This window comes from Anser brachyrhynchus, assembly GCF_964034855.1.
Source record: "Anser brachyrhynchus genome assembly, chromosome: 2".
Classification (NCBI taxonomy): Eukaryota; Metazoa; Chordata; class Aves; order Anseriformes; family Anatidae; genus Anser; species Anser brachyrhynchus.
Window position 1 is genome coordinate 64,949,750 of NC_137695.1, and position 144,179 is coordinate 65,093,928.

At 39.6% G+C, this 144,179-nt stretch overlaps 4 protein-coding genes and 1 long non-coding RNA gene across 5 annotated transcripts; 3 read left to right on the forward strand and 2 right to left on the reverse strand.

The window, feature by feature from the left end:
- The first annotated feature begins 4,462 nt into the window (after positions 1-4,462).
- Positions 4,463-11,760, forward strand: LOC308189167 (putative G-protein coupled receptor 141). The gene is made up of 4 exons (XM_080578936.1): positions 4,463-4,565; positions 4,788-4,836; positions 5,094-5,233; positions 6,030-11,760. The coding sequence occupies exon 4, from the start codon at positions 6,057-6,059 to the stop codon at positions 6,918-6,920; it is 864 nt and encodes a 287-aa protein (XP_080435062.1). The 5' UTR covers positions 4,463-4,565; positions 4,788-4,836; positions 5,094-5,233; positions 6,030-6,056; the 3' UTR covers positions 6,921-11,760.
- Positions 11,761-27,499: 15,739 nt separating this feature from the next.
- NME8 (NME/NM23 family member 8) lies at positions 27,500-61,428 on the forward strand. The gene is made up of 18 exons (XM_080578927.1): positions 27,500-27,521; positions 27,658-27,791; positions 29,957-30,297; positions 40,037-40,073; positions 40,166-40,214; positions 41,095-41,201; positions 42,464-42,535; positions 43,530-43,646; positions 44,255-44,321; positions 46,412-46,488; positions 48,153-48,245; positions 50,750-50,901; positions 52,251-52,429; positions 53,330-53,474; positions 54,179-54,286; positions 54,920-55,071; positions 56,046-56,190; positions 56,810-61,428. The coding sequence occupies exons 3-18, from the start codon at positions 30,248-30,250 to the stop codon at positions 57,030-57,032; spliced, it is 1,773 nt and encodes a 590-aa protein (XP_080435053.1). The 5' UTR covers positions 27,500-27,521; positions 27,658-27,791; positions 29,957-30,247; the 3' UTR covers positions 57,033-61,428.
- A 2,388-nt stretch (positions 61,429-63,816) lies between these two features.
- SFRP4 (secreted frizzled related protein 4) lies at positions 63,817-74,073 on the reverse strand. The gene is made up of 6 exons (XM_080578928.1): positions 73,397-74,073; positions 73,228-73,308; positions 73,072-73,137; positions 70,293-70,491; positions 67,349-67,412; positions 63,817-65,044 (listed from the first exon to the last, which is right to left on the reverse strand). Exons 1-6 carry the CDS (start codon positions 73,836-73,838, stop codon positions 64,856-64,858), a joined length of 1,041 nt encoding a protein of 346 aa, XP_080435054.1. The 5' UTR covers positions 73,839-74,073; the 3' UTR covers positions 63,817-64,855.
- A 644-nt stretch (positions 74,074-74,717) lies between these two features.
- EPDR1 (ependymin related 1) lies at positions 74,718-108,300 on the forward strand. The gene is made up of 3 exons (XM_080578937.1): positions 74,718-74,994; positions 102,556-102,764; positions 105,762-108,300. The coding sequence occupies exons 1-3, from the start codon at positions 74,768-74,770 to the stop codon at positions 105,950-105,952; spliced, it is 627 nt and encodes a 208-aa protein (XP_080435063.1). The 5' UTR covers positions 74,718-74,767; the 3' UTR covers positions 105,953-108,300.
- LOC308189169 lies at positions 107,692-120,523 on the reverse strand. The gene is made up of 2 exons (XR_013946068.1): positions 116,506-120,523; positions 107,692-115,018 (listed from the first exon to the last, which is right to left on the reverse strand). It is a non-coding gene; the product is annotated as an uncharacterized lncRNA (long non-coding RNA).
- Positions 120,524-144,179: the final 23,656 nt, after the last annotated feature.

A 144,179-nucleotide genomic window follows, 5' to 3' on the forward strand; every position in this document is an offset into this window, starting at 1 on the left:
TAGCTTAAATACTCAGATTTCAAACTCACCATTGCTTCTCTGTGATTTTTTAGAAATCCTATTGGAAATTAAATAGGAAAAGCTGGTAGACTACATCACCAGTTTTGTATTCAGATCTCTAGTTAGTGAAAGGAACTGAAAAATCTTCTAGTTTTACAATCAATCCACTTTCCCTCACTGACAACAGCATGAAGTATTATCACTATACATTGGAGATGCTCTAGGTCTTCTGCTTTATATACTGGTATTAAATTTCTTTTATATCTCAGAATTCACACTATTGATAGTAGTAGTAGTAGTAGTTTCCAAATAAGGATAAATGATAATCTTCTTTTTTTTTTTTTTTTTGAGTTGTTCATGGGTTTGGGTTCTAGAGAGCTGAGAAAAAGATATAACTGATACTTTGAGTTCTCAAGAATTCAGAATCCTCTTTTGTCATTGTTTTTCTAGTAGATGCGTTTTTTGGGGCGTCTTTTGACAAAAATGGGTGACAGGTCTCTAGACACTGGAATCATCAAATTTTAAAGTAATTTTCTGACAGATGCATATTTTTTTATTTTCTGAATCCTAGTCCCTGTCTTCTAGAACTCTTCCTGGGATTCCATCCAGAACATGAGCACTTAGGTTTCTTCCAGAAAAATGGGAAACTTTCCTCAGTAAAGGTAAGGCTTATTTTTGTGGGACATAGTCACAAACACCAAAATGCAAGATCTCTGAAAGTTTAAGATCAGTGGGAATTTGGAAACAACAACCCCAAAACTGACATCTCAGCCCAGCTTAGAAAGCACCGCCTCTGTGTTTGGGGCACTTCCTGTGCTTCCTGTAATTCACTGAAAACTACTGCCCATGCAATGAGGATCTCTGCTTTTCTGCATGAGTCAATTGTTTTATATGTTTTCTTTCTAATTACTTTTTGGTTTAATAAACATTAAGCCTTGTCCAAATCTCCATCAAGCAAATATTTGTTGCAGGGATTTAATCCCTGCAGAGGCCTTGTGGATTGTGCATATTGGTAGCAGAAAAGAAGAATTTGGGCTCTGTGGCTGTATTTATCAAGCAACAGACTACGAGAAACAGGGTAAAGCAGTATCAAGCGTGGCTACCCCTAGAAAAGCAGACTTCTGAGAAAGGCTGTGGTACTCTAAACAGAGGAAATTAAATTTGACAAGGAGGGTGGGTGGCAGTGTGTTCAAGTGGAAAGGAAAGAATCTGGGACCAGGAAAAGGTTATACTGTCCATGCCAGAGCCTTGCCTCACATGAGGTTCTCTGCAGCTGTTCCCTAGTGCAAAGGTGTTTCAAAGCTGGCAATTATCAATTTGCTGGAATAATCTAAATCAGAAACAACTTTAATTGCATTTGTAGGTGTTGGAGAATAACTAGATCGAACAATAGTACATACCTATTTCATAAATCTAGCTTACTACTAAACTGGTTTATACCAGCACAAGAGAATAACAACTACAAGTTCCTGAACTTGTAATAATAAACCTTATCTCCATTCACCAAAACCAAGAACTAATATTTTTTTTTCAAAAAGCAACGTACCATCTGCCTGTAATATACCCTACTACACTCCTTTGTAGAAACCCATGATATATTATTTCTTGTTATATAAAGCATAATATCTATTTTTGAAATATATTAAATAGGTATGACTAAGGCAACTATATCATGATTGTTTCTAATGAACAGAGAAGTCAGATTGCCTCTTTCATCATAATAAAGCATGAGAAACTTCTCAACATATCTCCAACCAACAAACAGAGGATTAGTATAAGAATCTCAAATCTCTTCTAAACTTGTTGACCACTTACTGACTGAAATTATTCATTTCTTCGTGCAGCATGGGTGGGTGGGATTTTCAAGTTAAAGCAGTTATCCTAGTACAACAATGGAGTATGATTTCCTCATTTTACAGTACCTGTGCCTCATGTATGACAGACAAGGAATAAGACAGCAAGAATCACTTGCAATCACAGTACTAAATTAAAATGCAATACAGGCATTCTCTGTCCTACTGTTGTTTATGACTGACCTGTATTCAGCTTAATTTCCATATCAATCTAGCAACAGAGGATTGAAATTACGAACAATGATGACCCTAGGTTGGAAGCAGCTAAAACTGAAAGCCTATCCAGTAACACAAGGTAGCTTTATGTTTGTTCCTAGACAGAAAGGAACTCTTCAGCTCATGTAAAACTATAGTTTCTATTCTAATGACCAGTAAATACAATATTTTCTTACACAGTGACACTGAAAGCAGGGGAAATAGTGCAGAAATGAAACAAAATATAAAAACTTAGAATTCTACTGGAGATCTAGACCCTGCTCAGAGGAACTTCTCTACAACCATGCATGGGCACATTCAGGAACATCTCCAGAGTCTCTGAACATTCAGCAGGTCTTGTTCCTCATCTCTCAACTATCACTTCTTCTTCTCTTTAATTTTCTCTTCTTAATAATTTAAAACCTCACCTTTCCTCTTCATCTCATCTGTTTTCATCAGTGTTGAGCCAGACATGCCCAGTTCTTTCCCTCCTTAAACTCTCTTTGTGATACTTGTCTTGACATGGATCTCTGGTGTGTATGTGTATTTCTCTTAAAACCTTTATTCTCACCACTGGTCCAGGCAAACTGCAATGATGAAATAAGAAGCCAAAGAAAGACCTCAGAGTTCATTTGAAGAGTCTGAGATGACTCAATTTCCTGTTGTACTCTAATGGGAAGCTGACCTAAAATTTAAGACCTCATTTACAAAGTACATGATTTATTTATTTATGTTTTTCTGAACAGAAGAAGGTGAAGATGAAAGGTCAACAGACTGAACACTGAACGGTTTCAACATACAAACTTCAAGGAACACTTTGAGGACATAGCAACTCAGAGGTATGAAACCTCAATTCAGAAGTTCAGTTTCTGGCCCCCTACAGTTTTGGTGTCAGCCAAAACTGGTGTTCTTCCCCAAGTGACAAGAATTGAAAAGAAAACCTTTGTAGGGTTTTTTGAATTACTCTACATCCAAAGAGCTCAGACAGGACTGGATAAGGTAAGAGACTTTACTAGGCTCTTGATATTATAGCCTGCTTTGGCTCTGTCTGGAGCTGGCTGTCATATAGTAGTTATTTCAGGAACCCAGTTCCTTCATGCCTCTTCTACATCGTTACTTGATGACTCAAGCTGTGGATTGCTCCAGCCCCTGTGGACAGAACACAAGACTGCAGGCATTTCCCTGCTTTACCTAGAGGTTGTGGATATAGTTTCATGGTCACGTTAACCCATCTAAAGCATTGATGTTATACACCCAGGCTGCTCCCTACCCTCCTGTATATGTTTCTGCAGATCATTTTGCCATCTAAACATCATTACTACCATGTTAGAAGTCCATCCTTAAGTGGGATTAAGATGCTGGAACCGTACCTGGTGAGTACCATTATTCATATAGCTCTTTTCTTTTAGTGCTCTATCTGCTGGAACAATCACTCATTTCTCTTATCCCCAAGCCAAGAACACATGCAATCTCCAGAATAGGGTTTCTCTCCTGCTCTGAATCCTAGTCTAGATGAGATGGTAACTGCTCAAAGCTTTCAGAGATCATCCAGAGAATGTCACACAGACTGTTCTCTCTGTGGTTTTACTTACATTCAAAATCCTTTCAGTTTATCTCCCTGACTTTTAGTGCCCTTGTTGAGTCTTTGTATTTATTTACTCTCTATCTTGTTCTTCCTAATAACTGTACTTAATAACAGGAGAGAAGACTCACAAAGGGAACCACCCTCATATTACACAGAAGAGGATGACTGCATATAATTGCAGAAGCAATGCCAGTTCAGACCTGCTGAGATATTGGTTTTATGTTACTGCTCACAAAACCTCATGTACTATCCATTCTTGTTTGAGTACTGCTAATTCAGACTGTGGTCCAGAACTCTAATTGAAAAAAAAAAACACACTATTTTTTTTTCTCTTTCATTTCTAGTCAGGAAACTGCTTTTTGGTGTCCCTGGAAGATCCCCAACATAATGCTTTCCTTTTTACAGTAAGCTGTCTCTTACCAGTACTGTGGTTTGGGGTCAGCATTCATGCCTGTTGTTCAGACATAACCTTCAAGGTTACTGGCCTCTACTTTTTTTTTTTTTTTTAAATAGAATGAACTCTTACATTGCTATACGTGCATGTGTGAGGTTTATTTTACTTACACAATTTAAACAGTGGGTAATCTCCTCTTAGTTCTTGAAGATAGTACATTCAAGTGAAGTTTTTTTAAAATCTGCTAAATGCTTTGTTATTCTGGCACATTTTGATTAACTATTAAATATAAAACAAGTACAGCTTTCCAGCATTTCTTTCTGCATGAACAACAGAGTAACATTAGAAGCTGAACGTAATTGATTGTTATCTCTTGCTTGCACTTTCCTGTATGTGGGCTGAGAAAACTCTTAACTGTTCTTGGGCAAACAGTAACAACCAAGGCTCTTTTATTCACACTGATTATGTATGTTGTATGCTATGGATGCATGAAATGGCAACGAAGAAGGCGGAAACAACAAAAATCGGAGATTATAAGGTAAATTTTAAGCATTTTATTTCTATAAATAGCAAAAAATATAATCTATTTCTGAGTAACATAAACTGTTGGCGTCTGGGCTGTAATGATGCTGTTTATAATAAGAAGAAATGATTGTGCCTACTTAAATAAGTTTGAAATATTAACAACATACAGTGGAAAGTTATTTTGTGTCAGGAGCAGATAGTCATCTTTTTAAAGTTCATAAAACTTTTCTTACAGCAAAGTTGATAGAAAAGCAAATTCATCATGCCTGTCTCAAGAATATTAGGTAAGCACATAATTTTAAACATATGACTTTTTCTAAGAACGTGCATTTTAAAAGAGATTGAACAGAATGGTTTATATCAGTTTTGGACACAGCACTTCAGCAGCCATATGAAGATGCTTTGAGTGATGCTTTATAAAGAGGAAGTTTTTATGAAAATGTTTTTCAGTTACAAACAATTACTAGGAAAAATGTGATCCTAATACTGGAAATGCGCTTGTAATCACAAAAATGTTTTTTTTTTTCACTCACTTTTATAGATGAGTGCAACAGAATTAAGAACTTCCGATTAAAGCCACATTTCTGATTTCAAACTCGAGAAGAAGCAAAGAGAGGGCGCATTAACTTTCTAACAAAACATTTTTTAGCTGTTACTTCATTTTTTGGAGCTCTTTGTAAGGTAAGGAAAGATTAGCAAAGTACGCTTGTAACCTGCATGCTATCCCTGTATACTTTCGTACAAAAAGAAACCTATGTGCAAGCCTTATCTTCAAATACGAATGCAGATGTCAACAAGTGCCTATAGGTTTATATCCTTGGGAAAAAAAAAGAAAAAGATCCTATATTAATTTGTAGCTCTTCATTATTTTTCATAATAAAGTAGTGTAGGTGAAATTCTGTAACAAAAAGACTTGGAGCTGAAGCAAGAAGAAATTGTTTTTTAATCTGCAGATCTGTATTTTCACTGTGCTCTGTGAATCCAGAAACTGAAACTGTTGCTGTCTTATGGTTGCCCTGCAGTCACCCAGCAAGACGCTAAAAAGATGGCTTTGGTGTTTTCAGAAATTATGCACAAATTATACATGCAACCTCTTTGCAGTATTTTTCCTACCTTCAATTTTAGCTTTATAACATAGGTGCAAATTAAACTTGTAGAATTTACAGTCAACGTCTTGACTATGTCAAAAGGCTTGATAGAGGCAAATAATTGCAAAAATATCCTGGCATGCAGTTTAATAAATTAAAAACTCATTCTTTATTATATATAATACGGTTTTAACACCAAGAGACACAGCTTATTGCTGTCACATACAGCTTAACAACTATTATAAGGTTGTATATACACAGGATAAAATTATTTCAAACACAATTCACTAAAATGTCACTTAATGGATCTGTGACATTCTATAGTTAACAATAACAGAAGCAACAAAGAAAGCATGTCTATTTTAAAAGTTCACAATTTTAATTTTCAGTAACCTTCAAAAGAGGTGCTTAGGAGGATGCCTAATATCAGCTTGACCCAGCAGAACCACTCCTCCAACGAGACACTGCTGGACACCTCAGAGAGGTTCCACTCTGTTCTCATAATCCTGTACAGCATTGACCTGGCTGGCGGCACCCTCGGGGTCATCGTGATGTCCCACCAGTTGTTTCGAAGGAAGTCACAATCTGTGATGACCATTATCATCATCAACCTCCTGGTGCTGCACACCTTCCTGCTACTCAGCATCCCCTTTCGCCTCAGCTATTACATTTTACAGGAATGGAAATTTGGGACATTCACCTGCAGGCTAGTGAGTGCCATTATCTACTTCCACATGTACACCACCTTCACGTTTTACGTTGCTATCATCATAATACGTCTCTTCCGACTTGAGTTTAAGAAGTGCTACACTACAACGTGGGTGATTGCTGTCTGGCTGCTGGGAGCACTGGTGATTGCACCTGTTTTTCTCTCTTACTATGGCACCTCTAAAACATACCCGTCCTCCCAGTGCTTTCACTTCCAGCAGGAGATACAAGAGACACCCATGGTGATAGTAAACTACTGCTTGGTTGGAATTTTGATGGCTGTTTGTGCTGTGCTCACTGTCATCCAGCTATCTGTGATCTATAAACTGGCTGTGAAATACTGGCCTGACATCAACTCCCATGTGGAATTCAGGGCTCAGGCAAAGAGTTTCTTCTTCATCTTGGTAATGTTAGTGTGCTTTATGCCTCATCATGTATTCAGAGTATATTACATCCGAAAGTGCCACCTGGATAAAGACCATAAACTTCTGCCATACAATGAAATTTTTTTAGCTTTAACAACAATGTGTTGCTTGGACATGTTGTGCTTCATAGCAGGAATAACCCACTGAACTCTGAACTACAGAAAATCCAGCCACTCTGTGTCAATACTGGCTCTTGGCCGAAATAAACTTGTGTCAGGACTTTGCTGTGCCAGGGAGACTGCTGAGTTTTCAGGAAGGCTATATAGGATTGTCATAGTCTTTGGCTTTTGCAGACTAGGAAGATCCATCTTTCCAAAACTACTGTTTTTTATCTTCTCTCTTGAAGACAGACATATGAGCCTTACTTTGGTCTTTGACCTAAATGTCACGTCACAAAGCTTCATTAAGATTTTCTTCAGTCGTCCCACTCCCTAACCATTAGAGCACAAGTATCCATCCCTTCCTCTTTTTTCCGCAGACGGTCTCAATAACTACAACCCACTGTGGCTAATAAGTTTTCACTGTGAAAGTCTAACAATTTCTTCTGTCAGTTGTGATACTGACGGGGAGGGGTAAGAAGGAAATTCCTTTACAACATTTTTGTACAAGTGATTTTAGATAACAAGGACATAAACTATATTAGAAATGTATTCAAGGCATGAAACAGGGCATGAGTGAAATGTTTTAGTGGAATATTCTAGCATAAGCTTCTTTTGTTCATCTATACAAAGTGTATATTAAATTAAATGAAAACATTTAACATTCTCGTAACTTCAACTTTACTTGTTTCATTTCAAAAACACAAGCAGCTCCCTGAACTGAGGTAATTACACCTTCAAAGTGAGTGAGAGCTGAACAGGTCACAAATTTCAAAACTTTTGTCTTATATCACTCTCCCACAAGGTCTGGAACGGTGGCTGTTACCCCTTAAGTCCATTGCAGCCAAAGAAATCCAAGTTAATATTGTGCCCTGCCCATAACTGGAGCTGGAATTCAGGACTGAGGGGTCTGGTCCTTCATGGAAGGATCAACTGCTCTCTAGGAGAGGGAAATATTTTAACAGCCTTCAAAAACCCTTTGAGCAGAAAATGTCTTTGATGTCTGGTCACTTTCAGTTGCCTGTTGATTTATTATCAGATGCCATATTTTTTCCATTTACAGATGTAACAAAGCAAAACTAGAATAAACTAACTGAAATGTGTTTAATCAGTTCAACATATGCTCGTGCATGTGTATATAAACTTTTGCATGAGTGTATATTTTTTCCATTAGATGGATTATATTCTTTGTGAACTTGGAAAATAGAATAAAATAACTGGGTCTTGCTCCCTCAGGAACCACATCCGTTCTGGGAATCTCCATTTTCACTATGTAAAAATTATTTTCACGCATGCTGCTTGTTCTGCTCTGTGTAGAAGGTTTCCACCCTTCTGGCTAAGGCCTCACTGTCATTCGCTGCATCACAACAGCTTGAGGCCAGCTTTCTCCCATTCCAAACTCCCAGGACTCACACAAGTGTATATTTTCTCCTTCGTAACCCCATGAGTTACCAAAATGTGCATAATTTGTAGTCTGGCAATCTTTGCTATAGAAGTGCTATGACGCCCAGATTCAGACAGGTCAAAAGTTGATTTGGGAGGGCTGAAAAACTACACCTATCAAGGAATGCTAGTGATGCCTCAGATTGATGGCCTTTTTTTGAACAAAAGAGCATACACTGACTTTGCTAATGCTGAACAAGCATTTTTGCCTTTAATCATTTCCATAAAAACCTTTGTCCAAAATTCCTAATGGTTCCAGAATTCTTTCTGCTGCTTTTAAAAAATGAAAGTCCAGGGGACCACCAGCATTTCCTGAAGCCTTCCAAATATCCTGACCTTCCCCTGGTGTTACCAGGTCCACTCCTGCTCTTACAATACAGTCTTTTCAGTCCATGATTTTCAAAGACGGAAGTTACAGGTACAGTAAAATACAATAAAACACAGATACAACGCAAAAGGCCAGATTCTAAAAAAGGTAAATAGTTCCCAAAACAGCAGCTTTTTGATATTCTTCTCTGGGCAGTATGCTGCATATGTACCTGATAAGAGAGCCAGGGACCCTCAAGGTGAAAAAGCTTAAACAAAGCTTTGGCCCTTCAGAAGAAATTGGAGGAAAACAAGGCAAGAGGCAGGGCCCGCAAAGAAGATATTTGTATCTCTACCACCAGAAAGAGTTTCTTTAAGTTAAATCTACCAAAGTCTTTAGAAAAACTGGCAAAGCCCTAAGTGAGGCAACAATTGCCTTGCTCCCCCTTCTGATTACTGACTCCTGTAGCTAAATAAAATACATTTTGCTTGAAGAAATAACCATTGTCACTGCCTTTTTTTACTGACCAATGCTACCAAGCTGGCCTATCTGGAGAAGAACAGAGTCATCTGGTGTTGATTATGAGTCTTCTGATAATAAAGCAGTCCAGGATAATATAGTGCAAGTATGGGAGAAGGAAAGGGAAATTACACAATGTCTTCAGCTATGGTATCGTTCCATACAATTCCTTCAAGGAGATTTTAGGGATAATTGTGTAAGTTCTAAGTTCTGCTCAGACTGTAACTCCTCTGGAACTAGGTATTTATCTTTTCAGCTCCTCAAAGACCAGGGCTGTCCTGTGATCCATGTGCTGGTATAATGTCGATCACACTATATATGTATATAATACCTACATGTATTTGAGGAGTTGAATTGCTAACACATTCTTTTATGCAATGTCTGTATTCAGCCATACTTCATAATCAATTAAATCTTTCCAGCAGAATAAATCTAAGGAAAAATATTTTATACAGTTCAACAATTAGCTGTGAAAGGTTTTTCCTGAGCAAGTGGGCAAAGCAGAATTAATTTTACTCCATCCAGCACAGTAGTGGCAGGACCCTGCATGTACCAACAGGCTCTTCAGCCTCTCCCCACCATCTCCTAGAGGTTTGGCTGCTAGTGCTCAAGGCTGGCTGTGACATGGTGCCACTGTCTAAGCCTATGTAAGATGCTGTTAACAGAGTGGTGTGAGAAAGAGCTGTAAAAATCACCATGTTGGAGGCCTCCCCACCTTGGCTTGGTGGCCTATCTGTCTTGGTCTGGTGGCCTTGCCCTCAGCTTTTGCCTGATACTTTTTCCTGTGCCTGTCCAAGAAACTTGCTGAAATAATCTTGATCCACTGACTTGACTTTCTGCCGTGATGCTGAAGCTGTACTGCTTCTATGCTTAGGTTCTGTGGGCTTGCACGCTGCACTGGGTCCAGCTGGGATGGAATTAACATTCTTTGTAGCAGCCCAAACAGTACTATGTTCTGGATTTGTAGCTAAAATAGCACTATTAGCACAGTGATATTTGCTGCTGGACAGTGCTTGCATATCATCAAGAATTTCCTTTTTTCCCACTCTGCTCCCCAGTGAGTAGGCTGGGGGTGGGCAAGACACTGGGAGAGGACACAGATGGGACAGCTCACCCAAATTTGCCAAAGGTATATTGCATACAATCCAATATCATACTCACCAATAACAACTGAAGGAGAAGAAGAAGAATGGAGGGCATTGACTTCCTTGGTGGCCATTGCTCTGAGACTGGCTGGGCATCAGACTAGGTGTGGGACATGAGGAGTGATTTCCTGTGTATTGCTTGTTGCTAATTTTTTTTCTTTACTTTACCTGTTAAACTATCTGTATCTCAACTTATTAGTTTTCTTGCTTTTGTTCTTCCAGTTCTCTTTCCTGTCTTGCTGGGGGTGGAATCACTGAGAGAACAGTTGTGTGGGTGGTTGGTGGCTTTCTGGGGTCAGCCCACCATGCACTGCTTCTTGGTGAGGCCCCTGCCAGCCTTGATGGTACTTGGCTTCCAGCCCTCTCTTGCTGCTCCCCAACAGAAAGCCAAGACGAACTTCATTAATATTATACATCAGAAAAGGACCAACTGTGAAGAATAAGCATCACCAAGTAGAATCTATCTTCACGTTATCTTCACTTCAAACCTGGTGTGAGATTTTGCCCAGGGAGGTGGTGGAGTCGCCATCCCTGGGGGTGTTTAAGGAAAGGTTGGACATGGTGCTTAGGGACATGGTTTAGTAGATGACATTGGTAGTAGGGCGACGGTTGGACCAGATGATCTTGGAGGTCTTTTCCAACCTTCATAATTCTGTGATTCTATGATTCTATGAAATTTGGACCTATAATACTTCTTCCTTGCAGCCACAGTCAAACAATGATAACGTTCCTTATTAACCGTTGCAATGAAGAGGAGCATGGAAAGTGAAGTGCATCTTGTGCTTCAGCTCCTCCTCGTAGCTTTTAAAATCTAAAACAGGTTTGCACCATGGTTTCAGACAGAACTTCACTCTAGTGCTTGCTGCACCATCCAGATCATACCAAATCCCCATCCCTTCTTCCACCAAACTGTCACTTTCTTTAACCTTGCCCATGAATCACACTCCCCTGACTCTTGGCCTTCATCATTGATGTATCTATCCTGCATTTTAAGATAAGCTCCTTTTTCTTTTTCAGACTTGACCATTTTCTCTGTCTCTTCTCTCACTGACTAGCTCAGTCATGAAAGGACAAACCGCTCACTGGTCTCAGTATGGTCCTTTTAACTCAGAGAAAAATGGATTGACCATTGATCCCAGTGTTGTTAGATATGAGACTCACATTAAAGTGATAGATTGGCTCTATTCAATATCCAATCCCCTGCTGAAATCTGGAAGCACTCTAAATACTGGTTGAAGTAAGAAGTTACCATTCTCCAGGAGAGTAATCTAAGAAGTAAATTCTGAAAGGGCAATGATACTGAGTTCAGACTGCAGGAGATTGTTCTTGCTACATACTATGTAAAGACACATTCCTTGGAAAACAGTTAAAAATGGTTGGTTTGAATGCCATTTGTATGATCCAAGTAATTCTGGAGATAATTATACACATTAGTAATTGCTTTCGTGTTAACTGAAAATGTAAAATTGTAAACCATTTAGTCATTCCATTCATTTTTAATGCCATCAAATGAACACTGGGAAAATCCCCAGACATCCTAACGGAAAGAATATCAAACTGCTAAATGCATCTTCTGTTATTTTTTGCATGAAATTCTGCTTAAGAATAGGCAAGCAAAACAAAACCAAAACCAAAAGCCTGCTTGCACATTTTGACATCCTAAATTAGTTTGGTAAAAGAAATCTATAGGCAAAGCAAGAGAATTCTTATAATGAAAAAGTAGTGTGTCAAAAGGTCTCCAGGTATATTTTTTCTCCTCGCAGAGTTTGCACTCTGGCAAAATGTACTTGGACAACACTAGCACAGTAGGTTATTTCCTGTGCTATACTCTCTGCTATGACATATGCTAGAAAACTAGATAGACCAACAATCAAAAGTCCAGGCACTTCTGGAAAATGAGAAGCTTGACCTTGGCTTCCATCTTCATTACTGAAACCATGACTTGGGCAGTCTACTTCCAGGTCAACCTTGATCCCTCTGAAAAATTAGAACATAAATGTTATCTTCTGTAGTGAAATTGCTCTGAAGATCTCAATGGGAATGTAGAAAGTGCAAAAAACTCATTTACTACACATGCCTGAATATCCATGAGCATTTCTGGAAATTCCTGCTGTTACAGACACAGTGCTACAATAATTAGCCTGTTTTTACCTAACTCAGGCACATCCTTTTGAAAAAAGCTGAGAGTGATGTGAGCCCACCCACAAGTCAGCCTCACAAGGGGCATATTCTTTGTAATTCAAATCCGCTAGTATCCAGGACAGCAATGTTCAAATGAAAACAAACAAAAACAAACAAAAAACACCCAACTCTCCATTTCCTTCTGATGCATCTGTTCCTTCTGCTTGCTTATACAGAAAGGTCATATTGATGATGCTGTCAGATGAGCATGTCCCTCTGTGGGGAGGATGGTGTGGGGCTGACACACTTGCAGAGTGCGCGTGGTAGATGGACACGCTAACTTTGTCTCCATGAACAATGAAACTGTTCGCCTGATGTACTCTGCAAGGAATTCAGGATTAAAGCTGTAATCTGTCTTGAATTTTCACTGTTTGAGTCTGAATTGCTTGTCCTGGGTATCCTGACACCCTGAGTTTCTTTGATATGAAGTGGCTGGTCTCCAAACCTAGGATTCACTTCCATCAGGGTGCCGTTGTTCAGAACTGCAGTTTTCACAACTGTATCTTCATCTTTTCCAGTACAATCATAAATATAAAAACACAATGCAGTTCCTGCCTTTTATCATATATAATCCACTTCGGGGTCTTTAGTGCAGTGGTATTTTATAATCCATGAGCAAGGTAGCAGCTATCTGGCATACAGAGAAGAACCACACATGAGTAAACTTGTGATAGGAGTTTTGTGTTGAAAATGACTTCTATCCATAAATGCATGTATGTAAACATTGCAGAAAAGCCCTTGGAGGGCAAAATTTCTAGCAATGATTATTATGCAAAGAATAAATATCAGACAAGACTAAACCCACATAAACACAAAAACGAAAAAAGAATTTTTTTAAAAAAAAAAAAAAACAAAAACAGAACAATCAAAACAAAGCACGAAGCTACAAATGACCAGCAGAAAACACAATTTCTTTGTGTCTTTTTACTACATTGTTTTCAGCTATTGGTTGAGGGCCATGTACTAAATCCATAGTAAGGCATGACCTGTTGTCATGCAAAGGGTGTGACATACAGAGATATTTTATTCACACAGAGATATTTTATTCATCAGCTGACAATTTTTGACCAAACTGACAAGGAAAAGGCAGGAGTCTTAGCTAAGGAGGAAGAGACTGATGTTGTACAGCATGAAAGAGCTGCAGCACAGAAACCATATAGTGTAATGGCAAGGTTAACATTGCAAAAAAATTCAGTTTCTAAATTCTGTCACTGATGATCGCAATTGCTTACAGTGATCTGTGCTCTGACACTATCTTAACAGAACAACAGGCAAGGCAAAGAGCTGCCAGCAAACTGCTTCACTTATTCCTCAGCGGTAAGGAGACTTCTCATGTCAACAAATGGAGAATAAAAATTGTTGGGAGTTCTAGGAAAGAAAAGAGACAGACAGCACAAAATCAGGTGCCCTGAGCAATCCCATTTCTGAATGTTTAGGTACCACAGTTTGAAGTACAGAGTGCCTTCCACAGAGTACCTGGGCTCTTGAAAGGATTTGTATTTTGATCCATCCAGTATGCTCCCAGCCAGTCCCAGACACTTCTCTCCAAAAGGATGTGAAGTCCTCAGCAAACACATTCATTTGACACTCAAAAAAATGTGCTCCTTGGCAGCCTTGGTTTTGTTCCTTGTGTTTCTTAGGAGTCTCTCCTCGCTTTAGACCCTCGAGCACACCCCTCACCTCCTAGCTTCTGACCCACTTGGGACTAACATGGCATCCCTGCCTGCAGAGGCCATCCTGCTCCAAGCAGATCTATATAATCATTTATGGAAAACCACACAGGACCACTGAGGGACATGGAGAAGCTTGTGAATGTAGTCTGTGAAGCACCAGACTTGCATGCAGCAGAAGAGGGGAAAGCTGGGCTCCAGCTGAAGCAATTTTCTCTTTGTCAGGGAAAGATGTGAAGAACGCTCTTAGCGTTCTGCCTCAGTGTTTATAAGAAAGTATCTGCTTGCTTTTAAGTCTTGGCAAACAAAGAGGAAGATGATGGATATTTCAGAGGAAGGAAGGCTGCAGGAGACAGACCAGAAGGCATTTGCCTTGCACACTAATTCTTTCACTCATGATTTCTCTTGAACACTTGGGAAGGTTGATTTATGCTACCCGTGACATTCCATTGCCATGTAAAAAAGTATATGTTCTAATACTTAGTGACAATAAATTGCATCAATCCATCGGACAACATGAAAATAAAGAAGTCACTGCAATAAGGTAGAGCCTCTACATGATACTGAAAAACAACATAAAAATTCATGCTGCTTTCATATCATACTTTGTTTGGCAGAACTGTCTTACACTAAGTAAATCCAGTGGCACATCCTCTGTCACTACCCCACTAATGTTTACCCAAAGATATGATGAACAATCCTTCAGCTAGAATTTTTAATAAAACCTCTTCCTACAGCAATTCTTCCTCTTTCAAATTCATATTCTCTCTCTGTGAAAACCCCCACCTAAATTTTGCAGTAAAAAAGCAAAAACAAGCAGGTTCATGAGAAAAGGTCTACCCACTGAAACAAAAATATCACAACAAAACTTCCTCCTTGCACCAGATTATAAAAGGAACTGCAAATACAACTGTAATGTCTCTTCCAATCTCAGCATTGTTAAAGGAGCCAATGTATTAGCAAACTGAGAGAAACTAGGAGAAACACAGACAACTGACAGCCCCTAGTTTTGAAGCACTGTAAAAGAAATCGGAACCAGGAAGGGGTGGCTCTGATTCTGTGCACCATGCTTTATTTCATGCCTGGCTCTGGCATACCAGCCTCCCTTCCCAAAGCTTAACCTAATCGAGTGACCGCCTGTGTATTGCGGATGGAGCGAAAGAAGAAATGAATTCAGGAAGAGGCTTTTCTTCACTGACAAACATCATGATGATTATGATGTAGCGATAGGACAAGGGATAACAGTTTTAAACTGCAAAAGGGTGGATTCAAATTAGATATAAGGAAGAAATTCTTCACTATGAAGGTGGTGAGGCACTGGGACAGGTTGCCCAGAGAAGCTGTGGATGCCCCATCCCTGGAAGTGTTCAAGCCCAGGCTGGATGGGGCTTTGGCCAACCTGGTCTAGTGGGAGGTTTCCCTGCCCATGGCAGGGGGGTTGAAATTATGTAATCCTTGGGGTCCCTTCCAACCCAAACCATTCTGTGATTCTAGGATTCTCTGACTCATCTACTGCTCCTGGTTTCTCTCTAACTGTCCTCTGGCTCTTCTGTAGAAGCACAAAATGTCAGTGCATAGACTAGAGGAGTCTGTCTCATAAACAGCTGTGCAACGTAAGTCACTGGGCACACTCCTGTTTTATTTCTGCTGTTACCCTAAAAAATTTCCTATCTGTAAAAAGACATTTATCCTAATTACTAATTATCTTTCCTCTTAAGCCCTAGAACTCTGAAAAGAAGAAATGTATTTTTCAGACAAATGGCTCTTAAAACTTGCCAACCTTTTTTTGTCCCAAATTTCCCCCTTCCCTTGAAATGTTACCCTTTGGATCTCTCTGAGAAGAGTAACATCAGCAAAAGCTACTACTGAATTAGTTACAACTTTCTAAAATTCTAGACAACCACCACCATAGTGCAAGGAACATAAGACTTAGAATCCCTAGCACATGGCAAGGTCAAAAATGTTTTGTTTTGTCAAGCAGATAGGGGAGCTGCTGCCAAGAAGAGAGAGCAGCTCCCAGGCCGCAGCATGGGGGTAGGAAGTTCAAAGATGAATGGCTCTCTGTTAGTGTTTGGTGAAGAGGATGAGACAGGTAGAAAGAACAAAGGTGCAGGATAAGTACATGTTTGATTTATAGATATATTTTTATTCATTCAGAAGGCATTTCTGCTTGAAAGGGTAGCCAGCCACACAATGGAGGAAACTGGGTAACTGTAAAAGTCTGGACTAACTATCCGTGCTTGAGTTAGGAGTGTTAGGAGTAAGAAGTCACACTAGGTTTTACAGTGGTAGGTAGGGAACAGAATTTGAAAGAAAATGCATGGGAGTCTTTCAGGGACTACTACAAGGTAAGAATCCAAGTTGAAAAAGCAGGAGAGTGTACTTAGGAGTACAAATGTGCACATGCACTGCTACATGCTCTTTGCTGAAGCGCTGCCAGAGTAAGAGATACCACTAGCAGAGTGACAGCTCTTATCCAGATGAGGTAGCGGTGCTGGAGCTGCTGCAGCAAGAGGCAGCAAGAGGCAGGAGCAGAAGTAGGACAGCTGACAGATGCAGCCACCAGAGCAGCAGCTAGAGGCAAGGAAGGGACCAGGACAAGGGCAGTTTGCATCTGCTCTGGCTACCCATCCAGAGAGGAACAAACTTTTGGGATGCAAAAATCCCAAAGCATGCTTGACATGTTGGGCAGGAACTGGGAAGCAAGGTATGCAGTGACTTCACCATGAAACCAGAGAGGAGGTCTGTAAATAGCTCTTACTGTTCTTTAAGGACCAGTTTGGTATCATATGGCATGTGGTTTGTCTGCTCATTGCTTTTTTTCTTTTTATATATCTAGTGAAATGCTTTTTTTCTGTTTGTGGGTGAGAAAAGTAACTCACGGAGCACCAGTGTCATTTTTCCTGATTTCTAGATTTCAGCTGGTGTTTTATTAATAACCACAATACTTGACTTATTGACTTGTTGCCAATCAAGCTCTGGCATGACAAGGATAAAAAATACAAGGCTTGGAAACTTAAACCAAAATTATGGTATGATTACAATTATTTTCCAGAAGATTTAAATAGCTTTAAATTTTACTTAGGTAAACTAAAACTCTGATATAAAAGCCTGATATATGCTCACAGACAGTGACTTTTGCCATATAAGAAGACTCCCATCATACAAACACCCCAGATAAAAAACTTTGCTCTAGGAACCATATCGTACATGCAAAGGACACGGTCCTCTGATTCATGAGATAATCTTTGTGCAGAAACATGGGCTTTTATTGAAATCTCTGAACACTGTTGATGGCTGTTTCCACTAACATTACAGGTTCTATAAATATAAGAATCATTTTCAAAATAATCTCACAATAGTGGTATGTGCGTGTTAAGTATTACAGCACGATTAGAGACGCAGAAAATGAAAGAACTCGGAAATCTGCAAGAATGAGACAGCAACAAAAACAAAATAAGAAGAATCTACAGTTTTATAAAAGGGAAACAGCTCTATTACAAAACTTATGCCACTGTAAGTCAAAACAAAACAAAGAAAAGGAGAATGGAAGGAGAAGGAAGCATGTAACTCATAACAATCTGCTTATTTATTATTTAAAATAACAATGAAATTAAGAGAGCTTAAGAGAGAAATAGTTTCAAAAAGGCAAAAAAAAACCAATAGAGGCAGGCCAAAAAGATTTCTCTGAAGCAAGCTAGACAAATTTGATGGGTCAAAATAAACAACCATTGCTGGTTGATAAGTAGAGCTGACAGAAATAAGTGGGAACACAGAGTAAGGGTGAAGATGAAGTGTTAGGAAAAAAAAATAAAGGTATTTCCAGCAGAGTCTGAGTACACCAAAATAATAGAACACACTTGCAGAAGTTGCAAGTTGCTCTCTGAAGTCATCCCAAATAAGAACATCTCTATTATAAAATCTAACAATACCCTATTTCATTAGTTTTCTTCTAGTTATTCTTTTCTTCTAGAATTATTCTTTTACTGCTCACAGATCTTGAAAAGGAATTTGGTTAAAATGAAATGCTCTTCTGTCATTATCAGATGGAATAAAATCTGTTTTATCAGATTCTGTCTGATCAGATACAATAATCTAGTAAGAGAACAATACATCCTCTTCACATATTTCTGCAGTGGCTAGCTCTTGATGAAACAGCTCTTGGGAAAAAGCCCTCAGCTCACCTTCTGTTCCTACACAACCACACCGCAAAAGCCAGTGGGAGTGATCAAACCATCCTGCCTTTTCTGCCAACAGGTAACAGGCTCTGGCTGTGTTACTGCCTCCTCATGCTGAGGTTTCCCTGAGCTGTTGTCATCAGAGAAAGTTACCATTAATGTGTAATGGAGGCAATTCTATCCCAGTGGTGTCACTTTGCAATACAACCACACAGCACAGCAATGTGCCTGGAATACCTCTGCCTGGGAGATCACTGCACAGGAACAAAACAAGGAGCCAGAGAGGCGTAAGGCCCTTAGATGTCACCTGATTAAATGAGAAGACATCTAATATTTGCTGGTTCTGGCAGTCACCATACTGAAAAGGCACGATCCATGGACTAAAGAAATGTTGTTCAAGATACATCCAAAACTGCAAGAGAGATGTAAGAGTGGATACAATACTTTAAGGATATGCCTGTTCTGGGAGTCTGGCTCATGCCCGAGACCGTGCTTTATTTATAACTGACTAATTCTTCACACAATCAGACTGTGGCCTCAGTGCCCTCAGTGCCTCCTGGGGCCATGAGAGAAGAGCCAGCATGCAAGTAGGAAAGCTAGAGCTTGGTGACTTCTGCTGATTTGGTAAGTTAGAAGAGAGTCTGCATGGCTTCTCACCTATAATATCTACACAAAAATGATATCCAACAATTTTGGATCATAAAGACTTCCTCCTCCTGAAAAACCAGACGAGAATATCCGTCTTTACTTGCCACTAAGGGTAACCCCAGCCTTTGTTTTCTGGTGAGTAATTGTCCTTGCAGTAAGAGCATTTTATGAGATGCTGCCAGCTGGCCAGTGGAATAGAGCTGGGCACTTGTTCCTGGGAAGGAGTGCAGTGGGAATATAAGTTTTTAAGCAGTCAGCAGCACCAAAAAAAATACACTCTATGAGAGTTAAATAAGATGGATATTAGCCAATGAGAAAAATAATTTTGTGAATGAATTAAAAAACGCTACTGTAAGACTTTAAACAGTCAAAATATGCCATTAATCCATCTGGTAACCTGAGAAATCCCTTCTACACAAATTAAGAAGAAGCACTGATAAAACATCTCAAATAAACCCAATAGACCCAACAATGACGCAAAGACTCATTTCTTCAATCATTAAACAGCCATTTTAGTTGCTCTGGGATATGCCTCTTGAAAGATGCATTCGACTTCAGAGGAAAGAATTCATTGACCACTGAACTGGGGAACAATTGTGCCACATCACAATACCACGACAACGTCCTGTCACTCTGTGACTCATTACACTTAAATGAAGCCCTGTTATGCTACTACTTGTCCTCAGATAAACCAGTAGGCAGTATGGAAATGCACATAAAAACAATCTTCAAGATGCTCAATGGAGTTAAAGGTGAAGACTTCTTTATAGGATTAACATCTTTTGTCTCTATTCATCAGAGCTGTAAAGAACTTCCCCTCCTTTCTTGCCAAATCTTCTGTGTCATGTATTAGCATTATAGTAGTAGTTTGATTCTAAATGATGTTGAGGAAGACTAATATTAGGCATGGCTATTCCTGCAATATGTGCAGGACTAATATCCCGCTGTTCTGCTTTGCATAGCTTAGCACTGCCTTAATATGCACAAAAGCCTGAGCAGTTTTAGCTGCATGACCATTCTGTTTGAGCAATGGGAAAAAGGGACCAGTAATGATACATATCCTATTTCAATACTCTTATTTTTTCCTCTGTAATGCTTAGAGCTCCTCTTCCTACCCATCAAAATGCCAGGACACAGTACATGTGAAGCTGGTTGGTTCTCAGCAGGGAGACCTAACCCTGGAAAGAAATAAAACAGAATATGCCAGTAAGTTACTCGATATCTCTGAAAGTTACAGAGATATCAAATACCAACCAGCAAATTCTCACTGGAAATTGAAACCCCAGCATTTCACACAGCAACCCTATCAGTCTTTGGCTTTAGTTTCTTTTAATGCTTTCATGTATAGTGACCAGCAGACTATCAACCTACCTGTGGCAGATTGTTGATTTCCTACTTGTTACAGGGAAAGAAATGTTGCTGTTCAAGATATGCAGAACTGCTGTTTTGCCTAGGCAGCACTTCTGAACATCCATGAGCAGACCACATAAACAACCACCTCCAAATTAGACAATTTTTTTAGAAGAGTTTTGGGGCCATCTGTAGGCGGACCTTTTGATTTGGAGCTTAGATTTGTAGACTGAGAAACTCTCTTGACTCTTCCCAATTCCTGAAAAATAAAGTGAGACTGGCAGAAGAAACACATGGTCTGATAGTGCTTCATGTTGTAATTTCCTTCTTCATGTGCCAATCAAGACAGGACTTGATCAACATAGGACTCTGTGTTTGCTTTTGGATTTTTACGTAGTGATGTTAATAACAGTTAAAAATCAGCTCCGTGTGACTGTGTATTTGAACAACAGGCAGCAGTGAGCACAAGGCAAGTTGAGAACATTAAGGTTGTTGGTTGATATTGACCAAGACAGCATACTGGAAAAGCCAGGATGCCTTCACAGTTCTGCCAGACACTGGTGACACTAACAGTGAGAAGAACATGGTAAGACTATCTGTGCTGCAGGGTCTGTGCTGTGGAAGACAGCAACTGTCCTGCGAGCTCTTCAGATGTATGCTCTCCTTGTACAATTAATTAAACGTGCTGTTGCAAGCGTCAAAGTTGACCAGAAACAGGCTGCATTAAGTCTCTAACAGGAACATAGCTTGTCTCTGGCTCTAAAACTGCCACAGTCATGATGGTACATCAGAATCTGACTTTACATCTTCTGTGAAACAAATTCAGACAACAGAAGAAGAAAACAGCCAAACACCTTTCGCTGAACATTGGCTGAATCAATCAGATGCTGAAACGAACCATGTCTAAGGAAAACAAGGGCAGTATGTTTATACTGCTGGAAATTAAAATCTCAAAGATATGTTATAAAATGCTGAATTTATGTCAATATGAACACAACTGGAAGTAATGCAGAAGTGGTGCCAGCACCACTTGATTCACTGATGAAGGGAAAAGAGAGCCGCAAACACTCCCCCACCACAATAATTTCAGATGCAAAGAGATACCCATTGCTCTGTGGCAAATCTCCAACAGGTAATGTGTGATATTTCTGGAATTACCTGCAGTCTAGCATGCCACCAACCTCATCTCAAGCACCTGACCACACTTGTTCTTTCATTAAAAAGTAGCTAGGTTAGGTGCAACCATCGTAACAACTGGACACCCAATCACATAACTGTTTCTTTCCTTTGACTTGAGCTCTGCTTTATCAAGAAGCTTTTCCTGTAATGTCACATGAAAAGTCTTCAGCTTTGTCACTGTAAGATGAATGCTAGTTTTATTGTGCAGAATGTTGTATGTGCATAGGCAATAGCTGTGACAGCAGGAAGAGCACCACATTATGAAGCTTTCATAACAATGCAATTATTAACTCAAGTCATTCAGACACATTTTCCAATAACTGCTTTGTGTGTTTGATACCATAATCAGTTATGTTAGATGACTCAAAATGTGCCACCATTAGAAGCTTTTTGTCATAACTCTTTTCAACTCAATTTTATAGAATTGTGATACTTGGTGGCATCATGACATTTTTTGTTGGTATGGGTGCCATGGAAAACTCAAGTGGGATCCAGGTGGAATTACTCATTAACACTGTCCGCCCTTCCTTCTTCAGCATTCTCAGATGTGTCTGCTCACTTGTCAGGTCCTCAGAAAGCCTCTTACATGCTTCCAGCTGTATTTCCTCCCTGGCCATAGCCTAGGCACCATGTGATATTTTCGAACTTGTCTGGACAGTTTCTGTGCTTCCTACATTTTAGTCCCTCTTAAATGTCCAGGTCTGTAAGGTTCCTCACCATGAGCCGAGCTGGCCTTTGAACAAACTGCCTATAGCTATCCTTCAGACACCTGTGCACTTCCACAGATAAGAAAGCCACAAAAAAAATTGGAATTGAGTGTATTGCTCATACTAGTGGAGCTACCATATAAGAATGATGTCAGGTTATCTACTGTTTGAAAAGCACACACTGAAAAAGAGTACTAGTGCATAACATTTAACAGTGTGTTTTTAAAAAGATTAGGAAAGGTTACAAAATCTTTTTCCATTTGGCTGCAATGAATCACACTGTGGTTGGTGTTATCTCTCCTTGTCTTCCCAGTGTTTAAACTTCCCCTTCGTCACGAAGTCACTCACTGCAGCTAACTGTGGCCACACAGAAGTTGGTTGTATAGTTTAAGCCAGTTTTGAAGAGACAGGCACTTTCAGCAAGCAATCCATCCCTTCCTAAAGTGGGTGTTTAATATAAAGAGGAAAATTAACATCTGGAGGCACCAATCTATCTACTGAAGGATTCCAGATATCTGCCTTATTCTTTCTAACTTCTGGAACCCAGTATGAGGAAAATACAAGTACTACTGGCAATATAAGGGGATTCACATTTTGCTTACCTGATCTCCATTCACGCTTAGATCTAACAACCAAACTAACAGGTCTTAAAAGTTATAGTTTGTCCCTCTGACCCTCCCAGACCAAATGTCTCAGCTTTCTGCACTTCGCATTACACATATTATCATCAAGAGTTTATTTGGTCTGATTTCCATTTTTTACAATTTAGTTTTCATGGCCTTGCTAGACCTTTTTGCATTGTTTTGGAAATATTTGCAGTAAACAAGCTATTCTGGGCAGTACAATGCTGTTAAATTTGTCAAGAATTATCTGAGTTACCACAGTTCACTGAAAGAAGCTATGCAGAATCTGTAAGTGACATTAATCATATAACTGTGAAGCTGGTAGAGGAGTATAGTACAGTCTTAAGTTCTTTAGTATTAATCAGTAATCACAATGTATCACAAGTTGCAGCACAGGTAGAGGCAGGGTATGCTTGAAACCAGTCTGATATTAACATCATTACATATAAAAACAAACAAAACAAAACAAAAAAAACACAAGACCCTAAGGAGATTAGAATCAGAGGTGAGTTGTAAGTAATCTGAGCTGCTTCATATTTTATTTTCACCTCAAGAATTCATTCCTTCCCTGTCCCATCTCTCCTTCAGATGATAAGCTAATCATCCAGGAAAGGGCACAGTGATTTCTCATGTCGGCAGCAGTCCTTCTGTCCTTCCCCAAAAAAAGGTAGTCTTCCATTCATAATTTTTGATTAGTAAGCGATGTGTTTAGAGTGATAATCTTCACTTTACATAATCCTCTCCTACATCCACTTTTGTTTTCACTTGGGATCTAATACTAAGTTGATCATGCAAAGATTCATACATAAATGTCAACTAAATTTGGCTGTCTTCTTCCTTCACTGTTCAGTTTTACTGCAGTTTTACTGCATTTACTAACAGTTGATGTTTAAGTGCATCAGTGCTGACATTTATCCCATTAAAGCCTTGAGAATTCAAATGAGTGCTACTGCAATATTATAATTCTTTACATTTTTCCCTGACGGCTGAACAGGTGATGTGATTGATGACAAAGCCTGGTTATACAGAAAGTCGCTACTAGTAAAAGACACATTTCAGTGAGTCATGAATAAAGAATTAAATGAAAACCAGAACCTGTAGTTAGAAACAGGCTATTAATCAATTTAAATCAATTTAAAAAGCAAATCCTCTGTTCAGTTGTGACTTATTTTTCTACTTGAACCAAAACTTCAGAAGACAAGTAGACATGCATGAGCTATGACTACCCAGCGTGAAATCCAGTGAGGCTGCATGGTTTCTAGATCCTGAAAGATATGAAAGGGTGTTACCATCCAAGCACAAAACAGAAAGAGAATCAAGATGTGAAAAAAAAAAAACAAAACATAGCATCCACAGAGACTGGGAAAAAAAAAGAAAAAAAAAAAAGAAGGCAAGAATGGAGAAGAAATATCTCCACCACAAAATAGACTATGCCACTGTGGCAACTTTTTAAGGAACATTTGAAATGTAAGTTTCCTCTGTGACAGAAAAAGGAAGTGTGAGAAACATGGATTTACACAGTAGCTACATTTCATTATTTTATTGTATGCTATTTGTATAGTTATTTTTGAAATTACTATGTTTTTAGTTGAAAGATAAATATATAGGCTTTTCTTGTACACAGAATTAAAAAAAAAAAAAAAAAAAAAAAAAAAAAGTTATGAATTTCCTCCAGTCTGACTGTTAAAAGAGTTAATGTACACAGGAAAGAACATACTCTTTTTGACCTCAGGTGTCTTTCATTTAAAGGATAATTTTAATTGTGCCAGAGAAGGGAGTGATTTCCATGATGTATGTATCAGAACACTTTTACATTATCATACGCAATCTATAAGTTTATGAAAGATATCCATTGCAAGTTCCTACAACTTCTGCCTGTAAGGAAGCACTCTCTGATGCTCTATACCAATGCAGTTAATGCCACCTTCTGGTTTACTACCTCCAGTACAGATTTCGGTGCTGTACTCGGCTCTGGGGAATAAACTCAGCAAATCCCACTCAATTCAATACGTTCGGAAGTTGAGGTTATGATAAAAATGAAGCTCCAAAAAACCATTATTTTAACTTAAAATTTACAAATTCTCTCAGTAAACAGACTGGCAGTAGAGATAGACGCTGCAGTGTAGTAGTGACATGCAATCAGGTTAGTTTTGCGTTAAACCATCCTAACCAGATGTGTAAGTGTTGTGTTAAATGTGTCAGGACAAAATTTCTACAGCCGTAGGAAGATAGCAGTGTGAGAGAAGAAAGTGTAACAGAACACATGAATCCAAGAGTAGACCCATTGAGGAGGTTACTCAAAGGTGTATGTTAATTATGCATGAAGTAATAAAAGTTTTTGACAAGATGTATTAACAAGGTGTGTCTGAAGAATCCACCTAGATGATGAAAATGAAAAAAAAAAAAAAAGAAAAGAAAAGAAAAGAAAAAGTTTTTTCCTTTTTTTCTCCCGTTGGTTCATTTTTAAGGACAAAACAACTTCAAAGGAAGAATCTGAGTGGCTGCAGGAAATGAGAAACACTGCTAACTGCACTGCTGCTCAGCTGTTCATATGAAATCACATGTCTATCACTCCAGAACAGCAAGAGAAAGTAAGTGTGAGGTTTTAGTACAAACTCATTCCTGCCCTGTCAGCTGTCATCATTTTGTCACTCCACTCCTCCACCATTCATATTTCTCATCAGGATCCAATTCTGCTGGGATTCTGACACAATTTACGAGCTGTTCAGGATAGACTATATCCATTTTTAAAAACATCTGAAATGATTCATATCCGCAGGACTTTGGTATTAACCACACCATGCATCTTCCTGATCTTACTGTTTCCTAATTTTAAAATAACAACAACAACAACAAAGAGTACAAACATTAGGCAGGATAAACTGGGGCAGCAATAGGTAAAGTATGCAGGAAAACTCTTACCTCCTGCGCTAACATTGCAGGGAGGACAACAACGGACACACTCAGAGAGTATGGCAGGCAATCATCCTTGGCAGAATCCTCAAGAGATCCCTGACTCAAATTGACAGAACTGCTATCTTTCTCCGGATTCTGGATGGCAAATCCATCTTGCCGCTTTTGAGCTGGTGCAGATTTCTTATCAAAATCATGGTGAGAAGTAGGGCATTGCACAGTAACAGTGTCTCTTTCAGTGTGTACTCCTTTACAGCTGAAAATGAATTTCTAGAGTTGCAAGAGCACCTTGAAAAACTGTTCAAATAATGAGTAAAATCTCAAAGTAGCTGGCAACTATTTGGAGAATGCCAAGAAGGTCTGAATATACAACAGAGACAGAAATTTACCATCTAAAGGATGAGAATATCCCCTAAGAATATCAGGCAACAAATCTCTAGGTGCAAAAGCTTTCTTCCTGTGGTTGACACAACTCTTTCATTTGCCTATCAACTGCTTCATCAATCTGATGCTTTTGTAACACTTCTGGGATTTCTATATGACATTTCAGCACTGAGAAAAAGAAAGATTTTCGAACTATGACTTTACAGGTTTTTAACGGTGATATAGCTGAACTTTGTGATGAACTTGTGGTACTAATGAGCACCATCCCCAAAAAGCTGCTCTCAAAAGGCACCTTTACAGATTTGCAGAGGACCTATGACTCATACACTGTGCAGCCGAACTGTGTATTGCACAGTGCCCCAGTCATCTCGAGCAATTCTGGCATCTGTTGTGGCAGCAGATAATCAAAACATATTTGCATCTATTCTAAGACATAACAGGCTCATTTATTTGGTTTAGTTACTTCATCTGCTGAAAATGACGTTGACGAAAATCTCAATTATCCAAAAATGATTGATGGATACAATATAGAGGAAGCTTGCAAGTGGCATTAAACATAATGAACCTAATGGATAGCAAATGACCATTCACGGGTGTTCAAGACGATTACTTCTGACCTATGGTATGCAAAATGTCTGAAATGTGAATACATGGTTTCCAGGGTGTTTGTTCCTAAAAGTATATGCATATTGACCTCACATGAAATTACAAATTATTCCTTTTCAAGATTTGCTGGCATTTCTTGGCAAATTTATACTTTTTGTTTGCAAACGACAACACAGTAACAGCTATTTTAAGTGCATACATTTAACTTTCCTAATCATTTCAAAGAAAACACTTTTGAAACCAACAGGATAAATAATTTCAGTGATACACAAGGTGGGGGGAATGAAAGCTAGCAATCAGCAACAGAAAAGATATCCAAGAACAACATGATATTACTGAAAAAATGTAGAAACTTAAAGGTTGGTCCTCTGAATTAGTCTGGAATGTTGAAAAATCATGTCTTCCTTCCTGCAGGTTTAGATTTCAGTTTTGCACACATATATGCACACTTCTGTCCTGGTTCCAGTTAGGACAGAGTTAAGTAGCTCATAGTAGCTGGTAGGGTGCTATGTTTTGGATTAGGATGAGAAGAGCGCTGATAACATGCGGATGTTTTAATTGTTGCAGAGCAGTGTTTACACCAGGCCAAGGACTTTTCAGCTTCTCGCTCTGTCCTGCCAGCGAGCAGGCTGGGGGTGCAGCAGGAGCTGGGAGGGGACAGACCCAGGACAGCTGACCCAAACTGGCCAAAGGGGTATTCCATACCATCTGACGTCATGCTAAACAATATATAGGGGTGGCTGGCCGGGGTGGGGGGCCGGCTGCTCAGGGATAGGCTGGGCATCGGTCAGCGGGTGGTGAGCAATTGCATTGTGCATCACTTGTTTTCTTACACATTATTATTGTTAATACTATTACCATTATCACTATTATTATTATTATTGTTATTATTATTTTCCTGTCTTAATAAACTGTCTTTATCTCAACTCACAGGCTTCACTTTCCCGTTTCTCTCCCCCATCCCAGAGAGGGAGGGGGGAGGGTGAGCGAACGGCTGTGTGGTGTTTAGCTGCCAGCCGGGTTAAACCACAACAACTTCATATACAAGCTTCCGTTGTATTACTATAGTGAGTACTACATTTATATTATGCTGTAGCTTTCACAATGTATTTTCACTTAGTTTCAACCACAGATACACTGTTTGCCAGTGAAACAAATTTATCTCCTTTTTTTTTTTTTTTTTAAATGTGGAATATAAGGTTTACATTGCATAAGTATTCAGAGCTGGATGTTTCTAGGTCCCCCTAAACTAAGCTGTAGTAGTACCTGCTGGCAAATTTAATCAAGTCAGATCAAAGATGCTGATGGTGTAGCTGCCTATGCCACAAAAATTTATGTTCACCATACATGCAGAGTCAAATAAAATAAAGAACAGACATGAAAAAGTGATGAATAAACACTCTTCTAAATCTTTTGCGCCTCATATACAAAACAGTTTAGTAAAAATAGACAACTTTACATTAAAAAAAAATAAATATATATATATATTTTTTTCTCTTCCGGTATGAAATCAAAGTGCCCAGCATTCACTGGGTACTAGAGAGCATTTACTTAACTTTATTAATTGTTCTTAACTTCCACTTCTTGAGATTCTAGATTTGTCTAGCCTTTAACACAGATACTCATAGGAACAGGAAGCATTAGTTATATAAGTAGTCCTTAGTCCTGAGCATTATTTGTGTTAAAGAGGGCTACATGTACATTTTTCATTTGTGCAAGAATAAGATAGATATAAGATAGGCAGAACCCCAGATTCTCATTAATTTTGTTCATTGTTAAATTGGCCTTCTTGTTTTGCAGTGAGAACTTTATTTTAAATAAATCAGTAAGTACTTTTCAAAATCTTATTTGGGATCCACTTCCTTTCCCCAGCAGCTATGTAGGGATTGAAAATATATACTGTTATACATTGACTGATTTATTTACATAGTTTCTCTAGAGCCAGAAACAACTGGCCAACAAGAAAGCACAGAACAAATAGTTGCCGCAAAGTCCTACTTCCAAAACAAATTTAGTAAAGGCTGCTTTCTCAATTTACCAAAATGTGAGTTTCAGTGTTTGCAATATTCAGTCCCATGTATTTTTAGAGGAGAAGCAATTATCCACAATGAACTTATGAAAACAAAAGCACACAGCAAGTTTAGCTTTGCAATGTCTCAAAGGCCATTTAACAATTGCAACAATTGGCTATGCATCAAGATTTACACAGTTTGCTGCCCAAAGTGTCAGCTTTTACCTCAATTTCTGAATTTGCAAAAGCAAGAAAAATGTCTCCTCTTTGAAAAAAAGAACAACACACTCAATGGCATTTTTTTAAAAGTAAGAAAATTCTTGAAACAGAAGTATAATTCTATGAGATTTTGAAAACCAAATACCTAAGCCAAAACATGTAGTGAATTGCAAACCAAAAATACAATGTTGCCCTAAATTACTTCAGTTTATAAGCCATGTACACTTTTAAAATTCATCAAAACAAACAAACAAACAAACCATTTATAAAAAATTGTGCTAATCAGTTTAAGATGATGGAAAGCAGACCTCAAGAGAAGAAATGAATACTTCTCTTGTAATCTGTCCTCAGTCTACTTATTCTTTTGTGGTTAAGAAGAGGCGCAAATGACGTCTTTGGGATTGTTTTTAACAGCCAGATGAATCATCAGATTCTTTTTCAAGACATTCTGTTGATGCAGTAAGTAAACTTCCACTGGACATGAAGAAAATTATTGCTTAAAATAAGCAGGAACCTATCAGTGAATTCTACAGATGGTACACACTAACTGTGACTGTCAGATTTTTACACAATACTGGAAAAACTGCCTTAAGTCCTTTTTTTTGGCACAGAAGATTACACAATTACCGCATGCTAATTAAAAATAAATTGCTAATTAATAACTAACAGTTACAAAGCCAATCAGCAATGGGTTAGAAATAATTTAAATTTTCATGATGAAATTTTCATGAGGAAGTTCCATTTCTTAGATGCTGCTTCAAATTTCTATAGAAATGGTGTTTTCTTTTGTGTCTGCTGATTAGATAACCTGTTCTGCTGCAGTTGCTAAGGTCTCTTCTGACAGCAGTGTTAAGATACATTTCTTACATCCTGGTGAATTAAACAGCGACTGACTGATTTGGAATTACCTCCTGTTACTGGTCATGGATAGAAGTGAAAAAGTGACATCACCCCAAGCTCTACATTTACTTTGTGCCCTCTGTCTTATCTTGCATAAACCAGGCTTTTCTCCTGAAAAGGACTGAAGGAATACATCAAGTAATACAATTTTGATATCATGTCAAAATCCAGATGACTGTCAGAAAAAAAAGGACAAAATTGTTGGTTACCAGATGAACAAGATAACCAGAAAAGTGGGGAAAAAAAAGCAAGCAAAGAAAGAAAGAAAGGAGACAAAGACTCTTAGGCAAGAAATAGTGTTCCAAGAATGGTTTTTCTTTCAGTCACTGAGATTATTCCATGCCTAAATCTAGCTGCTTAAAAGACTTCCTGACTTTCTGAAACTGAGTTCAGATGAAGATGTTTTCTGGAGTAATTTCTAGGACTATTCCACCAACTAGAAGGTAAGCAAACAATCTCGTAGATCCACGGTAAATGGCTTATTTTTCTCATGGCAGATGCAGTTTCCAGTATCGTGCAGATCATTCTGTTATGTACTTTTGTGCCATGTGGTAATGCATTTGTTCAGTACATTTTCAATTCAATCTGATTTTTTTTTACTTAAAAAGAAAATAATTTTTTCTCTCTCCTTTTTTTTTTTTTTGATTGAGAAAAGTGAGTTCTACATAAAACATAAACTTAGCTATCCCTGCCAGTACTTCTACACTGACCTCCACTTGAAGTGTCAGCTGTGGGGCCTTTTGCAAAGATCTGGCACCAATCCCTGTATGCCTTCTGGGAGCTCATCCTGGTGGAGGACAGCGTTGTGTTATCTTTAGGAACTCTTGCTGGCTCTTACTGGCCTATGTGTATCTTGTTAGTGGAGAAGTCCAATAGGCCATGTCACAACTGTACCACTTTAGAGCAGATGCTGCTTACACACTTAGATCTTGTGCAGGAATCACACACCACAGAGGAATAAACATCTGGGAGATATCTGGTGCAACTGGATATAGGTATATCATTTAGGGAATTAGAGATCATTGTGGTAGGAATGCTTAGAAGATTGATAAATCAGGCCGGTTTTAAACTTTGCTCTTAACCCAAGTTTAGACTGTATGTGATAATATGGGACATCTGGTGCATAAAGAACATTTGGTACCTAACTGCAGTTCACATGGCAAATTTTCATAACACGTTCATAACACGCCTAACAGACCAGGGCTGGAGCCTTGTGTAGTTAGCATAAGGCATACTAGCACCTGTTTCTGGTGATTGCAGTAGTATTTTTTTACTCAGCCATTGGATACAGAAACACTTAGATTTTATTACCAGTTCTGTTATGTTAGTGTGCCTGTATTTGAGCTCAAAACGAGTTGTTCTTAATTATATCCTGCTTAATTGATCTTACTTTTATGAGTGCAGTAGGCCACAGCTGTGGCTATGTATAACCATGAAGATCTGAGGCAAAGGTTGGACAACAGTGCAGCAAGAAGTGTGTGCCTCATCACCACACTTCTAACCAAATATCAGTGGAGAAAATGGGGCCTCCAGCACCTGGACACCCAGCCCAGCCCCACTGGGCTCCCAAGACCTGAAGACAGAAAAGTAGATGAGGCTAGCAGTGTGCTTTTGTTCAAGATAGGGCTAGTTTCACCACGGCATTCAAAACACAGCACCAATCCATCAATACCTTGCAGCCATCCTACTAAGATTTTGGAAAATGGTTAGATTTCTCTTTCAACTTTGACATGCTTTGTACTTATAGCCCTGTCAGTACATAGGCCTTGGCTTGCACGTCCTCGACCTGTGAACATTTCTTCAGCACTGTACAATGGATGGGCACTCCCCAGGCAGCCAGACTTTTCCGTACAAATGAAGATAGGCTGTATTCCTTACGTTGCTCCATCTTGGTCTGTTCATGCCTTTTTTCCCTGTGCCACCAAGTATCTTGTCTGTGGTGGGTGCCAGAGTATGACAGACCTGGAAGTCTCACATGCAGAGGAAGAAGGCTATGAAATTTACTGCCATGGGCTCAGACGGGGTAAGACTGAAATTATTGGAAGGTTGTGGTGGGCGATGGGAAAGGGCCACTGTGGCGTTTGCTACACTCACAGGTGTCACATATGTCCAAAGCTCATTCTTGTCATTACTGCTCCTTGTTTCCAGGAGTGTGTGAGAGGGATACACGTATCCCAGGCACATGGTGCCATTCTTGAAATGTGATCAAAATCCAGATTTCCTTTTACCATCCACAGGAACATGTGACAGGAATGATCACTTGTGGTTTATCTCATGCTTGTGTCATATACTGGGGAGGCAAATGGCATTTATTCCTCTAGGTTGTGTGGCCTGTGCCAGGTAAAAGCTTGGCTACCATCAGCCTGTGCAGTACTTCTAAATGCAGATCCATACTACATGCAAAACAGAACTTGGCATCCATTAAAGAAGTAGCCTTGAGTGTTGATATCTGAAACTGGATGTAACACCTATAATGTTTTTGAACGTGACACTAGCATTCACAACTTCTAACCAGCAGTCTTCTAGGGTCTGTGCTATGGTTTTGAAAGCAACTGGTGGCTGACTGTTGTTCTTAGTGTGACCTGTTCAACTTTCTTTGCTTTGTGTGTTTATAAAGTTCCCACTCTCTTACTTTTTCTTTCAAATGACCACATAGAGCTAATAATAAGGAATTCAAAAAGAAAACCAAATCAAACTCTTAAAACAGCCAAATCTTGCTCCGTCTGCTTGATTATTTTGTCCATTATGGCCATAAAGACATACCTCAGTTAGTCTCTGGTGGCTATTTTGCTGCTTAGTTTCCACTCCTATCTTAACAAGGGACAGTATTTCATATGCTTTCATATTTCCACCCAATAAAGCTGTGCAGATACTAGCCTGTCCGATGACTGGAAAGTAACAGCCTGGTCTGTCTGGACTATGTGACAATCTGACTACTCATAAATCTCCATAATATTTTAAGGTCTGGTATTATCTCAAATCTTAAATCTTCACTCAATTAAATTTTGGTGCTCACTGTAATGCGTTAAGATGGTGTGATTAATTGTCTGATCCCCTATTTTTTTCTGCTCAGCTGGGATTTACCAACCCTGAATACACTAAGGCTTTTCACATATATCTGCTCAGATTGTACAGATGAAATCTTCAAGTCAAACGAAGAATACACAACAGACACGTTAACTATTCAGAAGGTCCTGCAAGCAACATCTGAAGATCTTTAGATGAGATAAACTAGAAACCACCTTCACATCCTCATTGGTTAACCTTGATTTATACTATATTTATGTACTTACGTATATATATACTTAAATACTTATGTGAACCTTGGTTACAATCTGATCTTGGTTACAATCTGATCTTTGTTACCTGGTATCACGGGTTTTTTTCCTCAAAATACAGGAAGTAACTTTGAGTCAATTTATCTTCACTGACCTAAACTTTTCAGATTCCATTCTAAAAACCGGTCTTTCTATTTCTCTTTATACAGAGTCCTGAGCAGGACATATGAGTAAGAGGGAAAATTGTACATGGATCTGGTGAATCAGTGTATTTCACACTGACAGAAAACAAACAAAAATTAGTCTGTTTTCAGCTGGCCTACATATGATCAAGATCAGATTTACCCATTACAAGTTTTGTAGGCAAGGGCTAATTTGGTAGGTTAGAGAGTGTGTACAAGCTTAACAAAAGTTTCCTTTCCTAAAGGAAGAAAGGTCCTTCTTGGAATATGTCCTTCTCTCAAAAGCCTGCCTCCTACCTGCACAAAAATATCAGGCTTCTTTCTGTGCCTCCATAAACTGACAAAGTGGCTAAGCAACTGGATAGACTGCCAAGTGGCTCAGTTAGGTGTTCTGAAATGTGAAGTATTGTGAAAGAGAAGTTTTAATGTTCTTGACAGGATCTTCCAGACCTGAAGGCCTAAAATATTATGCCCCAAAGCACTTAGTCATACCACCAGCTAAGGAAGATGAAAACGTAGGTATTAGGATTAGACTGAGCAAAAAAGAGGTCAGAGAGAGTTTTTGTTCTAAGTTTATGCTCATACTCCCAGCCTCAAGGCTTCAGCACTCATTCAAACAGCATCACCTATAGACATAATGCATATTGGAGTCAGCAGATAGCTCTGGCATCAGGCAGCACGCAAAGCTGCGAAGGACCTATAAAGGACAGCTGCATCCTGATCCATAGTAACAATAACTTTGACAAAACACTTTAGTATGGACAGTGGAACTATACAACCTCACTCACTCCCACTTCAGGCTAGTTGCTCTTTCTTAGTACGCCATGCACTGTTATGCTGCTTGGGTTTTGTTTCTTAATAATCCCTCCATTTTAGTCATGTTACTTGAGCTTTGAAAAACACTTACTTCTTGTTGCACTCTTGTATTCGTGAGTGGAGACATACTACAGCTACAAAGAGTAAACCCAATATTACACTCTTGTACTCAATAAATCATTATGTAAGATGTTGTTTATGTTTCATACAACCAAAAGTCAAGCCAATATACGTAGAAGGTCTGACAAGTATATGGGAATATTTATACACAAATTACCAAAACCAAACAAAAACTTCAACAAAAGCAGAAATTAAAAAATACATTGTCAAGTGTACTACATTCACAGCTATTAACAACGACATTCATATCATTTTGAGATTCTAAGCTAAGGTAGAATAAAACATCCCTGATTCTTCTTTGTCCAGGGCACCAAGTCCCAAAGATGACAGCCACATTACTTGGAAGGATTAATGCCCATATTTGTAAAAATTTGTAAAACACAAAATTATCTCAGTTCCTTTTCATGTGCACATTTTCTATATATTCAATGCTAATATTCATGAACTTCTCTTTTGTGGTACAAACTGTGAAAAAAATTAGGTATTAGTAACATCCTTAAGGGTTATTATTCATGTTATCATGAATCAGGGGGGATGTACCTATCACTGACCAAGCCAGGTCAGTCTCTGAAAGCAAGTTGCTAATTCCTTCATGTTAGTTACCATTTATGGGCAAAATTCCTATTAATTACCCCTCAGACGTTCACGACTGTAACATGTAGCAGTCTTGGACTGCCACCTAGAAGCTAACAGTATGCTTTTGGAGTCATCTGGTCTCTCACACGCTGGTGTGTCACAGTAAATCCTTATGCAATATTTCCTAGATTGCTCATTTATTTTATCTTGTTTCATTGTCTATCAATGTTTCTACCACATAGAACTATTACGCTAGCAACAGCCTGGGCAGTAGAGATCTGCCTATGCAGCAGCACGCAGCAGTTTCTTCAGTTTTGCAACTTTCTGAACTAACAACTGTTTTTGTTTTCAAGAAATAATAATCTCTCACATTTAAGATATTTGCTTTCTGTATTCCACAACAAAAGAAATAAGAAATCCAGAAGCTTTTCCATTGCTGTCAGATCAGTTGCTGTCATTGAGCAATACAGAAAAAAACAGTAAATACCTACAGAGCTATTACATGGCCAGTTATATCGCCAGGCTCATGGTTCTACACAAGAGCTAGGAAGGTCAGAAGTCCTCCCATCATGAACAATCCTTGAGTGAATTCAGGCAAGAGGAAAAACAGGAAAAAATCCAGGAAATCTAGCAAGCAAGACACAGATTGAATCATTTACATCACTAGCATGCACACAGACTATACTGCTACAGACGAAGACATGTTTGAAGAACCAAATCATGAGATTATAAATACCTTAAGGTGATTAAGGTTGCCAGTGTGGTGTGTTTATTAGCAGGTAGTTGTCACAGCTACATAGGCACTGGCACTCAAGCATGTACTTGGCCACAAAAATGACTGACTTGCAGGAAAAACACATCCCTAGTTTCATCTCAAAGTTTACTTACTAGTCTAGCAATGTCAACAACTGGTTTTCATCACTTTGTAAAAGAATGTTAGTCATTTGAAACTAAGTCACTATTAAAAACTCATGACAAAGAGCAGACGAACCTGAAATCAATTGGTATGGACAAAATGGAGTGAAATAATTGTAAACTTACTCAGAAGAATTGCATAGTCATTCATCATGAACCCATTCTGGCTTATCCATTGCACATTTTCAGTATATTTTCAGAATTACTTTGATTCAGAAAAAAAAAAAAAAAAAAAAAGGGACAGTAAATTCCTAACCCCTTTTCTCTGATGTAATTTATAACATTTATAGCAACCACTAAAAATTCTAGTCTGGATAAGCCAAGCATGTCATCCTTAAATTCTTTGAGACTTTTACAGGACTATAGGCTCTAAACTAAAGAGGTATCTTTTTATTATGCTGCTCCATCCACAAGTGAAGATTTGCAGAGTCTATTAATACTGTTTATTATTGAATAGCATTATATTCAATCAGCAAACTGAGCTGAAACTGCATAAGCTGGCAGCTAAAACATTCTGACAGAAGAAAGTCCCTCCTTTGGGGAAAAATAAGGTGCCACTGAAATCAGGTACAACCTCCAGTCAAGGAGAGCTTTCATGTCTGTATAGACAATGTTTTAAACATCACCTAAAGGGTCAAGAGAAGAAACAGTCATTGGCTGTTATTCCCAAAATAAATTCCAACTAGTATGGTTTGGTCAAGGGTATAGAAAGAAAGATAAGAAACTGGGGGAAAAAAAATCCATATTCAAGGCCCTTACTATTTAATTTCCCTTTCCCAATCCCAATCCACCCCAATCAGCAATTACTAGACAGTCCCATGTAGACTTAATTGCTCATTAAAATGTTGAAGATCAGAAAAAAATGTGGGATCTACAGCACAAGACCCAAGAGGAAGAGGCTCAGCTGCAGATTAGCAAACATGGCACAACTCTGATGTTTATTTACTACTTGTTTCTAAACTTTGTAAATTCGTCAGTGGGGATGGGTCAGTGAATATCAATCTCTTCTTCTGAAGTAGATATTTTAAAGTATAAAATTTATTAATGAGATCCCTTTACATTAAGTATTCTGTGATATCTAAAATATACATATAATCCTTTTTAGGTAAGTGGCTAAAGAACAGGCTCTAGCAGTTTGTTAACATTTGGTACATGAACATTACCTCATTCTAGTGTTTCTCTTCAAGACTTGCTTTTTAATATATGAAAAGGTGCATGTTCATGAAGAAAGTGGTCTGGATAAAGAAATTAGTAGTTTTCAAAGGAAATCCCCAAACAGAACTTATACTTATGGCCTTTAACTTCCACGTGGAGGGTGGGTTAAATCTCATCTTTCATAGCTGTCTAATTTTGTAAGTCTATTATGGTTAAAAAGTTGGGGTTTTTTTCCTACTTCATGCAGGAAAAGAAAGATTATTTAAGGGCCTACTTCCAAGCGGGCCAATGCAAAGTTTTTATTAGTTCCAACACTGGAGTTTTCCACTGAAAAAATGTGATCTAATCCAAGCAGTTGGGGCATAACACAATCTCAGCACTGAAATCTTCTGCAGCTCTGTGGAAATGTTGCCTCATGCCCTGCTGCAGAATGACACTTCAGCTTGGAATGACTTGGCTGTAAGAAGGAACATCTATTCTAGCCCCTTTAAGTGACATTGCCCTACTTTTTTTCTTCATATTAGTTTCAGGAAATAAAATGAGCTCCTCAGTGTGGGGCTTTGAAAGTCACGCTTTGGTGAGCAGTCCTGGAAAGTTCAAGAAAAGTGACAAGAGATTCCCTAGTGTGGTGGTTTTACCCAGTTGGGCAGCTGAGTTCCACCACAACTGCTGTCTCACTCCCCCTACTCAAAGGGAAGGGGGAGAAATTATGATGAAAAGGGCTCGAGGGTTGAGATAAGGACAGGGAGATCACTCAAACATTGTGACAGGCAAAACAGATTCAGTATAGGGAGATTTGAGAAATTTATTGCCTGATACTAACAAGCTAGAGAAGTGAGAAACAAAGGAAAGAAACCAAATGTGCCTTCCCCCCATCCACCCTCTTCCACCTCCTCCCCCCAACCGATGCAGGGGAACGGGGAATAGGGGCTGCGGTCAGTCCCTGATGCTTTGTCCCCACCACTCCTTTACAGTCACTCTCTGCCCCTGCTCCACGTACGGTCCCTCCCACGGGATGCCGTCCTTCCTGAACTGATCCTCCGGGGGCTGTCCACAGGCAGCAGCTCTTCAAAAACTGCTCCCACACGGGTCCGTACCATGAGGTCCATCCATCAGGAGCAAACTGCTCCACCATGGGTCCCGCACGGGCAGCAGCTCCCCCCAGACCCCCTGCTCCTGCGTGGGCTCCTCTCCATGGACTGCAGCTCTGGCCCGGGGTCTGCTCCTGTGGGGGCTCTCCATGGGCCACAGCCTCCTCCAGGCTACATCCAACTGCTCCACCGGGGGCTCCTCCACGGGCTTCAGAGTGGAGATCTGCTCCATGTGGGACCCATGGGCTGCAGGGGGACAGCCTGCTCCACCAGGGGCCTCTCCACAGGCCGCAGGGGAACTGCTGCTGCATGCCTGGAGCAACTCCTGCCCTCCCGCTGCACTCACCTTGGGGGCTGCAAGGCTGGTGCACACTCCTCACTCTCCCAGCTGCTGTTGTGCAGCAGGTTTTTTTTCCCCCTTTCTTAAATCTGCCCTCACAGAGGTGCAAACAACCTCACTTATTGGCTCGGCTCTGGGCAGCAGCAGGTCCCTTTGGAGCTGGCTGGAGCTGGCCCTTATCTAAAATGGGGCAGCTTCTGGATTCTTCTCACAGAATCCACCCCTGCAGCCCCATGCTACCAAAGCCTTGTCACGTAAACTCACTACATCTAGAACTAGATTTCCTCAAGACGCAATACACATAGCAGCACGTAGTGAGTTGGGACAGGGCTTCAGATATAAATTGGAATAACTGACTTTTTATAAACCAAGAACAACAGGCATACGTGAGATGCAAATACCTTAGAGATACCCAGGCCTGTGCGGGTACTTAAACATGTAACTCCACAAAGAAAGTTAAACCAACTTTACCTGTATCTTCTGTGCTTCATAGGGGCCACTGAGCTGCAGGCTCTGGTGGCGGTTGGAGCTAACGGCTATGGGGCGCTTTGGCAGCCATTAGAGCCATCAGGGTGCGGGCAGGCGGGGGCGAGGGGTGGGTGAGGGTCTGGAGTGGACCCGCAGGTCTGGGGGCATTTGCATGGTGGGATGTGTTTGTCTGGGATTGCTGGGTGTGTGGAGCTGTCCTTGAGGTGAGGTGGGGCCTCCTCACATGTGCTCAAAGGTCCATATGTGTGTCTGGAAGCTCATGGACACCTGGGCATGCTCACAGAGTGGGCCTGTGCAGCTGTGCATGCAGGTCTTTAATGAAATGAATTAGCCAAAGGAGGAAGCATCAGGGCAAGAGTTCTCACATTGGCCGTTACGCCTCTGTCTGTGATCTGAAAGAAGCAGTTCTAGTGTGACTGACAGGATAGTTCAACCTTGGGACATATATGCTGGTCGAGTTGTCAAATAGCACTGCCATTGGAGGTGACATTCATGGTGGCACCTTCCTTTTGCCAGGACAAAGACTACCATCTTAACCAAGAACTTTGGAAATCTCCACTCCATTTGCTGTTTTATTATTCAGCTTAGTTCCATTTGAAAGCTGAAGTCAAACTTCACCCAAGTATGTTAACTGAGATAGTTTTCCTGCCCAGTTCAAAGTTAAATAACTACTAAAAAAAAGATGAAGGATATGTTTTATTAATGGCAGAATGATGCACCAGCATTCAGTTTCGCAGTTCAGTTGTGATGAGACACCTGTAACTTACTGCTTTACAGATATCCCTGAATACAGGGAGACTGATTTGGTGTCATTTTGAGTCAAAGCTCTTTATTTTTTATTTTTTTTTTTATTTTTAAATGGTTCACTGTCACAGCAGCTGTCATCCAGGTCCTTTTGGTCATTCTTATCACAGCAATTATAAATTTGAGCAATGCTTGAGGCCAAATAATTCTAAAGGCCTTAACAGGTTAAGAAGCTGAATGTTATTGTTTCCTGTGCTATTTTGTTGCATATTGCTCCACAGAATGCTGATGTAGAGTGCTAACCTCCATTCCGGTAAGGGCTTCAGTGGAGTTAAATTTTTTAAGGGAATCAGAAAACAGTGCTATGTTGAAAAAAATCCATATAAATCAGTTCTACATGTCACAGATAAGGCTCACTTTTCTTTAAAAAAATGTTAAATGTGCTTTGTGTTTTGATATGTTTCCTGTAATCACAGGAATATGTCAGGCAAGAAGAAAGAAATCCAACTTCAGGTATAAATCCTAATTACTTAATTCTAGAGATGAAAAGATTATTATTTTCTTGCCTTTTAAAGATGTTAAAATGTCAATCCATTTTATTTCAGGCCACAATAACCAATCAAAATGAGTGGGATGAAATGTTGCTGACAAAAGGTGTAGTAGGTACTAACTATTATTCTTTCTTGACACATACAATTTCTCATATATCGTCTAATATTTAATACATAAAGCTAGAAGACTAGTGCCATACTGTCCTCTAAATAATGGTTATACTAATATATTTAAATGGGTATGTTGTGTTTATGAATAAATCATATCTTCTATAATAAATAAATACACCATAAATCATACTTTCCATTATTTTATCTGGTTTTATACACTGATGTTTAGAAAATGCCATTCCAATATCATATTTTTGATGGTAGGCAATAGGACATTTCTGTGGAGGTTTTTTCCCTGAAATCTCATAGAGCCTACGTTAATACTATACAGTTATACTCAGCAGTTAATCATACAGCATTCTGAGAGCGCATCTGCTATATTCTCCCCAGTTTTCAGTTCACTGAGTCCAATAACAACATCTAGGTTTCCTAGGAATTGTATCTGGGTAGAGGGAACAAATCTGTAGTGGAATGAAATCTACAAGAGATCGATGATGGGAAAGAAATGGGCTCATGGAGGGAAAAAGCAATATTCTGAAAAGAAAAAGAAGAATCAAACAGAAAAGGAATATAAGAGAGAAATGTAGCTGTTTGAATTACTCATCTCAAATAGTATTGGAAGCAGATTGTTGATGTCAGAAGTAATTGAAGTACTAGAGGAAACCATGATGTGTATATATTGATGTGTACATGAAGTATACATGAAGCATAATTAATACATCGATGTATACATGAAGTGTTCATTGACTAGAAGAGGACTAGAGGATGCATGTGACTGCCTTCTCAGTACTATTCCAACACACTCCTAAGTATGTTTCATTTTATAAGTTCCACAAGTCAGCAGTCTGTAATTCCAAAATATTATATTTTAGTAATAGATGTATATCAAGCTTGGTGTGGTCCTTGCATAGCTGTGGTAAATTTATTCAGAAAACTGAAGAATGAGTTTAGTGAAGATGACGTGTTGCATTTTGCAGTGGTAAGTATGTAAATTATATATGGAATTTGAATTCTAGTTTATGTTAGATGTATCTTTTTTTCTGCATGCATTTACAGAGTTTTCATTTTACTTTCTTTATACCAATTGAGTCACTAAAATTTTGGCCTGGTTGCCTTTTATTCTCAATATCTCCTTATATAGCTTTGTTCAGAGGTAGATTAGAAATGGTAGTAAGTGTGGAAGAATTTATAATAGAATCATAGAATCATTAAGGTTGGAAAAGACCTCCAAGATCATCTGGTCCAACCATCACCCTAACACCACTATCACCCACTCAGCTATGTTCCTAAGTACCACATCCAGAAATAATAATAGAAAGGGAGCTCACAATAATAATAACAACAAATTGTATAATTATTAATAACCTAATAATAATAGAAAAGGAGCTAATATCCTCCAGCTTTTCTTTTCCTTGATGAGAGTTGCAGAAACTTTCAAAAGCCAAGCTATATGGGTTTGTTTGTTGGTTTTAAGTCTGTTCATTATTGCCACATTTAAAACTCTTACATCCCTGAAAAAGTGTTGCATCTTTTTTTGCAAGTATTTCCTTGTATTTCATTTTTTAAAAGAACAAAAAGGGGGAGTTGAAAATAAATTATCACAAAACTGTAGTAGTAGAAATATTCCACTACACTGGCAGTTGGTATTCTGTATATCCAATATATATCCTGTATATAGGAGGCATATATATATTTGAATTAGATACATTTGTTTCACAGATTCAGTTCCTCACAGATACTGACCAAGCTCATTCTTTCTAATGTTACTGAAAACTTTCCATTTTTTGATCAAAGTTCCTTGAATTTTTGCATAAAATACGGGTATCATAAATATACAAAAAAACAGGAAGTTATGTTCAGAGGTAGTCTGAAGTGCTTTTTCATTGCATTGACCACACATCACAAAGAACTTAATAAAGTGGATAATTTCTTTTGTCAGGATTGCATATACTACTTCTCCATTTATGTATGTTTATACATGGAAAAACAGTACTAAAGTAACATTTTTCCTTGAGTAGCTGCTGTAATATGAAAGGAAGCCAGTCCCATATTACCAAACCAGCCCTTCCTTCAATACCAGCAGGTGGCATAAAGACTGCTAGTTGTATTTAAGATTGTAGTGAGATTATGTAACACAGTAGATGATGGCAGTTTTCTTTCAGACAAAATCTTTTTTTATACATATAAATATATGCATAAATATAAACACTTATGTAAGCAATTTTCTTCATCTGACTTCAGGCAGAGGCTAACAGTATTGAGACTCTGCAACCACTTAGGAATAGATGTGAACCCGTTTTTCTCTTTTGTGTTGTAAGTACACCACATTGCTTTCTGTTAATGCATTGCTTATTTTTACATTAATGTTTCAGTAGATTAAAAAGAAATGTGAAACTATATGTCATATTTATTTTTACATTAATGTTTCAGTAGATTAAAAAGAAATGTGAAACTATATGTCATATCTTTACATTTTACAGTATATAGGACCATATTATCAGATGTTGTTTACTTGATGCTCTTTCCCATGCCTAAATCTGTGGTTATCAAGCACATTTTTATTGTGGTTGCATATTCAGACAGCCACAGCAGATTTGTGGTACCCACATTTTTGGTAGTTACTGAGAAATCAGAGTAAGTTTTTCTGGGGTTGCCTCACATAAAATGCCTGCATTTGGCTACCCTGAAATGCTTATTCTGTGCACAATTTCCCTCAGGGAAAGAGATTACATTTCCTTCCACTTCAGTTTTTTAAAAATAAGCAAATAAGATTGCCATTTTCACATTTTAGCAATTGTAATGATTCATACATTTAATGTCTCTCGTTGATGGATACAGAAAGACTGTTTTCTTAGGACTCCATTTTAGAACACTGCTAACTTAGTAGGCAGTGAGTTTTGTTGTTGTTTTCTGTTTTTTTTTGGGGGGGGGGGGTTCTTTTTATTTTGGCAGTACTAGGATTTGAATTTCAGCAACTACGGCCTAAGAACACCAATACCTTCAGAAGTCTTTCAGGTTTTTTGCATTTACTTTGAATTGTACTAGTATTGGTGAGCCTCGAAATAATATAGAAAATTAGACAGAAAAAGGAAATGAAGAAGTGAAAAAAAAAAAGAAGAAGAATCATTCTGAACCAGCTAAGGCATTAGTAGTTTTGCTGTTAACTTCAGTGAGCACAGCAAGTTGTGATGTTGCTGAGGAAAAAAAAAAAAAAAGACAACACAAAATATAACATGTTCCAAAACTCAAGTAAATATGTAAACTAAGTGACAAGAACTCACTGAGAGTTTTATTTTCTCTTTTACAGAATGGCAAAATTATTGCAATGGTGAGAGGTGCAAATGCTCCTCTTATAAGTAAGAAAATAACAGAGCTAGTACAAGAAGAGAGGGAAATTGTAGCTGGACAGAAGGAACGCCCTGAGGTATGCTCACAAAAAAAAAGATATTTAAATATAAATGAATATTTTTATTATAATTTAATGGTTTCTCTCAAAGCCCATGATAGTGTTTTCTGCAAAGTTTAATTTTTTGTGTTTTTTCCTTAGTAATAAGTGACACGTGATTTTTTTATAAATTTCTTTTAAATTGTACTTTTTAGAAACTGAAGAAATTTACAGATTGCCCTATTATTCAGAGAAATGGAGGGACGGGTTGCTAACAAAACATCTAGAAGATAAACCAGTTTTAGTCATTATCTTTTTTATGTTTAAGGACTGACATTTTTTCATATATAACTTAGGAGGTATTCACCATACGAAACAAAAACTTGGGAAATAGTCATGTCTCATTGTTTGTTTTGAGTGAAAATTGAGATGAAAGAACTCCACTTTCAGTAAAAGGAAACTTTTAGCAAATTATAGCCCGGGTAAGAAAAATCAGACTAGTCCAATGTCTTCAAGTTGCAGGCTTTCCTGGATAGCAAATATGTCGCTACATGAAGAAAAAAGTGTTTTACAGATCTGAGAGCTGTGTTTGATGACTTTAGCTTCACAATGTTGATGTACTTCTCCTTTATTTGCAATTACCTTAGGTAGATGAACTTACTTTCCTAGAAGAGAAATCATCAGAAGATTCTATTGAGGAGACTGTACCTGAAGGTAAATACACTTGATTTATTTTAGAAAAGCTAACAGAAAGAAAAAAAGAACAAACATTTTTAATTATTTGATTAGGAATTGTGTACGCCAAGCTCCAATAGATTGTCCTTTGATTCATTAATAACATGACAGGTTACGACTGAGAATATCAAACTGATGGAAGGTTTTCTTCTTTGAGGAATTAAGATATTGGTCTGTCATCAGTTATTTTCAACCCCTTTCTCCGAACATACAGAGTTCACGTCATGTGCAATATTAGTGCCTGAAACTCACTTCTACTCAGTCCCTGCATTAACAATATACTTTTGTTGAGGTGATGCTTGTTAACATTTGGATGTTCTACAGAAAAAAAAAAAAAACAACAAAACAACACAACAGTATGAAGTGCATACTGTGAGGATTAAAAGAGTTAATCTGTGAAGGAATGGCATGCCTTGTATCTCAGTTTGTTTTTAATTATCTCTTTCACTAGACTAGATTTAACGCTCACATCTAAGATTTATTTCAGGCTTGTTGTGAGTTGGAACCTACATCTTTTCTATTCTTGTTATCTATGGCTACTGAAGCTTCTAAAGTTCCTGCTTTGTATATGTGTATATCATTTTGTGAGGTTGAAATGAAATAGGTTTTTCCATTTTCTCTCTTCATCTTCCTTTTTTCTCTTGTTATAAGGCACTAGATCATTGTCATGGATTAAGTCATGTATGTTCTCCTTCCCCTTCATACCTCCTTTATTGTGTGGTTCAAGTGGCATGTTCCTGACCTCAGCTTTAGCCTTTTTTTCACTTATAAATCCTCTGAGACTCAGTAATACAGTATTATAAATCCTTTAGAAATTATATACAGACTTCTCACTAATCTACAGAGTCTAAATACTCTACAAAATAGAATCATAGAACAGTTTGGGTTGGAAGTGACCCCAAGGATCACTTAATTCCAACCCCCCTGCCATGGGCAGGGACACCTCCCACCAGACCAGGTTGCCGAAGGCCCCATCCAGCCTGGGCTTGAACACTTCCAGGGATGGGACATCCACAGCTCCCCTGGGCAACCTGTCCCCGTGCCTCACCTTCACCTTCACAGTGAAGAGTCTCTTCCTTATATCTAATCTAAATCTCCCCTCTTTTAGTTTAAAGCCATTACTCCTTGTCCTATCACTATGCTCCCTGACAGAGTTCCTCCTAGGCTTTCCTATAGGCCTCCTTTGGGTAAATCGGGGCACAGAGATTCAGCGTGGATTCAGCTTTAGGTTAGGGTCCTTCAGAAGCCCCAGTGCACAACACTTTGTGGTAATATATTTCTTACCACCTGCAGGTGCCTATGAGTGTTTTCTAGTATTGGCAACAAGTACTAGTCCTGTGTTTCCATTACAGCTACCATTAACTGCTTCTACAGTGTTTGAGATCTGATTGAATTACATTCTAACACTTCAACTGTAAACCTCAGATTCTGCAAAGAAAGTTTATAGTTTGTATTTTCTTTGATCACTTTCTGTCATTTAGTGGTTTTGTGTATGCTACAGATGCTGCAATAGTATGCCTATGACTTGGAACACCTCTTGCTTTAAATATTAGATTAGAGCAAGCATTTTATTTACTTCGGTAGTTATTTATTGTAAATGAGTTCAGAATCCACAATACTAAGGAATCAAACATCTACTATGACAAGAAATGTGTATTTTACTGGAAATCAATACTCATACAAGGTTTTCAATTAGTGAGTTTTCCTTTGTAATATTAATTCCTTTCAAATTTCTAGTCCTGTACATAGCTCCCTAGTGAAATCATTCATCTTAAATTGTAGTTTTTCCACTGCACCTAGTTGCACGTGGAACATTTCTCTACCGTATGACCCAAAACACCAGTGGTTCACCCAGAATGTGGATTCCAGGGATGGCCAAGTACTACCTCACACTCCAAGACATGCTTTAAGTGCTGGAGTCACTTATTTACTGGAACCACTGTTTGGCTATCTCAGTATTAAGATGGAGAAGTGTTAAAAGAAACTCACTTGCAAGTAATGAAAAATGTAGTTGTGTATTTATTTTGATAAATATATTAATTGCCATATTATTTTTTTCCATTTTCCAGAAGAAGTCACATACTCTGTTGGAATTATAAAACCTGATGATGTCTTAGAAGGACATGTAGAAGAAATTAAACAAAAGGTAGACAAAATTTGAAAAGATTCATTCATCCTGTTTAGTTCAGTGGAATAGTAATAAGATGGAAGATCAAATAGATCCTAATTTATTCCCAGGCTTTAGAAAAAGGCTTGTTAATGCCTCTCTGTTAAGGATAGTAAAAACAAGTTAATTTTGCCCTGAAATAATATAGTATTCCAATTAATACTGTTGCTTTAATATTTTGTGCCAGTAAGTAAGGTATGGCATTGATTTATACAGTGGAGATCAATGACACATGAAATCTATAAGCGGATCTTTTTTTCCTCATATTTCAATAGAAATAAGGACTGGAAACTATGATGGTTAATTCTTTCAGGTGAAGAAGACATCTTTTCTGACTGTGCAGCATCTTTAAGAAATGTAGGCACATTTAAAACAACTAATCGGTTCACTGTGGAAATATTTGTGCTCACAAATGATTAAACACGTGCTTGTAGATGGAAAGGGTGATTTATGTGCACTAGTAATCACTATAATCAGAGACTGTATACTAATAATAAGAATCTCAGTGCACTGATGGATTCAGCATTTATTTAAGCAATCACATAGTGAAAGAAAATTCTCTTTCCTTCCAGAATACCATACTATACTGATGTTCACTTTAGTTACAGGAATTTTGCACTGATTCTGATACAATAATAATAATAATAAAATCTCATAACATTATATATATCAAGAATAAAAGTTAAATTTAAAAAAGATGTGAGGGTCTGCGACGTATGCAGGAGAGAATATCAGAGTGTTGTATTTCTTGTTTCTGCATTTACTCTATCTTGGCCAGAAAGGAAAAAGGTTCAATAAAGACAAAAAAAGCAGGCAGTGTTTGAAAGCAATTTAAATGGAGCTGAGCAGCTGCTAGTTGGCTCTGTCTTTACACTGCCTTGTGAGATGTGTACCCATACTGTTTCCACATTCAACCTCGTCAAGGCAATCTGGAAACACTCAGCAGCATCATAGGGACTTTTAAAGAGGAGAGTGCTGGTAAGCAGACTAACATTGGCATATGATCAGTATTGGGGCTGGATAGTGTCTTCATTGTTTAGATATAGGTATATGGTATAAATATCACATCAGTGGGACTATGAATTTTGATACAGGTCGTGTAAGTGTGCATCTCATACGTACTTTAGTATAGTAATGTAACTTAAGATAGGTAATCATAAAATAGATTTTAGCTTTGATATTTACTGTTTCTAAAGTTTATCAACTTTATAATGGTGGCCAAAAAGTTTAGCCTATTTTTATTGCAACATTTATTGACAAATACACAGTAATATGACTATTATGATTATAATACAATTTATAATAACGATTTTAGAAGTAGTTGCATTTTAATCATTCACAATGGTAAAAAATATTTATTCAATGTTAAATAAAAAGAATTATTAACCACTGAATGAATGCATACATTGAACTACACGGTATTTTCCAAAAACTTCAAAATAGTGGGCATTGTTATCCTGAATTCACCAAAGTGCTTTGAAAAGCTAGAACTTTAGTTTAGGCAAATATAGCAGTTATGTTTGGAATATTTCAGATAATTTGAATTTACGATAGCATACAAAGTCAATCAATCTTTAGATTTACATATGATATTGTATATACCCTTTTTCAAATGCCACTGAGTAATAACTGAATAATTGCAGATTAGAGATGCAGGCTTTGGCATTGCAGCTTCAGAAGAGAAAATGCTAACTGAAGAACAAATCAGAGAATTCTATACCCAGAAAAAAGAACAGGTAAAATAAAACAAACAAACAAACCAACAAACAAAAAACTTAAAAACATAAAGAAAAGAAGCAGATAAAATATATCAGTGTTACTGTATGTACTTTTAAATCCCTGGCTTGTAATTTTTTAGTATGTTGGAGAACTGAATTAATGGAGATTTAGTACACAGAACAAAAAAATAAAATGTTATCTCTCTTTTTTTTCTTACTAAGCCTTATAAAAATATAGCTCGGTAGAACTATAACATTTAGACTAAATTATATTGAACTCCAATTAAATGCTAAAATATTTAATAATTGTTTCTGTTATCATATTGTGCATGATGTTTAGCCATGGCCATAAACATAGGTTAAGTTAGCTGCTGAAACGTAGTGCAAAACAAAAACCAGTGTCATCCACAACAGTATGTATCTATTTGACACATACTGCTCCAGCCAGGTAATAATATATGCTACTTTTTCTTTTCTTTACAGCTTTTTTCACTGGATAATACTGGGAATAAGCACATGCATAGGCAGAAAGATAAAGTATCTCCACTGTAGCTTATTTTTCTGTCCTTATCCTATATTAGAGGTCAAAAGATAGCTAAGGACATGCAGATAGTTCAAGGAAACAATGAAATGGTGGTGGTCACCATTAAATGGCAATGGTCTAGCAAACTAGCAACTGGATATTGTCAAGTGTTTTGGCAAATTGATAGCTAAAGTTAGCTCTACAGAAGGATTCGAATCACGAAAATTAAGTATCTTAGTAAATACTTATTCGTTGTTAAGATCTGCATAAGATAACCAGGAATTACATGCAGACAACTAGCTTGTTTGATATTGTCAGGGGAACCAATGAAAAAGTACAAATAAAGGGTTGATATAATCAAAACAAGAAGGTGGGAAAATGTTCCTGTGGCATTCCAAATGAATGAGAGTGAGACAAGATTGTTCTTACTGAAGCCGTAGGGGAAAAAAATAGTAAACATCTGGTGGCTGCACTGTGGTTTAGAAGGGGAGTAACAGGGTGAGGATGTGAGGAATCTTGAAGAGCTTGGTTTTGCAATGTGGGATTCTAGCTTAGACAGGTAGAAGCAGTTTTGAAATATAGGTAAATCTAAGTTATCTTCATCAGAACAGCAACCAAATTTGAGATTAGTTAGGTGTAGAGGGTGACAGGGGAGGAACAAAGATGAGGAAAAGGCATACAGAGTTTGATATGCTACAGCACTACTAGGCTGTAGTAAATCCTAGCCAGCATTAGGGTAGTGAGAATAACAAAACTACTGTGAACTATGAGAAGTAGTTCAGAGGACTTTGTGCATACTGAGAAGCTATCATTTGCCATTCTTAAAGTGTAATTCTAAGCTGAAAAATAAATATGTTAAAGTGACGATATAGAATATAGCTTTCTTCGTGCTCAGTGGGAAAAATTCTTCCCAGTTTAATACTGTGCAATCTTGTTGAAGGTTCAGAGGATGCCTATTGTAACAGAATGGAGAATCAAGTTTAATAGACTTAATATCTTCAGATATTTCAGCAGAAATTGTTTCTTTTTAATGATGAAACCACCATAACCACATCTAATAGCTACATCAATTTCTTCTAACATGAACAAGTGTACTTTTGAAGTCACAACACTCACTTTGTATGTTTTACTAAATATCTGTGCTTGCATTCAATCAGGGTTGTGTTTTTTGAGGTTTTTCATCTTGTGAAGTGGGTTAAGTGGATGCATAGATATGAAGCTAACTGAAAGAGAAAAGCAATGAATTGAAAGCAATATATATGAATATTCCATCCTCATATTATTAAAGGAAAAATATGTCATACACAGTCAGATGAGGGCGGCTAGTAAAGAAAAGATTTACTCAAATGCTTAGAAGGAGTGAAGGTATCTGAGGAAATTAGTAATATTGAAGAAAAAGATGACATACAAAGGAAAAAAAGATGAAAAACTTACAACAGCTTGCAAAGCTATTTTCTGATGAAAATGTCCATCCACAGCATTGAAGATTGAAACTAGATGAGTGAATAGAACATAGCAGAGAGAATAACAGAAAAGTCTACAAATGTCTTGCAAACATTTAAGTGTTCTATATTTTTAGCCAGCTACCTGATTTTTAGTTTCAAAAATAGTGCATTGAATTGTATTGCAATTTATGTCACATGATAAGTGCTACTGCAAGCATAGCATTTGATCACATCAAGTTTCTAGATCATTTTCTTCTCTCTCGTTTGCACTTTAACCTCAAAGAACATGTACTGCTTTCATAATGTATTTTTATTATTTCATTTATCTCAGTTACTTGAATTTTAGACATTTTATAATTTTCCTGTCTCAAATGATTGATCAAAAACTCTTCCAAACAGTTTGACAGGATTTTGAGTAATATATGCTAATGCCATTGTAAAAAGGGAGTGTAGTTAGCTACTTACAAAAGGATGTTCTCATTTCTGATGATAAAGTCAGAGTTGCTGCAATTCATAGCAAAATATATATATATATGTTTAATTATGTTTTTTAGCATGATTTTGATGATTTTGTTCAGTTCATGATGAGTGGACCATGCCACATTTTGCTAATAACTAAAAAAAAAGGAACTGATGCTATTCCTCTCTGGAAAGAACTACGTGAATCACTTGAAGGCACTCCTGATGAGTCTGGAAAGTCAGAAAGGTAACTAACAATGAAAATTGGAATATGTGATTCAGTTACAGTATTTGAAATACACCATGAAAGCAACATTCTTACAGACTCATTCTTATATTCATATGTGCCTGTGTGTGCATAGGGCCCAGGGAGCCGGCAAAGTTCTTTACCTGGTCTTTCAAAGAACCATCACTACACACGCAGTCATAGATCCTTTGGGAACATAGAAACTTCATGATTCTTAGGGAAAGATAATAAGCAAAGGGCACTGATCTCATGCTCTTTCTGAACTAGATTTGAATGGGTTGTCAGTCCAAGGAGAACAGTGCTGTACTTCAGAGTTTGTGTGGTCCGTACAGTTCCACTTCATACTAATTCACCAAGACAAAGTGACTGCCAGTACTGCCAAATGAATGTTGTGCTTTTGTCCATGTTTACTTTTATATATGCTGGGAACCTGTAGGTGTGGCCCAAGTGACACCTGGGGGGACACCTGAAGCATGCTGTGCTCCCTGGCACCGCTCTGTAAAACTGAGCAAACAAGTGGGAGGGTTGTGGTTTTTTTGGTTTTTTTTTTGAGGTACCTAAATATATTGTAAGGATTTGCTGTTCCCAACCAAGGTGTCTTGGAATGTCTGTCTTTCTCTTATGCCAAGTATTTAGCAGAGAATTTTTAATAGGATGTTAGTTGTATACACAGCGCAAGACAATAGAATGTTCACAAAAATACAAATTTGGGATCGAGTTTTATATTACTATTTACAGAAAGTGGCAAAAATTGGCATACTTTGTTCCAAAAAAGAACCTGTCCTAATAATTTATATTTTTGTTGATACCTGCTGAATCCTTTTTTGAGTTGATTTAGTGCAACCAGGGAATATTGTATTTTCTCTGGGTGGCCAAGAATGAGTGTATTTACATTGCTAAATAAACCTTAGAATTACAGGCAAGTAACAATGAAAGAATCTCTGATAAAGAGAATTTTGTAGTGCAGTAGTTCTTAGGACAATGCTTTACATGAATTAAGCACAATCCTTTTTCTGGTCATTCATTATACACTGTACACTTGTCAGTAGTAATTCTGTCTAGTGAAACGGAGAAAATATTCTGAAGAATCTAGAGGGGAATTAGTAAAGCTGCATGACAGATTTCTCTTATAGCATATGTCAATGAACTTTTTGAGAAGTTAAGAAATATTTCTTGTCTCAGAAACATTACTTCAGTTATGAATCTGAATTAAATACAATCTGCATTTGTTTTTCTATTCTTATGTTTCACTAAACTTTAAGAAAGTACGTTTTCATCAAGTCAGCTGTTATCACAATGTCAAAATGCATAAAGGGACTTAAATATGACACAATTTTGTGTCTCATTAGACCAGAAGAAACTCCAGAAACTGAGAGTATATTAAATATGTGTGATGTGCAAAGCAGTATAGAAGATGCCAGCAGGCAACTTGCCTTCTTTTTCCCAAATTTTGGTCAAAAGAAGACAGAGCAAAAATTCGAAAAGACTTTGGCCTTAGTTAGACCTTGTCTCCTAAGGGAAAGACGAGGTAAGTTGTAATAACTTCATTTTCTATCAAGGGCATGAAATGTCTCATTTTGAATTTCAGAAATTCTAACACTACTAATGAAATGTTGCTAGATTATCTTTTCTCCTCAGCTTTAAGTTAACAGTAATCTTTATCACGAAAAAAGCTACATGGCTGATGTGTTTGATATATTTAGAATATAAATGTCAAAACTATTTTGTTCCTTTGGTTGACTTTTCAAGAATATCTTTAGGTTGTATATTTTCAAGAATATCTTTAGGTTATATATCTGGATGAAATTTTTATAGAAAACCTTTCAGACAAGTAACTGCATATTTAAGTACACTACAGGGAAACATAATGTAGTAGTTGATACTATCCTTGCCTTGGCATGTAGATCAATGTCAAGAGTGAAAAAGACCTGACTCAGGGTGTTCTATGCTGCGTACATAGGCCTATACAGATAAGATTTTTACAAATTGGATCAGAAAATCTGCTGCATTAGTATGAAGCTCCATCCAAACAAGTTTACTTTTCTTCTAATTTATATTTGCATTTCTTACTAGAATCTAGCTAGCTCCTTCATTCTAGAATTCTAGAATTTCTGTACTGGAAATAACTTAGAGATTTGAAAGACTACAATTTTGACCTCTCCTTGTGTATTTATTTTCTTGATCACTATAGAGTATGTTGCTTAGAAAAGCCATTTTGCAGTCCACATCAGCTTTGTGAGTGTCCAGGCAACTACTGAAGCCTTCTAGCAGTTTCTTTAAATTAGTTTTCTGCTCTTCAGTTAAGAAATTAATTCATTTGTAAAAATTTAAGATCATTATTGGATAGCCCATAGCCCATGTCATTTCTTCAAAAGTGTTTAATTGATGAATGGATGGCAATTTAGCATTATTTCAATATTTTAAACAGATTCTATTATACAAAGAATAAAGGATGATGGCTTCGAAATAGCAATGCAGAAAGAAATAAACCTATCTGAAGAACAAGCACGTGAATTTTACAAAGAGCATGAAAATGAAGACTACTTCCCTTTCCTGCTAGAGCAAATGACCAAGTAAGGTGAATGAAAAATGAGACTGCAGATCTAGAAATGAGACTGAAATTTTCACAACAAATAATTAACCTGAATATTATAGGGCTGTAAGATACCATCTTATCTGAGAGTTTAGTAAAGCTCAACACAGGATCAGAAAACTGCAGATAATGAGATAATTCCCAAATACAGTACACAGATCAGATTTCTAAAATTTTCTAGTGACTCCATACCTCCATACGTAAGATGTTGAAGTCAGTGGCCAATTCCACTGATCTGGGTGAAAATATTTGAGCTGTGCTCTCGAAGGCTTCATTTAGATTGTTTATAGGAGGACTCTATAGTCTTTATCTATATTGTGTGCTGGATTCCTTGGAGTGGAAAATAAATCATTTGGATATTGTCTTCATGTGAAGTTGGAACATACCTGGGACAAATAAAAAAGTTTAGGAGCTGATCAGTGTTTTTATGTCTAGTAATAAAGACATAGCCCAATTCTGTAACATTATTGGTGTTGTGGTAGCATTGAGTAACTTTGAAATATAAATTAATTTAATCTCCATAAGGTTTTATCAAACTGTAGCTTTTTGAACAGAGATTGATTTTAAAATCCTCCAGTACTAGGGGTCATTTTCCTTGTCTCGACTATATATAATTAAATTCCTTTTACAAATTACAGAGAGTTTAATATTTGATGTTCTTAATGCCAGTTTTCCACTTTACAGTGGTCCAACTCTTGTACTTGCTCTAACGCGAGAAAATGCTGTAGCACACTGGAGAAATTTATTAGGTCCAAAGACTATTGAAGAGGCTAAGAAGGAAAATCCAAACAGGTAATACTTAAATAGTAAACCATCATTCACAGTTTTAATTTACTTTCATATTCTTCAGGTCAATGAATACCACATTCGAACTGGTGTAACTATAGTGCCATCGTCTGGAAGCTGATGTATATTTCTGCAGCTTGTTAAGGTTTTCTTGTAACTATAGCATTGATTTTTTTTCCTTGAAAGAACATCATTATTTTTTAGTCTGAATGCCTGTTTTCTTAGCTAAATTAAAACCTTTCATTGATTATTTATTATTTGTGGCTGAGTTTCTTCTACACATTTTATAAAGGAGCATCTTGGTTTCACCTGCTTGTAGCATTGTCCTAAGAAACTGCTGTGGTATCACAATACTTATTGTTGACAGAAATGCTGTTTCACTAAGCAAGACCTGGTATTATCTTGGAAATATAACAGGATGACAGTTGGGAAGGAAAGTATTCATATTTCATCTGGTTAATTAAAAAGTTGATTGCTCTTTCTGTAGACAGTGAGTGCTTCTTACATCTACAGAGAGATTGTCAAGCACTTCAGTGGCCAGATCAACTTCTATTTATATTTATTGGGTTCAGGTTAGTCATAGCTTAAGCTCAGGATGGCTATTCCTTTACATAATTTCTCTGTTTTCATGCCTCTTAGTTTACGTGCACAGTATGCAGTTGACAACATACCAATTAATCAGCTGCATGGTAGTTCTTCACCTAATGATGCTCAGAAGGAATTAGAATTCTTCTTCCCTCAGGAGCACACTTTGGCTTTGATCAAACCTGATGCTGCTAAGAAGCATAAAGGTAAGTGATCTAGAAGGCATGGGCTATGTCTGCAGATATTATTTATCCAAAATATTAGCAATATACACCACAGTAAATCATGTCAGATGCATTATTTTTATTCTCTGAGATGCTTTTACCATGCAGTGAAATGCTTTTACAGGGCTTGCATAATTCATATTGAGGTCTCAAATATGACATTTCCTTTGCTTAAATAGCCTATAGCTCTTCTTCACAAGAATACTGGTGAATTGAAGTGAGAGAGTTCTCAGCTAAATTAAAATGTTTAAAAGCCAAGAATTTGTCCAAACTATCTGCCCAGCATTTTTTATATAAGAGAGAGGCCTTCTGAAGTCATGCTACTGATTTCAGACAGTTGTCTCTACTGACTCAAAAGGAGCCATTGCTGGATTAGATGCATTCCCATACTTGGCTTAACTTGACATCAGACAAAGGGAATAAGGAGAAAAGGTTAAAGTAAAAAGAACTCTATGAGTTTGGAATCTTACCTAAAATTTTTCTTGCAATTTTTTTTACCCCTGTATTCAGAGCCTCTTGTTGGCATTCTTCTTTTCTCTCCTAACAAGTTTTGTAGTCTTTTTAATTGTTAATTCATTGTTGGCTTTTGTAAGTCTTTCTTCCCCTCTTGTTACAATCCAGATTGATTTTATCAGGCCAGCTGGTGTGTAATGTAGCATTACTACTACATTCCACGTTCTGTCTAATGTCAGAAATAGCAATGAATGCTATTAGTATAGTTTGCAACAGTTTGGGTTTGTCACCTGTATAGAGATAATTTAGTCCAATGACAGTGGTTTATTTTACATTTTAGTTAAAAGTTGTAGTTTGACATTATAAGTAAAATTTTAATAGTTATTCATATTTGTTTAAAAAAAAAAAGAAAACTGATCTAATACTCTCTGAAAAGAAGTATTTTTATTTGCATCTAAACTACTTTAATCAAGAAAGAATGAATTTGCTTGTTATTCTCCTAGATGACATTATGCAAAAAGTTAAAGATGCTGGGTTTACCATCTCAAAGATTAAAGAGGAAGCTTTAACTCGTGAAATGGCTACGAAGTTTTATAAGGATCACGAAGGAAAACCTTTTTTTGAAGAGTTAGTGGCACTTATGACTGAGTAAGTGTCTAGCTATATAGTAATGAGTTATGCAAATACGCATCATAACTTTGAATTTACAGAACCAACAAAACAAGCAACACCAAGGTGCGCTGAGGATTTTACATTCTGTTACTCTTTCTGGCAAGTTTAATGTTTTTTTCAAAGTTTTATGATTACCTTTTAGCATGGAGTGCCCTTCCTTTAAAAGGAAAATTTGCAGTTCTTTCCAAATTTATGGACAGTGACTATTATTTTGGCTTAGTTTCTCAAAGAACTCTTTTTTAATGGAATCCTTGTTCTTCCCATGTGGGACAAATATTTTTCTCATAATATTTTTTGTATAGCTGTTGATAATGATGTGTGTTTTCTTGCTTCAGAAATTATTTGGTAAGAGCATTTTTAGGACAAGAAGTCCAAATTCAAATAGTTGATTATCATAACCTTTGTGATTTTCAAATATAGATATCAGAAATTTTATATTGTCTTAAAACATTCCAGAAGCACATTTTAAAATTTAAACAGTTTAACGTTATTCAGATAGCATAATGCTTAACATAACCCTTCACAGTACCTCTGAAGTTACAGCTAACTCTGCCTCTCAGAATCGCGGAAGAACTTTCATATGTTGATTTTACAGGGGCCCATCAGTGGTAATGGTCTTAACAAAGGAAAATGCTGTGCAAGAATGGAGGCAACTAATGGGTCCAACAGATCCAGAAGTAGCAAAAGAGAGCTCTCCTGAATCAATTCGGGCTCAGTTTGCACAAGATATTTTGTCTAATGCTGTTCATGGATCGTCTACTAGAGAACACGCACTGGAAAGCATTGAGTGTATATTTGGTGAGATTGATATAGATTGAACAATTAAGACACAATCTCTGAAAAGTTGTAGTCAAGTTATTAGATACATTTGTCTACCCAACCACCTGTATTTAGCACATATATGTACAAACCCATTTTCCTCCATACTCTATCAATTTTTTGTTACCAACCAATTTCTATATAGCAGAGCATATTAGTGTAACAAGTAATGCTTGCTAGAAGTCTGATGTTAGTAATGATTTCTTTATATATGCTTGGTAGGTAGTTTTTCTTTTAGCACTTTAACAAAGGTATGCCTTTCCAGTAGTCCAAGAGTCTGAGGTGTTTTTTGTATAGCTACCTTAAAAACAGGGTCAATAAAGAAAGGTCCTGAAAACACTATTAGTGATACATCTGCTGTGATGTAGTTAGAGTCCTTCAGTTCAGGCAGCCTACAAAGGAGAAATGCTATAAGGTAGTGGAGGTGCAGTTACAACATTGGCAGGGGGCAGCAGCAAGTGTGGGAACACTCAAGTGAGAATGGGCCAGGAGCCAAGGATGACTGAAACACAGGGTGTGCCCTCACTGGTGGGAGCCAGGGTCCTAGCAGAACTGGGTAGACAAGTACATTAACAGCCCCAGACAAGGCAAGTTATGAACCAGGTCCAGCACCAATTCAAGGGTCTAGTCAGGAGCAACAGGCAAGGGAGCCAGAGACAGGTACTACAACATAGCTCAGGCAAGGATTAAGCCCAGGTCTGAGCTTAAAGGGGCTCCTTGGCCCATTTGGCATGGGTGTGAATCACAAGAGATTGCTCAGGGCTATTAAGGCCTACTGGCTCCCTCAGGGCCCTTAGAAAAAAATGCATTGCTTGTTTATCCTTGCCCTAAACATCTAATGGTATCTATCACAAGCAGGATAATAGTCTAGATGGCCCTTTCCAGCCCAGTTGCTCAATTCACATATATCAGAAGAAGCAAAATATAAAGTCACCTCTTACGTACAGCTACTCTTGAAATATATATCCTTGCCAAACTAGTGAATTTGTATCCTGTCTCAGTCTAGTCTGGCTGGCTTTCAAGAAGAACACAAATATTCTTCAGTAGCTAATACATTTTAACTTTTACTGCCCAAGCCTGTGGAAGGTTGAGATACTAAAGAATGGTATTCAATTAAAGCAGTTTACGTTACAGCATTGATTAAAAGTGGAAAGTCCAGAATGAATGAGTCTTCTCACACTTCTCTTACTGTTCCTATTGTATTTGATGTGACTAGCTGTTTTAAAGAGCTTCCTGACAAATATTTATGTTGTGATGGGGCATTTGTTATTATAGACATTCCTCTAGCAGAAGTTGGACTGAGCATTCTCCCGGTGGCCCATTTTCACCTACAGCTGCTTTACTGCAATAAACTCTGCTTGAGGCAAGCCTCTAGGATATTTTGATTAGTGCAGAATTTATATGTCACCTCGGTGAGCTGACTTCAGAGAAGCATACCTCAGAATTGCTGTATGTTCTTTGGCTTTTTTTTTTTTTTTTTTACTTCAAAAACCAATTAAAACTGTTCTTCCTGGCATTATTTCAGTGCTCTGTGTCTTTTGGGTGTTGGTATGTTATACCTTAAGCCAAGAAGCAGTCCCAGAAAAGGCCTGAATACAGCAATTTCCGATGCATCAATTCAGTTTATTTCCCAAGATTTTTGTTAAAGTTAGTGGCTTTTCTACCAACAGGGCAAATACAATGTTGAAAGTTTAGATGGGATTGATTTTTGACAGGACAGGAAACGCTGAAACAACAACCTATGTTTATGTCTTACTAGAAGTTCATGAAACTTCTGATGTAAGTTCACAGCCAAATAGTACATGATCTATACGTATCATACACGAGATTTGAATACTGTAGATTACGTAGTGTACTGGTTTTAGAAATTTCAGTTAGCTGTATGGGTACACTAGTTCTGCCTGGTTAACCATGATATAATTGAATATACCAAGTTCTTGTCTTTTTAACTATTGCTCTTCATCCTCTATTACATCACTCTCAAGCATTTTTTTTCTGTTTGGTTGAACTGTTGAAGGACTGCATTTATTTGGGTTCATATATTCATGTGCATCAGTTTTGATCCCTGTTTTGTGCTTGCTTAAAATGATTCAGTAGATTACATTGAAATATTGTGCGATCTGTACCTAATATCTCAATGTAATTTACTGAATGTTAGGTATAGATAGTAAAATATGTTGAACTCAAATTGAAATTTGGGAACATTTAATTTGTTGATGTATATTTGCTTCTCCTAAATATCTTCTTGATCTTAAGGTCTTTTAGCAGCTTTGTAAAAAAGTAATTTAAAATATACATCTCAAAACAATAAAAATAATTCTGTCAGCTGGTGGAGATTCAGATTCATGAAGGTTGTGTCTCTTTGAGATTAAGACTTCTGTAGAGTTATCAAAATGTCAAAAATTCAGAAGCATGTACGTTGAAATACTGACAATATTTTAGCAAATTATTTTATCTCTTTAAAAGTTTAACTCAACATTTAGATGTTGTACACACAATTTAGACTGACATCCACTGTTCTTTAAGTTTTATATTACTGGGACATAGACATGGATGTGATGTTTAAGAGTTTGAGCACTGTGATGAGGTAGACAAGCATTTGCATTTACAGACTCAGAAGGAATGTGTTCCAACATAAACTCCATTGAGTATCACAGATGAAAATCTTCTTGAAATTACCTTTATAGAGCTTCTCTGGCTATAAATCTTACAGAAAGTCTGGCTGTCCTTCTGTCCATCTAAATGCCAGACAGAAAGAGAATGTGACCTCTGTGACCATTTATTTAGAAAATGTTGTGTGGTTCACTGTAGAATTAGGTGTTGCAGAGATGTGATGAAAATTCTTCCAACACTAACAAAAGATAACATAATTTTCTTCAAATTTTTGTCCCAGCAGGAGATAACTGGAACCACAGGGAATGTTTATTTGTATAATAGACCACATATTTCCTTGCTTAGGAACATTAATGAAATCGTAATCTGACAGTAAGATTATTTTAAAGATCTGTTTTACTTTAGAATGATAAATAAGGTAGTTCTAAATTTCAAAATACTGTTAAGAAGAATTAATATGCCTTATAGTAGTGAGAATTTGTACTGCATTACTGCATATAAAATAAGGGAACTGGAAAGAAGGCTTTTTTTCCCCATGAAGAAGATGGAGTTGATCAGCTTGTGGATGTGCACTGCTATAGTGGTTTTCCAATGAAGGAGGTACACGGGCAGGTCAGAACTTGTAAGTATCTATTAGCTTTTTTTTTTTTTTAGTCCTTTGTGACTGAATAATTAGCTTTCTGGTTACCTTGCTTAGAGGATAAATATTGATGTGCTCTGAGTATCTAAAAGCAAAAGTTTTCATCATACTGTAACTAAAAAGAATCAAAATGCCCAGGGTGTTGGTCTATTTGGGACTTCTTTTTATCACTCTGATATATCCGTTAACCTTCTTCTATCTGTAGCACATGACATCTGGCATATAAGGTACATTTATGTTTTGATTTTAGTATTCTTATCTACAGAAGAAGAGTGTGTCCTCCTGTGCAGATGTTTTTCTTTGTGCTTATTGCCATACTGTTTGATACACAAGCCTTTTGACAGTAACAATAGGAGCAAGTCTGATATTAATAGAATAGCTGGACCATCCTGAATTTCCTACATATCTGACAAGCAAGTTTGAAATACTGTTTCACCCTCTAATAAGGCTGGTGTTTAATTTCAGGGAAGTTACAGGAAAAATAGTGGCAGCAGTTGAAATTAAATGTAGTGTTACCACAGAGCCTTGACTAGGACTAATTAGAGGTAATATACCTCTATAGAAATTAAATACTTATTTGCAGGTTCTTGCAAGTTACTGTTTTTTACTATAAATGTAAACAATTTCTAATGTTTGCTGACCCATATTGATGGATTTGTATTTATTTGCATGATTAATTGGAGTTGATATGGTTTACAAGAAAACTTTGGTTGAGGAAATATTTTCAAGTGTGCATTTACATTCAACCACCAAGCACAACCAAAATATGCGGGTCAATTTTGCGTAATTGCAGTAAATATTTTTTCAGTTTTCATTCATTTGGAATCTAGGCTACAATGGCAGAGAACATAATTTAAGAGCTGTTTGAGTATTTTGGACTGGAAAATCTTCTTTTTGTTTGTACAGGAAGTATGTCTCAGTTATATGCAGTGACTGGTCAAAAGTAACAAAATTACAACACTGAACTGAATTAAAGTGACCGGGTCATTTAGGTCCTGTTGGAGGGGAGGTTATGGGTTTTCGTTGTTCTTGGTTTTCTTTTTATTTTTTAAGTCGTGCATAAAAGAGTTCTGATTTGCATTTATGGCGAGTTTCTAAAATAGTGCCAATTATTCACAATTAGAGCAAATATTTTTTCAGGTTTCGTTCTTTTGGAATTGAGGTTAGAACATTCAGTAAAAATATTCAATGGCAGTTCTTACTAAACCGGGTACATGTGTGTGGGAGGTAGCAAGACACTCACTAGAAACATCTGTTCAATGTTCCAGGCCATTTTTATTTTACATGAAAAAAAAATATCAAGCCCCTCAATGGAAGGCAGCTATAATACCGAGAAAAAGCATTTGACACTTCAAGTTTTGGCCTGCTAATTTTTCAGCTGTAAATAGCTACAATAATTACTTTCCTCTCTCAATAGACACTGTTTGTCCACTCTGCTAAATCTAGGTTTTGTGACTCTGGTGCCAGGGTGCAGTAACATGGCAATGACTACATATGGCCATGGTTGTGCACTAGGAGAGCCAAGCCTGACTTTTTGCCACATGTGAAGGAGCAGAAGTGGTGAGCTGGCCATGTGGGAGTGGAGGAGGATGCACTTGCCTGCTTGAACAGCCCTTGCTGCTCCAATACCTGCTTCGCACCTTTGTAAGGGAATGGCAGCAGGCTGGAGGACAGAGATGGTCTGGATTTGGATTCAGCCAGCATTTGATGTCACAGTGAATTAGTAAGTGTAAGAGATTTTCAAAATGGAGTGAATTATATTAGTACTGAATTGGTTTGATTCATGGCTCCATAAAAGAAATAGAGAAAATTATTTTGGGGGAACACACTACCTTAATAATCCATTTCCCCTGTTCGCACATCTGTTCTTTATATTGTGCTATCTCCTGTTTTTTGTTGTATTGCCTTTCCATCTTCAGTATTTTTACCACACCAGAATGAAAGTCAACCTAAGTCAGCATACATAAATATGTCAAGGAATTTGGAAATACTGGGTTTGGTGCATCAAAGTTTATACCAGCATAATGAAGCACTTAGTGTAATGATGGTAGCTTACAAAAGGAATGGTGAAAATTCTCTGTAGAAAATAATTTTTGCATTTTACTTCTGTGATATCAAAAAATGAAGAAGGTTTTATTTTAACAGTAGAAAAAATAGTGTGCAAAGTTGCTATGAAGTCTAGCTAGCTGTTCCAAAAGGTTCATTCAATGACCACGCTGGGCTATGTTCACAATAAAACTAGTCAAAGTGAAATATCATGACTTTTGTATTTGTTATTTCAACATCACATTGATAGGACTGTCATTCAGTTTTAATGGATATCCTTATACATAATTATTTGGTACTTTAAACTGGCATCAATATTGTTGTTGATCAAAGCTTAAGAACTCCTGCTACAGCATAAAAATTATTTTAGAAACTTTCCAATCATACTTATCTTTTAGATCATGCTTACTTAAGTTATCATTTTCAAACTTACCTAATTTAGTCAACTGCAGTGAAATTCTGTCTCCTTTGATTTCAGTTTCAGCTTTTCCATTTCATCACACAGGATTAAGATTACACCTGTAGTCTGTAATTAGGCACCAAAGTTTGTGGTCTGTTTTTTTAGACATGTCAAACACACACAGTTCTCACTGAAGTCAATGGATGCAGCATATGCTCAGCATTTCTGGCATCTGGATTGAATTTTGGATCCAATTCTGCAGATGTTCTGTAGAGATAAATTTCTGCATCTGCCCAGAATTAGCAGGAAGGACATACATACAAATGCTGACCTTCGCATATTTTAGCTGACAGTTCAAAACTCAACCAATGACCATGAAAGCTGCATTTGTTTTCCCTGAACTACCCTGCATTCTGTTTTTCAATTTCTCAATTTTTCTCTACCACTTCTGCCCTTCTGTTTTAAGCATTTTAACTTGCAATTTATGTCTTTGGCCTGTGTTTAGCATATTGCCAAATGTGTTACTGCTACTACCAGAATCACTCTGGCATATTCTGTTTTAAAATTCATGTATGCAAATTTCATTGGAAATCTTGTAATAACATATAGATCAATATATTGGCGTGATCAGCTTTAACTCTTTTTTTTTTTTCCTGATGTAGACCATCTCTACATTATAAACTGCAGGTTTGCTTTATAGATATTAGAAACATCATGTCTAGACCTTAGTGTTGCTGTAGTAATTCTTGAAGGTCTTTAAGACATTTATCATGAGTTCTTATGATGTCGATGAGGGAAATCTCCTTATTTGTTAATGGAAATCTGACTGTGCTAGCTGTACTGCCTTCTCCAGGTAGAGCCTGGACAGGAACAGCATAAATGCCATCTTGGAATATGCCAGTTAGGCTTATATGACCTTTGCTATTTTAGTAGCTCACACAGCTTAAAAAGGGCAGTAAATCTTAGTACATAATTAGTAGCATCTGCTTTGCCTGTGACATATTGCAGGGGGAATGTTACCTTATGATCAGCAAAACTGCAGCTAGACAGTTGTTTTGAGAAGTTCATTAACAGGAACAAGCCATCTTATTTATTTATCTATTTATTTATTTGTGTATTTGGTATCAGAGCAAGATTTAGAAATATGATATCAAATGATAAAAAATGATCCAAGTGAACATGGAGCCACACGAAGCCTTATCTTTTCTTTAATACTGTACAGTAGCTGTGAGTTTTGTTTAGAATAATGCTTCTCTTCCAGTTTTTGTAACAAAGCTATATTACAGCAAAAATATGTTATTTTAAAGAATTTTGCAGATCTGCTTCACTTTAATCTGTCCTTTTAAAAAATACTGATTTTCCAATTAGATGTTTAAATATATTTGAAATTATAACAACAGAAGCCAGCCTGAAGTACAATAAAAAATTAGTTTGCTTTCAATGCATTTTTGCTACACAAACTCACAAATTCAAATGCTAACAGTGTGAGCATATTTCTGGCACACACATAAAAAAATAAAATCACATAATGCATACCCAGATGCTTATTGGTAAGCTATGCTTTTGAATGCTCTGAACAAGGGCCGTGATTCCAAGTAGCAGATAGATTCAGCTCCGGCAGCTGGAGTAGTTACTGCACCAGCTCTCTGCCTTAAGTTACCATCTCTCTACTGCTCCTCGGTTGCCATGGTCCCCAACTCACCAGGCTAACCCAGACTAACTCTCCAGCTAACACAGCCGGCTGCCACGAGTACTTTCTGAGCAGAGAAGAGGGGCACCACACAGCTCTCCCAGCCTCTGGAGGGTAACAGGGCAGGCAACCAGGACACGGGGATAAAACTTCTAGCAGCCAAGGTAGAGCTATCTAGAATTGCAAATCAGAACCCCAAGGTAAACCTCAGTCAGCCTGAATATGCCTACCACTTATTAGTGCAAACCTATGCTCTATGGCTTGCAGTGGCTTGAAAGGAAAAGTGAACCTTTAAAAGTAAAGTGCAGCAAAAATGTCTATGCAGAAACTGCAGTGAGTTTTTAAGTCGATGAGTTCTGGATTAATAAAACATGCCAGTCAAGCCAGATTGTGACCCTCATCATGCAAGAAAAGTCTTTTGGAAACGTCACACTCATACTTTTTTAGCATTGGCTTCTTTCTGGCCATTTCTCGGTTTAGTGGCCTTTTTGGGGCCACTGACCAGTGGGTTGGTGTTCTTGGTTGATGGTTTTGGGGCCCCGCTCCGACCACTGCGCCCTGCATTTTGGTTCTTACTGCGGGCCATTCGCAGCTTTTGTTCTTGCAGCCTCTGTTCCCATCTCTGCGGAAGGGCAGAAAAAGAGGATGAGTTAGACAAAGACATTGCCATACATAATTGCATCTTAAAACTGTCCAGCACCATTGATACCAGTGCTGGTCTTAACATTTTTGTGCTCTATTCTGCAGAGCCATTGATCTCAGTATGTTATAGCTGGCTGTAGTGGGAACCTGACATATTCTTGGGTGGGGGAATTTCTACAATATCAGCTGATGAAAATGAAAACTGCACATCTTGGCTGCATGCTGCATGTGAGCGTGCTTCTCATGCCTTTCCAGAAATCCAGGGAAGTGGGCATCCTGCCATCAAAAAGACAGGATCTGCTCCCAGGGACTCATTTTGCAAAACCATTCTTTGTTGTCTTATTGAAGGTGCTACTTGAGTTTTCCTATGAAAAGTCCGCAATTGTGAATAATGTATCTGCAGCTTTACTCAGTAGCATCCCTGAGAAATTTTGGAAAGCAGTTAGATCAATGAGCCCACCAGACTACCAAACCCCAAAGTGCAGTGGCTAGAAAACAGGTTTTTGAAGAGAGGTTAAGTGGTTAGATGGTCCAAAATATGAAGAGATCCACAACAGTGTGGCAGAGATTGCAGTCTTTCACCTTTAGGAAGAGAAGCACTTGTTTTAAGGATAGTGAGGTAGATAGTAGAAGCTGGAGGGGGTCTCACTTTCCCCTCTAATAATGAACTTTCTTGTCTGAAACAAAGATAGGGGCTTTGCCCAGTGATCAGAGGAAGAGAAAAATGCTCTGCAGCTTTCCTGTTTAGTTTCTCTGCATTGACCTTGTTGCTACTCAGACTCTTGGCCTGGCTAGAGAAGAGACCGGCCATGCTGTGGTTATGTTAACAGATGTGTAGCAGTCTTATGTGGTCCACAGACCGCTAAAAACATTCACTTTAAGCTGTAACTCAAGATAAATGCTGGATGCAAGTCTCCAGAGACAAAAGATGCAAGTCTTTAGAATGAAAGATTGCAACACCTAGCTCCGTGGTGGCTATATTCATGTAGTCAGGGTCATTATACACAACTTTATAAAACAAAAACTATCAGCCAGCATTTAGGTGTGTCCCACTCAGACATGTTTAAATGAGGATTTAATTTATGAAGCTATTAGTATCAGAAGGAAAGATATATGCTTTGAGAAGTAGTTTGTTTTGCAGTCGTGCGTCTATTTTGACTGTCTGGAAATGAATGTCCAATCAGGTTTCAGGACACAATTGGAAATGAAAAAACAGTGTGAGGAGCCCACTAAAACACACTGTCTGCCAGCAACAGGCCATTAAGTTTACAGCTAACGGACTTCAGGAGTCCAAGTCATGTGTCAGTATTCTCCTAAATCCCATCTGGTATCACCTGCAATTGCAATATATTTATTTTTTTTAAAATTAAAGCACAATTTCTTTTTCACACATAGGTTTTACATGAGTAAATGAGGAGAAAGGGGGAATGATAAAAGCATCATACGGTTTCCTGCAAGAAGTTGCTCTGCAATCTAAAAGCTCCTACTGAAGTAAACATGTAACCTTTTTTCTCCTAACATCTATCCATGGGCCATAATTAAAGTCTGTATACCTACATATCTTTAATGCTCTGAAAACTTTTCTGAATCACAGAAATAACTTTCTTTCATCTCTAAAAGTGTGAGGAACCCCTTCTTTCCATTATAAAGAGTTTACAAGCAGGGAGTGATAGCAAGTGAGGGCATCTGCTGCCTCTGCCTCCCAGGTCGCTGTACTATAGATTTTTCCCTCCATATTCCTTGAAAACAGTGAGAGGGTGCTCAATACCTTCAGTGGGTCTTCAGTTGGAAATAGCTGGTGAGAAGTCTGTGTCTCAGGCCTGCAGTCTTTAATGCAGCAAAGCCCATTTATCAGGTGCAGTGGATCTTAACTACTCTTCTTACATAGTGTGTACTATATATTCATCTGCATATCACCTGGCAGTTACTTCACTTAGCAGTGATTATAAAGGAAAGTCCTAGCATAATTATTGTAATGAGAGCTCACACAAAGATCATCCAACATACTACTTAGGGATAGTTTGCAAATAAAATAGAAATAAAATGTTAGAGACTCTAAAATAAAAGACTAAATTTTTCTCATTTTCACTTACGTTTATATGTAAGTATGCATAGAAAAATAGCCTGACTTTTGGAGGTATTAAAATGTTGAAGTGAAAGTAATAATACCCAGAAGTGTTCTACATATCTGAATGTCAAGCAAGATATTCAATGACAGAAAATGCACAAAGATGTTTAACTTTTTATGAAGAATATCAGCATTCTTTTCTTTGATTATATTTACCTTAAATCTTTTGTTTAGTTGATCTTTCCATTTTTCAACTAGACATCCATCAAGAAGCATCAACCTGAAAATTAAGAAATAATACATGTTACATAGAGTTCTGGTTTTGATTCCCAAGATGTCATTCCAGATGAATTTGCACTGGTTGAGGTTGAAACAAACCATTGGATACTGGTACTGATATAGGAAGATGGTCAGAAACATATTTCAGACTTTCAAGAAACAAACAATCAAAAAAAAACCCACCATAAAAGCCATCACTTTCCTTCAGATTTTATGGCCAAAACTACAGCACATAAGTAGTACCGAGAAAACATTTAGAGCCCTCTGTCTTCACCTGCAACTATTCAGTGATGGAAAATTGTCCTGTCTTGATTGCTGTTAGCAAAAAGTGATGAGTTGGGTAACATCTCGTGAAACTGTTTAAATGTCTTTCACATAGATTTCTGCTTATGTCCACTATATATGTTTGTGTTCGTGTGTGTGTGTGTAGAAGAGCAGTTTAAATGAATGCATTTGACTTCTGAGTTGGAAAAAAGCTACGTTTATATGCACCACTTCATACAGCTCCTCTGACAAATGGTAACATTACATAACCACTTATAATTGTCTCCATTAATACTTACAAATACACTAGGATGGTATTATGTATTTGCTACTCATAGCTACTTAATGAGTGTTTTAAAGTGAATTTGGAACATGTATGAGTGTTGCTATTTGTCTAGCAATGAATTCTGGCCAGTTCCTGTATAAAATACTGAGTCTAGATATTATGAAGTGAAGGAAACCAAAGTGTAATTATTAAATAGTATATGCCTTAAAAAGCTTCTGAAGTAGTTTATTCTAAAGCACACCTTCTAAGTCCTAAGCTTGAAACAACTATTTTGTAGAAGAGGGCTGCTGCTGCAGTATCTGTACCTTCTCTACTGCTAATTTTTGTTTGTTTGTTTTGAGATACTGGGCCTTAATATGCCATTGTACAGCATTTTGCTGGTGGGTGAGGTTAACACAGCGCAGTGGGGCCTGACTCCCCAGTGTCCATGAGCAATGATGTCACTCATGGCAGTTCAACAGGAGTACGAAATGCTCCCACGCATAGCCACTAGTCACTGTGCATCCACTTTGCCCGAACACGAACGGGCCACAGTGAGCACAAGCCCTGGAGAACCAAGACCGACATGATCCACATCACCTCTTTGTTTCAAGGAGAGGTTGGAGAATTAATGTACAGGATTGAAGGCATGGCCACAGCACGATGAATGAAACTGTGATATGATGTACACCTGATGCAGCTCCTGCTCAGGTCAAGTTATCGAGTGAAATCCTATTCCTACTGATGGGAAAGGGGTGTTTTGCTATTGACTTTGGGAAGGCTGCAGCTTCCACCCGTTTTGCCTCTGACATGTTTTTAAAAAGCTACTGTAACTCAAAACCTTCCGTTTACATACCACTGAGTTCAACAGGAAACACATATAATAGCTTATGTTTCTTTTGCAAATCCATATAAAATTAAAAACCTCAGTGACCTTGAAAAACCATCACAAAATATTTAGAGATCGGTGTGTTTTCTCCATAGTAGGGGAGAAGCTGATTGGGATCTTTCACTTCTGAAATCTCTTCCCTCTAAGAACCTCCTGAGGGTCTGCTCTGGCAAAGCTCTGCAGCTTAGAGCTCCTCAACAGGTATCTTGGTCATACTTTTTCTGCCTGACCCAGGACATCTCTCTCTAACATAGCCAACGCAAGTAGAGGGCTCTAAATTAATCTCTGTGAAATACTTCCAGATCTGGAGGGCCAAGGTGCTATGTGATAATAAAATACTCATAATAATAAAATGTTTGTGAGCCCATTAGCTCACAAAAAAAAAGTTATGGTAATACAGTATGAGATGACAACTGTTAGAAATACCTGTAAAAGACTTTTAAAATATCATGACTGAAAATATGGATATGGCCCATCAAGCTCTGCATGCAAAAGTTTTATGATACTTAGAGCTGCACATATTCCATTATCAGTCATATGCAAAAATAGCTTGCACATTTTACAAAAAACCTTACCTCCAACCCACAGCACGGAAACCCAGGTACCTATCACACCACAACCTGTCCTGTTGGGATTTGTTGCTACTGGTACCCTTGGGGTGCTAATGGGGATGGGATGTCGCCTTCTGCCTCAAGAACCCAGAAAGAAAAGCATCCTGCGGTGCATCACTCCCTCTGCTCCAGACCAGCATGCTGGATTTCCTTCCATGCCTGGGGCTAGGCTGACTGCCAGAGGCAAGGTCTGGTAAAGTTAGTTTTGTTTTGTCTTTTAATCTTACAGCAGAACTGGCAAGCTGCACTGAGAGTATTTACTTTTCATCTGCCATCCAGGCAGCAGAGCTCCAGTGGCTGCAGCTTTGGCTGGTCCCAGTGCGGTTGTGGGATCAGAAACATCTCACTGATGGCATTGGTCCGAAGTATGGATAGGCCAGCAGAGAAGGCCTGGCCCTGACTGCAGCTGCTCTGTGGGCTCCCTCAGCTCCTGTCCCCTCCCCTGGGGCTAGTAAGGCAGAACTCTGCTTTCCCTTGAGCCACCGCATGGTACTACCAGCACAGACCACCGGGCTCATACCGTATGAAGCATCTCACACCGGTGGCCGGCGGTCCTAAAACATCCTGCCAAACAGCTGGAGGTGCCTCAAGCAGCATGCCACCAGCATCAAACAGTACCGGGGGTTGTGCTCCATCTGTGAGCCAGGTTTTGTAACGCTGCGCTGTGCACTAGAGCTGAGATTAACTACATGGAAAAAGTTAATCACAAAGGTAATTGAAACATGTAGGTATAATATTAACTATAGGCTTGCCAAACAGGCTCATGACCATGAAAGGGAGCTGTGCTGTCCCTCCTTCCCTCCCACCACAACCAGCAATAACACCTTTCTGAACTGCACAGCGTGTGCTCACCTCGAGCGCCACTCATAGCACATGATGAGGACATCCTGCTTCGGCTGCAGAGGTGGGCACTGGCAAGAGGAATTGGTAAGAAGAGGCACTTGGGACAGAGGAATCGGCATCGAAGACTTCAGAATGTCTTTTACTTCAACCACAGTTGTTATCTCATTGCAGTTCCCCTTTTCCACGCTTTTTACTTTAGCATGAATGACTGCAATTAGAAAAAAAGTGGCATAAGAACAACAAACAGTCTCAGAAACTTAAACACAACCTAAAATTAAATAAAACATATTAAATTGAAAGCTGTTGTTTTGGCTGTGAAACCAGAACTACTTCTCCATGTGTGGGCACATACAGTGGCTTAGAATAACAGAGGCCTGATCCCAATTTGGTTTTCAGCAGGACTGTTGACAACTGTGAAATTAAACATGTGCTTAAATCCCTGCCAGATCAGGCCAAGCAATCTAGACGGGAATCACACGCACAAACAGCTCCTTTGACTCAGCCATGAACAACCCCTCGCATAAATCAGAGCTGTTCTATATCCACGTGTTGCTACTGCCAATTAAGAGATGAATAATTTACCTCACAGACAGTTAACCTGAATCCAGCCTTTGCAATAGCAAAGTCATTTCAGTGCAGGTTGCATCCAGGAACTCAAGTCTTCTCTTGAATGTAAGGAAGAAAGGAGGGTTTGAAACACGTACTAAAAAGCAATGAGGCTTGGATTTTCTGTGATGCACCCAGTTGACACTTTTTAAAATTCTTTTACATCCAGATATGTATCAGTAGTAAGATTCTCATATAAAATACACTCTGAAGAGGGTTCTTCTCATTCTGAACACATGAGCATTCACATTTTTATCTTTTATTGAAGAATCTGCATGTCCACAAGAAGAAAGTCTGCAGATTGCTCTGCGGATGACACCTGACTGACTGTGTGACTCCCTGAGCACCCTGGGGGTATTGTCCACTGTCCTGAAGTGTGCACCAGGTCAGAGAAATGAAGAAAAAATTTTACATGAGGGACTTTGTCTCTAGGAAATTTCAAAATAAGAAGGGTCCTATTATCAGTCACAAAATTCTGTGAAAGAAGAAAGAGAATTTCAGTTTTAGAGACTCACCATCCATTTTCAAGCCTGGTTAAAGCCAAATAGTATTTCAGCTCCTGCATAACATGCACTTTTTGTTTTGTTTTTTTAAATGTTTACCCATAATATTTACAAGAAATTTAGGTGGAATTTTCTTTTCAGCAGTGAATGCCAGTGTTGGCCTTGCACTGTTAGCATAAAAGATATTTGATGCAGGGAGTGATTTATGAAAACATTTTAAAATTATACCTAAGGGTGTAGCTATGGGCTAGTAATCAGCTCTGATGCTCTCAGTTTTGACAACTAAAAGAAGTTCTGACCAGACAGAAATACAATTTGGCTATATATATTACCTTAAAGGATTTCAGGAAACTTTGGTTTTTATTTGCAGCTTGTTCTCCCTTGTCCTGTTTCTCAATCCCTTTTCAATGCGAACGTCTAATTATTTTAGTGGAGGCTGAATAAAAATCTACCAGTCAAAACCAAAATCTTGATTTTGCAAATTCAACAGAATGAAATCCTTCAATCTTTTCTAAATTTTGAATCCCAACACTCCGCTGAAGTCACTGGAATCAGAATTTGTGTGGCTAACACCTGCATTTCATTTCTGAACAGTCATCTTATAGCACTTCTTACTCATGTATTTCAGACAGGTGGGGAAGTTCATTGTCCCACCTGAACACATCCGTATGACATACTGAAAAGGACTAAGGAATTACATAAAAAGAACATATCTCATAAATGTACCAAAATGCCATGACAAGAAAGTATATAATCTCCTTTCTAAGTTAAATGCTCAGTTTGCCTAGTCCCACCAAACTGACTTGGATTTTTTTTCCAGGTACTAATAAAGAAGCAAATAACTACAAACTTACTTTCATTTGATATCAGACAAACAGGAATTGACTGGGTATAATATTCCTATTGCAAAAGAATTGAGTACTTCCCTTGAAGAAACAGCTTCTCTCTGAGAAAAAGCCCATAAAATGCAAAAGACCGTGATATTGCATGTTAAATTAATGGTTAATAGGGATTTTTCTATTGACATTGCAGATATTTAATCCGGTGTTTATTGGATGTTAGCTAGCATTCTTCCTGACTCCTACCATCAGAAAACCCAGCAGTGGGGATGGGAGGGTAGGGAGGACAGGATGAATACTTACCTGTATCGCCAACATATCTTGCAACATAAAAAGCTATTGTCATGCAACATAAAAACTATTGGCCAACTCCTTGCCAGGCTGGTGCCAATTGTCCCTGAATTCGATTAATCTGTGACAGTTTCCCACCAGCCAAAGCTCTGGTGGTGAGTGAAAGGATATACAAATTTGTAAATCACAAAGTTTTACCTTGCTTTGGTCTCATTCACATTTACAAGCTTTATTTAGGTGATAAATCTCTGTTTATTCCACCTGCTGGACAAAAACAGGAGCTGGCAAGAGCACGTTGCCAGACTCATGTTAGATGCAGCTGCGCTTGCTAGACAGACGAGTACAGTAGCAAGCACAGTTTCTGCAGGACGACCTGTTGATCCCAGTGCACACTACTGATATTTCCCTCGGAAAAACGCTACGTGCTTGGGTTCAGAAGGGGAAGCCCAGGCACCCTTGAGTTTTCGGATGGGACCTGGCAGAGGGGGTAAGCATGTAGCGGGCTGCAGAGGGGGCAAAAGGAAGAGGGGAAAACCCTCCCAGACTTACTGTAGCTGTAGTTCTTGGCCAGGTAGGTCGCCAGCGTGGGCTTTGTCTTTTTGCACCTGCATCGCTCTTCGGAGGAAGAGAAGGGGAAGCGGTTAAGGGGTGCAGGAGCGGGGCTGGCAGTGGGGAGGGGGACATGGGGAGGCCCCCTAGGCTCACCCTGGCCTCGGCTCCTGCACTCGGGCTGCGGGGGTCCGTCGGGCACCAGCACGCCCTGCGTGAAATCCGTCCACTTCCCATCTGCAAACAGAGGGCAGCGGAGCCATGGCTCGGGGGGATGCTCGGGGGACATGCTCGGGGGGCACTGGCGGGGGAGGGGGTGGCTCACCCTCGGGCAGGTCGGTGACGATGGCCTCGGGGGAGATGCAGACACCTCGGTCGTAGACGGGGAGGTCGTCGCAGGCCAGGCTGTCGGGCCAGCTGTGGTTGTAGCGGCGCATGATGGGCTCGCAGCCGTCGCGGGCGCGCTGGCAGACGGAGCGGCAGGGCTTGATGGGGTCGTAGAGGAACTCCAGCGTGCAGATGGGGGCGTACATGGCGCAGAGGAAGAAGGGGAGGACCGGGCTGCAGCCGGTGCCCACCAGCTCCTCGTACTGCTCGATGGCCAGGACGGCGTTCTCCTGGGTGCTGTGGTGGAGGTGGTTGGGCATGCGGGTGATGTTCCAGGGCATGGGGCGGCACATGGGGATGCGCACTGCCTCGCACGGCGCGCCCTGCGCCCGCGGGCTCACCCGCAGCCACAGGGACACCGCCACCAAGGCGCGCAGCATCCTCCCCCCCCTCCTCCTCTTCCTTTTCTTCTTCCTCCTCCTCCTCCTCCTCCTCCTCCTCCTCCTCCTCCTCCTCCTCCTCCTCGGCCACCGCCTCCCCGCGGGTCGCGGCGGCCGACGGGCGCAGAGCGGCGCTGACTGCCGGCACCCGACTGCGCTCGGCCATGGAAATCGCGGCACGGGCTTTATACCGGTGGCACGCGTGACGTGGGACCCGGGGGAGGCCCGGGGGGGACCCGGGGGGGGGGACCCGTGTGCGTGTGCGGGCACCGTGACATCAGCGCCACCCGCCCGGAGCATCGGCGGCAGCACCGCGCTCCTCGGGGGGGGGGCGGGGGGCAAAGCAAAGCAAAGGCATTTTTTTTTTTTTGGGGGGGGGGGGGTCGTGGGCCGGACCCCATCTCCTGGGGGGCTGATCCTGCCTTCCCCCAAAAGACATGGCGCAGAAACTTTATATATATATATATATATAATTATTATTAATTTTTTTCTTTGGACAGACGCGGTGCTAGCTGCCGTCTAGGGGGTTGTGGGGGTAGCCCCGGGATTGGGCACGCGGGGGGGAGGAGGGGGATAGTGTTCACTTTTTGTTCTCTTTACTCGGGATGGGGGCCAGCCGCCCCCATCTCCCTTCTATGTCGTCGAGAAGTGACTCGCCCCCTGCCCCCCGTCTCCCCGGGGTGACGGAGCCGTGTTGTGAGGGGGGCCTGGGGGCAGCGGGGAGAGATGCTGGCGCTTGGTCTCCCACGACGGCAGGTGCCACCTCGGCCGCCAGCAGGCGATGTTGAGGAAGGGGGGAGGAATAATTTTGGGAAGGGGGGGTGGTAGGCTGCAGCCATGCGGGTTTGGAGGCGGGCCGCCCCCGCCCCTCCTCGCGCCCGCCCCCCTCCTTCAACTCCCCCCCCCGCCGTTCCCGCGGCGGCGGAGCCATGGCGCTTCCCGTGCCGGTGACGGTGCTGGTGCTAGTGCTGGGGGGGCTCCTGGCGGGCGGCGGGGCCGGGGCCGGGCCGTGCCAGGCGCCGGGGCAGTGGGAAGGGCGCACCGTGTTCTACCGGCACGGCACGGGCCGCATCACCAGGGCGGCCGTCTCCTACGACGGCCCCAACCAGCGCCTCCGCATCCTGGAGGAGAGGAAGGCGCTCATCCCCTGCAAGAAGTAGGTGGTCAGAGGGGTGGGAGCGGGTGGCCCCTGGGCAGGGGGAAGGGGGACGCTGCACCCTCCCGAGGCTCGGGGCGATGCGGGGATGCCGGGGGGGCGGCCCCGGGGGGCGGCATGGCCGCGGCAGAACGGGGGAGCGAGGGAGCTGCCGCCCTGCGCTGGGCAGGAGAGAGCCCGGCACCCGCACGGCTGGCGTCTGGGGAGGTACAGGCTGGCAGCAGGCCTGCAGCCTGCCTGCTGCACAGATGCTGCTCTCCACAGCTGCTTTCTTCCCCTCCTCCCCCTCGTCCCCCTCCTCCCCCTCGTCCCTCCTCCTCCTCCTCCTCCTCCTCCTCCTCCTCCTCCTCCTCCTCCTCCTCCTCCTCCTCCTCCTCCTCCTCCTCCTCCTTCTCCTTCTCCTTCTCCTTCTTTTATTATTATTATTAATATTATTATTATTATTATTATTACTTGAAATGAAGCAGAAAAAATAAAATATATCCCCAAAATGCACAGTAAAATGTGGAAAGATCACCCTCAGATCCATGAATAATGTCGGGAGGGGGGGTAGTTCTAGCTCAGTAATTTGCTGACAAGTTTGAGTCATGTTTTTCTCTGGTCATTCCCTGTTCCTACAAATGCTAAGTCAGCACAGCGAGGGCACCTCCGTTACCTGTGGCACAGGGGCTCACCCATGTTACACAGGGGCTCGCCCACGTTGCTCAGGGGCTCACCCACGTTGTACAAGGGCTTGCCCATGTTGCACAGGGGCTCAATCACGCTGCGCAGGCTGCCCAGCGCCAGAAGACCTCACTGTTCATAGCTAGTGCTGATTGTGTCTACTAACACAACAGAATCACTCCTTCATCTTGCATTTCTTGATTCGATGGAAAATAAGTGCAGGAAAACGCCGGCTGAAGAAGGGTCTGTGTCTCCCCAGCCTGCCAAGCCCAGGCCCTGGCAAGAAGATGCGATCCGGCCAGCGAGGCCTACGGAGGTGCCGAGTGTCAGTCACGCATAGACACCACGTCGAGACATACCTGCTGCTGTGAGGCAGCCACTCCGCCTCTCCCACCTAAAAATTGCTCAAATAATAGTGCATCATAACTGGGGATGAGTAAACTAAGGTGAAGACCAATCTAGAAATGCTGTGTCATCCAGCCCAAAAGTTCTCTGCTATTGAGAGATCAATACTCCTTTTTGCTCCTGACTTAGTTCCTGCCAATAATCGACTCCTTGCTAACATCATATAGTCAGTGTTTTAATCTTTCTGAAGCATGTGCTCCCCCTCAGTCCTTTCTCCGACAGTCTCAAAACAGGCTCTAGAAACAGTTTTATATGAGTCCTGTGGTAAAGGTTCACTTCCCCTCATTGTGATTTTTTGTTTTTCTTTATTACTATTTTAAATAGGAGCCATATGAAGAATGTTACAGGTAACCTACGGTGGTTTGTTGGTGGTATGCTAACATACAAAATACAGTCTGATGTTGCCCATGCTCATAGTCTCTTTCTTTGAGAAGTCCCGGGTTGATCTGCACATTTGACAAGTGTAAAACTGCTCTACAAAGCCCAATGCAACTCTTTTCTAGCTCCTAAGCTGTACTGAGCTCATTTCTTTAAGCATATGTTTGCTTTATTTGAAGACTTTATTTTAAGATTGAACAATTATTTTACATTTTCCACCCAGGGTCAGATTTTGGCTTTTGCCAAGATCTGCTCTTTTTACGTTTTTGGTAAATATTTTCTCTGGACTCAGTTCTGTCTGGGCTGATAGTGCTAGAGAGAGGCACAGTGTGGGCAGGTGCACTGGATGCGTCCTGCTGTTGGTTTTGCCTGCATTAATTTTTTGTTGTAGACAATTTCTGACCTCAGGCATCCCAGCTGTTCCTGGGCTGACCGTGTTTTCTGCCATCCAAGACCGGAGGGTGGTTTTGTTATGAGAGCAGCTTGTGTCTGCTAAGGGTGTGACCCAGCTTCCATTGAAGTCAACGGAAGGACTCCCATTGATTTCAGTGTGTGCTGGATCAGGTCTGGGGCTGTGATCACGACTTCATTTCACATTGGACACAGTGAGTCATAAACTGAAGCCTTCAGAAGTTAAAGGCAAGGGGATTTATCCTGCCTTTTAAGAAAAAACCTCTCTTCCACTCTGCTTTGACGTTGGCAAGAAAAGGATAATTACGCTGGGCAGTGACTACAAAAGCAGCAAGAAAAATAGTGCTATCTTGGTCTCAGGGGGAATTTCAGTCTAAATTCTCACAAACAGACGCATTTGCTCCTATCAGATGTAACTTCAGTGTTGGCCAAAGACCAAATTTTTATAGAAAGCATTTTCTGAATCTTACAAATGTGGGCCGTAATCAGACACAGCCTCATTGAAGTTGGTTGACTGAGGTTAATCAGGGACACAAAGATCTGCCTGTATGAAGTGGCTTGCAGGCTCCTAACCACAAGAAAACTGAAAACGTTCAGTTTTCTTTGTAGGTATATGTTTCTAATTCATGTCATTTGCTGTGTGGCATTTTCATACCTACATCTACACGGTGTTTTGATTAAACTCCTGAAAGTAACCGTAAGGTAGATCGCCCACCACTGCTTCATTAACATCACTTCTTTACTCACCAGTCATCACATGGGCACCTGAGATCCCGTTGCTCTGTTGGTAAAGGCTGTCCTCTCCCCATCCGGCCAGCTGCAGCCTTGTCACCACCCATCTGAACAGCCACCATCCTCATGGGAGAACACAGCGATGAAAGACATTGCCAATGGCATGAGTCTTTGTGGGTAACACTGCTAACTGCTTGTGCTTCTTAGAGCGAAAAAAACTACTGACTGTGATCTTAGGCTGAGATTTTTATAGGAGAACCCATTCTGGTTGGATTCATTTCTAAATTTTCTTTTTCACTTCTTTTACAGCACCAGCCTTAGCTACACTCTGCATCTCTCTATTCACCTTACATTTTCTCCAGTGTACCTTGCCCTACTACTTCTTTCCCCTTTATGATCAAAATTTGGGGCATAGACGAGGAGAGCAGGGACAGTCTTCTCTTCTGGTTTTCTGAAGCACCCAGCAGGAAAAAAGAAAAGAAAACAAATGGAGATTTTATTGAGCAGAAATTGCCTTTTCCTGTTTGGAAGAGGTCATGCCAGTTGGGTTATTATATGTGATGTGATATGAGAGTACTCGGAACAGATCTGTAGAACTCTTAGGGCAGAGCTGTGTAACATTACCCGTTAAACACAGGAGGTGTTTTTTAATCCTTTATTTCCTACTGCATGGAGTTGCTTCCTCATGTGTCCTCTGTGTGTCAATCTTTCCTTGCTCCTGTTCAAGATGGCCGTCATCGCTGAACACTTCACCGAATAGGTAGCAGTCATCAGCACAGTTTTGCTGTTGTTGTGTCAGGTGTTTGTGTTGTTATAAGGTAATGTCTTCCTTTGTGTTCAGATTTGAGTGTGACATCAGTGCAAACTGCTTTAAGCCCTGCCACTGTCAAGGTCTAAACCCCAAATCCCATTGACTGCAGTGTGGCAAGTTTTGTTCCTCCAGAATGCCACACGTCCTGCATCACTTTTTTTTTTTTTTTTTTTTTTTTTGAGAAACAGAGCAAGAAACATACATCCTGGCACTGCTGAAGCCACTCAAGAGGTAGTAGTACTCGGTTATGAAGGAAGGAAGGCATGAGGTGGGGAGGGAGCAAAAAACCATGCAGGTGTTTTTGAGGGTTGGGGTGTTATATGTTGTGTTCATGGAGTTTCACCCTTAGCTTCCATATTATTTTTTGCAGAGTGATATTCAGAGGAGACACAGTAACACGTTGTCCTGTAAGACGTGGCGATGGTGAGGAAGAAGGTTTTCCACGTGATCAGCAACGTCACTAGGAGGAAAAAAATTAATTTATCTCTTCTATGAGTGTCTTCTAACAGGAATTTCCATGAGACATTTGCATTTGTTATGCAGTGTGCAGCACGTAGGGATGCTTGCACATTTGAGATTGTGAGGTTTGTTTTCCTAACAGCCATAACTGCAGAGTAGGAAAAAACAACAACAAAACCAAACCAAACCAAACCAAACAAATCAGCCCAAAGATATTATATCAGTGTTTGTTTAAAAATAGAGCTGCATGGTGGTAATTTCCTCAGTTTTGATTGTAGTTGCAAAAGACAGGCTCAGCTATGAACAGGATTAACTCCTTCACTCTGCAGCAAAAGCTGCTAGTGCAATAGAGGAGTGATGAAGCTGTGTTTAGAGAACTACATCCATCATTCCTGCAGGGTGTTTGTGTACATGTGTCAATCCTTGTCCTGGACTGAAGAGAAGCACTGTCTGGTCAGGTGCAAATATAAGAGCATTCGTCAGGAGAAGAGGTGATGACTTTTGAGAATAAACAGCATGTGAGCACATGTGTCTGACTTATCTCAAGCTACTTCTTAGTTGTTTTAGGATGTGTGATTGTAAAGGAAAAAACAGTGGTGTCTGACCTATTAAAATCATATAATCCATCCATTCTGTGGTCATTATGATGACTCAACAGGCTAAGTATTGTGCTACACTGAGCGACTGCAAATTTGTTTCCCAGACTTGGTTTTGGGAGTGGTTTCTGCAGCTTAACGTTTAGGGGAATGAACCATGGTCATGGGTAAAATTTTCAAAATTGGCCAAATGACTTGGGAACCCAAACCCCATTTTTTAAGATTATGTAGAATATGCAGACTTCTCAGACCCTTAATTTGCAGTGAAACATAGAACTGAGTTTTCAGCAGTTTCTCTATATCTAATGTGCATTCTTGGGATCTAAAATGCTTCATAAGCTGATGTGGATGTAACACGCACATACTTACATGTGCACTCACTTTTGAGAATAAGAACTAAGGGAAGGTACTCAGACCTCTGTAGTTTACTTTCCTCCCATGTGTGTCTGATTCTTTCAGGTGCCTCCTGCGGGTAACAGGTATGAGTTTGGAGAAGCAAGCACCAGAAAGCTGCTGTGATGCATGGGGTTGGTGGCTGGATGCTGGGCAGCAGTAACTGGGCAGGTGCTAGTGAGAGCTGTCTGCCTTTGGGGCACAGAGGGTTGGCTGTTCAAGCCCTAACCTTTGCCTTCCTAGCGTGAGTTGATTTCCAAATTGGTTTACTGAGTCCCTCAGTGATGCTCCCTGCCAAGGCAGCCAGTTCCCTGGAGGAGACCGATTCTCAAAGAGGGGGCCGTGGTCTGGGGGGGACTGCACAGAGGATCATCTCGCCTGGACTTTACCTTCTGCTTGGTTCTGTCTATGAGAGGCAAGAGACATTTTCTTTTTGAAGTTCTCAGTCTTACTGGAGTTTGGCCAGGCTATACAGCTCAGGGAGGCAGTGAAGCTCCTTGCCTTCATTGTTACAGTTGGGCTGGGTGGAAAGAGGTGAAAACGCCGTTCAGAGGAGGAGGGTGAATGTCTTCAGGCATTGAGCAGCAAGTGGACTGTGTCAAAGGAAGCTGGGAGCTGTTGGCTTAGCAATGGTTTTGCTGTCTTCTATTTTATGCTTTTCATAACTTCCTTGGCCTGTAACATCTGTGTCAGAGTTGTGTAAAAAGAAAAGGAAAACCAAGGATAACTGAGTTAAGAATAAAGCAGTTCCACTGCTTGAGATGCCACACTTGGTGTGGCATAGTGCTCTCAAAACCCTTCTTTCTGCTCTGTATTCTGGAGCAGTTACGTACTGTACCAAAACACACCACTAGCCCCTGCTGCAAAAAATAAACTCTCTCTTAAATTTGAAAGACCAGGATCCAAAACCCTTTAAAGCTGGAAAGAAAATGTAGATAGCCAGTGTCCAGCGATCTCAAACTGATAATTTGACAGGGTGCTGGTCAGTGTGTTTAGAAACTGCTGTCAAACATTCAGTGGGGTCATTGATACCCATCAGTTATAAATGCTGTTGACCAGATGTTCTTAAAAAAATAGAGTTCCTCATGATGAGGTTTTGTTTTTCTAAAAAACATCGTTAAATGATAGCCACTGGCATGATACTGCTGTTGATAATAGTGGATATTGGCCTCTGCCTTTTATCCATCTAAACCTTTAAAGTTATGGGAATGCTTCGTCCTTCTTATCACATCATCCTTGTCTATTTGAACTCTGTGGGGTAAAGTGTGTTTGCACTGTCCAGGACATTGAAATTTATGGCTTGTTTTATAATATTGGATGTAACAGAAAAACTTAAAAACTTAAAGCTACACGAGGATGACACTGAAGATGTTATACACCTACATTTCTGGAACTCAAATCAGAGGACCAGAGTTTTCACAAGATAAATCACTGTCATTTTTATTCAGGGATTTTATTTTATTGTATTGCTTTTTTTTTTTTCCTCTTTTTTTTTCTAGAGAGTTAGAGTGCAAATGAATTTATAGAGAGAGAGATTCGAGTTCATAATTTGTTCTGTGCTCACAGACAGCATGCAAACAGATGATGGTGACGTGACTGCACAGCTAAATAAACACGATGAAAGGAATCTTTATATTCATGATCTTAATTTGGGCTCTATTCATCTTGAGGCCTGATGTAATTCAGATGGCACGACTGGCAACATCACACCTATTCTCCCAGGACCAAATGCCATTTGTCTGAAAAAGCATCTTCTTTAAAGGATACACCCATAGCCTTCTCATATACAGAAGATCTTTTACTGTTGTGAGCTGAGAAAAAATTGACTGTACGTTGATTTCAGAGAAATCAGAGGGGAAAAATGTCACGGTGTGTGACATGATGGGGATTTAGAGCACAACTTCTTCCTAGTGATGTGTATCCATCAGTTTCTTTTGTGGCCGCTACTAGGCTGAGGGGTAGGTGCATGCCTGGGCTCCCACATTGCAGGGTGAGGGAGTTTGCTCCAGTATAAAGTGGCTGGGGCACGGTCCTGGGATTAGGACTTAGGAGATACTGCTGCCTCTGGGAATTTGGAGAAAGAGCCATAAGAGCTGAGGACACACTGATTTTTTCAATCCCATGGTAGGTCTTCCATATGCAAAGGATCTGTATTTTCCTTGATGTACCAGAAAGAGAAGGGTTTTACATGTTCGGTTAACAGGAAAAAGATCTTTACATGACTTTTTGTTTACTTTTGTAACTCAAGGTTGAAAGCTTAGTGAAGTCAATGAGAATTTTGCGTTTGGCACAAGGATCTCATCCCAGGACTGTATGTTAGATGCACATCTGTAACGTATGTGGGAGGTATATACAAGAAATACATTTCTCCGTTTCCAGTTCAAACAGCCTCAATTCCTGAGGTTGGTCCACACTGCCAAAAATGAAACCATCATTCACTCTCCAGCCTTATAGATGACAGCAATGGTAAAACTGTGGTGGACAGCTTTCAGTATTGTGTCATCTGAGTGGAACTGGGAGATGTGGTGATAAAACCTGTGCCTCTGAATCTGGTCCACACCCTGCCTCTGCCAGCACTTCCAGGGATGAATTTTGGTAGGCAATTGCCAGTTAGAGGAGATAAAGTGATCAGGAAAGGAGGCAGAATGTTTGAATTACAAAAACAAAAGACTTCCCTCTCCTCCGCCTTTTTTTTTTGTTTACCTTCCCTGCATTTCATTTTTCAGTCCATTTGCTCACTAATGTACCTAATTTTCATGATATTATCCTATTGCTGTTGATTGGTTAGCATTGCTATTGATTTGTTCATGTGATGAGAACTTAAGAGAATTTTCTCCAGCTAAAGACTGTTTTGTTTTACATATCAACAGGTTTGGCCATTTAGTAACTGTGGGGGACAGGTTTTCAGCTGGAGGAAGTTTTCATAGACAAGTGAAGTCAGTGAAATGGTAGTCATTTATGCTGTTAACTGCATGCAGGTCATGAGAGAGCCTTTTTTCATGCCTATCACGCTAGGCCTGCCTTCTGTTTCCATATGACCTGTGGCCATCCGGCCAGTGATGTTTGGGCTGTAGGTGTGTGTAGCTGCAGCAACAGAAGTCCAGCTCCTCACCTGCATGCTGCTCAGCTCCAGAGCTTTCTTCAGAGGACCTTCAGCTTGGCCTTCCCTGTAAATTTGCAAGGAATTGCTCGCTTGCATCTTGCTGAGCTCTCCCTCTCAAGGTATTTTTTTACCTGTTGCTCTTCTTTACTTGAAGGGGAAATTATTTCCTTCTTCAGAGTGTTTTTCAAGTATGGTATAGTGTCTGGCACACTGGGGAAGGGTGATGTCTGTGTGGAACAGGGCCACATTGTGCAACATTTTGGCTCTCTTAGAATAAGGAGCATTATGCATGGTACTGCATAACCTGAAGTAGCACCAGGCAGTGAAAATTGTCCTCATTACTGCCAAACAGACCTGTTTGTTTAAGTCTGTTTTTGTTTACTGCCTTATTTTTATGGCCCTGAGGGAGATGCATGTGTGTTGAGAAGAGATATTAGGTTCCATAGCAAACTGTGTCCTTCCATGGCTTTTTTTTCCAATAGCATGATTGCTCTCTGATACCTGAGAGTCATAGGTCAAGGACAGGATTTTCTGCCAAGAGTTCATTCCTGTGCATGAAAGAACAGGAGATTCAACGTGTGAGACTATCCTTGTGTTCAGTAGTGTATAAGTTTCCAGAGTTTGTACCTTTTATACTTTTATACGCAAGAGTAAATTAGGGGTTTTCAACAGCAGCACAACTGTCCTTGTCCAAAAACTAATTTATGACAGGTGGTAGTGAAAAAGAAAGAATCACTTGTTTCTGTCTGAACTTTTACTTGTTTTCATTTTTTTATAAATATAGATCCTTGACAAACATTTATTTGAGAATCAATTTAATCATTTTTTGAAGGTTACGCTTACACATCTGGCTTTATGTCCCATTTGATTATTAAAAGAAACTTCCTTATGCCACAAAAAAGTGAACAAGGTAATAGTATTTTTTGGAATTCTTTCTTTTGCACTGAGAATTTTCTTAGTAGTATTCATAATAGTCAATAGGGTTGCTTCTATAGCTTAGCAATGGGCATATTTTTGCTATTTCAAATTTTCTTTTCAGATTTTCATGATTTTCTGAATTTCTGGCATCAGAACATGAATTTGGCAGGCACTTTTTTTTTTGTAGAGTACTCATACGGTAGTCATTACAGTTCTTCAATCTTTGGCTATTAAGATTTCACATTCCTCGGGAGCTACTTAGCTGTTAATTCTGTGAAAGCCTATATTATCCTTTTCATTCCTTATGAAATGAAATTTACTCTTTCTTTCTATCATTATTATGTGGGCCAAATCCAGCCCAGAGGGGCTGTCTTTCCCAGCTGAATAGCTCCATGCTGCTTCCATAGTTGTCTGGCAATGCTGTATTGGGAAAGTAGTGTAAAAGTCAATGGTTATATGTGCAGATGCCACACATGTGTATAGCATATTTCTTTTGCGTATAAAACAATTCAGTGTTTAGTTATTTTTTAATATTATTAATTTCTTGTCTGTCAAAAAAAAAAGAGGACTTCAGTGGTTAAGATCTGGATTATCAGATATCATTGGTATAATAAGGTACCAAATCAATCTAAATCTGGAGCTCTCTCTGGATGTTTTTGTAAATAAGAAATACTATGTTTCAAAACGTAATGGAGATATGTGTGGAACTGTATAACTGGCTGATTCAACCCTTATGTCTCCAAGGAGCCATCTAAAAGCTGCAGGATACAGAGGAACATCAGATTTGTAGAATTATTGAAGTAGTAGTGAAAATCTTCATTGCTGCCTTCTTTTGGATCTTATGAAGTTCCAACCCAGTGAAGCAATTTTCCTCTAGCTCCCCCCTAAATTATAAGTAAAAGCAATCTATTCATCGTAGTTGAAATTGTCTTTTAGAGTGAAATATTCAAGCAGTTGTTAACTCTTAAGTTCATTAAACTTCTTTGTCCTTCTCAGCTGGAAGGTAGCTTTGCGTGCTTACTGGGTATTTTACTTTCTAAAAGTAGTATGTATCTGGAGGATAATTCATAATGAAACGTGATATTGTGACTGATAGCAAAACGATGTAGAAGACCAAGATTACCACATGCATTGCAACATCACATATTAAGGCCAGTTACGATGAACCTTATTTCTTTGCTCCATTTAAAAAATAACATTGTAATGAGGCCCTGCATATTTACCTTTTGGTCAGTTGAATAGTTCAGAAGTGATGCATTCCATAAATGGCTTCACTGATTCTTGTTGGTTGACTTCTTGTGCAGTCAAGTGCTCTTCAGAATCTGCTTCTTTATAGCTATTGCCAAATATTATTTCATATTTTTGAGTGTATGTTCAAAACACATTGTCAGCATCTTCACTGAAGTTAGCAGTAAAGCAGTAAAAGCTTTATGGCACCTGTAAATAATATTCCAGGTTGTCTCTTGGAACAAACTGTTTTCTAATAGATTTTTTATGTTTTAAGAAATAACATTTTTTCTTAAGGCTTTAATGAGGTGAGAAAGAAGGCTCCCCTAAAGAATCACTGCAGAATGGTACTATTTACCAGCAGGATAAAGAACAAAAATCTCTGCTTTTGTCCCGCTGCATTCTTATTCTGAGCTTGGGACTAGTTACAGAGTAAAAATGGTGTAGGATAGCAATGAAGGTGGTGACCTTACAGGACTTTCCGCTGAGGTTTCAGTCTCTGATGTTGCCCATTTCTGTCTGGTCTGGTAGTATCACGCTTAGCAAGCAATGTCTGTTGTCCTCCTGTCATTTCTTTGTGGGAGTTCAGGGTAAGGTCGCTACTCATCTGAAAATCAGGTGTCTCAGAAGGTAAGAATGCTCCTAAACATGTGGTGTGCTTTGCATTTGCCATTTATTTTCAAGAGTTTGGGTGAAACTCTGCACAAGAAGGTTGGTACAAGGCTGATATTGTGTATAGTTCCCAAAAAGCTGAGAATTGCACAGAATCGTAGAATGGTTTGGGTTGGAAGGGACCTTAAAGACCATGTAATTCCACTTCCCCTGCCATGGGCAGGGACACCTCCCACCAGACCAGCCCCATCCAGCCTGGCCTTGAACACCTACAGGGATGGGGCATCCACAGCTTTCTCAGTAACCTGTTCTCTTTAAGTAGTCTGTCCGCGTGGATACCTGTTGTTTCGGAAGTGGAGGTTTCTGAGGGGGAACGGCCAGATTTTCCCCAAAGTTTTCAAAGGGTATTTTAGTGCAAGGCAGTGCTAAGGACTTTTAAACGCTTGTATGGGGCACAGAGTTGAAGCAGTGATAGCAGCAAAGAGACATCTCATTTTTCATTGTTTCAGTATCTCCTAATACCATTTCCAACTGTGGTTTTATCATATTCAGATACTTTTCTTGCCAGGAAAATTATGATTCTGCCATACTGTTAGGCAGCCAGCACTGGAAAGTTTACTCATGCTATGCAGTTATGGTAATTCTCAGAGGATGTTTATTATTTGGAAAACAGAGCTCCATACATGATGAGGAATTCTTACTACAATTAGTTCCCAAATTAATGTCACTACTTAATTAGATCCAGATTTCTTGGCCTGCATCTTTTGTAGAAGAAACACATTTTTTTCCTTATCTGTGGTGGCATCTGGGGACTGGGAAGCCTCCTTTTATCACTTCAAATACCTGTGCATGTAAACACAGATGGATTTGCAAAATCAGACCAGTCTGTTACCTTGCTTTTCTCAGAAAAGTGTAAGATTTGGATAACGTGCTTGATTAAGTGTGGAGGTGTGGTTTCTGCTGTACTTTTTATAGAAGAAAAAATGATTTATGGGACAGTAAAAGGAGATAGTGGTGGGAGAGTGGACACATGCCTTGCATTTTCTTTATTCCTCTTTTTCTTGAAGAGTGAAACTGAAAAATCAAGTTACCTCAGCATAGCAGAAGAGGAAAGACTTGCTATTTTTTTAACGTACTGTTTTGGGCTGCCTGTCTCCAAAACCACATGTAAGCATGCAGATATTTATTCTCAATGCAATTATGGGTATTCTTTGTATTTCTCACAATTTTTAGTTTGTTGCTGAACTTTAGGAGAAGATGTTTTCACATCATACATACCTCATAGGCAGGGTATTTTAAGTTCATAAATCCTTAATGTGAAGTAACCTAGACTTCGAAGTAGAAAACAGTTGGTCAGGCAGAGGTGGAGGCAGAACTGGGTCTAATTCAGATACATTCAGGGTACCCGCTCCTTAACATGGTCAAGCGAGGCCCGAGTGCCGCACAGCCTGGCACGGAGGCACAAGCTGCTGCTTGAGGCACTGCCAAGTGTTGGTAGCACATCTGCTTAGCTGGGTCCCAGTGAATGGATTCACAGTGGGTCAGCTGGGCTCTCCTCTTTTACTGGTGTTTGGAAGTCTCACACACGTCTGAAACACACTTTGGTTCTCTGAATTTCCTTCCTCTGAAAGAATGGAAAAACTCACTTAGAAAGTTTGTATGTCTCTGCAGGATATGTATTGTAACTGAGATGCTTATATACTGTAGCAATAGTAACTATAAACATTGTTCAGTGTGTTCAATGTCCTCTGGATTATTATTATTATTTTTTACCATGGAAGTATTCTTCAAATATCCAGTATTCTCTGACACATTGGCCTAATGAATTACTTGCTGTCTGCAATTGACAGATGCATTTATATTGTCTGGTCTTCGTAATTATCCCCCAAAATATTTGAAAGCAGTTTTGTGCTGTAGAAATCCATAGATAACTTCTGTATTTTAGAAAATGTCACTTAACTTCTGTATTTTAGAAAATGTCACTTAAAATCTTATGAAAAGGGCGAAAACAATTTGTATATTATGTTAGCCAAGAAGTTAGTGTGGTGTCTGAACAAACATCAGATATATCAACAAAATTCTGCTTAAATCATTATTAGTCTGAGCTGTTCATGTAGAAATTACACTTTGTTACAGCTGATCAGAGCAGCCTCTGGATGCTACCACGAGCTTTCTGACTAGGGATATACCTGCTATTTGGAGGGGCTTAATGGATCTGCATCCAGCAGCCTTCTGCATCCTCTGCTTCTCCAGTTGCTTCAGGAAAAAGCACACTGATGTGGCCCTCTGAGCCTCGTACCCAAAGCCTGGCTGCACTGATAAGCAGTTTGCTGGGGAAGATGGACCATATTGTCACAACCATAATGTAAAAAATAGCTTTTGCTTGCTGTCCTCTAAAGCTTTAAGGATAGGGAGAATTTCTGGGATGATAAAAGGGAAAAGGAGGTGAGCAGCAGCCGAATTGCCATCTCACCCACAGTGAGAGTTTCCTCCCTGATTTTTGCTCCTCAACTCACCTAAACTGTAATAGCTCTGTCCCTAAACGAATCCATCTACAGGGTTAATGCAATACAGAGAATGTAGGAGAGAAAGTACCCCAAGAGACACAGCAGACCAGAGAAAGCAGATAAATGAAAATGCTGCAAGGATTTTCCATGAGTGAAGTCATTTTTCTGAGTTTCCACACTCTCAGTACTAGGATTTTTGTCAAGTTAGCTGTAGCAAGTGACCGCATTAAAAAGGCCCCAAAGAGGTTTTTTTTTTTTTTTATGACAAAAAGATGTTTCAAATAACTTAAGCACTTTTAATTTAATAAAAAGTAATAATGTAATTTAATAATAATAAAAATTAATATAAAATAATAAATTACAATTTAAGATTCAAATAATTTAAGCTAACAATATAAAGATATTAATTACTTTGCCTAAAAACAAAGCCCAGAATGCTATGAATAAGAGAAGAAGAAATATCATGAGACCCAGAATATTCAGTCAGTTTGAACTGCTGTTACAATGCGTAAAGAACAATCATCTCCTGACAGCCAGGGGAAACAGGAGAGATTGCAGGGAAAATCTGGTATATACAAGAGTGATTTGTGCAGATGCATTTCCCTGGGGAGAGGATTCAGGCGTTTCTTACACAGACTTCAAAAATTGTCTAGTAATTTTGGGCATCTCAGTTTTTCAATGGTTACACTGGCACAATGAATTTTAGAAAACACTGACTACTGTTCCTCTGAAAAGCAGCCCTCTTCATGTATCTTAATGCTGGGCGTACAAATTATGAAAATGTTCAAAATCACTGGTCAGTTTTGAAAATCTTGCCCATTAAATGTGTAAAAACACAATTAGAAACACCAGAAAGCTACAATATGCAAATGTAGTTTAAATTATAAATAAAGTCATTTGTGCTTTGAAAACAGAAATTATTTTTTATGATAGTATCTGTTATAGGAACGGTAAAAGAAACTAATTTTTGTATATACAGAAGTTCTGAATTCATATTAATTAAGGAAGCTCAAATAAAACTGTGACTCCCTACCAGTATAACATGCATCCCTACCATCCCTGCATGAGCTCTGTGTTGGGAAGAAAACAAATTTTAAAAAATTTAGGTAGACATACCTGTTTGCTAGAGACTTTGGTTTGCATTTGTGTCACATGCTAAATGGTAAACCTATTTCTGTCATGTTTTAATCAGCATGGGTAGTCTAAACATGTTCAATAAGTCTAGTGACCTTTCTCTGAGTCATGGAAAACTTTCAGCTGTGCCAGTGCAGTATATTTATACCAATATTATTTACAGGTCTTGTCCTCCTTGCTACTGTTTCTTAGAACTGTCCTTGAATGAAAAATAAATATGTCAGGTTTTTAATGCAATTAAAATGGCTATAAACTTTCTTAAAAACAGAATTGTATTCTTAGCTACTCTTACTTTAGGTGATTGCTGTCTTCAGGAATGAAGACATGTTTCTGTGATGGACTAACAGATAATCTGTGAATTCTCCATTGAGTACACAGATGTGTACACTAACGTGAGTACTCAATAGTTCGAAGGGAAAGATTTTGAAATGCATGTTCATCTATTAAATATTTATCTATTTGCGGTCCAGTTGATTTTTAAGAACATACTGAGCTCTGTCAATACAGAATATGTAGGTAGGTGATCGTTTTCAGTGTAGACACTAATTTGGCACAACAATTCCGTTGCAATAGCATTCACAGTGTCATGTTTAAAGATGGTGTCCTGGTTCCAGTTAGGACAGAGTTAATTTTTCCTCATAGTAGCTGGTAGGGTGCTATGTTTTGGATTAGGATGAGAAGAGCGCTGATAACATGCTGATGTTTTAATTGTTGCAGAGCAGTGTTTACACCAGGCCAAGGACTTCCATACCATCTGACAGGGAACCACTGGCTACAAAGTGGTTTAGAGACAGAAACACATAACAGCCTGATTTGGTTTGTTTTATCCTAACAATCTTACTAGAGATTCCCTAAAGCAATACCCTAAGGAAGTGGCCAGTAAAGGCAAAAGAAGAGAAACTGCAAGGACTTCCATACCATCTGACGTCATGCTAAACAATATATAGGGGTGGCTAGCCGGGGTGGGGGACCGGCTGCTCGGGGATAGGCTGGGCATCGGTCAGCGGGTGGTGAGCAATTGCATTGTGCATCACTTGTTTCTTACACATTATTATTATTAATACTATTATCATTATCACTATTATTATTATTATTGTTATTATTATATTCCTGTCTTAATAAACTGTCTTTATCTCAACTCACTGGCTTCACTTTCCCGTTTCTCTCCCCCATCCCAGAGAGGGAGGGGGGAGGGTGAGCGAACGGCTGTGTGGTGTTTAGCTGCCGGCCGGGTTAAACCACAACAGATGGATAGTTCTTTTATTTTCTTTAGATGAACTCTATGTTGAATCTCATTCTTGCAGTTTCTCTTCTTTTGCCTTTACTGGCCACTTCCTTAGGGTATTGCTTTAGGGAATCTCTAGTAAGACTGTTAGGATAAAACAAACCAAATCAGGCTGTTATGTGTTTCTGTCTCTAAACCACTTTGTAGCCAGTGGTTCCCTGTTAGTTTCGTGTGATGCATCATGGATATTGCTCACAGAGTAGTCCTACAATTTACGACATGGCACTGTCCTTCAAATCCCTAGGCTCCCCTTGAAATAAGAACAGAGGCTCAACTTTCTGCTGAGACTCCCGAAAGAGGATGGACAGTCACTGCCATTGCTTTTGGAAGGTCTTGGAAAATTATCATAGAATCATAGAATGGCTTGGGCTGGAAGGGACCCCAAGGATCACATAATTTCAACCCCTCTGCCATGGGCAGGGACACCTTCCACCAGACCAGGTTGCCCAAAGCCACATCCAGCCTGGCCTTGAACACTTTGAAGGACGGGGCATCCACAGCTTCCCTGGACAACCTGTTCCAGTGCCTCACCACCCTCTCATTAAAGAATTTCTTCCTTATATCTAATCTAAGCTTACCCACTTTTAGTTTAAAGTTATTAAATTGTCACCAAAGGTTGTTCAGCACCTCTGGGTAGACAGCGGTGTTGAGGATCCAAGTCAGTCATAGAACTGATAATTTCAGGACTAATTTATTAAGCTTACCTGTTACCAGAAGAGTGGAGCAGCCATCAGTATTCAAGCATGACCTACACGTAAGGCAGAGAAGGTCTCTGAGTCACCATGTAAGCTGCTCCTCCATCCTGGGGAAGCAAAGCATTATTTGGCATGTTTCTGACCCCTGCTTTTCCTATGAAATCTGGAACTTAAGAAGATTCAGTAGAAACCTGTTCCTGCAATGCTTGCCCATACAGAGTATCTCAGTTAAACCCTTCTTGATGAAAATGATGCTGTTTTCTTCCAGTGCTACCTTCAGTGAACAAGAGGAACGATTGGTATTATTTTTTAAATTCTTATATACTGGGCAAGCTTATTGTGTCTTGCTATTGTAGACTAAACAGGCCCAGTTTCTTCATAGGTCATGTTTTTTAAACATCACATTGTTCTTGCTGTTCTCTGGACTATATCCAGTCTGTTTATCTGTTCTCTTAAGTGTGGCATCCAAAACCAGAAAGAGCATTACCACTCTGACCTCACCAGGGCTAAGCAGAATAAAATAAATGACCTCCCGTGTCTTGCATATCATAATGCTGTTAGCAGGTCTGAGAGTAAGCTTTACTTTTGGTAACAGGTCCATGTCCTGTTTTATCTTTAGTCCATGATTTACAGGACTCACAGATGCTCTTGTTCAGAACCGCTGTCCTAGCAATTATTTCACTTTTTATTTATGTGCAATCCTTGCCCTTTTTAACTTACACTTGTTGATGCTGTATATAGATTTTTGATATACATTGTAGTTGATCATCTGGATGAATCTGATGTTTTTTTAAAGTGCTTGTGACCCTTTCTGGCTGGGTTTCATTAGTGAAGTACGTTCTTCATCAAGAAAAGCTTTTAATGACTACAACCAGGCCCAAGATAGATCTGTTTCAGGGGAGGGAGGTATCTCCATTTTAAAGGGCTTCCCAGTATTGATATGGAAAACTTGTAGCTATTTCCATTCTCTGCAATACAGCATCTTGTGGATTTGAACTTGCTTCAGTACATTATAGGGAAGAAGCAAAAGCATTTTGTGGACATGCTTATGGAGATGTGGGCAGAGGGCTAGGTGAAGGCAAGACACCACTCAGCAGATATGCGAGGGCTGTAATTCTCTGCTTTGAACTTCTAATCATGATGTGATCCCTACAGTCAGAGCTGTGAGGAATCCCACTCTTCTGTGCTCCTGCCTGCTGAGATCTGGGTGTCCCTTCTCAGCTTTAAATCTGTTCCATTCTAAGGCACGTGGTCCTTCTCTGCCCAAGGTGAAGGTAGCGCTAACTGTAGGCTTACCTTCCTATAGCATTACCATTTATTGTACCACAGATCAGTGGATATGTGTTCAAAATACTATTTGCTTTATAGCAATGGAGCAATTAACATTTGTTTCTAATGCTGCCTCTTCAGACATTCCCCTTTTTTCCCCTAATTCTTTTATTTTCCACACTTGCAGTCAACTCCACCTGGACTTTTCATGCCCCGACTCTTTGTATTTGAATCCAGTCACAGCAGTGTACCCTGGCAGCCAGGAGGGCCAACCATATCCTGGGGTGCATCAAGCACGGCATTGCTAGTCGGTCGAGGGAAGTGATTGTCCCACTACTCTGCGCTGGTGTGGCCTCACCTCGAGTACTGTGTGCAGTTCTGGGCACCACAGTACAAAATCACAGAATCACAGAATCGCAGCGGTTGGAAGGGACCTCGAAAGATCATCGGGTCCAACCCCCCTGCCAAAGCAGGCTCCTTAGAGCAGGCTGCCCAGGTAGGCGTCCAGACGGGCCTTGAATATCTCCAGAGAGGGAGACTCCACAACCTCCCTAGGCAGCCTGTTCCAGTGCTCCGTCACCCTCACCATGAAGAAGTTCTTTCACATGCTGGTGCGGAACTTCCTGTGCTCTATCTTGCGGCCATTACCCCTTGTCCTATCCCCACAAACCACTGAGAAGAGGTTGGCCAAATCCCTCTGTCTCCCACACCTCAGGTATTTATAAACATTGATGAGATCCCCTCTCAGCCTTCTTTTCTCCAGGCTGAACAGAGCCAGGTCTCTCAGCCTTTCCTCATAGGGAAGATGCTCCAGGCCCCGTATCATCTTTGTGGCCCTCCGCTGGACTCTTTCCAGGAGTTCCCTGTCTTTTTTTGTACAGGGAAGCCCAGAACTGGACACAGTACTCCAGGTGAGGCCTGACCAGGGCGGAGTAGAGGGGGAGGATCACCTCCCTTGACCTGCTGGCCACGCTCCTTTTAATGCATGCCAGGATCCCATTGGCCCTCTTGGCCACGAGGGCACACTGCCGGCTCATGGTCAACCTGTCATCCACCAGGACCCCCAGGTCCTTCTCCTCAGAGCTCCTCTCCAGCAGGTCATCCCCCAGCCTGTACTGATACATCCAGTTGTTCCTTCCCAGGTGCAGGACTCTACACTTGCTCTTATTAAACCTCATTTGATTTCTTCCTGCCCATCTCTCCAGCTGGTCCAGGTCTCGCTGAGTGGTGGCACAACCTTCTGGCATCAGCCACTCCTCCCAGCTTCGTGTCATCGGTGTACTTGCTGAGGGCAGACACTATTCCCTCATCAAGGTCGTCGATGAAGATGTTGAACAAAACTGGACCCAGCACCGACCCCTGGGGAACACCGCTAGTCACAGGTCTCCAGCCGGACTCTGCGCCACCGATCACCACCCTCTGAGCTCGCCCAGTCAGCCAGTTCTCAACCCACCTAACTGTCCACTCCTCTATCCCACACTTTCTCAGCTTTGCTATCAGGATGTCGTGGGAGACAGTATCAAAAGCCTTGCTAAAGTCAAGGTAGATGACATCCACTGATCTGCCCCCATCTACCCAGCTGGTGATGCCATCATAGAAGGCAACGAGGTTGGTCAAGCATGACTTCCCCTTGGTAAATCCATGCTGACTACTCCTCATAACATTCTTCTCTTCCAATTGCTTGGAGATGACATACAGAAAAAGCTGTTCCAACACCTTTCCAGGGACAGAGGTGAGACTGACTGGCCTGTAGTTTCCCGGATCCTCCTTCTTGCCGTTCTTGAAGACCGGAGTGACATTGGCTATCCTCCAATCTTCAGGCACCTCTCCTGTTGTCCAGGACCTTTCAAAGATGATAGAGAGTGGTTCGGTGATCACCTCTGCCAACTCCCTTAGCACACGTGGATGCATCCCATCAGGACCCATGGATTTGTGTGCATTGAGCCCACTCAGGCGCTCCCCAACTACCATCGGGTCAACCGCAGGGGAGCCCTCCATTTCCCAGCCCCTTTCTCCCCCCGCCAGGGTTGAGGAGTCCCGGGGGGGAGTCCCTGAAGCAAGGACTGAAGCAAAGAAAGCATTCAGTATCTCCGCCTTCTCGGCATCTCCCGTTACCAGGACACCCCCCTCGTTCAGCAAGGGACCTACATTATCCCTAGTCTTCCTTTTACTGTTTACATACTTAAAAAAACCCTTCTTATTATCTTTTATCTCTTTTGCAAGCCTCATCTCTAGGTGGGCTTTAGCCTTCCTCGTCGCGTCCCTGCAGGCCCTGACAACACTTCTATACTCTTCCCAAGAGGGCATGCCCTTTTTCCACATTTCATAGACCTTGCTCTTCCTTTTGATCTTATCACTTAGCTCCTTGCTCATCCACGCAGGTTTCCTGCCCCACTTCCCCGATTTCCTACTCTTAGGGATGCACTGATCCTGAGCTTGGAAGAAGTGCTGTTTAAATGTAGCCCAGCTCTCACAAGCACTTTTGCCTTCTAGCAACCTAGCCCAGGTTAGCCCTAACCTACAGCCCTAACCTACACCCAAAAAGGGTGTAAAACTGTTGGAGAGTGTCCAGAGGAGGACGACGAAGATGGTGAAGGGCCTAGAGGGGAAGACATATGAGGAGCAGCTGAGGTCACTGGGCCTGTTCAGTCTGGAGAAGAGGAGGCCGAGGGGGGACCTCATCGCAGTCTACAACTTCCTCGTGAGGGGGAGTGGAGGGACAGGTGACCTATTCTCCTTAATCACCACTGATAGGACCCGTGGGAACGGTGTTAAGCTGAGGCAGGGGAGGTTTAGGCTGGACATCAGGAAGAGGTTCTTCACCGAGAGGATGGTCGCACACTGGAACAGGCTCCCCAGTGAAGTAGTCACTGCACCAAGCCTGTCTGAATTTAGAAGCGATTGGACTGTGCACTTAGTCACATGGCCTAAAATTTTGGGTAGACCTGTGCAGTGCCAGGAGTTGGACTTGATGATCCTTATGGGTCCCTTCCAACTCGGGATATTCTATGATTCTATGATTCTATGATTTATGCACTCAGCAAACAATATTGTTTTTGATTTATAGCTACTGAAGGAAAAAGACCCGCACAAAGAATTCTGGATGAAATGAAGAAGTTATTTTTACATTGGAGGTGGGGAGGAAGAATGAAGTGCAGTGCCAGAACTTCAGGTTGCATTTATTTTCAGTGAAGTGAATCTCCATCTTCCACAAAGTTTATTTAAAAATAAGCTATACCCAGATCTTTGGATAAAGATGTTAGAAAGTTAAAGTGTACTTAAGTTTCAGACTGTGTTGTCTGATTAGCCTAGCTGGCCTAATTTCCAAAATCCCTTGAAAATAGACCTAGTGTTTTTTTTATTTTTATTTTTTACATTGGACAGATATCTGAAAGACCTGAATCATCCCTTTTAAGGAAATCATTGCAGATGGAAGGTGGAAATCATTACATCTTGGGGAAGTAATCTGGTACAAGTGAATATCCTCACAAATTTTTCCAGAGAGTATTCCACCACAAAGTAAAAGTTTGCTCTATCAGAAAAGGGACCTACTCCCTATCTGTTTTAAAGGGCAATCTGTTCTTCAAACTTCTTTGTTATTACTTTTTCTACGGGAATTCATACTGAAGAGCAACTAACTGGCCAAGTATGTGGGTGATAGGTTTTACAGTCTTAATGAAGAGTAACATACTTCTCTTGAATTACATGTGTCCCTGTTCATATAGTATGTGAAGATTCTTCTCTGTTTATATATAGAAGTGAAGATGTATATGAAGCTGCAATGCCCAATCCTAGCTGAAAAAGTGTTATTTATTTTTAATTATTATTTTTTTATTCCAAAATAAATGCCTGGAAAAGGGAGATTGTTTAAGCTTAGTTATTTGTGATTGTGGACTTCATTCTTTTATGACTTTCTTATGTGTACAATAGATATTATTATATTGGGGCAGAGCTAAGATCCAATTTAATACCTTGTCTTTGAGCCTATTTCAGAGAAAAGTGTAAAAACTCCAGATAAATCTGACAATTAGAAGTAAAATTAAAAACAGAAACACAGGTATGTCTTTTCTGTATTTTTTTTTCTTTTCGGAAATACTCTAAATTATTGTAACCATGATTTTTCTGGCTATCTCTACATGTTACATTTCCACTTCCTTTTTTTTTTTTTTAATTTTACATTTTTCCGAGCCCAGAGTGTGCCTTAATATAATTGCATGCTCAAAAGAACATTTTCACATCTCAGTTTTAAGCAGCCACTCCTTCAACTGTCTTATTTACTTCCCTTCTGTATATAATGCAAAGAAGATGAGAAGTATAATAAATAAATGATAATGTACCTCAGTCATTTCCCTCCTTTTTCCTCCTCTGCCATTCCTAAGGTCTTTAATAGATATTGAGATGAAGTCCTGGCATTCCTCATTCTTTAGGGTCTTCTCTAAGCCCTGCTATGATTTCCCAGTAACCTGTATTATTGTTAACCTACCTCACAAGCCTCTTTATGGAAGCCAAACAAGAAAATAATCCCTGACCTCAAGTATATTTTGATATCATGTGTCTCTACTAGGATATACCATGTTCCCTAGGAGGTGATACTATTAATTGGAAAGCATTATGGTATTCTGGCCACATCTTCCAATCCTTTTGTTTTGAACTGTGCTGTTGTCTTCTGAAGACTCCGGTTCACAAACATACCATTATTTAGGGAAACACACAAATGCTCTCTATTATAGACAGTACATCTTTTAGCCCCTTGTAAAACACAACTCTCTTAAACACAATGCTTTATTGTTTTCCTGAATTTCAACTTAAATTAGAATGCATTCTTCTCAGGGGTACCATTTGATGGATCAGGCTGTTTATTATGGAATGTCAAACTGTAAAAAAAGAACAGCCAGGGAAACAATGTTCTTGCTGAAGAACTTATTTCCCTTAGTATTTGCCAAGTAGCTAATCTAATTTGTGGAAAAAAAATAAAAGAATAAGACATTGCACAATTATTAATAAGTTTTGTAATTAAAGTCACAGAAATATGTAATTCTTCAGTTAATATAGCTTTGACTTCCAAATTTTGATTCCTATACTTAAGATCTTCTTTCCACATGAACTTCATCATTAACAGGATTTAAACTGCCTAATTCTCTGTGCTTTGGAAACTGGTAATCCTATCAGAGTTCCTCAGATACCTTGCTAATTACATACCTGTTACAGAGGGCTTGGTCATCTTGAAAATAAAAAAGGCTTTTCCAATCTGTGAATGATTTAAGTCAGTCTAAAAAATACTGCTTTTACACAATATCAGATTACATTTGCTGTCACATGTATTTGCACAATACTATATTTGTACAATATACCATAATCCAGCATCACTGCCAAACATGTGAGATCAAATATGGTAAATTACTGTTGTTGTTGAGGTCTGATACACCAGAAGAAAAACAGCAGTCTGAAATTACCGAAACTTCATGGGAAAGAGGAGAAGATTTCCCAGAAATATACTGAAAAACGAATGCTTCTCAGTCTTGAAGTGAGCTAGCCAGAACTTTCCAAAAGCAGATGAATGTTCTTGACCTGGAGTGTTTATCAACTGTCTGAATGTCTGCTTAGCAGTTTTGCTCCTTTGAAAATTTTCTTAACCTGAAGAGATGAGAAGATGATATTTATTAGTCATCCTTCTACTAGAGGTTCCCATTCACTCAGTACATCTTTCTTTGATAACAACTCTGTAGAAAGCAGTATTGTCACAAAAATTTTGTGGGCAATGTTATCAAGAGGATATAAGATAACTAGAATTACAGATTTGTACCTGTCTATGTTCACAAGAACAGAGGATTTGTTTGGGATATTTCTAGTGGAATTTCATCTAGTTAGAAGTGTTTCTAAATTCTTTCAGAGTGCTTAAAAGCATCTTTTTACAAATAGAGATGGCAAAGAATTAAATAATGCAACAACGGCAGACAGATGTTCCACATTCAGTTAATCTCAAAAAAAGAAGGCAAAGTTAGCTTTGGAATAATTGCAGCGAGCTCAACTTGATATTATAAATATCAAATACTGTTCCCTGCTGAGCAATACAACAGTTCTGATACAAATAATGCGTAAAATTTTGCTTCCATTTTTTCAATTGCTTCATAATAATTACTAGGTAGTATAAATCCTGGCTAATGTGAGTGGGAGTTTTAAGGATACAATAGCTGCAGCTGGGAAAACTGAGTCAACAGGTTAAAATCCTGGACACATAAAACCCCATATGTCTTTGCAGGAAAGGAACATCTGTTTTACAAGAGCCATTGTTCCATTGTTTTCTGAATTGTGGAATTGTGTTTCTGTTCTTTGTTAATACAATGCCTAGCACAACTGATTCTTGATCTCTGATTAGTGGCTCTTTGGTGTTATGGCAATTGAAAAATAAGGAATAAGAGGAATGGAATCTTAAGGCTCCGGTACTGAAGTTGCTTGTCCAAAGCCACAGAGTGAAATGATGCAGAGCCAGTTTGAGAGCACAAGGAATTTCTTTTACCCTGTCTCAGCCTCAGACCATTATTTTGCTTCTCTCTAGAAAATGATCTTGTCTGATGTGTTTCAATATGACATGCGTGCTGCTATCAGCACCTCTGCTCCTCTATCTCACTACAAAGGCAATTAGTCAGCCAGCTTCTTTCTAGACTTGAGAATTGAGAGGATCCTATGGAAGTGTAGAAGTAGACACCAGAAGTAGTGCAGATGTGTTGGATGGCATGCTGACTAGCATGCTTCAGAACTGACAACTGGAAAGAGCATTGGACATTTTTTGGCAGGGCTCAGTGCAGAGGCACCTGAAGAAGAGCAGGTAGCATGGTCTCAAGTCTAATGACTTTTTTCTCACCAAATTTATCCATTTTCAGGCGAGTATCCATTTTCAAAGGGAATATTAAGGACCATGAGAGAGTCCTAGTAAGGGCATAAAGTGCATGAAGCATAGGATGGGGTAGGATGGAATAGGACAGGAAAGAAAGGGAAATAATTTCAGTCAAGCAAATAGGGTAACTTGTCCAAGTAAATTCTGCAAATTGCTTTGGGCTTTCTTGAAATTACAGTTAAAAGAATGAAATTCATGTAAAAATAATATTAATGGTGGGCACAGCCTAAAAATGTGTTGCTTCTTTAGGAAGAAAAACAAAAACAACAAACTAATCATAAATCATTTCCTCTTCTGTTTCTTTGCCAAGACCTATTTTCAGGACTCTGTGCTTCCCCTCAAGCAGCCAGTGAAATCTCAGGCACCTAAAGCAAATAGAGGCAGTATACATAGGACTTGGCTGTTAAAAAAAAAAAGAAAAAAAAAAAGGAAATGATGGAAATGATTATGATTTTAAAATATTTTGGTTTAAAATATGCTAGATTGTAATTTTCATATCCACACACATTTCATTATTAATTTTGGCTGGTAAATGGTTCTGTTTATAGAGCAACAACTTAACCATTTGCCTTTCATATGCAATTAAGCTTAGATCCTGTGTAATCAATCTTATGTTTCTGTGCTAGCTAATTCCAGGACACACACATGAACAATTCTCTTTAAAATTTAGATGTGAGGTACATCAGAGTGGAATAATGACAGCATAGATATGTTCACCAGCTTATCCATCAGTGTTGTTCACAGTGAGTAAAGCCACATTCTCTGTGGTTCTCATCTTGTGTGTGTGCCACTGTAGCCACTGAGTTCATGCCAGCAGTGGTTCCCTGCCTCTCCTGCAAGCAAAAATGTAGGTGGTGGAGCCTCTTGCTCTGCAGAATGTATGCTACGGAGATGTTGAGTGATGAGTTTTACTTATTTGGATTTTTCACATTCTTTTTTTCATTGTTGCTGGTTTTTATACACATATTGCCATCTGCATGTAAGAGGCAAAGTCAAGACACTAAGCTTCTTTGGATTGTGGCCCTACTTGTGCAAGTACTGAGATCATCTTAATGAAGCCACAGTGGCTATTCATGAGCTGGAAATTAAATGCTTGCGTTTGTCAGATTGAGGTTTGAACTACTGCTTCACTTGAGTAAAGGTGGTACGTCTCCTTCATGCAACTATGTCAATTCTCAGGTTACAAAATTTAGAACAAAAGATACTTGCTCCATGAAATAATTTCTGAAGGAAATGATAAGGAAACAGAAAATGTGGAAAAAAATGTTAAAAAATAATTTAAAAAATCATGGGAGATAAGTTTCAATTGAAGATTTAAAGTAAAAAATAAATGAAAGTATGTACATTATATTCCCAGTAGCTTGTACTGCTTAATTAACATATTGGGGTTTTGTCCTTTCACAAAATGACTGTATTGTCATTCAAATATTTCAAATGTTATTAGTATCATCTCTAAGGCATTCCTTATCCTGCTTTCATGGGAGTGAACGGGCCACCAACTGAACAGTAGTTGAGTCATTACAGCCTGGCTGCAAACAAAAATCAGTGTATGTTAGTGTTCTTGTGACTGTGTTCTCTGGACTGAGTATGATGTAAAAATTACAAATGTGCTTATGTGATAACAGGCTTTGATTTATATAAGGAATCAGGTAGTTCTTCAGTAGTATGCTCCGCAGTGTCGCTGACGTGCTTTTAAGCAAAGTTACACACTTCCCATAATGCAACCTTAAAATGACTTTGTGTCAGGATGAGTGGGTGAATTGATTCCTATCTAATGTAGTTGTACAATTCAATAATTAACATTTTCAATTGTTTTGATGCCACCTCTGTTTTATGTAAACTTTACTTCCCCCTGAAAAGACAAGGGCAAGGAATTGCAGATGGAAGGAGACACTATTACATATGGACAAGATGAAGCTGTGCCAGGGAATTAATCCCATCCCTTTCTTTTCTCTGGAGTCACTGAATGATACTAGACTGTAGCCAAATATTTCAGCTGAGATATTCACAGGATGCTTCTAGTTATGTACAGTTCTAGGGGATTTAGAGTGTGGATCCTGACTCTCCTTGGCCAAAGGTGCAGAGCACTCCTGAGAATGCTCTGAATTGTGCTTTGAACAACTCATTGTGTGATAGGCAATGTTAAGTACCTTGGAAAGTTAAGCCTCTTGCATTTTTGGTTGCATATTCAAAATCAGTTGATATTTGTGATAATTTCAATTTCAATTTCTCTCTGTTTTTATCTCATTATAAGGTAAGGATGATATCACTTTCTTTTATAGGTGAAGTCACTGCATTTGTGGTAGAAGCAGCTATCGTAACTATGAAGTAAATGAAAATGTTCATGAAGATGTTTATCATCTCCCCCTCAGAGCAGGGCTTTGTCACTCCTCTCCTTCCTGCTTTCAGTACTGCCTTGGGTCTGGTGGCTTCCAGAGAGAAACTTTGCCATTAGGAGGGAGAGCTTCTCAGTTCTGCATTTGGAACCACGTGTTCTCTGCTTCAGCAGCATATCCCACTAAGCTACCTGTGTTTCCATTGAGGAGCATCTTTCAGAGTGGCAAATACCACATCTAACCAGCACAAAGAAAGGCTCTACCACATTCATTCAGCCTATGCAAACAGATTTTTTCAGAAGGCTTATAACTCAGCCAAATATGGGCAACTTCTTGTAAAAACTTCTCCCCTGCCAAATTTCAAGTTCTTTCTCCAAAACGTGGAGGCACTAGAGCTTTTTAATGAAAAGGTTATTAAAAAACAAAACAAAACTGGTAATAATAATATGTTTTTCTCTCAGTTGTTCTCAGAAAAGTTGTTCTGTTGTTCTCAGAAATGGCTGAGCCGGTCCAGCCTGATTTATTTATTTTGGAAAGAGTCGGCTGAGACGAACTTTCAGCATGGGAAATTTCAGCCCAACTGGTTAGCCTTTCTCAGAGTTTTGGCAAAGTTAAAAGCAAGTGAAAACGGTCTTATACTGAGAAGTCAAAGGCAAGCTTACCTATCGGCAGTGCTCCTTGTTTAGTATAGGAAAAGATTATCTACATTAACTTTTTTTTTTTATGTTTCAGATTCTTTGAGTATATATTGCTCTATAAAGATGCAGTGATGTTTCAGATTGAGCAAGTTACAAAGCTTTGTTCGAAGATTGCTCTGACTGAGCCATGGGATCCGTATGATATCCCCGCCAATTCAACATATGAAGATCAGTACTACATTGGGGGACCTGGAGATCAAATTATGGTACAGGAATGGTCTGACAGAAAACCAGCCAGGAAATGTATGTGCATACTTTTGTTTCATCTTAATAATAATCATTGTCTCTGCTACCCAGGGAAAAGTAAAATTGTTCATGTTTCACCCCAGCCTTACATATTTCTATAAAGTTTGCTGAAAGACATAATAAATATCCCCTATGTACAGCATATTGTTTTATTATCACATGTATTTTATTAAGAAAATGTTTTGTATCTCAGTAGGATCAAATATGTCCAAGGGACTTGTTTGCATTTTATTCTGTACCATACAGATTTTGGCATGGAAGAGCATTATTTTGCATCTGAATCCAGCATCCTGTATGCAAAATTTATCCATAGAAGAATCAGTAATATAATTAGAAACACAAACTAGCATTCATCATATCTCTGGTAAAACGCATAATAGAAACAAAACAGGTATCGAAGTGTGTCTGCATTCTAGTATTTAATATTGTCATAAAATACATCCAAAACATGGCTCTGCAGCAATGGACTTTGTTAATATGCACCTAAGTTTTGTTATCCACAATGCTAGTAAGAAACATCTGCTCCTGAGGCTTAGTTCTGCACTTGGCAGCTGAACACCTGCATCATAAAAGAAAGTAGGCTGAATTTTCCAAGGTAGAGTATGTTAGGTTTTGGATGCATAGCAATTTATTAGCAAATTGGCTTCAGTTTCATGTGTGGTTTAGAGATGACCCAGACAACTATAAAAATAATGTAAAAAAAGCCATGAAGTTTATGGCATTATTCAGCTAATGCAATACTTATGGTTATAGCCACCTAATATATGGGCTGGTTATGAACCTGAGCATTTAGCCAGGGGAAAATATTTCTTTCTTGAATAGAAGTAAAAAGAAAATGAAGGATAAGGTCATTAGACCTCTATAACTAGGTCGATATATCCTCTGGTATTCTACAAGAGACAAATTATCACTCAGTCCAAGAATTTTGTTTTTCTGATCCAGTATTTTGGGAACTTTTATGGAACTTAATATCCAGATACCTTCAGTTAATGATGTGTGATTTTTATCCTGTAGTATTTTGTATTTCCAGTGCTTTTCTGTATGATCATTCTGAAAAAAATAATGTCTTAAATTTGTCTGCCCATCTACCTTTCAGACAATACTGGTTTGGATTCTAGAAATTATAATCGTTAAAATTGTGGAGATTTCAGCGGAGATACAGAATACCTGGGTAGCATTATATTTTGCCTTAATTTTTTATTCAAAATTCTGATAAATGACTTGTTGAGGAAAAGAACCCTCCATTACTGGAAAATCAAAACATTGAGATCAGGATGTTTTTGGTATATTAGGATGACCTGGAGAGGTATGTTCAAATATTGCTCAGTTTGACACCTTTTTTTTTTTTAAATACTGCACAGGCATTTCATCTCAGAACTTGTCTGTTTCCAATAATGCCATTGTGGTACACCATATGAAACAATACTGGAACGATAGAAAATATGTGTGTTTGATTGCTGCTGAGTGATAGAAAATAAGCCTCCTTGTGACTGGAAAAAATTCATACAGATGGTACTCAGAGCAACCATTTTTTAACGTCGTGACTTTCTGCTATCGAGAGATCTGAAATACATGAAAAAATTGAATGAAGTGCTGTATGATGGAAGGGGTAAAGAAAAATCACAGAAGGGGTGCATGTGATAAATTTTAAAGTGAGGTTTTAAAAGTGAAGGGTGTTCAAAGGAAACTTCCTTGATGATATTGACTGCAGAAATAGAAGTAGATAGAGGTGATAGCAAAGGACAAGGGTGGAAAAGAATGACAGAACAACTCTTGAGATAAGCATGTGGAATTAAACTGATTTTTTTTAAAAAATGGACGGACTTGCTACATCACATACATGGAGGAGATCAGCATTAAGTGCATTCTTGAAGTAATGAGTGACCCAGTAGAAATGTTTGAGGGGAATAGGAATTACAAAAGATTATAGTGATCGTGATACTGATGTTATGAGCAGATGCTGGTAAATAGAAGGAATGAGTTAAGAGACGGGTGAGAGAGGAGTTGTATTTGAAAATATTACTGTTCTTTTGAGATAAACTCTCAGTGCTTGAGACAATATGACAGAAAAAGCATCATGTTTATTTAAATTAAAGATGTGGTGAGTATTGTCAGTGTACAAATGGTGCTTAAGATTTTAGATGGCTGTGAAGGCAGGATGTCACCACAGCAGAAGACAAGCAATTCATTGTGTAGGTGGATGCAGAACCAGGCACAGGAAAGAAATGAATGTCTTAAATAGTTGTAGGAGCTCGGTATTTTAGAGTGTTGAAGACTGTGTTGAGGCCCAACAATGTGAAGCGGACCACAAGTTTTCAGTATTCACACCTTTCAACTTTTTAAGAGCAGAATGTAAGACAATTTGTCCCCATGCTACCCAAGCTGGAGGCACCAAAATTTGCCTTCTAGGAGAATAACTCACTGAGCATTACGTTGCTTTACTGGTGAAGCGAAGAAGTGCTGACATGAAAGTAGCATGAAAGATTAGAAAAGATCGGATTTGTGCAAAACAACTAAATTTGTGACTAAGCAGAAGTGACATTCCTTCAAAAGAGGTAAACCTGAAAAGTGTTGGTATCATGATTTGAAATGTGCTCAATACCAAAATGTTAAGGTTTAAGATCACTGTGGTGTCCAAATTATGCTAGCTTTGTGGCCTTTCTTGTGTTGCCATGCATCCTCTGATAGGGAATGCTGCCATGGTAAGCAGACTGCATAGAAACCTGAAGTTAATTAGCTACTATTGGCCTGTAGGATAGCAAAGGTCAACCTTTTTCACTGCAAGTGCCATTGCATTTTCCAAAATTTCTTCAGGATCTTCTGCTAAACTGTTTCTCAATTCTTCATTAAGATTTTCAGAAAGATAGGCCCCATAAAGAAATATGGGCAGTTCCAGCCTGTAGGTTTTGCTTGAGAAACGGCCACTCTAACATCATTGTGACACTTTCATTCATGTTTATCATCTAAAATAGTCAAATTTCTGCTTTGTTTCAGTGGAATCTTGGGTTGGCATTTACACAGTCAAAGACTGTTACCCAGTACAGGAAACCTATACAAAGAACTACAGCGTGACAACCTCCACTCGGTTTTTTGATCTACAGCTAGGTATTGCTGACCCATCAGTGTTTACCCCACCCAGCACCTGCCAGACAGCCCAGACAAGGAGAATGAAAGATGAATGCTGATTATGGACACTGGCTGCTCCAGGCAAACAAATATTAGCCAGGAGGATGGTTATTAATAGTCCACTGCTGACGTCTAGTCTGATTTTTCAAGCTTATTGTTGCTCTTTTGGGAATTGTAAGTTTTCACTTGAAAGAGAACATAAACATTTAACTGAATAAAATATGTAACACAAAAGATCTCTTTCATCATATTAATCTGTTCAGTGATGCACTTGAAGTACTATATAGTTACCACTAAGATAATATTTATAGATACTATTTATTTAAACTATGGCTGATTTTCCTTTTGCAAAGGTTTTATTATTTATTTTTTCAAGAAGACGAAGTATAAGCAGACTGCAATAATGGTAACATCATGAAGAAAAAGCTAGATTTTGTTGTTACTTCTGGGGGCTCGAGAGAAGGGGAAATATGTCCTGGGTAAGAACTCATCCCTGCCTGACCAAAAAATATTCCATTTTAAACAATGTACATCAAAAGTATGGAAATTCATTCCCTTGGTTTTGTTGCCTAATGTCTGAGCTGATTTTTTGCTTTCTGCTAGAGTATTTCTATTCACATAATGCTGGCTGACATGCAAAAAAAAAATCCTTTTATGTTTCTTGGGAGAAGGGCATGAAAGGAAGGGAAGAAGGGAGAGGGACAACCCTAAAAAGTAAGCCGAAGTTTTCTTGCATTTACTACACTTTTGGTGAAGTATTCCAGAAGGGTAAAATTAGACATTTTTCAATAATATTTTATTTTAGCACTCACTTTTTGAGGTAATACTAGCTTTAACCTATGCAAAAAGATTGAGAGGTACTGCACTCTAAGTGGCTTTAATGTTTTGTAAATATTTTCAAAAGTCTTTCCATACTCAAAGAGTACGGAAACACCATTGTAATTCCATACAGAAGTGGAAAAAAATGTTCTTAGTACATAATTAGGAAAGCCTAAATCAGCATTCGGATATCCGCATCCTCACAATGTTGGGAAAGACAAAGCTGTGTGACTAGTGCAAGGAGATCTAAGATGCAACTGAAGCTGAGCTGCAACTAAGCTGAAGTGTCAATCTTGCTTTCTTTTGCACCTCCTCTATAGATGAGTACCATATTTGCTGTTCAGTCAGCATTTCAAACCTTGTCATCTCCACATCCTTTTCTGGTGGGCAGAGTGAAAGTTTCTGTGAGGGAAATAAATAACCAAAAAAGCGCAAGAAGTGCACATATTTTGCTTTAAAAAATTCAAACCAAATCTGCCTGCACCTGCAGGTGATCAAAAGTATGGAATGGTGATGGATTTTGTGCATTTACCAAATGAAATTAATTATCCCATTCTATAAGTCTAGGCATGCATTTTATGCATCATTTGCAAATATGTTTAAAGCCTGGTTCCTGTCCTCTTGCACGTGCTGGGTAGTAGTTTGTTCCAGAAGTTGTCTAGCTGAAAATAGTGCAACACTGGGAGGTTTGGTGTGGTTTTGGGCAGAGCTACCAAGTTCTGTTTCTTCCTTAGTGGCTGCTGGACTCTTCCCCACAAATAGTGTGCATTTCCAGGGCACCTTTTAGTGAAGAAAAATTATCCAAGTTGACAATGATAGGAAGTCTTGCATAAATAGGATACACAGTTTACTACTGTCTTATAGTACCATAGCTGAAGAAAACTAAAGGCTTTCACCATCTCTGGAAGAGAGATGCTGGGCAGGCTTTTAGTGCTTTATAAGCTCATAGCTTTTTATACATATGCAAGTGGTACCGTGGTTATTTTCCTTTTACAGTTGTCGTCAGGCTTTTTTTTTTTAGCCTTGTGCCTAGTGAAAACATATACATTAAAATTTAGATAGTTCATTAAAAATTTTCTCTCAGAAAAGACCATTCACTGAAACGTGCTAGTGGAAAAAAAGGAGTGTGTTTCCTTGAACTTTAGATGCATTTAGTCTGTACCGGTCTTTCGTATTTTTGTGACAACCTAAAAACCAACTGCATATTGTTCTCATTAGGGCAATGATTAACATGCATTTCTTAATATCTGTTTCTTGCTGGAATCTGGAAGACATAATAAATCTGGCTTGCAAACATGAAGCTGTGGTACCATATTGTTTGGGATTACTTTGTTGTGGTAGAGCAGATAGCTGAGTAATCAGAGTGCTTGTATTACGTTTTGCTGACAGTGATATAATTTCTAGCAATAATATTAAATGTTCCTTTAAAAATGAATTAGAAGTCTGTTACACAGAAATGCTTTAAAAATGTTGCAGTGACATCCAGGGTGATTTTATATGGCTAAATATGTACCTCTAAAACAATGCTGTTGTCTTTGTCTTTATCCTCTGCAAATTCAATAAAGAGAGTTGTCAAAGAAATGACAAATTACAGATTTTTTGATTACTTCTTGTAAATTAGCCATGAACCAAATACCATGCACAAAATGCTTGAGTCTGGTTTGTTACCATTTGCTGCACTTTGTTGTCATGTACCTCAAGAAACATTTTGTCTTTATGTGACTATACCAATGATTCAGTAAAAATGAACAAAAAATGACTTTAAAGTAGGTATATACTGTGCTGTTACAGTAAGTAAAAATGGGGCTTTCCTATGTCTAGTAGTCTGGGGATATTTTTAATCACAATTATCATGGTGGAAAATTTATAATAAATTGGTATTTATATGAGATACATTATAGTAGGTAACAGCAACAGGACCTCAAAGTTGGGTAGCCTGTCAGGCAAAGCTGTTTTTGTGAGATTTCCAGTGCTTCCCGGTTTCAGCTGGGCCAGAAACAGTGCAAATATAGATCTGCCTGCCATATTTTTTTTTGTATTTCTGCTTGGAGGCTTAGCTGAAAGCAGGATGTGTAGAAATACAACATTGTTTTATTTAAAGTTAACCAAATATCCCTGAACCTCAAAACAGGTTTAGTTTGAGTTTCGGGAGGAGATCTGGGCATTTGGTTCAGTTCCTATTTTAACAATTTGCTTAACACAAGTATGAGGGCCAGATTTTGCTGCCTCAAGCCATGCTGCACACTGTGAAAGTACTGCCATTTACCAGGTCATGCCAACAGGCTCTTTCATGAAGCTTGTAGGAAAAAAATACAACAATCCAGTCTCAAAGTAAGCCATAACAAAATGTGAACAAGGCACTCTGAAACACATTGAGATGACCAACAGTGTGAGCAGCCTTGGCTTAGGAGCAGTTAACAGTGTCCCAAAATCCAGACGGATGAGAGGCCTCAGAAGGGCTCTTGCATCACATTTGTCACAAGCTGGTGCCTGAGGTTAGCTGCAGTGCTTTCCCACATGGCAGAAAAACATGTAATGGAATCTTCAGCTGATACTTAACTGTGGGAAATAAAGATTTTAAAAAACATCACCCAGATGCCACTCAAAAAGTTAGAGGCCCCTGAGCGTATAAAGATATTGAAGTCTCTGTTAGTTATCCCTCCAGGAGACTGCATGTACAGCATGGGCTTGGTCACATACAGATTTAATCTTCACATCTGAACTTAGGCACATGAACAGATTAACTGAGTTTTGAAGGCTTCTAAAATACGTCTGAACATTTACTTCCTTTAAGGGGAAGGGGGAAGGGTTGCAATCCAGGAAGCAGTCCCTGTGAACCACTAGAAAGGCCATCTAGGCCCACCTCTAACTGCTGACGTCTGTACTTAATCCTTTCTCCTAAAATAAACATAAACTTCTGGCATTTATTGATCCAGTCTCTTCTGACAGTCTTAGTGACCCATGGTTTCTTTTGAAAGCCATCATCCCCATGAAAACAGCAACAAATGTAGGATAAGAGGTTGCTATGAAACTGCTGGGGTACATTTCCAAACTTGATTAGTATACACTGATTTAACATGCGCCAGGGCAAAGATTCATGCAGTTCATTGTGGCCCTTTCATCAGAAAGCCTGAAGCTGTGTGCTGAATGAAATAATGCACATAGTTACAGTACAGTATTTCATTTGAGGTGAGGACAAAAGGCCCAGCAGAGCGCATTTTTCAGGCATGAGGGAGTGGCAGCTGGCCTGCCTGCTGAGCTGCAGGAATATATATCCCTCTCCAAAAGGAGCCTTTGAGCACCTCAGAGGACAACACAGTTACTCTTCCTATAACCCCCTACCCATGGGAATCAGATTCAGGCTCAGCATCTTCCTGCTTTGCCAAGTGGGACAAAAAACACAGTTTTGGTCCTGTTTTTGTCTTCCTGACTGCTCCTGTAGGCCCACACCATTGCCTTACACAGCAGGGCCCACACAGGCCTGTGGACATTGCTACCGCAACGCCAATGTCAGGGAGGGTCCCCAGCGCCTTCCTTTCCACATGTGACAAAATCACGTGTGTGTTAGACGTGTTTGAATGTGTACACTCCTGTGTGCTCGCTGAGTATATTGGGTTGCTGCTCAGGAGCTCAGCTCACAGCCATCACTTTTAACTGGGCTCAGCACGGGTTTCAGTGAAGCTGGGCCAAGGGGAAGGAGAGGAAGATTTGCTAGCATTGTTCTGTACCCTGCAGGGCTTTTTCACAAGCTTGCCCAGCTCTGATAAACAGCTCTGATGTTCCTGAAACAGCAATAGCTGAGTTGCTGGCATTGGTGTCACACCAAAGCGAAGGTCGAGTTTCACCCCCTGCACTAAAATTATCCTGCAGGCCGGGCCAGGGATTCGGTATCATTTTCACTGGAGCACACACTCCCATGGCCCCCGTCTCTCACTGGACAGTGCTCCTTAGCCAGTCCCCCAGTGTTCCCTCTCTGTCCCCACATTCCCCAGGAGAAGCAGGGGCCTCAGGGCACAGGGCCTTCTCCACTTCCCTCTGTGTGTGCAAATGTGTGCAGGCATCCCTGCCCCACTTCTGTGTTTCAACATTCATTTTTGATGTGGTTGCTTCAGATGGTTGTTTTCTTCTTCATCTGAGAACTGCTTCTGTTAATTTGATGGGGCAATTTGACACAGGGATGCCTAGCTTGCATTTTTTTACCAGTCTCCTGGTGCCAGCTAGCGGCCCTTCCTTATTGCTGTTATATCTCCTACTTAGCGCTTGTCAGTCGAGGCTGCTGTAGCAATAGATATCCTTGGTGCTGTTAGCATCTTACACTAGTAAGAACACATGGTGAAAATACTGGAAATCATGACGGGTGACAGCAGAGGGCCTGTCAGTGGTAGCCCAAGTGACTACCAAGTACCATGATACTGTTGAACATCTAGGGATGGGGCTCTGGAGGAGTATTTATCCCAATAAATACCCCACACCTCTCCAAAGCAGATATGGGAGCTTTGCTGGGCATTGCATTAATTTATGAAAGCTTGTGCTACATGAACAGAAGCCTATACGTATGACTGTGGCTCCCTCTTGAGCAGTTGTTCCAATAGAGGGACAGAAAAACAGATGCTTTCTCCCAATGCATTTCTACAGAAATGATGTAAAACTCAGTTATAGACAGAAAATGTAGACTTCTGAGTTAGAGAAATAGTGTGCAAAAAGTTCCAAAGACTTGTAGTGAAACAAAAACTGTACCTATAAAGGAGTCTATGTCTTTGAGCCTTAGAACTTATACTTTTCAAACAGAAAGTGGAGAATTCTGAGGAAAGTAGGTGCTTTCAAAGCTGTTTTGTTGGATGACAGCTAAAAATATATTTTTCCACCCAGTTAAGGTGTTTGATGGAAAACTGCCTTAATTTTGAACAGAACAGACTAGAAATAATCAGTAATTTATTGGAAGATCTCAAAGCAAAGCCCACATGGCTACAAAAACCAGAAAATATGATGGTATTGTGCCTGCCACAGGACCCTCATGAGGCTCTACATGTAGCCCATGTTTTGCTTTCTGCCCACAAATGCTGTTTAGCTTTGCACTTGCAATAGATGAGGGAATTTTTAAATGAAATGAATTGCTAATTTTGGAATATAATTTAGTTTTGTGTTGTTATTACACCTTGGTAGCTGCAGGCCGCCAGATGCCATTGACAAAGGAGATCAGTGACAATGTTGTATTCCTAACTGGTAAAATGATTTTACTCAGCTGAAACTCCATCTCACTGAATAAAATGTATGTTTATTTGCTGATAAATTCTATGGTTTACAAGTGGATCTTCTCAGGTGAGCAAATCATGAGTTTGCATCATCAACATTTGATGCTAAGAATACTTTCTCAAATCATTAACATAAGAAATAAATCTTGTCAGAAGAACTGAACTCTGAATAAATAGTCTCAACTAACATTCTGCTTTGAAAGATGCTGCTTTTGTTGTGGACTGGAAGATGGGCTCTTGCCTAATGTATGCTACTTTTTCCAACCATACCAGCTGAGCTAATGAAAGATATTGCTTCTTCCTACAAACCTTGTCTTATCAAAGTGATAGGGTTTGTTTACTTGTGTGTACACTCAGTATTCTGCAAATTACCAAGAAAGATGTTTTACGGTGTCCTGGATATTTTTGGTCAAATATGTTTGCTTGAACACAGAACAGGCTATGAGCAACAGTCAGCATCCCTTACCATGGGACAAATTTTACCAAAAACAATGACATTTTCTCTGTTTTCTGCCAGCAGAGGCATCCTAGACTGGAAATCCCACTTAGGGTTCTATAAGGATCATCTCCTATGTAGGTGAGAATGGAGAAAAGCAGCAATGAAAGAGAAAGATGAAAAAAGAAGTGAAAATAGGCAAAACTAAAGTATTCTGACAAACTAGTAACCCAGAAACCAGTCAACCCCTCCTTAAATAAAGGGGGGGTGTGGAGAAGACATCAACCTGTCTTTGCCTATCCTTCTTAGTCTGTATATGGGCTTGTAGAAACAACATAGGGGACGAATTCTAAGTGGAAAGGTTCCTAAACATCAGCATCAGGCAATGAAAATCCAAAGTCGCAACCACCCTGAGAGTATCCATGAGGTTTGCTCACATAGATACTGTTCACTCAGTGCCTAATGCCTCTGTGGGGATTAGTGCAAGGTTTTTGGGTGCCCCACAGAAGGAAGGATGCTTTGGGTGGCCTTTACACCAATGAGAATTTGACCTTTCAGGCTTACTTCAAGGAAGTACCAAACATTTCCACCTCCCATTGAAGTGGATAGAATGAGCGTGAAATCATATCTAGTCAGTGGAAATTAACAGTCATCCTGTATGACCCTGTTCTTTTCTTTCCAAGAAAAGTTTTCTTAACTGAGCTGCTGAATTTGGACATTAAAAGCGCCTAACTCCCTTCCATTTAATTTCCACCTTGTGCTAGTTCATGCTGCCAAAATGATATTGCCCTTAGGATTATTTTTTCCAGCAGTTTCACTCTTACAGACGTGGATTAAAAGGAAAGATGGTCCCTATGGGAAACATTATGAGAAATAATCAGAGGGAGAAGTCCAGAATGGAACAAGGCAGGACAAGTTCCCATGCACCTGCTGCCTTTTCCATCATAGGAGACACTGGAGCTTCAATTGCAAAACAAGCAATCACAAAAACTAAGCCACAGAAAGCAAAGCACTGCTACACTTCAAAGATTGGTGCTAACATTGTGTATATTATAGCAGTGCTCTCATGATGTCAAATGTGTTGCTCACTAACGAAATAGCCCTCTCTGGAGGATCTTTTTTAAGAGCAGAAGGAAATGTTGGATAATGCCTCCACAGCAAGTTGTGTCCCGGCCAGCCAAAAGCACCATACAAGAATGGCCAAACACAATATATTTTTAAAGCTTTCTTCTTTATTTCTACAACAGCTGCTTGAAACGTGGCTGTCAAAGGGCTTTAGAGGAGGAAGACATGTGGCGTCTGTTTGGTCAGGTGTTTCAAGCACTACAATGAACTTTGGGCCACCTGAACCCAGGGGTGTTTGCAGAAGTGTTGCACTCAAGTGCTGTAAACAGCACTCATTTCGTACTGAAAACCATCACACTGAAGTACCCTGTTGAGCAATAGGATTTCATAGGAAAACATTGGGATGAGATATAAAACCAAGATCTGGCAATTGATGGCTATAAAAAAAAAAAAAAAAGAAAAGAAAAAAAAAAGAAAAGAAAAAGAAAAAAAAGCCAAGGGATTGTTAAAGAAAGAAGAAAGCCAAATAACACCTGCACTTCCAATATATTTTCCATCTACATTGGCTAAAAGATGTGACCTTTCTTTTTGATGTGGCAGTCCATGCAATTATCTAGGAATTTGTTACTTCCAGTCTGGATTGTTGTGATATACAGCACAGTACAAGAATGCAATTAGTACAGTTATAGCTAATTATTTCAGGATGTGCTGTTTCAGCATTCATTTGCTTTCTGGGGCCCTTCACATAGAGGAAAGCATGGTCTTAAAGAGCACTGACTTTATTTTCAAACAGAACTCAAACCGCAGGTTTAATTCCATATATTTTAAAATCCTTACTACTTAAAGACTGTCTTTTTCCTATAAGCCCTCTGGACAGAGGGCACTCATGGTAAGGGGGTAGGGAAAGTGATCTTTAGCCTCATGCTTCCTGCTGATCTATCAGATCTATGTTTAAACACATTCTTCACACTGACCTCACATCAAAATCCTGAGATGGAAATAGTCTGGCAGCTTTCTGCACTAATTGCACCAGTTTTGCAAACTGAGTAATTACCAAGTGCATACTAGAAGATTGCTTTTCATAGTCTCTTTTATTGTTATTTTTATTAATAATAACAACAATAACAAAAGTTCCTTTGTATCTGCATAACCTCATAGAGGTTAAAGAGAGGCAGTTGCTTTTGGAGTCAGATGGTCACCTGCACAGCCAGTTCATTAGAATAACAACCTTCCTCTTCTCTAAATACCTGCAGAATTCATAAAAAATAAAAAATAAAAAAAAAAGAAAGCAACTTTTATTCATGCTCCTGGAGAGTAAACTTCAATTCTAACAAGTATATCAGATGGTGACTATAAGCCAGGAATATGATATAGGCAAATGTATTCTTATATATCAGGCAAGATATTTCTGTAGCAAGGGCAAGCATTGTGCAAAGCACTGGTGATAACTCACGTGTAGCACTTTGGGTTTTCTCACTACTCTAGTTCAAGAAAGATAAATTCAGTCCAGGATGAATACAAAGGCTAAGCAGTTGAGTTGGGGCACGGACGGCCTATAGAGGAAGGAAAGAAGACTATGAGCAAGACAAAGACTGAGAGGGCCACAGTCAGTTTTCATAAAGATCTCAGGAATTAAGACCAAAAGAGGAAAAAAGATATTTAAGTGCAAGGAAAAATAAGGTAAAGAACATGAAACAATTCACTGCTTCTTTCCTAGATACAGACCTCATCATAAACAGTGTAGGAGCAAATGTCGTTGGTACGTTGGTGAAGGATGGTGAGAAAATTATGCAAGCTCTCTATGTCTCTGCAAAAAGTTATGTAGAGGAAACAAAACCCTTTCTTTAACCTTGGGCATCACCACAACCAAATAAATGTATGTGGTATAAATACCATTATTTACATAGTCTGAATGTACATATGAATTTTTTCAAAAATGTACAAAATGACAAGAATAGTACCTTGCTTCCTGTTTCAGTACTAAAAATACTAAATCCTAAAGGAGTAAGAGATTTGCCAGGGTTTTATATAAGATCTGAACGTCTTCCCACAAAATGAGGTAGACAAATAGCTCTCAAAAAGGTTAAAGGCACAAATGAGCTATGAAAGTTTTACCACATGGCCGAAGCACATTTTGTATCCCATATAAACACAGCCAATTGGTGTGTTTAATAGAGGAGCTGCGCAGCTTGGTTTCAGTTGGAAAAGGTGATGTCGCGGTGATAGTAGCAATGGGCTATTTTTACAGTTTGGAAGAGCCGTAGTTTACCTCACTGAGCTTTGGGCATGGATCCAGACGTTCTAGGTTTGAAAATTACCAACCTTTCAACCACACTGGTGTAACCTCCATTCACTTGTTTTTAAAACCCTGTATTATTTCCATTGCAGTCTATTGGCACCATCCATTCCAACCTATGGCTCTGGTTATACTTTCGCTTTCTTCCAGGCTGTGGCAGCCGAAATAATTCCCACCTCCGGAAAAGGATTTGTTTTCAGCCAGATCATGTCCCTGGTTCTCCTCACTGCATGGCCTCATGAATGTTAGCTCTGTCACAGAGAAGGGCAGGCTAGTGGGGCAGTCTGTTGGCTGCAGCATTGGTTTCTGCCATGGCCTGAGAGAAGAGCAGCAGCAATTGGTTTGTATTTGGGAGCCGGCATTAGCTTTCCTCCAAGGCAGAATTACAGAGGACACATTTATGGCTAGTGAAACAAGTCAACTGGTGCAATCCATGTAGGAATTAACAACCAAGTTATGTCCAATATTTATTTGTTAGTCTTTCCATGCCATAAAACATCTGAAATACACTGCTGCTAAACTACTCTTTCAAAAAAAGATCATGAAAGAAAGGGATTAAACCTCTTCTCCAGTAGTAATTAAGGCTTGAGTCTTTATTTAATCCACATTTCTCTGGCTGGAGCAGGGACATCCAGGCTCATTCCTAGTATGAATCCCCAGCAGTCAGTAGCCTTCCAGCAGTAGCAAACATATTGCAAGTACTGGAAAACTATTCAGGTTTCATTTAGAATTAAATCTTCTTACCTAAGATGAAAAAGATGAAACGATGGCTTTCACCTGCTCAAATCTGAGTTTCTTGACATTAAACTTGCTTTTATCCATGCTTAATGGCTTTCTTCCCCAGCTTGGCTCCTTTAAGGTGCTTCACCATGGGACTACGCATGCATGAGAGTGGTTTTCATGCAGAACTGGCCAAACAACACAACAGAGAATTTATTTTTTTCAGGCAAGAAATATGATTGTCATTGATTTGTGTAACACTTTTGAAAATACAGCACAGTAGCACACAGCTCTTCTGCATACAATCAGTACTACTCCTCATTTTTCAAATTCTTACTCTTTGGGAGACAGTGATCACTTGGATTACATTCATGCTGCCATAGACCTTGAGTTTTCACATCCTAAGTGACACATGGCATTGGTCAAGTCCTTTCTTCTCAAAGGCTAAAAGAAAAAACAATTTACAAACACGAGAGAAAATAGTTATAAACCATGTGTAGGAATTTTTTCTTTAATGCCAAAATAAAAACACTTGTGAAAAACCTTCACTACCCCCCCCAAAAAAAAGCAAAAATCACATTCGTAATACTTTTAAGTTTGTTGTAGAGAGAGCCTTCTTTGTTCATTGGTCAGTTATCCGTTTTCCTGTTTCTGGCAAAAGTTAATATTTTATAGGTGTGGCTTTTTTTTTTTCCAATATCAGTTATATATTTTCAGAATTACTGTATTGCTTGTGGGGTGACCCACTGCCTGTCTCTGATTTGAAGGAGGCTGGGTTCAGCTGACATCCCTTCTTTCAGCTCCAGGCAGTCCCATTGTTTGGGTTATTCTACATGGCGGGTTTCAGTAAGGAGCTGTGTTCAAAATAAAGTACATCCTATGAAGGAATGATGTTTACAGACCAGAATGTTCATTCTCTGCAGTGCTTGGGTGAAGGACATTCACAAGGAAGATAAAAACCCCATAACTCAAGATACTGGAAGAAACTCTGTGGGAAAACTTGCCTGGAGAGGTGGAGTTCAGAGCTATCATTCTGGATATTAGCTGTGCTGTTAATTCCTCATCACAAGAGATGAATGAATGAGACAGAAATGGGTACTCCTTGTGCTGTCTCTGTAGCATATGGCTCTCCACAAGACATAGAGGATTTGCGACTTTCTGTAGCTCTGTGACTTTACTTTGCCAGACTTCAAGTGATAGTTTTTTCAAGCTGAAATGAGGATTGCATCAGCCTGCTCCTGGCAACACATGCATATTGAGTTGATTCCCATGAATGTCTGCTCTGTGTGTTGTTGTGTGTGTTAAACTGTATTGCAGCTGTTACAGCAACCATCTGAGTAGGCAGCTAGTATTTTAATACTAGCAAATGAGCACTTATAAAGTACTTGTGAAGTTAACAGGTTGTGTCACCTCCTTTCAACCACTCAAAAATGGGAGCAATAAACTTAAGATGCAAGATACCTGTTAAAGAGCAATGCTCATATTCCCATCCACAGTAAATAGAAATGTAGAGCTGCTAGGGTTGTTCAGGGAGGGTTGGAAGAACTTTTCTGGGTACTTTTTTGGCTGTGGCTTGCTCTGAATAGCTCAGAAGATGGAATTCAGAAACAGATTCAGAAAAATAAAGTCCTGTTACCACTTGAAACCTTTCTGATATGTGGCCTTGAAAGTGATTCTGGAGCTGAAAAACAGTTGGTATTTCAGGCAAAAGACAGTTTCATCATTATTTGACTTATGAGAGCAAGAAAAGACTTATAAATAAATACATCTGTATAAAAACACATGGTTCCATCACCAGTTTGCTAGAGTAGCATACATGGCTAACTTTCTCTGGGACGCAAAAAGGAAGTTTGAGAATGCCTTCAAGAATACAGCTCTTTTTCATGAGTTGTAAGGGTAATATACTTCTAATATAGCCTTCTGTGGATAGCACTGGAACTACCACATTATCCAATTTCTCTAGAAAGCTTAAACATTATATGAGTTTATGCAAGTATGGAGCCATGGACAATTTAGTTCGACTTTCAAATCTTCCTCATACCAGACAGATCTTGGAAAACGAATGCAAGGGGTCTGTTCTTGTATTTCATTGAGTAACAGCATAAAGTTAGTCTTGCCCATTGAGTAGCATCAGGTAACAGAAGTAAAGTAGTCAGCATTAGCTCAGACATTCATCCACATGTTTTCCTGGCAAGTATGACATCCCAGCAGACAATTTAAGACTGAAAATAAAACATTCAGTAGCAGGAGCCTCCAGGGCTTTGTAATCTTCAGATGAACACAAAGGAGCTTGATGAAGAAGAATATCAAATATCTTTGGTTCCAGGTCCAATATGGCAATGATCTGGGCTCCCTAATTGTTCAGTATTCATTGCAGGTTTTGATTTTCCCTTGTAAAATTTCTTTCTGGAAGACTGAAAAACTCTAAGAAGAAAAGCCAGTGTCCTAAATTTATGCAGTTCTAAGAAGAGCACAGGCTTGTTGGCTCTGCAGCTCTCAGTATTTTATTTCAAGTTATCTGTGGTAGCTGCAGAGCTCAGCTGCCACCTGTTGAAGTTTCAGCTTATCTTTTCCTGTCAAAAGTCCTTCCTTCTATACCCCTCTCATGGCTGGCCTCTGCTTCAAGCTCTTTCATACCACTTTGTTTTTCCTATTACTCCATCCCACTGCTTCCATTTTCTGAATGATGGAAAGGGAATGAGGCATTTTGCTACCTTACTTATTGTAACCCTCTGGCTTACTGTAACCCTCTCATTTCATGGTACTGAAATGGTCAATCCCTTTTCAGAGGACAGTTGAGAACACCTCAACCCACAACCTTAGCAACATATTATATGTGTATATGCATATATATATAAATAGATGAATGTTATACCTATATGTACATTACACGTTAGGATAGCATATATCCATATAGCCAAGTATAAAAGCACTAATCATTTTTACTGTGGTTATTTACATAAGAACTGTTGTTAAGAAACCGACTCATCTCACACACATTGGTTATAACACTGTGTTTGAAAGTGCACCACTGCTATTGTCATTTCATTGAGTTTCTCCAATCTTATTCCTATATTTTTCTTTTAATGCAAAACTGTGTTTTGGTCTAACAGCTAAAAAAAGGTTGACATCTGCTCATGAAACTCATTTCTATTTTCACGTTCCTTTGTAGTGAATCCTGGCAAGGATATCAGCAAATGTGATGCTTTGTATCACTGTATACACCCTTAAAATACATTTATTACAGAAAGCTTTTCATTTGAACTCCCGCTGCCCTGGTAGGGGTCTTCCTAAGTTAAACACGGCATCTCCAGAAGAGAAGTCTTTGCAGATGGTGTGAGCTCATTCTCATTCTGTGTTTAACTTTGGTATTGTTTCCACTGGATCTAAAGATGGACTAAAGTTAAAAAGCAAGTGGAAGGCTAAATCACCAGGGAGATGGAAAAGAGTGTTTTCATGAGATCTATAAATCTTCTTTAGACGTTCTAAAATTACAGATAGCTGCCTTGGCTGGGTTTGGTGCTAGCAGTCAAGAAACTAAGCACTAATTTTACATTTTTAAACTGTCTTAAAATGAGTTTATTTTCCAGTTGGAATGTGGATGACTCACAGCAATCAGGAGGCCCAAAAGATGATGCGCCAGGTCTTCGCATGGCGCAAACCAGCGTCAATCCATGGCGTCCAGGGGAACTGTGCTGGCTGGCACCGAGCAAGCAGATGACTCTTATCTACCATTTGGTCTTTGTGAAATCCAGGCAGACAGCTCTTCTGGGCTACAGATGCAAGGGAGCTCTGCAGGCCAAATTAGCTCCCGGTTATGCAGCCTGCAGAATTTTATCTCAGTTTTCACTGACCTAAAGAGTGGCGTGTTGGTCAACTCCCTGAGACAAAATGTTAATCCCCTAAACTTTGCTGTTCTGTCCAGGCAACCACCCTGGGGGACACGGGACATGACACCAGTAAAGTTTCCTCATGACGTTGAGCACTGACATTGTCCCCTCTCCAGCATGATGAAAGCAGGACGTTTTTGCACAAGCAGTGGGTGAGCGCACCCCTAAATTTACTGTCATTTCCTTGTCACCCTGCAAGGCACAGCGGACGCCAGAGCTGCCCAGTTGCATAAACACACGCCATCAAAGACCTGGAAGCCGCACACTGGCGCAGCACAGAGGCAGCACTGCTGTTCTTGTAATTAATGAACTCTTGGCAGGAGGCTGCCAGGAGCTCAGCATCCCCTAACAAACCCATGTAGGACCACTCAGGGGTGCCACTCACTGTTATTAAAGCCACAGATCTAGTGAAAAAGAAAGGGGAAGCAAACAGCTGCTTTTTGCCATGCCATGCGTCTTACAAGGTTAAGGCTCAGAAGCCATGCAAGCTGGCCCTCTGCACAAATCTGATTTTCTTTGTTGCTCAGACCCTACAGATCTAACCTCTGTGCATCTGGAGCTCCCCAGAAAGTAGCCCCAAGCTGATAAAACAGAATAATCAATTCTTGGCTTTCCGAAGTGTAGTGCATGTACTGGCATGTGTGCAAATCCAAGTGATCTCTGCTTCTTGAAGCAGCTTGTAGGATCCTTTGTTAATAATCTGAACAACCTCTTCCACTCAGGTGAAATGTCTGGAGAGAATCAAGATTACAGCCACAAGGATGTTTTTAAAGATACTGGGGGAAGACCTGAACCAGAACAGCAAAACTGAGAAAAGCCACAGAAAAGCCTGTGCTGACATGAGAATGTCATGAAAAAGAGCTGTGCACCCATTCAGTGTAAATGAACACACAAAAAAAGAGCCCAAATCCTAACCAGAGAACTGGGAATGGGCACCTCTAATTCAAGGCCAAAGGAACTAACCTGAGACCTTTATGGTAGCTCTGGAGCAAGTGTTACCTCCCTGGGCAAGTATCACCATTTGTTGGTTTGTTGGTTTTTTTGTTTGGTTGGTTGGTTTGGTTTGATTTTTGGTTTTGTGGCGCCTGGCATGACACATCTCAGTCTGAACTGGATATCTAAAACATGGCATATTTGATTGCATGGGGCAAGCAGGAAAATATCCTGCTGTGACGTCTTGCCTTTGTGAAAGCTGCTGGCATACAGACATGCAATAGATTTCGCGGAATGATTTGTTCAAATGAGCATTTCTCTGGCATAAACTCAGCAAGTTTTGCTCCTGACCTTTATTTCTTCAGAGCTAGCACAGCTTTTGCCTGTTTTATACCCCATTTCTAACATCTAAATTCTGATTGCTTTTCCCAGCTCTTAACAACCTTCAACTTTCTGGCATTTTAAGCTTGTTTCTATCAGTTTTACATTCAAAGTAAACACTAAGAATCCAAATCACCTTGTTATTTATGTCTTGAATGATTTTGTAGTGTTAGAAATTATTCTTAACCTCTTCTTTTCTGATGTTGTTTGCCTATATTTTTGATCAGAAGTTATTTTTATTTTTATGAGAGAAATGCACAGTACAGATGTGCTTATGAAAGAGAGGGCAAAGCAACCGCAAGCAATAGAAATGTAAAACTAATTAGAAATTCTTCTGGCTTTTAATTTGGGAAGTAGCATGTAGTTTGAAAAAGAACCAAAAGCACAATTATTTTTAGTTTTGTTTCCTGGAGAAAACCTATGCAAGCAAGCAGGCATTTAGGTCAAAGACTTCTTGACTCATTTCATATCTCTCTAATGAAAATAAACAAATATTTCAGATCTGCAAGAATTTTTAAACTTAGCATCTGTAAAAAAAAAAAAAAGGGGAAGAGTCATAGATTTAGGTCTCTCAATTAAAAATTGCTCTGATATTTTCAAAGCTACACACACAGTCTGGACAGTTTTTGTAGGATTCATTGTACCTAACTTTAGATACCAGCATGGGAAGGTCTACATGTGGCTGAACAATCTCAGTTCTCTTTGGAGGCAATGAATAAGAAGAGGTACTTTATGGAGTGTGCTATATGACCTAGGTGAGAAGTCTGCTTTAGGCAGAGACAAATTAGTCTCTCAGAATGCATGTTTGTAACCTTCATTGACTAAAAAGGAATCTCTTCATCTAGTTGCAACACAAGCAACTTTGGTGACATCTCCCTTGGACCACAAGAATCTTGTCTCTTCCGTTTACTGCTAAAGGGTATTGGATGCCCAAAGTCCCCAGATTTAGGCACCAAATCTCATTTTTTTTGGTGCAAGTATTATTTCCTCATACTGCATATTTTAACAACATTTGCTATGATTTTCCCTTTGGATAGTGATACAAATCTTACATTGTGTAGTGATTCATTTTCTAGATCTTTTGTTTCCATCCTTCTTTATCACATAACTGTTTTCTTAGGATATTAGTATCATTATTACCTGAACTGCAATTAAAACCTTGTAGTCTGTAGCCAGGGTTTTCTTTCACTTAAATATGGAGCAAATACTCCTAAAATTGAGGATGAAAAAAGAGGGTTTTTACTTCAGTGAGAAAATGACTATTTGACTGTTTCATTTTCTAACAAAAGCTGAGGAGGTAAATATCTAATATTTGCAAATCTCTGTGATGCATTGCCTCTAAGTGAGAGGGGAAAACACCTGTTTTGTTCAAATTACGTTATGAAATTAAACCTTGTCTGTGTATAGATATATATTTCAATACTATGCAGCCAACAATCTTTAAAAAAAAAAAATCTGTCACCCAAACCTCAAAATTCAGATTCTTAAGTTCTTGTTTAAGTACTTAATAAGATAATTTCAAACACAGAAGTTTCTTAAATATTCACTCCTGAAAAAAAAAAAAAATCAAATGCCAGCAGATTAACTTGAAACCTAACTTGTGACATTCACTTTCAAAAACTACAGTCAAGACTCTGATAACTCTAAAAGTAGGAAATACTATCCTTGGAGGATCCTGGGAGATCCAAAGTCATACTATAATATTTTATATCTAAAAGTTATTTTAGAATATTCTTTAGACTTTTCAAACTAAATTTTTGATATTCTTCAGAAAAGTATACAGACTGCATTGAGAATAAATAATTCTGAGTTCTCCTTAGAAATATAAACAATTAAAATTTCTTATTAAATTATACAGTTTCTTAATTTAAAGAACACGTGGCTCTGTCTACTAAAATATGTGTTAAGAATGGAACTTACACTTCTTCACCTGTGTCATATAACTCTTTATTTCATATTGTAATAATGTATATTTAACTTACAAGATACTGAAAATATCTGCAATGTTAGCGAATGAAGAAAAATCTAATTTATGTTGCCTTAAAACTGTGTTACCAAAAATTTCACCTTGGAGTCCATATTGTACACACTGAGCATTGGCTCACCAAAACAATAAACTTGTGATAAAAGGAAAGGAAAGGTTGGGCAGGCTATAGAAATCACCAAAAAGAAAAAGAAAGAAAAAAAAAGAAGGGAAAAAAATGAATAAAAGAAAAGAAAAACAAAGGGCATTTGGAAGCAACACCTTACACTCTGCAGATGCCAGGTTACATTTCTCCTCTCATTGGGATATTCAGTTCTAGGGAGTCTTCCAAAAGCACATACCTACCTGTGTTGCCAGAGAGTTATTAAGTAATATTCCAATTCCCAGATATGAATTATGTTTCTCTAGCACTGAAACCTACTACTAATTAAAGGTGACGGAGGGTTTTCTGCCTATATAACAATGCCAGGTTGCTCTACTGCAATCAGGATGTGTGCTGAAACCTAATGAAAACACTGGAAAGGTGCCCATTGACTTTAGAGAGATTTGGATCTAGTCCTGAAATGGTAAGAAGAAAAAAACAACAGCTATTTCTCCTCTCTTTTCCCCCTTCTAAAATAAATCATGAATGTGATTGCACTGTCACGCTGGAAGATATATTTTGTGATAACAGATAATAAACAGGCACCTTATGTCTCAGTGCACTTAGCATGTGCTCACATGTACAGAACAGTATTCTTGCTTACTTAAGACATTTAGTTACTCCTAAGTCTTTTTTGCTTCGGTCACTTTCTCCTTGCATTCCTTGGCATCAACATCCCACTGGCATCTCTACATGACAGTCCTACAGTTTGCTCCATTCTTTGCACCATGCTGCTGCCTTCCTCCATCAGCTCTCCCAGATACCTTTTGCATGCTTTCAGACAACAACAGGAGCCTCCAACACGGTATCATGGTGCTCTTTTGCAGCACTGCTTTTCTGTGATGCTGCAGCAGGGCTTCGCTCACTGCTGTAAGCCAGAGACTGGCTGTGAGCCTGTCCAGCCCTTAGCTGGGCTGCTGAAGGGTGTCCATGAGATCCATCTTTCATCATGTCCCACCGGTTACATGGCAGAAAACAGGTACATGTTGCTGCTTCTAATTTGTCCAAAACAGGTGAGCTCATAGAGGTATAGCCAAGAAAGGACCATGAACTTTTTTTCCATCCCCCTGGTCAGTGCAGGGCACATACAGGGTTACACATACCCAGCACACAGCCAAAGGAAAATGGGTGCTCAAAGCCTTTTTTATCTCACCCACACTACAATAATTTGTCCCTGTCCGAGGGGAGTGCCAGGGCTAAGCGGGCTTCCTGCATTGTGCTCCCAATGTCTCCTGGCTCGGGAAGTGACAACATCTTGAACTAATTTTTTTAAATGGGGGTTGACTTTAAGCAACGTATTTTCCAAACTGTTTTTTTAAATGTAAGTCTAATTCTTTTTTTCTTTTCCTTTTTTTTTTTCCCATTTTTTAAAAAAATCTCTTGGCAGAGGAGATAATTTTCTTCAGGGCCTGAACGAGGGACACTCAGGGCAGCCAAAGACATCAGCAACATCTGCCAGCCACCTCTGGAAGGCAGGAGCATCACTGAGGGCTAGACGGAGGCTCCTCCATCAACAGAGCCCTCAGCCGCAGACAGGGTCAGTAACCACAGCCCAATCTGCTGCTCTTTCCACAGCAGACAGTTGTCCTTTTCCACACAGTCAGGTACAGTGCTTCAGGGACAAATCTGGGGGTTGTCATCACCAGTGGTGAGGGGGTGGGACAGAAACTGCATCCAAATAAAGGACCATAACATATTGGGCTGGAGTAGAAAGGTCTCCCATTAGCCAGGCTGTGGACACAGAGAGAGGTTTCCTGCACAGTGTCTCTTCCTGGATGATGGGAGCCATTTGAGGAGCAGTGAAACGGGCAGCCAAGGTTTCCTCTCCCCCCTGCTGCCTTCCCACAATCATGCAGCTACTCGTGGAACTTCCTTGGCACATTGTGAGTCTGCACAACAGGGAGGAGGACTTGGCCAGCCCCAGCTTCCTTGGGTTTGTTGGCTCACCTTGCATGGAAAATATATGAAGCGCCAGATGTCAACCATTGAGGCTGTTTTGCCAGCCCCAGCCATTCAAACATCAAGAAAAATTGCTCCTAGATAAAATGAGAGCGGCTTACACCACCTAAAATTAAAGTGTGTGAGCTTACTAGCTGATGTTTCTTGCAACTCACAGTCAGACATTCCTGCAAGCTAATGTAGACAAGGTTTCCCAAAGGGAGTTTGCTTTTCCTGGACTTACCTGGTGGTTTGGGATTTGCTGAGCCAGAGGGGGCCAGGAAGATACTACAAGACACAGCATAGCTTCCACTGGTGGGGCAAGATGAGGAGATGGCCAAGTGGAGTTGGGTGCTCCCTCTAGGAAGATGTTACGATTAAATCTGGTTTGTCTCCCCAAAGGCACTCTGCTTCCCATGTACCAAGTCACTGTGCAGCCCTGCAGGCTCCTGAGACAAGTGAAGGGAGGAAGGCTAGCAGCTGATGGCCCCTGCCAGCACCCCATGGTTGCACCACACAGACCCAGTATCTTTTTCCCAGGACCATAATGGAAACTTAAGACCATTCCTCCCACCACCATCCCCAGCCATGTGCAGGACTGATGCTTATCACTCTGCTCTGGAGGGCAAACCCAAATTCTTCTCATAGATTCAAGCTTTTCTCACTTTGTGAAATTTTCCACCTCTTTCACAGACAGGCTTCTCTGGCTGTAGGCTGGCTTCCACAAGCCTGGATAGGAACACTTTACAGCAGCAGGATGTTTTTTTGCTGCCTTTTGTATTTTGCCCAGACAGCATTCCTCTGTCCATGTGCCCAGTGTTGATTATTGTCAGTTTTCTTTGATGGGGAGAGACCTTTTGTCTTCCTGGAAAGCCGGCTCAAAAGACCATGACTGATAGGTAGCTGATATTTAAGGAAGTGCTGTTGAAGGAGGACCAGTCTCTGTGCAGCGATGTCTGGATCCTGCCATGCAGCATGAGGGCATTTGCCATGTGTCTCCATCAAATGGGGCAAGCAGCTGGGAGTAGGTGCTGACACCCAGCCGAACCTCTGTGGGCAAACCAGCAGGCTTCCTGGAGCAGGGAGAAGCCCTCATGTTGTCCACCGAGATCACCACGGAGGGTGAAACAGATACAATTGTCCCAGATACAACCCCCACCCCCCAAAAACAAACAAACAAACAAACAAACAAACAAAAAAAAAAGTTCTAAATGTCCATTTCAGTGTGTTTTGAAGCTTCTGATGAGGAATGACAAGTCAGGTTTTGAATGCTTTTAGTGGTTTTAAAAAGAACTTTTGGAAGAAGTGAATCAGCATTGTAAAAGGGTCATTTTATTTTATGAGAGCTGCTTATTGAACACTATGTGAACTATATGAATGTCCTAATAAGCCTATATCCACTGAAAACAAAACTTTAAAAAAAAATGGAATTCTCTAAATATGTTATGTGAATTTTCCTACCTATAAATTTCAGAAGAAGGCCCCTTTTTATTAGAATTGATTATTTTTTTTTTCAGAAGATTTTTTATCTAGATTTGGTGTTTTACTCAAGGACAGGAAACCCATAAGAGGTATTTGCCCAGAGACTATCTTGGTTATGGCCAGCTTTCCAGTCCTAGCAGTTATGGCCCAACTTTTCCACGTCAGACTGTTGGACCTGATGATCTCGAAGGTCTTTTCCAACCTAAAAGATTCAGTCTGTCCCACACCTTAACCTTTCTCATGAGGCAAAACTCGACTGTAGCTAGTTCTAACACTTCCAACTCTACAACAGCTAAGTTAAATAATAATAATAATAGTAAAAAAATTGAAACATCATAACTATACTATCACCCTGTAAGCTAGAAGCTTTTCATTGTGTATGTGGCTTTGTACTCACAGACATTTTTTTTTCCAGGTCTGCCCACCGTCATAAGTCTGTAATGGTCTGGGCTTTTTAGGGATTGAGTGGGTTTGGGGGCTAGGGAAGTGAAGTTTATCATAAACATTCACTGCATTGCAGCTGAGGTGCTAGGCTTAGGATTCCCTCAAAATAAATAAATAAATAAATAAAAATTAAAAATACTGTAACAAAACAGCAACAACAAAAATCAGAATGAACCAGGAGTCACATTTAATATTTAGAGATTGTGCATACAAATCAGATGGTACTATACTGAAATGTCAGAGTGAGTGTGCATGCTGGCAACCTCAAAAGGATTGCACTCAGCTCTTGGTAAAACTGAAGAGCAGAGTGGGGGAAAAGGAGCCAGGTCAGCAGTTTTGCATTAAGCAAGGCAGGGAGAAGTTTGTCATGCAAGGCAAGAGGCAATTAGCTCAGCATCACGTGGTGGGGAGGGCTCGGGTTTGGTTTCTGCAAGTGTTTCTAATGAAAGAAGCAAGATCAGGAGGTGTGTTTCAGTGCCTAGCTAATCATTTCATAGCAGACATTTTCATCAATTATTCAACTACGTCAGAGCATTTATCGCCAAGACTGCCACTGAACTTCACCTAAATCCCCAGAAATCTGTTGGGAAACACTCTCATTGCTACAGGTCTGTGCATCATTACTTGGAGCTAGAGCAGACAGGAGTGCAGTTTTAAACTTGCATTTTTTCTGTTATAGGATGCAGATGTCCAACATTTCAGAGCGTTCTTTCTTTCTTTTCTTTCATTTCTTTCTCTCTCTTTTTTTTTTTTTTTCCTAAAATCCTAGGGATCTGGTAGCCACTAGTCCTGCAAAAAGTTTAAAATGTAATGCATTTTTAAAACTAATTATTATGGAATTGTAGTGATTAGCAGACACAGCAGTTTAGGCAGGAGATTCTTCACTTCATACAGTTCAATCCCTGCCACCTAAAGCAGGCATGACCCCACCCTGTTCAGATGCAAAATACTGCACAAATGCATCAGGCTGAGCAGGGGGTGCGGGTTACAGTGTCTGGAGTATGGATGAGGATGATGCCTCCCAACAGTGACAGACCCCACTTTTGTCTCTCCTTCCCACTCCCAGCAGTGGCATGATGTAAAAGACCAGGTTCTCCAGAGCTTCTGTCCTCCTACAAACCTTCTGCAGCCACTCTGCCTCCTCCACCTTTCCTGCTCTGTGACCACAGTTTTTTAATGAAAAAATAAAAGAATTACAAAACTGGCTGATTGTCCTGTGATATCAGTATCTTTGAGACAAGTGAGCATCAAAAACATCTTTTAGTTTCAGGTAGTCTTTTGACATGTTAAAATGTAAGACTGTAGTTTATGCACTTGAAAATCCTGGGATCAGGCTTAGCAAAGCTAAGCTAAGAGCTCAAACTCAGCATGCAGTCACCTAGAGCTACCAGTAAGAACCTAAAGCTCAGGTGTATTGCAGATGTCTCCTGCAGGTATATTAAGCAGAATCATAGACTATCCTGAGTTGGAAGGGACCCACAAGGATCATCAAGTCCAACTCCTGGGTCCCCCAAGGACCACCCAAAAAATCAGACCATGTGTCTGAGAGCATTGTGTAACCACTTCTTGAACTCCAACAGGCCTAGTGCCGTGACCACTGCCCTGGGGAGCCTGTCCCAGTGCCCAACCACCCTTTCGGTGAAGAACTTTTCCCTAACCCCCAGCCTGACCCTCCCCTGTCCCAGCCCCATGCCGTTCCCTCGGGTCCTGTCGCTGTCCCCAGGGAGCAGAGCTCAGCGCCTGCCCCTCCGCTCCCCTCATGAGGGAGCTGCAGGCCGCCATGAGGCCTCCTCTCAGTCTGCTCTTCTCCAGGCTGAATACCCCAAGTGATTTCAGCTATTCCTCACACATCTTCACCTCCAGACATTTCACCATCTTTGTTGCCTTTCTTTGAATGCTTTCTAACAGTTTTATATTTTTCTTATACTGTGGTGCCCCAAACTGCACACAGTACTCGAGGTGAGGCTGCATCAGCGCAGAGTAGAGCAGTACAATCACTTCCCTCAACCAGCTAAAGTGCTGTGCTTGATGTACCTCAGGATATATTTGGCCTTCCTTGTAGAAGTCTCAGGACAGATCCAAGAAAGGACTTTGCTCTCCCGGAAGATGACCCAATGCCTCTGTAAGAACTATGGCCTGAAATGTTGGACTGTCTATCCAGTAAGAAAGATGGCTGTCGATAACTTGTCTTTAGACTGAATGGATCATTAGCCACATTGCTGAAATGGGATATTTAGCATGTGTCACTTCTGCATGTCAGACTGAACAATCAGAAGTTTGTGTCCACTCCTTGGTTTCTTATTTCTCTGTTTATCCTGCATGGGAGCAGAAGGGGATTAAAAAGGCATAAGCACTTACGTATTGTTTATCTTCCAAAACTCAAGTGAATTCACTGGAAACACTCTGGTTAGCTTCAACTGGCTTTGGACCAGTCTCTCAAGGAAAAGATGCAAACTTTGGTTTTCAATCTACTGTACCATCCCCTTGAATTAGTTTGGGAAGCTAACTTGTAATTTAGCACTTAAAACATTTTAACCACTGTTATTGAGGAATTTTAAGCCTAAGCAGTATAAAAAGTCATTATTCAGGGACTCCTTCATAAAGCCAGGCTTTTAATTTACTTTTACGTCATAATTTTACTGAGCATGATCTTCTTTTCTAGGTGGGACTTCAAATTTAGAAAACTGATCCTTTATGTTTGAGTATCTCATAGACAACTGATATTCATAAAGTCTTACGTTAGCATGAGATATAAAGACAGTGGGACTTTTGTTTATACCATGGCTTAGGAAAGGATTTACCTGTCTTCTTTTCAGACTATTTTCAGCTTGAAGAAGTTCATCACTTCTCTTATGAATGGCTTTATTTCCTCCTGTTTCACTTACAATTACTTTTTTTTCCCAGGAATAGAGCGTGTAAAGGTAGTAAAGACAGAGTTACTTTTGGAAGAAGTTTGCAAAAAGAAAATATGGTAGAACATTTTTGAGGATTTTAGAAAATTGCACTCATTTAAGCTTATTACAATATCATCATTACAAATACAGTCAATGTTTTCTAGCTAGAGCTTTCTCTTAAATGACAATGAAACCCGCAATACCATAAACAATTGCAAGAGGACTTCTCAAATCTGTTCTGCTTAGACAGCAACAGCTTTCGTCTTCTTAATACTGAGTGTTGTCAAGCATGCTGACTGGCTTAAAGACACAAATTAAATCCTTTCAGACAATACCTACTTTCTCACTGTATGTTGCATAGTACACTCATGAGAGAACATTATGGAGAATTTCTATAACCTGAGGATCTGAATGAGATTTCTGTTCTCAACTTTTATTTTGGAGATGTTTCTCTTCCTTCATCTTATGGATGTGGCATGGTAAGGGTGTGAGAATGTTTTATTCATTCTTTACATCTCTATACGATCTGGATATCTTATGCTTGAGTGTTTAGGCCAACGAGAAAGATGCTTCAGGAGAAAGCCTATTGTCATGAGGGCCTAGGTGCAGGTTACTTTCTTCCACTGTGCAATGCAGTGCAAACACTACAGAGATCCACGGGTTATTTGAGGCTAAAAGGAAGCACTGCTGGTCCTCAAGTTCAGCAGTGTTCAACACAGAACTACCTCCAAAGAGAGGCCAGGTTGCTCAGGACCATGGCTGGTTGTGTCTTCAGCATGTCCAAAGGACGCGTCTCCACAGATGGAGCTTTTCCTCATCCACAGCTGCAGCACACCCATGGTGATTTTTTTCCCCTTACATCCAACCAGTGTTTCCTCTGCTGCATCTCTCAGCCATTGCTTCCTTGCCCTTCCCTGGGCACCTCAGAGAACCTGGCTCTGTCCACTCTCTAGCCAGACCATGGGGTGGAGGACAGCAATTATCTTCGCCCTTTGCCTGCTTTGCATGCCCAACTCAGCCAAGATACCACTTCGATGGGTATGCGATACCAATTGCCCCAACGGATCACTCTCCACCTTGGGCACCCTGAGTAGCCCTCTGGTTCTGGTATGTACCAAGAGCTCCCAGGGCCTGAGGTCCTGGGAAACACATTCCTTTTCCTGACTCCACGGGTATCTGGGTACAAAAATGTTTCTCTCTGACACCTTTACAGTGATCTGAAGTGTCACACAGCAAAGAGATTTATGAAGGTTGGGCTGTTGAATCTTGCACCTCAGTCCCCTTCACCATTTCCCCTAAGTGTGCACAAACGGGTAGTAGGAAGAAAGGGAGATGACAAAATAGTTCCACAAAATCTGAAGGGTTTAAAACTTTAAAACATTTTCATCGGTATTTCACAACATTTACTATTTTTCTTTTGAAACCAAGCTATGCAATTTTCAAGTGAATTCAGGAATGAAATACGTTTTATTACAGAAGAAAATCCCTATTTTGACCCATAAAGGACTGAAGAGACATTTTCAACAAAGTCCTCAGAGATGGCAAGATAAGCCACACATGTGGACAGACTTATTTTGTAAAATGAACAATAATTTATGGTCTCCTACTATAGTCTCTTTAATAATATAATATCCTGAAAATAAGTCTCAATAGTACCAGTTACATTTTCAGAAATGTCACTATAAAGCAAAGTCTTCTAAATTCAAATGACGTTTCCAAAATATCACAAAGTTCAGTCATCAGAGTTGACTCCATTCAGATCACTGAGGAAATTAATTTTAATTTACTTGACCTCTTTTCACTGCCATTTAGACTGAGCAACAGCCTCTAGAACTAAAATTTCAATGTTCTGTAGCAAGTACTTCAGTTTCTGATGCAGTGAAGCAGAAAGGCTTGTGGCTTAGACTGGAGAAAATGATTTACTTCTTTAATGACAATAGCAGTTAAAGAAAAAATAATACTGAGTTGATACAAAGGCATGAACGGCTCTACTTCTCAGTGCCTCTATAGATTTTCCTCACTTGAGAGTGTTACCTGAATCCAAGCTGTAAAAGCTGCTATTAAGTTATTATTCAAACTTTTGAAGCTGATGGATAGCCAGAGACAGAGAGAGAGAGAGAGAGAGAGAGAGAGAGAGAGGAAGGATCCAGAAAGATATAATTCCCAAGAATATAGAGAACAGAGACTTGGAAAAGTCAGGCAAATTTTAGTTTTAAACTTAAGCGGTTTCTCTAAACATAACCTCAGTGGCTGATGTAAATTCCCATTCTGAATTCATAACCAATAATTTAATATGGAAGTATTTTGCTCTAGCTGAAGTGAGTGTTCACCCACCTCTGAACTAAGTAAAGCACCTGGGTATATAATTAGGGAGACCAAGCATTCTCCTCAAATTTATTTTTCTCTTCCTCCAACAACCTAAGAAGTTTCCAGACTCAAATTGCCATACTGTACAATGCTTGAGAATAAACCTAACCTTCCAGGCCAGGGTAGCTCTGCCATCCTCAGGCAGGCAAGAAACTACGAGCTACTCCTCAGCACCTTAGTGCTCTTGCTTAGGTTTCCTCTGAACCCTTCTTGTATTTAAAATAAATATTGAAATTTTATGACAAGCACTTAAACTCTTCAGTACAATGGCACTCAACATTATGCAGCATTATGCTATGGCTGCAGATAGTTATTTACAGATTTGCAACAAAACATTTGAGTGTTCAGCGTTGTTTTAAAAAACCTAGGTGGAGGAATTCCATGCTGGATGGGAAGAATGATACTGGTCCTTGCAGAAATGTAGGTAGTATCCACTCTGCCAGTACGACTTTAATGAAATCATTAACACACATTTTTGAAAGAAAAGGGAAATGCTAAACACCTGTAGTGGCTTGCACTTCCTAATGCCTCCTCATGAAAGATTCCTTTCTCCTCTCATCTACTGGCCACAAAGGGCTGGTACTAATGTGTATACTCTCAGCCCTCTAAAGTAGCCTTCAATGACTGTACCTGTCAACAGATGAAAAGGAGAAATACTGATGGACAAAATATAGTCCTTTTGCTAGCTTTCCTTATGGAGGAAAGAAAATTTACAGGTAAGCTAACAGCAAATATTAACCATAGCTGAATGTCCTTTCCTAAAACCTGTTTTTTGTTATTATTATTATTTTGCACTGAGGATAGAGCACTCACTGTATTGTTATTGCCACAGAAAGAACGTAAACAGCAGATATGAAACTGCATCTAAAAGAATAATTGGATGAGAACTAAAAAAAAAAAAAAATTACCGAAAGACTTCCAACCCACACCACGACAGAGACAAAGCCACTACATTTCACAAGACCAGTCTGGAGGGAAATTCTTGTGTGTCATTTAAAAGGCCATTTATTTTTGAAATATCAGACCCTCTGATGGAGTAAATGTTTCACCTCCAGCTCTTTTATATCATTTCTGGCTTATTAAAATTTTGCCCTCCTTTATGGAGACTTACAACCATTCTTCAGATTTATGAGAGAGAGAGAAAATGCAGCAGGAACATCAGAGAGGATGGTTAATGATAGGGTATCTTTGTATGTACTGAAAAGACTTAGTTAAAAAAGTTAAAGAATAAAAGCTTTAAATATTGACCTTGCCATCAGCTTCCAAAAGTAATTTTTTCGTGGCAGAAGTATTTTTAAATTCCTACCAAATAGCCCTTTCATAATATTTTATTTTTACGTACCCTTTGAAAACAAACAAGTTTGTTGAACTTCTTTCGTACAGATTTAACAGTCACATGAGGCCTTTTGTTGTAACAAAAACAATAGTTTAATATGGAGACATCCAAAACTCCCTGCAAATAAATTGTAACAGTGCAAAATTAGAGAGCAGTAACTAGAGCACTAGAAAAGCTACCTTAAATGTTAAAAGACCTTATCCCAAAGTAATACCTCAGAACAGTTTAAGGCAATGCCACGCAAAGCTATTCTCTCTCTTCTCTCTCATTCTTCCAAGGTTATGAAAGCCTCATGATCTTCTTTGAATTATGCTAATCTTTCTGCCTTGATTAATTGCAAATGGAAATTCAAATTCCAGATTTAAGAAATCCAAAATACAAATGGGATGTCACAATGTTTTTTAATGTTTCCAGGGAGAAAGGCTGGCCTGCAGGAAAGTGTTTGTACACTGGTGGAGCAAGTTAAGAGTGGGTCTTGACAGAGAAATTAAATTAAAATATAATTAGAATCATAGAATCACAGAATGGTTTGGGTTGGAAGGGACTTTAAAGATCACTAGTTTCCAAACCCCCTGCCATGGGCAGGGACACCTCCCACCAGACCAGGTTGCCCAAAGCCCCATCCAGCCTGGCCTTGAACATATCCAGGGATGGGGTATCCACAGCTTCTCTGGGCAATTAGAAAGAGTCTCTCATGTAGAAGTATACAATCTCAAATGAGAAGCAGGATTTTAAGGAAAGCTGGGCCATGGGTATTCTCTGTAATCATGGAAGCTGTCTGTCAAATTAAAGAGTGGTAGCAGCCTGGAAATATCTACTGGTCTATATTTCTGCTCCTTGCAAGAAGGAGATGAACAACTAGGTCTTTTAGCCTATGCTGCTCCTCAGCTGGTATGATATGTCCCGAAGTCAGCATTACTTGTAAGAGATTCCAAGTTACCGGTTACAATTCAAAGACAAACCTCAGTATAAGACTAGTGGAAATGTTTCTACACCCAGTCTTTTCCTCTGAAAACTCTAGAGGAGTAGACAGATGGGTAGGAGGTTTGAACAGGTTTGAAGAAGGCTAAAAATCCCACACCGCAGTGCAGGAACTACTTTTTCTGAATTTGACCTCTGTTTTTCTCCCATGATTATGATTTGGTAAGGATATAATCATTTACAGTCCTAATCCTAGGGGGTTGTAAAGAGAATTTGAGCTTGTAGTGTTACATCTACAAGTGGTGAGCAGACAAGATGGGAATCATTTTTACACATTTTTAAAATAAAAATGTATTTATAATTTTAAAACTTTTTTCGAGTTGTTGAATGAAAAAGAGCATGACTGTTGGAACCAATGTACTTTTCCCTCCTTTTTGAAGACATGATAGAAGTTCAAGGGCAGCATAAGCTCATGCAGGATGTGCTCAATGTCAGGATTTAAGATCATAAATTCTGAAGGCAATTAAAAGCAATAAAGATAAATATAAAGCTTTTGTGTAAGCATTTCATAAACATTTTTTTTCCTGTTGATGCTCCCTGACTTTTTTTTTTTTCAAAAATAAATAATCCATTCCAGAAACTCTGTTTTTGTCCAGTCACTAATAAATCAAAGGAACAACAGCTAAAAAGTTAGTGCATATCTTGAAGTTGGATGTAACAGAATTGCTGTGTATATTCAAAAAAGCCAGAAAGCCAAATGTCAGTGGATTTTTTCCCTTTCTCCAAAAGAAAGCTATATACACTATCAGTGAATAGGAATCCAACTCTGACCATAACTGTAAATCACATGGCACAGGAAGAGATAGAGACCAAGATAAATAAGTTCCAGTCCCATTAAAGGCTTCATGAACAAAACCCAATATGACAAAACTCTACTCAGCATTTAACAGATGAGAGTTTCAATTCCAGCCACATGGCCATGATGGACCTTGGAAAGATGTAGCCTTCAGTAAGCAGCTGTGACCTGAATCCCATACTGCTTTTGGCTTCAGAAAAAGTGTCAGATGTAAGCATGTACAAACTACATTGCAGTAATTCAGTCTGAAGCAAATAAATGAGGAATAAAATCATCCTTCTACACAAGAAACCCATGGTCACCACCAGCAATAATGACTATATATGATCGACATGGATGTTAGCTAACCCCTTAATTATTGCTTTTCCAGGTAATATCATTGTGGAGATTGCTTACTCAGACTGAGTAACATGGAAAACTACTCATCACCTTTAGCAAAGTAAAAATCTTAGCAGATAATCTTCCCTCTGAAGAGTTTTGCAGAATTGTTTGACCATCCACTGAATGCCTCCCAAATGCCTTACTCGTCTATGTGCTCTGAGCACGTATTCCCAAAGCTGGTCTTAGTTTAGGTGTCAATTTGTTACAATTAATATATACACAGCAAGCATGACAGACGTGGGGATTTGTCTGAAACCTTGTTATTTTTCTTATCTGGACTATCTGTTAACATTGTCCAATGTTTCATGTTGCAATGAATACTTTGAAGTGAAATCTGGAAGACAAATCCACACTTGCTTTCACATAAAAATCTGTCTTCCATTCCAGACCTGTTGCTGACTTGCTGTGACTATTGGCAAATAGTTTAAACTGATCTTGCTTCCACATATATTGAATTATTTGCTAATATTATTTGGTAATGTTTATCTTTTAATAAGGAGACTTTGTGCTGTTTTTATAAAATAACTTGATTGGAAATGGTGGCTGATACTTAAATCTGTAGAAAAGTGGCTGTCACAAATGGTTTCACTTTGCAGAATATCCTGCCTTAAATCCTATTGCTGTGTATAGAAGACTGCTTAGTAAGATAGTCATTAACAAGCCACCCCCACCTCCACCCCAAAAAGGAAACAAAATAAAAACAAAACACAAAACTAGGTTTAGGTATAGGACTAAAATAAATCATAAGGACTACTGTAAAATATTCTAATTCTGGATAAACGTAGCAAGTACATCTATCAAATATGCTTCCAAGTATTCCCATTACTATTTGCTCATCACATTTTTTGGAAAATGGCTCCAGAAGATAGAAGCCTGCTCATACGCCAAAAACTTAAATGTTGTAACAGTTGCCTAGGGAGTTGTAGGCCAAGTCAAGATAGAAAGCTGAACAATTGCTCAGAGGCTGAGCAATCTTGGATCTCAACAAGACATTGAAAGACATATTGTAAGATGTGAAAAACATGGAATCATATATGGAAGAACTCCTTTGTTTTCTACTTTGCCAGATCCCAGAATTACATTATATCTGTTTAGAAGCAGAATTGTTGCCTAAGCCTAAGCACAGAACACATTAAATACAAGGAGTGCAAAGGATCCTCAAGCATGGCACGCAAATCCTTCCCAGGCCTTGGCTGGTATTTATGCTGTCCTTTTTTAGGCTATGTTGACCAGTCCAGACATTCATCTTCAACATCATGTCAAAGTCCCTATGAGAATATCCATTATCATGGTTAAAGAGAGGTGATAAATGGTGTCAAGGTCCTGGACGTAAACAATAAAGTATAGACTGTTACAGCTGTATTGCGGAGATCATGGGATATAGTAATAGATCCCTGCTCTTAGTGGAGGTTGGTGGTATTTGACAGTGGGTAGGAAAAACTGACACAGGCAATGCTGGAAGCCAATTTCCAGCCTAGGGTAAAGATCCTACTGTAACAGGCTCAAAACAGGGCAGGCAAAGCCCATCCCAAGGAGCCTCCGCTGACTCATAGGTGTTAGTGGTGTCAAACTTAACTGGGATCAAGGAACAGTTGCAGACATGTGGTGAATCATTCTTCCACTTTTATTCTAGGCAAAAACTCCCCACTCCCCCAGCCATATTATTAAAGCATAAGACATTTCAAAAACTGCTTCAAACCAACTTCAAGACAACAAAATGTTTCCTCCCTTGACCCTTCTCTTTCCAGTTATTTAGAGAAATTTGTATCTCTTCATCATTCTGTCTTTCTACTCATTTCTATGTATTACATGTAAGGACTTCACCTTCAGGTAGCTATCAAGAAATGTAGCATATGCAAGAGAAGCCTTAAAATTATTCATCAGAGATATATTTCTTTCTTTTGGACAGTCCATTTACTTTGGATGGGAGAAGGGGGTTATTTTAACTGAGATAGCAACTAAGGAATTTGTTGTCTGATAGTGTTACCACACTCCAAGTAATTAGTAGCAGGCTCTTTGCAGACGGTTTTATGTGTTAGTATAAAAGCATGTTTAAAGTAATCCTTCCATTACCTAGAATGTGGTTGTAAAAAAAGTCTAGAGATTGTACAAAAAAAAAAAAAAAGAAAAAAAAATTATTTAGACAACTTATTTTCTATTGTGCTCAGCAAGAAATTAGGAAACTAAATACTATTTGGGACCTCAGAGGCCTGGCTGACTATGGCTCCTCTTGGCTTCCCAATTCTATCATGACAGATTAGGTGAGTGATCTCTGGTTTAGCATTCCATATGTAAAAGGAAAATAATATCCTTTACAAAGAAAAAAAAAAAGCATCTTCCATACACAGAGAGCTCCCAGAGGAACCTCACTGCCAAATTCAAAAAGTTACATGGAATAGAAATATGCCAGACATGCCTGGAAGACTATGCAGTTCTGATCATCATGTTTCCATTTTTTGTTGGTCTGACACTCAGACTAATCACTGTAAGACTTCATACTGATGAAATCATTTGCAGTATACCTTGAATTAGGAGAATATAGCTGACAGGAATTGTCATGTAATAGGTAAAAATGTTCTCAAGTTCTAAGTACTGAGTGAGGGCTGTCAAGGCGTTATTACTGTCCACAGCAATATAAGCTGGGGCTAATAGAGGACCAGAATTATTCACATCACCTTATGCTTCTGATCACAAAAACTGTGAAATAAGCTCACTTTCAATTAGCAGCCGTAAATTCATTAAACTCAATTCTGACACTGCAGAGAATGCCATTTTCTGCTTTCACTGCTCTAAAAAGAAGCAAGAGAAAAAGAAGAGATCACCACATTAAGGTCTAGAAGATGTCATGTATTATTAATCTGAAAGACTGATTTGTCAACCTCATCAACTTAATCATCAGATGGAAAATTTTAACACTCAAATATAGAAGGTGCTGATCATCAAAAGAACTGTTATTCAGACAACAAGAACTTGCTTGATTTTGTTATTGTAAGAAGTGAACAAGTTTTTCCATCATCCATGCACTTCTTTAACTTGAAAATGAAGCACTCCCTCTGAGAGACCTCTTCATTTCTTCTTACATAGGCTTACTATACATACAGATGTTACCACCTCAGTGGTTAATATTTGACCTCCATCTCTTAACTGTTTCCCACTTGACGTTTCCCCTGCCTTGTTTACCATCTGGTTGCAATGAAAGCATTCCAGGGCTTTGTATGCCTTTTCAGCCCAGAAATCTTACTTAAAAGTAAAATCCTGCTCATGCGGCTTTATAAACCTATTGGACCTTTAGTATGTTGACCACTTTGGCAATACCTTCCCATGCAGGATTTTTGTTCACTGGTTCTGCTGACACTGAAACTAGTTGTAGGTAGGAAGAGAGGAAATCTCTTTCATCCACATCGTAGCAGTCTGCTGTGGTATAATGTAGTAGGAAATCTTCAGTCTTTGCTGAGAGGCGTTTCGCTACTTATCATGCATCACACATCACATATCACATAGACATGGCCCAAAAGATGCTCTACTGCGACTTACTCATGAAAACATTCCCCTCTCAGTCTTTCACACCATGAGAGAGCCTTGTCTAACAAAGCCTTTGGGGACAGCAGCACTCCAGCTGTCAAAGCTGTGCTGGGAACAGCTCTAGCTATGAATACCTGGATCTGGTGACCACAGGATCCACAGGGCTAATTTTGATCTTGCATTTTTTCCCCATAGTCCTCAGATTGATGTTGCTGTTTGGTGACATCTACATGGGACTTGAAAAGAGCTCAAGCACACTGAAAACTTCCTATATGGCAGTCATTCTTGATGACAGCCTCTGAAGTTATTGAAGGACCTGGTTTCTGTGTTCTAGGTCCTTTTGATATAGCTACTGTATTTTTCATGTTCCAAGACATAAACCAACACAAACAAAATTCCATGTCTTTTCATTACTGCTTCTCTTCTTATCTTAAGGTCAAATGTTGCAACCTAAGACGTGGAAAAATGCTTTCCTGGTTATATTGCAATGGTGAGAAGAGAAAGACTAACACAGAAACTTTTTATTGCTGACATTGGATTGTAAGCATTGAATTTTGCTTTCTGGCAATCGCTTTCAAGTGGTATCAGAGAACTCCATCTCCCCACAGTACAGCTGTCCAATGTTTCCAGGCAGGCATGAAAAAGGGTGGTGAAGCTGCAGTGTCTTTGAAGTAGGATGGGCTCATTTTTAAAATAGTTTTGAACTCATCCATTTCCCAGTGTTGGTTTTACCATGTCAGTGAGTTTCAGCTTGCAGGACTGGATGGTAGGATGGTAGCTCAGGAGACCATCTAGCCTGCCTGTCCCACTCCACAGCTGAGTCAGCTCTATCTGTGTCATTCCCAATCCGTGTTTAACCAGACTGCTCCTAGCAACCTCCAAGGCTGAAGACCCCACTGCCTCCTCAGATCATCTATCCCATGTTTTAATTCCCATACTCCAAGGTGTGTCCCTGCTGATATTTAGGCCACAATCATTTGTCTTCCCCTTCGGGTACAGAAAAATGATTATTCCCTTCATTGCATTTCATGACTTAGAAACCTGCAATGGCCCTGCTTAACCATCCCTTCTTTAGGAGAAACAAGTAAATTCAATTGTTCTTCAAAAGCTGTATTTTCTAGCTAGACACAGAGCTTCATGCTGTAGCACAATGTTTGGATTTTTCCATCCATGTGTCTTATAGGTCATCCTCTTGTCTATACAGCCCAGCTTTTGCTTTTCTTGTAGCTCTACACCATTGTTGACTCATGTTCAGCTTGTAGTCCCTTTCCTACTGATGTGCTACCCAGACAGTAATTACTCCTCTGTGTCTGCATACCTTGCATTTGTCCCTATTGCAAAGTGTTTTGTTTCATTTTGTTTCTGTAATATAATTCCAATTTGGCAAGTTTTTTTGCATTCTAACCTTGCCCTCCTTCCCATCTTGGTGTCATTTGCAAATTTAATACAATACTTTATTCTATCATCAGGTCATTTATTAAAATGTTGTATAGTAGTAGACTTGGTTTGTGCCCCTGCAAAACCCTACTCAACCTACCCTTTGATTTTGCAGATGATATGGTTTACTAGAAGCTTTGTCCCCATAGAATATTCATTTCATCTTGATTGTGCTTCCTAGCTTATTTATGACTGTTATATGAAACATTGTTAAGATATACGACACCTACTGCTTTTGCTTTGTCCATGAGCTCTGTGACAGAAGGAAATTAAGTCAGTTTGACAGACAACTAAGAGCAGAGAATGGTAATTAGTAGCTGTGGTGAACACTACCCAGTTAGACAACTATATAACGACTATCTGGACTGTTGTTTTAGATTGGAAATAAATTGAATTCCCAACAGCATACCCTGGCAGTAAGTAGTGTATCACTGATCTTTAGCTCAGTGGCTGCAGAAGGCCACCTCTGTGGTGGCTTTACTTGGGTGGGCAGCTGAGTTCCACCACAACTGCTCTCTCACTCCCCCTCCTCAAAGAGGAACGGGGAGAAAATACGATGAAAAGGGCTCAAGGGTTGAGATAAGGACGAGGAGATCACACAGTAATTATTGTGACAGGCAAAACAGACTGATCATAGGGAGATGGTAAGATTTATTACCTATTACTAGCAAGCTAGAGAAGCGTGAAACAAGGGGAAGAAACCAAAAGCACCTTCCCCCCCAACCACCCTCTTCCACCTCCTCCCCACAGGCGGCGCAGGGGAACGGGGGAATGGGAGTTATGGTCAGTCTATAGCGCTTCTTCTCTGCCACTCCTTCTTGGTCACTCTCGTCCCCTGTGCTGTGGGGTCCCTCCCACGGGATGCAGTCCTTGCTGAACTGATACGGCGTGGGCTGCCCACACGCAGCAGCTCTTCAAGAACTGCTCCAAATACGGGTCCGTACCACAGGGTCCATCCCTCAGGAGCAAACTGCTCCAACCTGGATCCCCCACAGGCAGCAGCTCCTGCCAGGTCACCTCCTCCTGCGTAGTCTCCTCTCCACGGGCTACAGGTCCGGCCCGGAATCTGCTCCAGCAGGGGTCTTCCACAGGCCGCAGCCTCTGTCAGTGCAGGTCCACCTGCTCCACTGTGGTCTCCTCCATGGGCTGCAGGGGGACAGCCTGCTTCACCATGGTCCTCACCACAGGCCGCAGGGGACTTCTGCTCCGGTGCCTGGAGCACCTCTCCCCCTCCTTCTTCACTGACCTTGGCACCTGCAAGGCTGTTCCTCACTCCTCTCACTCTCCCAGCTGCTGTGTGGTGCAGCATTTTTTTCCCTGTCTTAAATATGTTCTCACAGAGGCACAAAACAACATCACTTACTGGCTCAGCTCTGGTCAGCAGTGGGGCCCTTACCAAACATGGGGCAGCTTCTAGATTCTTCTCACAGAAGCTACCCCTATGGCCCCCTGCTACCAAAACCTTGCCACGTAAACCCACTACAACCTGTCAGTAGAAGGCCAGAAAGGCATAAAGGAGGCTTTGCTGAACACCGACCCAGAGATATGGGGAGGTTGTTGTGGTGCATCTTGAATTGTGCCAGTGCCAGCAGTGAGAGAGGAGAGGGTAAGTGCTCTAGCAGTCACATTTTAAAAATTTATATTTGTGTATCTTATACATGTACATAAGCCAAAATGAAAACACCAGATGTGCCTTAGATGCTGGTAACTGTTATGGTGCAAACAGGTCAAAAAATCCCAAACCCCAAAGTCCAAGACTTTTTTACCCAATAGTAGACAACATCAACACAGCTGTTTTTGAAGGTTTTCTTTTTCCTTCCTTCTTTCTTTCTTTCTCTTTCTCTTTTTTCTTTCTTTCTTTCTTCCTTTTTTCCTTTCTTTCTTTTTCTTTCTTTCATTTTTTATTTTTATTTTGTAAGACCCAGAAACATGACACGTCTGTTCAAACACTTTGTTATAACTGATACTTAATTGGGCAAGGAAAACTTTCCCAGGCCTTCATTAACCACAAGCCAAATTAAAAGACAGAGGCTGCATTCCTCAATGAAGTGCTCTGCATTTGAAGCTATGAGTAGACACTCATATTACACACTCATTCATGTTACAGGCATTTATTACATAACACACCTCCGGAAAATAGAAAAAATGAATTTATTTTGCCCTATATGAATTTCTTAAACATCTTTTCAATGGATCAAGGATCATTTCTTGGAGCATGAGGACCAGGTTCCTGCTGCCACAGTTAGTTCTTTTATTAACAGAATTCTCTTTCACAAGCAAAGGGTTGCTCCATCTTAAAAATAATCATGTTATTTTACCTCCTGCTGCTCCTATGAAAAGGATGTTGCAAAATCTCCCTTTTTTAATAATTAGACACCTTCCACTTTCCAGCTTAAATGTATTCATGCCTAGTTTATACTTCTTTGCTTTCTTTTATCGTACAGCACAGCTCAGCTGTGGGGGCCCATAACACTTGCTACTGTCTGTGCTTGCATCTCTTCTGTTTCCACTTTGGTCCTACCAGGAACTGATATCCAATGAAGTAAACCAATGGGTAAAGCCACAAGGGCTGTGCTGGGATCTTTCAGGGACATAACATTAACTGAGCAATGTCTGAGTCAGTGTAGTAAAGCATTCACCCTAGCACTGATTATCTTTCCCATCAGTGTCAGCCACTTAAGCCGTCTCCCAGAAATTCATCCAGCTTGGTTAAAATTTCTGGGAAGGAAAGGTTTTCTCTGTTGCCTGTCCAAGTCCACAGCTGTAAGAGTAGAAAACAAAAGGACAAGT

Bases quoted from the DNA above. Each gene is read 5' to 3' on its own strand.
- LOC308189167 (XM_080578936.1), top strand. From the start codon at position 6,057: ATGCCTAATATCAGCTTGACCCAGCAGAACCACTCCTCCAACGAGACA.
- EPDR1 (XM_080578937.1), top strand. From the start codon at position 74,768: ATGGCGCTTCCCGTGCCGGTGACGGTGCTGGTGCTAGTGCTGGGGGGG. The intron at 74,995-102,555 runs GTAGGTGGTCAG...TTTATGTTTCAG, and splicing joins GCGCTCATCCCCTGCAAGAA to ATTCTTTGAGTATATATTGC. The intron at 102,765-105,761 runs GTATGTGCATAC...GCTTTGTTTCAG, and splicing joins CAGAAAACCAGCCAGGAAAT to TGGAATCTTGGGTTGGCATT.
- NME8 (XM_080578927.1), top strand. From the start codon at position 30,248: ATGAAGATGTTTTCTGGAGTAATTTCTAGGACTATTCCACCAACTAGA. The intron at 42,536-43,529 runs GTAAGTACACCA...TCTCTTTTACAG, and splicing joins CCGTTTTTCTCTTTTGTGTT to AATGGCAAAATTATTGCAAT. The intron at 48,246-50,749 runs GTAAAATAAAAC...TATGTTTTTTAG, and splicing joins ATACCCAGAAAAAAGAACAG to CATGATTTTGATGATTTTGT.
- SFRP4 (XM_080578928.1), bottom strand. From the start codon at position 73,838: ATGCTGCGCGCCTTGGTGGCGGTGTCCCTGTGGCTGCGGGTGAGCCCG. The intron at 73,138-73,227 runs GTGAGCCTAGGG...CTTCCTCCGAAG, and splicing joins GTGCAGGAGCCGAGGCCAGG to AGCGATGCAGGTGCAAAAAG. The intron at 67,413-70,292 runs GTGAGCACACGC...CTTAATTTTCAG, and splicing joins TGCTATGAGTGGCGCTCGAG to GTTGATGCTTCTTGATGGAT.